General features: G+C 41.9%; 1 protein-coding gene and 1 pseudogene across 2 annotated transcripts; one reads left to right on the forward strand and one right to left on the reverse strand.

Annotated features, from left to right (window-relative positions):
* Window positions 1-14,575: 14,575 nt before the first annotated feature.
* PCOLCE2 (procollagen C-endopeptidase enhancer 2) lies at window positions 14,576-110,233 on the reverse strand. The gene is made up of 9 exons (XM_086384048.1): window positions 109,867-110,233; window positions 108,758-108,866; window positions 46,982-47,237; window positions 37,270-37,394; window positions 33,853-33,989; window positions 26,053-26,210; window positions 21,973-22,056; window positions 18,332-18,499; window positions 14,576-15,149 (listed from the first exon to the last, which is right to left on the reverse strand). Exons 1-9 carry the CDS (start codon window positions 109,947-109,949, stop codon window positions 15,019-15,021), a joined length of 1,251 nt encoding a protein of 416 aa, XP_086240174.1. The 5' UTR covers window positions 109,950-110,233; the 3' UTR covers window positions 14,576-15,018.
* Window positions 109,948-114,132, forward strand: LOC147379235 (ferritin light chain pseudogene; annotated as a pseudogene). The gene is made up of 2 exons (XR_015169499.1): window positions 109,948-110,096; window positions 113,323-114,132. The product of XR_015169499.1 is annotated as a ferritin light chain pseudogene (transcript).
* The last annotated feature ends 30,047 nt before the right edge of the window (window positions 114,133-144,179 follow it).

Here is a 144,179-nt window from a genome sequence, read left to right on the forward strand (position 1 = left end):
ATTAATCAATATATTTATCCTTCTCTTTCTCAGTAGAAAAGGCTTAGGACACTCAAACCAAGACTTGTTTTTTTAAATGTTTTCCACATGAACTTACTATTTTTGCAAATTTGTTTGCATGTATATGATGACACCACCCTTATGGCAGAAAGTGAAGAGGAACTAAAAAGCCTCTTGATGAAAGTGAAAGTGGAGAGTGAAAAAGTTGGCTTAAAGCTCAACATTCAGAAAACGAAGATCATGGCATCCGGTCCCATCACTTTATGGAAATAGATGGGGAAACAGTGGAAACAGTATCAGACTTTATTTTTCTGGGCTCCAAAATCACTACAGATGGTGACTGCAACCATGAAATTAAAAGACGCTTACTCCTTGGAAGGAAAGTTATGACCAACCTAGACAGCATATTCAAAAGCAGAGACATTACTTTGCCAACAAAGGTTTGTCTAGTCAAGGCTATGGTTTTTCCTGTGGTCATGTATGGATGTGAGAGTTGGACTGTGAAGAAGGCTGAGCGTTGAAGAATTGATGCTTTTGAACTGTGGTATTGGAAAAGACTCTTGAGAGTCCCTTGGACTGCAAGGAGATCCAACCAGTCCATTCTGAAGGAGATCAGCCCTGGGATTTCTTTGGAAGGAATGATGCTAAAGCTGAAACTCCAGTACTTTGGCCACCTCATGTGAAGAGTTGACTCATTGGAAAAGACTCTGATGCTGGGAGGGATTGGGGGCAGGAGGAGAAGGGGACGACAGAGGATGAGATGGCTGGATGGCATCACTGACTCGATGGACATGAGTCTGAGTGAACTCCAGGAGTTGGTGATGGACAGGGAGGCCTGGCGTGCTGCGATTCGTGGGGTCGCAAAGAGTCGGACACGACTGAGCGACTGATCTGATCTGATCTGAAATACATCTGTGAATATAAGCAAAAGAACTTTTTGGTTAATACTAGCTCACACTAGAGCTTTTGGATTAGCAGCTGTTTTATTATAGGACTTTTCTTTAAAGAAGATTTTGTCTTTTGTTTCTTTCACTTGATAGTCCAGAAAGTCTAATGGGAGCCTGGCTGCACTTTACTATAGGAAGGGAAAAAAAGAAGGTAAACTTTTTCCAACTAAGTTTATGACAACATTTAGGGTTTGGGAACTTTGCAGATTCTCATGTTTTTATTATAGTAATTGAATTGAATTCAAGGATGAAAGTTAGGCCAGCAGGACCCTCTGAAACATATCACAGAGTCTGGTTTTTATCATTTTGAAATGTTTTTTGTGGTGGTTTAGTATGCTCACCCCTTTGTTAGTTACATGTATTTTTGATTCCCCAAGTACAAATACCTAAAAACAAAAAACTTTATCAACTATTTTTTAAAAAGAAACAAAACTCTTAAATGATTCCTAAAAGAGAAAGTAATATGGGACCCCAGAAGTCATCTGGTCTAACTCCTTCAATCTATAACTAGGGAAGCTGAAGTTCAGTTAGAATAAATGATGTAATAAACAAGAAATTAAGGGATGGTTTTTGAACCAGAAAGAGCAGTGTCACTATTCAGCTTATTTTCTGTTTGTTTGTTTTAAATGGGCTGCATAATTTCATAGGCTAATGAGTGGGAGGATTATTTCAACTCTTCTGTGGAAGGGGTGGAGATTTCTAGAAATTGGGCCACTTTCCACTTTGGGCCTTTTTTAAGGTTGGCCTCAGAACTGTCACGGCGTTGGTTGGACCTGCAAGGCACAGCAGCTGGGAGCTGGAGTTTAGGGATTGTGCAGCAACCCCAGGGCGAGGGCTGCTGTTGACTGGGAGAGGCGGATTGAGGATGTGAGGGAGGAGACTGTGGTGGGAAATGCCTGTGGAGGAAAGCCAGGCAGCCATGGAAGCAAGGCAATACTGCTGAGTCATGCATAGAGGGTGCAGCCATCACCATAGCCTCTCTCTCCCCACATGCCAGCATCAGTAGCTGAACAAGAGACAGGCTGGCCCATCAAACGCCTGATGCACTGAACTACAGAGTAGGACCTCACCCAGGGTGCTTCTCTAAGTGACTGATGCACCAAACTACAGAGTAGGACCCCACCCAGGGTGCCCCTTTAAGTGCCTGACACGTTGATCTACAGAGTAGGACTCCAGCCAGAGGGGCCCCTCTATCTGCCAGATGCACCCAACAACAGAGAAGGACCCCAGGCAAGGGAGCCTTCTAAGTACCTGAACAGGCAGAGCTACAGAGAAAGGCTGGCCAAAGAGGGCTTCTGATCACCAGCTACAAGAGGCTCAGAAAAAGACTCTGATAGGGCCATAACTCCTGTGGAGGAGGCAATCCATGTCCCTGCACATGGCTTAAGGGTCCCCTTAAGCCAAGCAGCTGTTCCACCTTCATGCTCAACTCTCACTGGGGCAGAGCTGCCACAGACCAAAAAGTCTTACCTCTATGCATGCAGGGTTGCTTTGGTAGTGTCCGACTCTTTGTGACCCTGACTATGGCCTTCAAGGCTTCTCTGTCAGGGAGGTGGGTTCTCCAGGCAAGAATACTGGAGCATATTGGCCAATACTGGTGGTCATACCTTTCTAGAGCATATATTTCCTGCTGCCTTAGCCGCCAACTCCTCTGAGTACCTGGTGCTGCCAGAACCCCTGCAACCCAAGCAGCTGCACCACCTCCACACCTGGCCCTCACAGGGGCAAACCCAAGTCCTCCAGGGCAGCCTCAGGAGCAAACCCCAGTGGACGACTCACATGCAGAGGTAGAAATAAAACCACAGTTGAAACCCAGAGGCAGTGTGGCTGAGGAAGAAGACCAAAACCTTCCCACCAGCTGTACAAGCTGCAGATTAAATCCACATGATCAACTAGGCAGACTCTGTGTCTATGGAATATATAAAAGGTCATTGAGAGCTCCCACAAAAGAAATGCATTAGTTCTGATAGCTGTGGACATTGGAGGCAAGAACACCCAGGAGTAGGACCAGATTAGAATCTGAGCTGGCCCCACAGCAGGTCCAAAGACCAGAACAGTTTTGGAGGGCATCCTAGGGAGGTGAGGTGGACTGTGACTCACAGCGAGGGAAAGGAATCTGACGTCAGTGACTCAAGAAAAACATTTATTATTCTTATGTTTTCACTTGTTCTGTAAATTCCTTTTTTCCCCTCTCTGTTGTAGTTGTCGATTTCATTGGCACTCTGAAATCTAATTAAGCTTTTGAGCTTTTTTCCTTCTCAGTCACATTTTTTTTATTGTTGTTATAAACCTCTGCCTCTACGTTGGGCTTTTGCAGTTCTGTGGAGTTTTTTTTTTTTTTTTTCCTGTCTCTTTTTTATAATTTTAATTTTTAAAAAAGTATTATATTTTTCTACATTTATTCCTTTGTTTGCCTTTCCTACTATTCTTTCCCCCTTGCCTTTAATCTTTAATATATATAAATCTTAATCTATCTCTATTTAACTTTTCATATCTATTCTTTCTTTCCTTTCCTCTCAACAGATTTGTTAGTCTTTTGTTTCCATTGCTTTAGTCACCACTTGGCACCTAGCTTTAGTTTTGTTTTCCAGTTTGTGCTTTAGTTAGTTTTGTTCTTAACTGGTAAATATAATTTTTTATTTCCTTTGTTCACCTTTGTCAATCGACTGTACTTTATTTTTGTTGGACTGTTTTGAGTTTGCTCCTGGGTATATATGTATATGTGTATATTCCATTATTTTAATTATTATTTGCCCGATTTTGTAACTGCCATTTCTGGGGTTCATCTTTGGCTTTTCATTTTTGGATATTTGTTTTAATCTCACTTAATGCCATAACAAACCACTTGTGGAAACTTTGTTCCTGACCAGAGATCAAGCCCTGAGCCTTTGGAGTAGGAGCACTGACTCCAAGACCCTAGACTACCAGAGTACTAATCCTAGGGAGTATCAGATAGTGAGAACTCACACAAAGGAAACCACTTGAACATCAGACCTGGCATCACCCAACCAGCAGTAGCACCCTGTGCAGGATGCCTCACCTAAACAGCAAACAAAAGAAAAACACAAACCCAATCATCAGCACACAAGATTACCACCTCACCCAGCCTTGCCCTTCAGAGGAAAAGCAAACAAACAAAAATTCAGCACAAATCTCACCCTATAAGAAGCTTACACAAACCACTGGATCAACCTTAGGAGGGCAGAAACCAAAAAGAAAAAAGAATACAACACTGAAGCCTGGGAAAAGGAGACCTCAAACACAATAAGTTTAAAAAAAATAATGAAAAGGCAGAGAAATAGAACACAAACGAAGGAACAAACTAGAAACACAGAGTCCAAATAAATGAAGAGGAAATATGCAAACTATCTGAAAAAGAATTCAGAATAGTGATAGTAAACATGATCAAAAACCTTGAAAACAAATTGGAGAAAATGCAAGAATCAATTAACAAAGACCTATAAGAATTAAAGAATAAACATACGGAGACAAACAACACAATTACAGAAATTAAAAATACTCTAGAAGGAATCAATAGCAGAATATCTGAAGCAGAAGAACGAATAAGTGAGCTGGAAGATAAAAAGGTGGAAATAACTTCTGAAGAGTAGAATAAAATAAAAAAGAATGAAAGAACTGAGGATAGTCTCAGAGACCTCTGGGACAATATCAAACACACCAACATTCAAATTACAGGGGTCCCAGAAGAAGAAGAGAAAAAGAAAGGGTATGAGAGAGTTTTTGAAGAGATTATAGTTGAAAATTTCCCGAACATGGAAAAGGAAGTCAGTCAAGTCCAAGAGGCACAAAGAGTCCCATACAGGATAAACCCAAGGAGAAACATGCCAAAACACATACTAATCAAACTAACAAAGACTAAACACAAAGAAAGAATATTAAAAGCAGCAAGGGAGAAGCAACAAGTAACATACAAGGGAAACCCCATACACTTAACAGCTGATCTTTCAGCAGAAACTCTGCAGGCCAGAGGGAATGGCAGGATGGATTTAAAGTACTGAAAGAGAAAAATCTACAACCAAGATTACTGTCCCTGGCAAGAATCTCACTCAAAATTGATGGAAAAATAAAAAGCTTTTTAGACAAGCAAAAGTTAGGAGAATTCAGTAGCACTAAACCAGCTTTACAACAAATGTTAAAGGGACTTATATAGTCAAGAAATACAAGAGAAGGAAAAAGAGCTACAAAATCAACCCCAAACAATTAAGAAAATGGCAATAGGAACATATATATCAATAATTACTTTAAATGTAAATGGATTAAATGCTCCAACCAAAAGACACACACTGGCTGAATGGATAAAAAAACAAGACCTGTATATATGCTGTTTACAAAAAACCCACTTCAGACCTAAAGACACATATGACTGAAAGTGAGAGGATGGAAAAATATGTTCCATGCAAATGGGAAGCAAAAGAAAGCTGGAGTAGCAATCCTGATATCAGACAAAACAGACCTTAAAATAAAGAACATTATAAGAGATAAGGAAGGACACTACATAATAATCAAGCGATCAATCTAAGAGGAAGACATACAATTGTAAATATCTATGCATCCAACATAGCACCTCAATACATAAGACAAACACCAACAGACATAAAAGGAGAGATTGAAGTAACACAATAATAGTAGGAGACTTTAACACCCCACCCATACCAATGGACACATCATTGAAACAGAACATTAATAAGGAAACACAAATCTTAAATGATACATTAGATGAGCTGGATCTCATAGATATCTTCAGGACATTCCCAATGCAGGAAACATCTTCTCAAGCACACATGGAACATACTCCAGGATAGACCACATCTTGGGTCACAAATCAAACCTCAGTAAATTTAAGAAAATTGAAATCGTATCAAGCATCTTCTCTGACTGCAACCCAAGAGACTAGATATCAATTACAAGAAAAAAAGTGTAAGAAACACAAACACATGGAGATTAAACAACACATTTCTAAATGACCAACAGGTTACTGAAGAAATCAAAAGGGAAATCAAAAAGCTTCTAGAAACAAACGACAACAAAAACACGACAATTCAAAACCTATGGGCTGCAGCAAAAGCTGCAGTTCTAAGAGGGAAGTTTATAGCAATACAATCCTACCAAAAGAAACAAGAAAAACATTGAATAGACAACCTAACTTTACACCTAAAACAACTGGAAAAAGAAGAACAAAACCCCAAAATTAGTAGAAGGAAAGAAATCATAAAGATCTGAGAATAAAGAAATGAAAAAGAAAGAAACAACACTGAAAATCAAAAAAACTAAAAGCTGGTTCTTTGAGAAGATGAACAAAATTGACAGACTCATCAAGAAAAAAAGAAAGACGAATCAAATCAACAAAATTAGAAGTGAAAAAGGAGAGCTTACAACAGCCAATGCAGAAATACAAAGGATTATAATATTACGAACAACTCTATTGCAATGAAATGGATAACCTGGAAGAAATGGACAGATTCTTAGAAAAGTTCAATCTTCCAAGACTGAACCAGGAAGAAATAGAAATTAGGAATAGTCCAATTATAAGCACTGAAATTGAAGCTGTGATCAAGAATCTCCCAAAAATCAAAAGCCCAGGACCAGGGCTTCACAAGACAATTCTATCTGACATTTAGAGAAGAGCTAATGCCTATCGTTGTAAAACTCTTCCAAAAAATTGCAGATGAAGGGACACTTCCAAACTCATTCTATGAGGCCACCATTACCCTGATACCAAAAGCAGACAGATCAGATCAGATCAGTCGCTCAGTCGTGTCCGACTCTTTGCGACCCCATGAATCGCAGCACGCCAGGCCTCCCTGTCCATCACCAACTCCCGGAGTTCACTCAGACTCACGTCCATCGAGTCAGTGATGCCATCCAGCCGTCTCATCCTCTGTCGTCCCCTTCTCCTCCTGCCCCCAATCCTTCCCAGCATCAGGGTCTTTTCCAATGAGTCAACTCTTCGCATGAGGTGGCCAAAGTACTGGAGTTTCAGCTTTAGCATCATTCCTTCCAAAGAAATCCCAGGGCTGATCTCCTTCAGAATGGACTGGTTGGATCTCCTTGCAGTCCAAGGGACTCTCAAGAGTCTTCTCCAACACCACAGTTCAAAACCATCAATTCTTCGGCGCTCAGCCTTCTTCACAGTCCAACTCTCACATCCATACATGACCACAGGAAAAACCATAGCCTTGACTAGACGAACCTTTGTTGGCAAAGTAATGTCTCTGCTTTTCAATATGCTATCTAGGTTGGTCATAACTTTCCTTCCAAGGAGTAAGCGTCTTTTAATTTCATGGTTGCAGTCACCATCTGTAGTGATTTTGGAGCCCAGAAAAATAAAGTGTGACACTGTTTCCACTATTTCCCCATCTATTTCCCATGAAGTGATGGGACTGGATGCCATGATCTTCGTTTTCTGAATGTTGAGCTTTAAGCCAACTTTTTCACTCTCCACTTTCACTTTCATCAAGAGGCTTTTTAGTTCCTCTTCACTTTCTGCCATAAGGGTGGTGTCATCTGCATATCTGAGGTTATTGATATTTCTCCCGGCAATCTTGATTCCAGCTTGTGTTTCTTCCAGTCCAGCATTTCTCATGATGTACTCTGCATAGAAGTTAAATAAACAGGGTGACAATATACAGCCTTGACGAACTCCTTTTCCTATTTGGAACGAGTCTGTTGTTCCATGTCCAGTTCTAACTGTTGCTTCCTGAATGCACTGGTCATAGCAAACACCCTCTTCCAACAACACAAGAGAAGACTCTATACATGGACATCACCAGATGGTCAACACCAAAATCAGATTGATTATATTCTTTGCAGCCAAAGATGGAGAAGCTCTATACAGTCAGCAAAAACAAGACCAGGAGCTGACTGTGGCTCAGACCATGAACTCCTTATTGCCAAATTCAGACTTAAATTGAAGAAAGTAGGGAAAACCACTCGACCATTCAGGTATGACCTAAATCAAATCCCTTATGATTATACAGTGGAAGTGAGAAATAGATTTAAGGGCCTAGATCTGATAGATAGAGTGCCTGATGAACTATGGAATGAGGTTTGTGACATTGTACAGGAGACAGGGATCAAGACCATCCCCATGGAAAAGAAATGCATAAAAGCAAAATGGCTGTCTGAGGAGGTCTTACAAATAGCTGTGAAAAGAAGAGAAGTGAAAAGCAAAGGAGAAGAGGAAAGATATAAACATCTGAATGCAGAGTTCCAAAGAATAGCAAGAAGAGATAAGAAAGCCTTCTTCAGCGATCAATGCAAAGAAATAGAGGAAAACAACAGAATGGGAAAGACTAGGGATCTCTTCAAGAAAATCAGAGATACCAAAGTAACATTTCATGCAAAGATGGGCTCGATAAAGGACAGAAATGGTATGTACCTAACAGAAGCAGAAGATATTAAGAAGAGATGGCAAGAATACACAGAAGAACTGTACAAAAAAGATCTTCATGACCCAGATAATCACAATGGTGTGATCACTGACCTAGAGCCAGACATCCTGGAATGTGAAGTCAAGTGGGCCTTAGAAAGCATCACTACGAACAAAGCTAGTGGAGGTGATGGAATTCCAGTTGGGCTATTCCAAATCCTGAAAGATGATGCTGTGAAAGTGCTGCACTCAATATGCCAGCGAATTTGGAAAACTCAGCAGTGGCCACAGGACTGGAAAAGGTCAGTTTTCATTCCAATCCCAAAGAAAGGCAATGCCAAAGAATGCTCAAACTACCACACAATTGCACTCATCTTACACACTAGTAAAGTCATGCTCAAAATTCTCCAAGCCAGGCTTCAGCAATATGTGAACCGTGAACTTCCAGATGTTCAAGCTGGTTTTAGAAAAGGCAGAGCAACCAAAGATCAAATTGCCAACATCCGCTGGATCATGGAAAAAGCAAGACAGTTCCAGAAAAGCATCTATTTCTGCTTATTGACTATGCCAAAGCAGACAAAGACAGCACAAAAAATGAAAACTACAGGCCAGTATCACTGATGAACATAGATGCAAAAATCCTCAACATAATTTTAGCAAACAGAATTCAGCAACACATCAAAAAGCTCATACACCATGATCAAGTTGGGTTTATTCCAGAGATGCAAGGATTCTTCAATATACGCAAATCAATCAATGTGATATACCATATTAACAAATTGAAAGATAAAAACCATATGATCATCTCAGTAGATGCAGAAAAAGCCTTTGACAAAATTCAGCACCATTTATGAATAAAACTCTTCAAAAAATGAGCATAGATGGACTTACCTCAACATGGTAAAGGCCATATATGATAAGCCTACAGCAAACATTATTCTCAATGGTGAAAAACTGAAAGCATTCCCCCTAAGATCAGGAACAAGACAAGGTTGTCCACTTCCACCACTATTATTCAACATATTTCTGGAAGTCTTAGCTACAGCAATCAGTGAAGAAAAAGAAATAAAACTGCTGGAGCCCAGCTCCAGCAGCCAGGGATTCAACCTGAAGAGATGTCAGCGATGGTGTCAGCGATGAGACAGCCTCTCAGTTTTCTTTTGGACTGCCTGTTTATTTCAAGTTTAAGATTCTCTTTTATACTTTTACAAAAATATTAGGCCAGAGGTTTGACATTTTCAGTTCCCCCTCTCCCAGATTTATTATCTCCATAAATCATTGTTGCTCTTCAAACAGAGTTCCTGCTTCAGGGATTCTCTAAGAATCAGCCTTATCATCTATTATCTACCACCTCTAATGTGTCCTATAGTTAACTTGTGATTACATTGTAACTCATGCTACATTCCTCAGTTTACTACTTATCTTCCTAAATCCTGTTTACCCCTAACATCCTGAGCTCACTATCTCTTAAAAAGGCTTCTAGCTATAGTGTCTCTAAAAATTCCAAACTTCTGCAAGCTATAGTAAAATATGCTAACTTTACAACATTCCTTAAATCTTTAACTTCTAACTGTTTTAATTATTTCTAAGCCCTAAATTCAGTAAACTCCTTTGCCATAAACATTCTCCTGACGAATAGGCTTCAGATAGCAATCCCTCCCATGGCCTCAAGCTACGGCCTATGTGCTCATCCTGGAACACTCTTTTGTAAAAGTCCTTGAACGAATGTCAATGATTAACTTTATGAATTATTTTCTGAGCACAGCTGCAGAAGGCTTTGTGCCTTCTCATGCTCCTCTCAAGAACAATAAGCACCTTAATATTCCTTTTCAATCAACTCAGCCTAGGAGAGGAAAAGGCCTAACTCCTTCAACCTGGGGCCGTGCCTGCGGAATGAGGAGAGGGGGCTGGGGCCATGCCTCCATTTTGTCAGTAATGCCTAACGTGGCTCTTGACATAAAACGAATCCAAATCTGAAAAGAAGTAAAGCTCTCACTGTTTCCAGATGACACGATACTGTACTTAGAAAACCCTAAAGATACTATCAGAAAATTACTAGAGCTAATCAGTGAATTTATCAAAGTTTTAGGATACAAAATCTATACACAGAAATCACTTGCATTTCTATATACTAACAATGAAAAACCAGAAAGAGAAATTAAATAATCACTCCCATTCACCATTGCAACAAAAATAATTAAATATCTAGGAATAACCTTACCTAAGGAGACAAAAGAACTGTATACAGAAAATTATAAGACACTAATTAGACTGTGAGGAGATCCAACCAGTCCATTCTAAAGGAGATTGTCCTGGGTGTTCTTTGGAAGGAAAGTACTCCAGTACTTTAGCCACCTCATGTGAAGAGTTGACTCATTGGAAAAGACTCTGATGCTGGGAGGGATTGGGGGCAGGAGGAGAAGGGGACAACAGAGGATGAGATGGCTGGATGGCATCACTGACGCGATGGATATGAGTCTGGGTGAACTCCGGGAGTTGGTGATGGACAGGGATTGATTCCTGGCGTGCTGCAATTCATGGGGTCACAAAGAGTCAGACACGACTGAGCGACTGAACTGAACTGAATGAAAGAAATCAAAGATGACATAAACAGATAGAGAGATAGTCCATGTTCCTGAGTAGGAAGAATCAATATTGTGAAAATGACTATACTACCAAACACAATCTACAGATTCAATGTGATCCCTATCAAATTACCGATGGCATTTTTCACAGAACTAGAACAAAAAATTTCACAATTCATATGGAATTCACCGAATAGCCAAAATGGTCTTGAGAAAGAAGAATGGAGCTGGAGGAATCAACCTTCCTGACTTCAGATTATACTACAAAGATACAGTCTTCAGATTATACTACAAAGCTACAGTCATCAAGACAGCATGGTACTGGCACAAAAACAGAAATATAGACCAATGGAACAAGATAGAAAGCCCAGAAATAAACCCATGCACCTATGGATACCTTATTTTTGAAAAGGAGACAAGAATATACAATGGTGCAAAGACAGCCTCTTCAATAAATGGTGCTGGGAAAACTGGACAGCTACATGTAAAAGAATGAAATTAGAACACTTCCTAACACCACACACAGAGATAAACTCAAAATGGATTAGAGACCTAAATGTAAGACCAGAAACTATAAAACTCTTAGAGGGAAACAGGCAGAACACTCAATGACATAAATCAAAGCAAGAGCCTCTATGACCCACCTCCTAGAGTAACGGAAATAAAAACCAAAGTAAACAAGTGGGACCTGATTAAACTTAAAAGCATTTGCACAGCAAAGGAAACTATCCACAAAGTGAAAAGACAACCCTCAGAATGGGAGAAAATAATAGCAAATGAAACAATTAATTTCCAAAATATACAAGCAGCTCATACAACTCAATACCGGAAAAACAAACAACCCAATCAAAAAGTGGGAAAAAGACCTAAACAGACACTTCTCCAAAGACATACAGATGGCTAACAAACACATGAAAAGATGCTCAACATCACTCATTATTAGAGAAATGCAAATAAAAAATACAATGAAATATCACCTCACACTGGTCAGACTGGCCCTCATCAAAAAGTCTACAAACAGTAAATGCTGGAAAGGGTGTGAAGAAAAGGAAACAATTTTGTACTGTTGGTGGGAATGTAAACTGATACAGCCACTATGGAAGACAGTGCGGAGATTCCTTAAAAAATGAGGAATAAAACCCCATGTGATCCCACAATCCTACTCCTAGGCATATACCCTGAGGAAACCAAAATTGAAAGAGACACATGTATCCCATTGTTCATCGCAGCAGTATGTACAATAGCTATAACACGGAAGCAACCTAGATGTCCATCAACAGATGAGTGGATAAAGAAGTTGTGGTACATATACACAATGGAATATTACTCAGCCATATAAAGGAACACATTTTAGTCAGTTCTGATGAGGTGGGTGAACAGTGAAGTGAGTCAGAAAGAGAAAGATAAATATTGTATTCTAACACATATATTCGGAATCTAGAAGAATGGTACCGAAGAACTTATTTACAGGGCAGCAGGGGAGAAACAGACATAGAGAACAGACTTATGGACATGGGGAGAGGGGAGGAGAGGGTGAGATGTATGAACAGAGCAACACAGAAACTTACACTACCATATGTAAAATAGATAGCCAATGGGAACTTGCTGTATGACTCAGGAAACTCAAACAGGGGCTCTGTATCAAACTACAGGGGTGGAATGGGGAGGGAGGTTCAAAAGGGAGGGGATATATGTATACTTATGGCTGATTCATGTTGAGGTTTGACAGAAAACAACAAAATTCTGTAAAGCAATTATCCTTCAATAAAAAAAAAAGACAAATCATTGCCATCTATTATTAACCACAAATCCCATCAACAGTTCTAAGTCTTCTGTCAGAGATGTCAGTGGTATGAATAGTCTGGATTTCTTTTTACCTCATTGTGACTCCAACCCTCTCTCAGAAACCTATGGAGGTATTTACACTGGTTGTGAAAGAAGCTGATGGCTGCAAGCCTGCTACCTGTGGTACACCAATAGAAGTTTCTGTAAGAAATGCTAAAATCTTTAGTAATTGCTTCCAAGGTCCCACAACATGCATTCTTGAAAGGTAGTGAGCTGTCTAGAGAAGGGTGGAATCAATCAGGATTCACAGTTAAATTCTGGCTGCTCGCAGCTGCCCTGTGCCCTCTGTGGGTTGAGAGGGCTTTTCTAAAAGGTGGCACTGGCCAGGGAAGCCACCCACCAGCTCTTCTAGTTCATCCACTTCCTCAGCTGGTGAATTCCCTGGTTGTTGTCTGGTTTTTGCGTCTGACTCTGCAACCCCTTGAACTATAGCCCTCCAGGCTCTTCGGTCCGTGGAAATTCCCTGGCAAGAATACTGGAGTGGGTTGCCATTTCCTCCTCCAGCGGATCTTCCCCACCCAGGGATCGAATCTATGTCGATCCACATATCCTGTACTGGCAGGCAGATTCTTTACTGCTGAGCCACCAGGGACGCCCTGAATTCCCTGGTACTGATGGTCACCCCACTGGGAGAGTTCAGGAATGATTCCTGACCCTCAAACTAGCCCACATTCATTGCTTTCTTGTGCTCCCTTAGCTGCCCAAGCAGGATTCTTCCTTTTGAATTTCCATTTTCTGCTCTTCGAGTGTCTGGTCACGTCTAGGGCTGGGAGTTATTATTTTTACCCAAAAGAGTATTTTCCCTTACTTCTAAAACATTGCTTCAGCTATGGGGGACCTTATGACCCAAGTCTGTGTTTATCCCTGGTGTGCTTTTTACCTTCGGATAGGGACAGTTGTTCCCTCTTCTGCAGCTCCTGGCCAACAACCTCCTGAGGCTGGTTGCCTGCCACACCCCTGGCAGGTACGGCTGCGTTTTAAGTAGCTCTGCACACGATGGGAGCCCTTTTATAGTTCTTCCTCTCCTGGGTGAGTATAGATTTTTTAAAGGCAGTGGCAGAATGCATCCCAGTAGATACACCCTGACCCAGTTAACTAGGGATGAACAAAATAGGGGTGGGAGGCGCCCTTCTAATTTCTGTACTTCTAATTCAAGTCCTATAAAATGACTTGATTTAGGCTAGGGAAACAAAGACTGAACTCTGCAAGATGAGGGAGTTTTCCTCTGGGGCAGAGAAGACCTCTTCTAGTGGCATGAAGGGCACTGGGTTTGAACTTAGGACTTCTGAGCTTGATTGCCTGTTCTGTCTTTTGGGAGGTGTGTGCTCTGGACAAGTTACTAAATATACCCAAGCTTCCATTTCCATTACAAAGTGAAGGACCTGAACGAGATTCCTGAGGGACACCATTCCAAGCTCTCAATTCTCTGGTTCTGCAGAAAAGAATTATAGTCTGTTTACAAGACTGGATCCAACTGGTTCCTGTCGTCCTTGGACTGCTCTTCTGGTGGTGGTGGTTTAGTTGCTAAGTCGTGTCCGACTCTTGCGATCCCAGGGACTGTAACCTGTCAGGCTCCTCTATCCATGGGATTCTCCAGGCAAGAATACTGGAGTGGGTTACCATTCCCTTCTCCAGGGGATCTTCCTGATCCAGGAAATGAACCCGGGTCTCCTGCATTGCAGGCAGATAATTTACCAACTGAGCTATGAGGGAAGCCCCTTGATACAAGGACAATCTTACAGGTAAATACCAGGGAATATTCTTTTCATAGTGTTCCACTTTTTAATAAAAAAGTTTAATGGCAGTTATATAATCATTTAAAAATATTTATTAAGCACTGGTTTTAAAAATGCGAGAGAAGAATATAACACCTCAGAGCAAATGCTTGAAGGTAAAACAAATATCACTATAAATATTGCACGTATAAAAATCTCTTTTTTACATCTTCACACAACTCATTTCTAAAATACCCTTTTACAGAGATACATAAATAAACTGCTTCCAAACTGTCAACGCTTGATACATTTAGTCGCATCACCCCACTGAGTCTGCAGGCTTCCCATCAGATATCTGCTCCTCTTCCGTGCCGGCAAGAACTTCCATCAGCAACACCCGAGCTCTCCTACCTACATCCTGTGAAGAGTAAATCTCTCTGAATGCTCAATATTTCAGGTTATAAATTTTCTTCTTCTACAGAGAAAAAAAGATCTTTCAAAGGCAGTGACAGAATGCAGCTTAAATGGACACAGTGTTAACACTGCTTGTTCTTCAGGGCGTCCAGGAGCTTCTGATTCTTGGTCTTGAACATCATGATAAAGCTGTTGGGCATGATCTTGCCTCGGCCATCCTCACCCACTTGACCCATAATTATGTAATTTAAACCTAAAAGAGAACGTAAGATTAATTTTTTTCTCTGTGTGTGTTGGTTTGAAACAACTTAGACTATAACTTACCTCCAGGTAAATGTTTTACAAATCGTGTAATTAGATATTTGTTCTTTCTAGCATAAAACCTTGTTTAAGACTCTCATTGAAGAAAAAAATCTAACTTTGACAGAATAGAATGTTCCAGCTCTGCTTACATTAGGAAACTGGATGGAATGATTAGACCCGGTCAGGTCCAGCTCTGCATAAGGTCTAATGTATTTACTGAGCGTTCTATACAAACACTATTCCTAGGAAAAGCTCTCCTTCCTCAAGGGGCTGTCTTCAGAAGGCCCCTCCTGGTCCCACCAGGCTTCTGGATCTCCCCAGGCATTTGGCAACTATTGATCCATTGTCTTCCGTTGTTGTCTTGAACTTTTTATTAACCCCTCCAACATTTATACTATGTAAGTTTTTTGAGGGCATGGTTGGACCATATACTTCTTTACATTCTTATAGTCCCTAAAAAGATACGTACTAAAAAGTACTTCTATCTGTTGTTCTGTTTTTTTTATATATCTGTTTGTCTGACTAAGGTACGTAGGCCTAGACTGGAGCCCACACTGAGGTATGTTGGGTTCAACTCTGAAGATTTACATTGCTTCAGAAAAATGTGTTACCACCTCCTTTATTCTTCCTCTCCCCCGGGTGTCATAGGAGACATTTCCCCTGTATAAGCCTTCCTCTGTGGTCCACCACTATAATCGTAATGGTCCTGAGCCCGTGAAGGCTCGGCAGGCTGGGCGGGCAGATGCCACCGCAAGAGAGATGACAGTAAGTATGAGATCTGATGAGATGAGATCTGACAGTAAGTATCCAGACCTGGATTATTTGCTGTTCCAGACACTTCTGGAAAGAAGTGTTACCTTTTACAGAGTCTTTACTATTCCCTCTTAAGAGTCAATGGGATTATTATTTGGAATTTATGAGTTCTACATGCATAGTAAAAGTAAATGATGCTCAGTTGTGTCCGACTCTTTGCGACCCCATGGACTGTAGCCTACCAGGTTCCTCCGTCCATGGGATTTTCCAGGCAAGAGTACTGGAGTGGGTTGCCATTTCCTTCTCCAGGAGATCTTCCCAGCCCAGGGATCAAACCCAGGTCTCCCATGTTGTAGGCAGACGCTTTACCGTCTGAGCCACCGGGGAAGTCTTTACATACATATTTGTGCTCATCTCTGATTATTTCCTCAAGAAACTATGTTTTAGAGTGTAATTTCTGAGCAACAGTATGTAAGCATATGAAAGTTGTACTATGTTGCTTTTTCAACAAACCATAAGGTGGTGTTGGTCTTATTTTTCTGATGCTCACTTCCTTTTCTTAGAAGTGAGGTACAATGTTACTGTATTAATTTATAATTTATTCTTGATTATATCCCTTCTACATTTTGCTTTGAAATCACCAATTATTTTCTGTTCAGAAATCAAGTCCTTAATAATACTTAAATAATATCAACCTCTTATCCATTGTGTTTACAAAAATTACTCTACCATTTTATTTATGTTTGTTTGCATTTTAATCTCATTTATAATGTTATATGAAGCTCTGAAGATCAAATTTTTATGATAAAACTGATCAAAATTTCCCTTTCTGGCATTTTCCATTTTATTATAGAAAGATTTTCTCACAATATATATATTTTTCAAAAATAGAGTCAATGTGAAGCTGCTGGCCTCTGACTTTTCTGAACAATCTGAATTCATAGTAAAGCTTTCTTAATGTATTTGTATGTAATGTATCTGTATTTCTGTGTGTGTGGTAGAGGTTTGGCTTCTTTTGATTGTGGGAGAGGTTTGTAATAAGACTGAGAAAAGGAACAAGCTGATACCGGATGGGAAGTCATGGTTCATCACACAGTGGAGTGCAGGGCGTGACTGCCCTGACTGCCATTCCAAAGAAAGAGAGAGCTGTGTATGTGCTGTTGATGGAAAGCTGTGCATATACACATCATGTGGAGGGAAGTTTGAGCAGAATATGTGTAGAAAGATCCCATCTGTCTACATGTGTATGTACATTTTTACATGGACAGAACCTTCTGGAAGGAGCTTTTTCATTGTGCCTCTGGGGAAAGGGAAAGGGCTTCCCTTTTTATTTTAAATCCTTCTCCACTTAGTTGGCACTAGTGGTAAAGACCGCCTGCCAATGCAGGAGACATCAGAGATGTGGGTTCGACCTCTGGGTTGGGAAGACCCCCTGGAGGAGGGCATGGCAACCCACTCCAGTATTCTTGCCTGGAGAATCTCCAGGGACAGAGGAGCCTAGCGGGTAAATAGTCCATAGGGCTGCAAAGAGTCAGACACAGCTAAAGAGACTAAGCATGCACTACTTATTTAACTTTTTCAAAAACCATAGAACATACATTACTTTTATATACCTGTTTTTAAAAAATCACGTGCCTCTGGCTCTAGGGTAACTTTCCTTTTCCTAAAATTTATCTTAATAAACTCATTCTCACCCGTGAATTTAATAATCTCATATCTACAGATGAGCCCCAGATCTTTTATTCTAGCCCATAGATACCTCTCTCTTCTGAACACCAACTCTGAATTTCCTGTTCCTTAAAAAAAAAAAAAAAAATGCTTTTATTTGGCTGCACTGGGTCTTAGTTGCTGCTCAAGGGATCTTCAATCGTCACTGAGGTATGTGAACTCTTAACTACAACATGTGGGATCTAGTTCCCTGAACCAGGAATTGAACTCGGGCCCCTTGCCTTGGGAGCATAGAGTCTTAGCCTCCGGACCACCGGGGAAGTCCTTGAATTTCCTATTCCTTGATAGATATTTTCCTCCACACGTAGTAGTGGTACTTTAAGTGCGGTAACTGAAAATCTCTTTCTCCTGAACCTCTTTCTCTGTCTGTTCCCTATTGATCCAACTTCAAATGCTTCTTGAACTCACTGACCATTTCCATTATCCTGTCTTCTTCCACAAGTTACAGGAACTGAGATTGGAGCCCAATTCTGCCTGACGCCAAAGACCCTCCTTCTCCATCAGAAGTGGGCAATACATGAGCCATGACTTGACTTCTCTAGACCAGCCACGGCATGGAAAGATCCACGACTTGCTCGGAGAGGCTCTCCTTTCCCCTTCTCGGCCCTTGAGCTCCCCCGGAAGAAAGCCTGGAGTTTTCCTCCTGCTCACCTCTTCTGAGGAGTGGGCACTGCTTGCAGACCACGAGGACCTTGGCGCTCATGTTCTTGCCGGCCTGCTGAATTGCCAGATTGCCCTCTTTATAAATGTTGATGATCGAGACCGTGGCATGCAGACTCCCACCTCGAGGGATGGTGGTGATGACAGTGCCGGCCAAGACTGCAAAAGAAAACATTTTTAAAATCTAAGACAGTGAAGACCAAGGTAAGCAGAACTGAAAATAGTTGATTGATACATTCCTCTAACTTTCAGATGGGAAACATTTTAGTGTTAGAAAGAAGGGCATAATAAGAGTCATTAAATTTAATTCTGTCTATCTGTCATCAAAATACAGGTTAAAAACCAGGAGTCATGGGGCTGTAATGTTACCCTAGCTGTTAGGCATTGAAAAAAAACCAAAATAACTACCAAACTGCAGTCAGTTGCTGAGACAGAGACTTGTTCCAATGTGTTGTCCAACGTGTGGATCAATTACCAAACATGGTAATTGCACCTCTGCTTGTTAATACTCAACAGGACCGTGTATCCTTAAGGCAGTGCCATAATAAGAAGTTGCATGATGGAGGTTTGAGCCATAAAGATCTGAGTCCTTGTGTCTGTGTGGGTGAGCACTTACCTTTCTGTTATCTCCCCCTGGTTCCTCTCTTTTTATTTATTTATTTGGCTGAGCTGGGTCTTAGTTGCCACATGCAGGATCTTAGTTCCCCAACCAGGGATCGAACCCAAGCCCCCTGCATTGGGAGCTTGGAGTCTTAGCCACTGGACTTCTGGGGAAGTCCCTCTGGGTCTTTCATATTCTCTTTCTTATCCATCCTTTTTATCTCAATGAACAAGTCAAAGTATAGAACTGAGGTATAACTTTAAACATTTCCTTGGTTAGAAAAAACTCTAGCAATATTCCGTTGCTTTTCACTACGTAACTCTCTCTTCTTACCATGTAACACTCAGAGAAGAGTCTTACTTCTGAGCCACATAAAGAAAGATGCTGCTGCTGCTGCAAAGTCGCTTCAGTCGTGTCCGACTCTGTGCGACCCCAGAGGCGGCAGCCCACCAGGCTCCTCCGTCCCTGGGATTCTCCAGGCAAGAACATTGGAGTGGGTTGCCATTTCCTTCTCCAATGCATGAAAGTGAAAAGTGAAAGTGAAGTCGCTCAGTCGTGTCCAACTCTTAGCGACCCCATGGACTGCAGCCCACCAGGCTCCTCCGCCCATGAGATTTTCCAGGCAAGAGTACTGGAGTGGGGTGCCATTGCCTTGTCTGAAAGAAAGATGCAGTGTTTCACAAAGGCATGCTTCGGGCATTTTTTGAAGGGGGTGTATTCCATGTGACGCAGGACTTAGATTGAATGACTTTTTGATAATCCTGTCCTTACCCAGAAAACCAACTGCAGCCCCCAGTCATTGTGAAATCAAAACCTGCCCCTAAAGAGATTTACTTGGTGGTCCAGTGGTTAAGACTCCATGCTTCCACTGCAGGGGGCACAGGTTCGATCCCTGGTCAGGGAACTAAGGTACTGCATGCCGCATGATGTGGCCAATTAAAAACAAAAACAAAACCCTGCCCCTAAAACAGTGCTACCAATGTGGATTAGGAACCAACAGGCCTCTGGTGATAGTATTGGGTCATTTTGCCATGTAAGTCACAATGGAATACATGGAGTTTTGGACTTGATAATATTACCCTTTCAGGATAAAGTGAAAACTCACTGCTTATGTGGCGTGCAAAGCTCATCACATCAGAATTCTTATTACACCTTACTGTGATTCCCAGTGATGAGCGATTCTCTGCAAAATGTCAGTTGGTAGCTGAGTGAAATCAGATAGCTCTGAAGGGAGGGAGGGAGATTTCCTTAAGCACCTGTTACTGGATGTGGGAGCAATGACACCTGGTGCTACTGGTCTTCATTTTCATGCCGGTTATTTGCATTTTGGCATGCAAACTCCAGATAGATTTAGGGCCCTAGTTTTTTTTATTGGGGTATAGTTGCTTTGGGGGCATCCCAGGTGGCTCAGTGCTGAAGAATGTGCCTGCCAATGCAGGAGACGCAGGAAACTCAGGTTCGATTCCTGGGCCGGGAAGATCCCCTGGAGTAGGAAATGGCAACCCACTGCAGTATTCTTGTCTGGGAAATCCCATGGACAGAGGAACCTGACAGGCTCCCCTCTGTGGGCTCACGAAGAATTGGACACGACTGAGCTGCTGAGCACGCATAGTTACTTTATAATGGGGTACAACAAACTGAATCAGCTATGTGCTTGTGTGTGTGTGTGTGTGTGTACGCTCAATCATGTCTGACTCTTTGAGACTCCATGGACTGTAGCCCACTAGGCTCCTCTGTTCATGGAATGTTCCAGGCATGAATACTAGAGTGGGTTGCCATTTCCTCCTTCAGGGCATCTTACCCACTCAGGGATTTGAACCCACTGGCAGGCAAATTCGTTACCAAATGCGCCACCTGCTGCTGCTGCTAAGTCGCTTCAGTCGTGTCCGACTCTGTGCGACCCCATAGACGGTAGCTCACCAGGTTCCCCCGTCCCTGGGATTCTCCAGGCAAGAACACTGGAGTGGGTTGCCATTTCCTTCTCCAATGCATGAAAGTGAAAAGTGAAAGTGAAGTCGCTCAGTCATGTCTGACTCTTAGCGACCCCATGGACTGCAGCCTACCAGGCTCCTCCATCCATGGGATTTTCCAGGCAAGAGTACTGGAGTGGGGTGCCATTGCCTTCTCCGAATGCGCCACCTGGGAAGCCCCAAATTAGCTATATGTGTATACATATACACATATATGTATTCCCTCCCTCTAGAGGGCCCTAGATTCTTTACTGTCCTCACATCTTTACTACAATATGGTCAATCTGGGCTGCAGTTATCACTTGAAGGCATAAGAAAAAGCAAGCAAAGCTTCTTCTGGGAGGCCCTGTGTTGGGTAAACTATTTAGGCCGTAGCAACTTTCTTTTCCTGATAAGACTTTTCTTCCATATTCCTTTCAAACATAACCAACATAATTCAACTTGGGATCGTTTGCTCTTAAGCAGTTTTCACAGAATGTGCAAGATTTTTTTAATTGGAAAAAAAACTCTTTAGGAATTTTGATTCATTAGGTAATATCTCCCTGATATCTTCCAGTTTATAACAGTTTCCAAATGGATTTCAGATTTCCGAGTTTTAATTTCATCCTCTGGAGGGACACAGCAGAGGAAATACTTGAATTTCTTCTGAGAGAGGCCAGCTTGGATATGTTTCTGATTTATTTAAGTTGAATTACAGATGTGTGAAAAAATACTCAGAACATGAAAACGATGTGAGAAAAAAAAGGATGCAGGGTTTTTTTCCTGGGGTGGGGGAAACACTGGGCTAGCCAGAATAAACAGAACAGCAGAGTCATGTACCAGAAGTCAAATGATTAAGTTTTAAGTTTGTGTGAAAAACGTATTTTCTGCACACATTTTTCTCAGTTGTGAACTCTAACACTTCAAATGGTGCAACACACCTTAGTGTGGAGGAAAATATTTTCCTGGGTAGATGCAGAGTGTAACTGACCCACTACCATCCCATTCATGGCAGTTCCTTTGAGGTTAAGCATGCAGTTTCGGGTTTCTGATTAAAAAGGAAAGACGGTTTTCTTTCTTACCGAAGTTGCTCGAGCAATAATTGCTCTCCAGAGTCCCCGACCGTCTACACTTCTGCTGACACAGGGCCACGGTGGGCTTTAAACCTTCATTCCAAGAAGAAATACATGAGATTCAGGAAAATGAATGCATATATAATTGGTGTTTAGATCTGAATCAGTCCATTTAAAATTCTCATTTATTTCTCTGAGCCACCAATCTGTCACTGCAATGAAATAATTAAAGAACCTGCAAAGGATATTCCTCATGTTACCAACTTCTACTCTTAATTTCCTCAGGGTAACTCAATGCCCTCTGCTGAGCTTTAAACCTGAGATCAAAGATAACCCAAATTTAGCCCCATTCTCTTCTTCCTTTATATATAACTAATGCTGTAACCAAAAATAGATACAGTCTCATGTGCCCTGCTTACCAAAAACCCAGAATAACAAATAAGAACACAGGAAATATAGGTTAACTCTTCACTTCACCAAAGGAATCTTATGGGGTTCCCCTGAGAGTGGAGGGAGTTTTCTTGATGCATTTGAAATACACAATTACCCAAATGTTAGCATTACAGGTTTTGGGGAACAATGCTCATGTGATGAAGTGTGCTATTTTGAGCCTGTCATTGCCTGTAAGGATCTTAAGAACTGAGAAGTAGACAAATTTAAAGTACAGCTAAATAGACAAACACAGTAGTTCTCAATGGGGGTGATTTCTCCCACTAGGTGACATTTGGTAAACTCTGGAAATATTTTTGGCAGTCACGACTAGAGGATGATACCAGCGTCTAGTAGGTAGATAACCAGCGATGCTGCTCAACATTTCACAGTGAACAGGACAGCCCCCCAAAGCAAAGAATTATCTAGCCAAAAATGTAAATGGTGCCAAGGTTGGAAAGCTGTGATATGATGATAATATTTAATCCTTATGAAATGAAATGAAAATATTGAATCCTCATTTTCATCATTAAAAATGTTTCCAAAACATTTGGTAATGATTCCCTTACATGTGGCAACGTGTTAGGAAGAACTAAACAGAACAACTGTCATAGAGCTGTACTTACCGGGTAAGAATTTGCCCTTCTAATATGTTCTGCTAACCCTTCTGTGAATTTAATCTTAATTTGTATCCCTACTTATCTCCAAAAGGATCTAAAGTGGATTACAATATTAAAATATACACAGTTTAATGTTAAAATATACATAATAACATATATAAATATATATATAGTAGAGAAAGAGCTCAGAAAGCATTTAGAGGGAATATTGCTCTAAAAGTTGGGGACCTAAATTTATCTAATTCACTGAGTCCAAAGCTAAGTGCCTTAGAGGTTCTCCTTGTCTGATGAAAGAGCATCTTCTTACGTGGACCACTTGAACCCAGCTCCTTCTCGGCCTCAGGACATTAGTCTGGAGGTTGGGTGGGTGGCCCACCCTGACATTCTTCATCTTCCTGTCTGCTCTCTGCTGCCCTGCACACCCAAGTGTGGCACGGGGTTTTCAGCTTTCCTCTTCATGTGCTCCCTCAAGCATCTTGGTGGGTCCTCCCTCCTTGGGGACGATCGCTCTCTGGCTGTAGCCTCAACCCCGGCCCCCCATCTCAGATGTTCCCTCTGGTCCATCTTCACCCCTCAGTCCCAGGCTCACGTGTCCTTCTGCTGAAGTCTCATCACTAATCTCTCATCCTTCATCCAACAGAACCTCCTCTCCTTTAGGCTTATTTATTCACTCTCCTACTCTCATGACTACTTATTCTTTCTTTCTTTAGAGGTTCAATACACTGGCCCCGCTCCTATTTCCCATTCCATCACCCTGGCCCATCTTAATTCCTTAGCTTTTCCACATAGTTTTCATGGTCCATTAGTTCAGTTACTTTCTTAACAATACTTACACACCTGTTCCTGCTCTGCCCTCTAGCAGTCCGGTAGGAGACTCTTTTCTCTTTCTGTGTCTGCTCACAGACAGCTGAGAACACAAACAGACCCTCATCCAAGTGACAAACTGCCCCACAACCCCCAGGGCTCCCACCTCTCTTCTTGTTCTCAGCAGGTGACCTTGCCTATTTTCTGGTGAGAACAAAGATCACAGAACAAAATGTCCTCCACCAGACCTCCGAGCTGTCTCCATCTGTACCCTGACTTCCTTCCTCTCCTAAGAGAGGAGGCTGCCTACCTCTGGCCTAAGGTCTATCCTTCTGCATGGCCTCTGGAGGCCAGACCCTGCCATCTTTGTGAAAATTTCCTCCTCACTTATTCCTTTGCTCCGCCCTTCTGTTTTCCCTCTTTGCAAGCTACTTCCCCCTAGCTTTACCATGTTCAAACACTCAGGCTCTCTACCTCCCTTCCTCAGGGCCAAACCCTCAGACTGAGTTGCTGGACTTGGTGTTCGTTTCCTTGCCATGCTCCACACGCCCCCTCGCCCTTGTTCAGCATCTACCTGCACCACTCGGCTCACACAACCCCTGCCAGGGTGTCCGGCAGCCTCCACATCACGAAATCAGATGGTACCATTCTATTCCTGCTCTTGTTTAAAGTCTCATCAACATCTGAGTGAGGTGAATTCTCAACATTAAGTGAGAATCTAATCCTGAACTTTGCTTAAATCCACCAACAGCTTCCTCCACACTTAGGATAAAATCCCAAATACTTAGAGCATAAGGAGCAAGGTGGTAGAGCCTAAAGATGAAGCTAGAAGGGGAGGCCCCAGGGACAAAGTGTGAAGGAGATTGGCCCCTGCGCTGTCCTCTGGTCTGGCTGCTGGCCACAGGAGGCTTTTTAAATTTAATGAAGTTAAAAATTCAGATCTTTAGTTGCACTAATCACATTTCAATCATCTAAAAGTGGCCACCGTATTGGAAGGCATAGGCGTAGACAGCAAATCTAAGTGGGGGAGAGACACAGTCTGTGCTGTTGGGGGTGGGGGGAAGGGGCAGGGCATGCATGGGGAGTTAAGATAGAGGAAGTCAAGGGAACCCTAGGAGTGTGGCTACAGATGTTGTGGCCCAGGCTTGAGAAAATAGGTGGAGAAGCAGAAATGAGACAGAATATAGTGTGATAGAAATGAGTTAAATCTGATATATTTTTCAATGTCTAGCAGTTGCAAACCTGTAGGAGATAATTAAAAAGTCATGTTTGCAACTTCAGAGAAAGTTTAGGACTGGATATAAAAGCTGGAGAACCACATGGGTGTAGACAGATGATTCTCTGGGAAGAATAAGGACACCAAGGTCCACTGAGAGAACTGGAGAAATATTGCTGCGATGTGCAGCAGTACACTTCCGGGCCACAAGGTGGCACACTTGCGGAGTGCTCAGAAAAATCAGCCCTTCTGGAAGTGTCTGTACTCAGGACAGCCCTCTCTGCGAACTCGCAGAAAATGGTGGGCAATAAAGCTGGGCTTATTTCAGCCCATTTCACGTCTTAACCTTAGATTCCCCCTTCCACTTTTTTCTCCTCCCTTTTAGATTTTGAGATCTGAGGGCTGAAATCCTGGTGGGCTCTGCTGACAGGGTGTAGAGACAAGAAACAGGAACGCTCTGTTGCCCTTGCATTTCTTAGGTCATACCCAAACCAGAGGTCCCCAACTGGTGTCTACAATACATACAATGTTTTTGTTTGATTTACTTCAGTTTAAAAAAATAATATATTTTGTATGGCACATTTTGGATCATACCCCTCCCCACAACAAAGTCCAAATACTTGCAGAAATGAAAACAGACAGGAATCAGGGCCCTGAAATTTTAACCCAAAATACTACAGTTCTATGTAATAAAAAGGAAAACATGATTTTATAAATGCCAAGAAAGAAAAATTAGGCTTGTTATGGTCTCTAGCTATAATAGGGTTCCTAGTATTTTTAAGTGACCATAATTTTCCTGGATAACATTTTAAAATTATTAGCTTATAAGCATTCTTATATCTTATACTTTTCTTTCATTTATGGAATCATATTATTCTCTTATGTAAGTATTTGTCTTATTTAACTTATTTTAGTTTCAAGTATTTTCCTCTTAATCAGTTTCCCCCCTCCCCCCCACCCCCACTTCAGAAGAATTGTTCTTATACTCAAGTCTGAGTAGAAATTTCAAAGCAGACTTACTTGTTGTAGACACTGGAAAGGTGGTGGTAACAGGCAGTGCAGTGGTTGTCGGCAATTTTTTGGGCCTGAATTTGTAGTGACCGATAAATCCATCTGCAGTTAAACTTAAATCTGATAAAAACTGAATGAGAAGTTCGTTTCTCTCAGATACAATTGGCCTAAAAGGGAAAAAAAAAGTTTTAAAAATGCATATATATAGATTTAAAAGTGTAGAACTAACTTTCCTTTAATTTCCAACAATAGATTACTCTCTGTTTAAACTGAAAAGTTAAAAGACTTAAAAAGATGACATTCTTAACCTGCTCAATATTCACGCAAATAGCTAACATTTACTGAGCGTTTGCTCAGTTAGGCACTGAGCTTTTTGCAAACTGTTGAATTGTGCTTTCACAACAACCATGTTATTATCCCCTTTTTATGGAACAGGTGACTGAAGATCAGCGAGTTAAAGTGATTTGCCCAAGGCCCTCCGCTTGTGTGTAGGAGAGTCAGGATTTGAACCCAGGACCAGGTGCCACTGGGGACAGTGTAAGTACTGAAGCTGCAGCTGGTGCTTCATAAGCGCTTTAGGGTCTGGTCTGACTCAGCAACTGCACAGCATCTTTGAACTAAGACTCAGTTCCGGCTGGCCTGGGGAGCTAGGGGTTGCTGGCCATGGGGAATCAGATGGAGAAACCTGGTGAACAAATTTCCACACCCTGTGAAGACACAACGAAAGGGATCGTCTTAGCGGGCTGGTCACCTAGGGATAAGAAAGCCACTCAGAATTTAATGGGACTTTCATTTCATTGTTAATAAGAGTTCTCACGCGTGCCTGAAATGGAAACCTTTCTGTTTATAATCTGGGTAGCAAAATGCTCTTAAGGAGAAAGAGAAAGTGATTACTTTGTTTTGGTGGTCATGAACAACCTCATTAAGAATCTAATTTTAAAGCAATCTTAGGGGCGTGCTGGTTAGTTGGGACTAAAGATTTAGTAGCGCTAATTACTGAGGCTCAGAAGCTCTCTCACTTAAATCTTAGGGGATAACTATATTATAAAAGATGGTAGTTTCATCTAATCTTTTGCTATTGTTATTTAAACAATGGTTTAAAAATGCTGTTTGGCTAATTCCATTTTAAAACTATTTAATTCAGAAGTGGAAAAAATTAGTTATTTAACCAAATTAATTGGTGGTTTGTCTAAACTCCTTTTTTGAGGCATCTTCTCAGCCGAATCACTTCTTAGGCATCTTGGACAATAAATACATGAGGCAACTCTTGTTTTCCCTCACCTATCAGCTACTTTGAGTTGGAAGCGTGGAGGGGAAGGTAGATCTGGCCTTGACCACCAGGGAGAACAGTGCAGGGTCTTCTCTGTCCTGAAGGTTATTGCCTTCCGAGCCAAGACATGAACCAAACCTAAGAACGAGCTCTGTGACTTCCCTTTTGCCTTCCAGTCACAAAAATGGGACCAAGGTCATCTAAATAAAGATTCTGAGCATCAAGCCACAAACGTGAATATTTAATCCTGCTTCTGAAAATATTCCATGAAATAAACACAGCGTGCATGAAATACAGTTTTCAACTACAATTACAAATAAGACATGTTAACCTTGTTTAGATGATAAAATTACAAAAAGCACTTCTTGTAAGCAGCAAAGAAAACCTGACGATCCAACCAAGCCAGCCTTAGGGGCACGATGTTATAATTATAGTGATCATTCACTGCCTCTTGTATGAACTAATCTTGGAAGCACTATACTGGAAGCTAAATTTTCTCAAGGAAGAGTATTTTTGTCACAAAGACATATTTCAGCTATGCTGCCACTGAGCTTTAGTATGAATGTGACAGAACCGCAGTGCCATAAATGTACTGAAGGCCAAGTGTTGCATTTGCAAATTAATGTTACAAATCACTCGAAAGGCAAGGGGACATCTCATGTGTGCCCACTCCTCACTAGCAAATCCCAGGACTGGATGAAGGATGCTCACTGCTGTCTTACAGAATTGGCTATGAGAACGGTCTGCAGCCAACCAACCACCATATTTCTTGACCCACCTCCTCCTCATCTTCACCATCCTTCACCTCCTTGTCTTTACCTGGACCACTGCCACAGCCTCCTCCCTGCTCTTGTCTAGGAGGGGTTCTAGGGGCACCGGTCCTGTCATTTCCCCCACCTGCATGGGGAGGGCCCCCATGTCTGCACGATGTGGAGTCCACTCCACTCTCAGCCTCCTCTGTCTCTCTCTCCCACTCAAGGCGTAGGCTCTAGAACAGCATCCATCTCCTCTGTGTATCTTTACAATCAAACTCTGCTTGGAACGAATCCTCTGTTCTGTATCTCACTTCCACTCTCTGTCAAGACTCAGCTTCAAGAAGCATAATCTCCCCCAATTTCCCCACCACTTGTCCCTACTGGACCAAAGGACTCCTTGTCAGAAATCCACCCAGACTTTTTGTTGCCAATTTACCTGTCTGCCTTGTTTCCGCCCCTCCTGCTACTCACTTCTGTATTTTTTATTAATCTTGGAGTTCCAGGTCCCTAACATCGTGCCCACCACATGGCTGGGGTATATATAGTAAATGTTTCTGAACTGAATCCAATGGTACTGATACTGTGCTGAATCAGGCACAGGGATGCTGGTGATGTCCTGCCAGTCACAACACTCCTCCTCCTAGTCACACATCTAACAGGGGAAAAGTTCCCCAACAGGTTTTCTCACTTTCTGTACTGCTCCACCCCAGAAGTACTCTAACTGTGGGGAGATATTCCTGTGGTCCAAGCTCTTCCAGGCAAACTTCTCAGGAAGCCAGGGATGCTCAACAGCGCCACCATCGCCCCCACCCACCCTCGTGGAGGCAACCGCTACCCTGAGTTTGTGCTCCTTTCCCTTCCTTTATCTACTACAGATTTACTTATATAAGCTATGGTTTGTCCAGTAGTTATGTATGGATGTGAGAACTGGACCATAAAGAAGGCTGAGTGCCAAAGAATTGATACTTTTGAACTGCAATGTTAGAGAAGACTCTTGAGAGTCCCTTGGACAGCAAGGAGATCAAACTAGTCAATCCTAAAGGAAATCAACCCTGAATATTCATTGGAAGGACTGATGCTGAAGCTCCAATACTTTGGCCCCGTGATGTGAAGAGCTGACTTGTCAGAAGAGACTCTGATGCTGGAAAAGACTGAGGGCAGGAGGAGAAGGGGTGACAGAGGATGAGATGGTTGGATGGTATCACTGACTCAATGGACATGAGTTTGAGTAAGCTCTGGGAGTTGATGATGGACGGAGAGGCCTGGCGTGCTGCAGTCCATGGGGTTGCAAAGAGTCGGACACGACTGAGTGACTGAACAACAATGGTCTGTATCATGAATCCATATAACCTATAGGTTTGTATGCTCTTAAACTTCATATAAATGAAAGCGTATAGTGTGTCTTTTTCGTTTTTTTTTTCCTACCCTCAACATTACAACTGTGAGACTTATCCACTATGTTCATGGCTATAGAGTGTGAATTGCAACAGAATCTGACTATTCTCTTGTTGATAAACACTGGGCTGTTTACTCTCCCTCCGGAACACACAATGTTAAAGAGAACACTTTTATGTGCTGTGATGCAGGAGGACAAAAGTATCCTTAGTGGACACACCAGAAGGTTAGGGTATAGACTCTACACGAGGTTAACGGATACAAGTTCATGTTCAATTTTAGTAGATATTGCCAAACTTATTTCCAAAGTGACGGTACCAATTTACATTCTTCTCAAAGATGCATTCACTGTGCAGCTTTCTTCTGGGAATGCCTTTTCATGTCCTTTGCCCATTTTTCCTAATGAGTTGTTACCTTTTCCTTATTCACTTTTAAGAATTTCTTGATACGTTCTGGAACCTAGACCTAGGTCTTTGTCAAGTATATCAAATATTTTACAAACATCTGTTTTGGTTTTGCGCCTTCTCTTTTCTCTCCCTTTAAGGTGTGTTTTGATGAGCAGAAATTCTCATTTAAACTTCTCATTTAAGTTCCATCTGTAACCCATCTGTAATTGATTTTTGTGTGACATAGATATGAACACAATTCATTTCTCCATGGAAACAAAAATGGTCCCTGCCTCCATTCTCAACAGGGCCAACCTTTGGCCGCTGACCTGTGGGACTCTGGAATGTGCCCACTCTGCAGAGACACATGGATGTGTTTCTGGCTTCTCTGGTGTTTTCATTAGTCAGTTTTTCTATCTTTCTGTTAAAACCACACTGTCTTAATTACAACAGCTTTCTGACCTTGTTCCATCATGGTAGGTCAAATCTTCCTGCCAGTTCTTCTCCTTCAGAACTGTTCCCTGATCAGGGATCAAACTGCTATGCCGCCTGCATTGGGACTGTGGAGTCTTAACCACTAGACCACCAGCGAAGTCCTACAGTGTTCTCTATTTATCCATTAGACCAAGCGTGTTGGTTTACAACCTTCTACCTCTTCATTTCTACTTTTTTTAAGAGGCTACCTCAATTTACCATCCATAGTTACTTTGGCATATTATAAAGTTTCATAATATCTTTGCCCGATTCTCAAACAACACAGAGACCTGAGAACCTTCAACTCTGTATCCAATATCTTTGCTCAGTGTTTGTTCCTGCGTTTTAGTCTTTTATTCTGTGGTCATTACCTTTCTGCCTGATTTAAAGTCATAATGTAGTTTCTTTAGTTTGGATTTGTTGGTAGTAAACTGTCTCTTGGAGAAGGCAATGGCAACCCACTCCAGTACTCTTGCCTGGAAAATCCCATGGACAGCGGAGCCTGGTAGGCTGCAGTCCATGGGGTCGCTGAGAGTCGGACACAACTGAGCGACTTCACTTTCACTTTCAAACTGTCTCAGCTCTTATTCAACTAAAAATGTCTGTATTTAACCCACATTCACAAAAGAGAAGGTTTTCTGGGTAATTAATTCTAGAGTGACAGTTATTTTGTGTTAGCATTTTGAAGATATTTTTCTAAGATCTAACTTTCATTGTTGCTACTGAGAAGTCAGTTGTTAGGCTCTTTGTGATAATCTGTCTTTTCTTCCTGGATGTTTTTAATATCCTTCTTTGCTGTTTTGTGGTTTTACATGTAGGCATGGATCTATTAAAACATATATTGCTTAGGCTTTATTGGCTTCTCATATTTGATCATTGATATCTCTCCTCCATTTTGGAAATCGCTCAGCTAGTATTTCTTCAAACATTAAATTTCCTACATTCTGTATTTTTTCTTATGGAACCTTGATTAATGTATATTAGGTTCCTTCACTCTAGCTTCTACATATCTTAACCTCTCTTTCACATTTTCCATCTGTCTCTTTGTGCCATGTTCCAGGCAATCACTTCATACCTATTTCTCAGTACCTTAAATCCCTTCTGGAACTATGTCTATCAACTATTTAACATATGTATTAACTTTCTTGTTTAAATTATTATGTATCTCAGTTCTGGAAATTCTGTTAGACTCTTTGTTAAATCTATTGATCATTTCTAAAACTCTCTTGGTTCTTATTCACTTTCAACAGTCTGTACCTTAAAGGCTCTCAAGTAATATATTTTACATGAATTTCTTTTCACATACTTATTTTACCTTCTGTATCTCATAATTTTACTATATATAGTAATTATGTAGTTAATATTTAATTAATATATTTAATTTATATTTAATATAAACTATATTTTTACTGATTACTATAATCAGGCCTTTGTAGGTCTGATTATAGCTTGTTTCTGCTGCTGATTGTTTATGTTGGCTTTTTCTTCGTGTTTCATGATTTTTTTGATTAGTACTTGTAGTTCTTGAAACTTTATTTATAGGAATTCTTAAAGCCTAAGTTAAGATGCATTCTTTCAGCGAGGATTTGTGTTTTCCTCTGTCATACCATGTGGGCACTCACAACTTGGAAATTCTTTAAGTTTCTGACTGCATTTTTTGGGGAATAGTCAGGTAGTGTAAATTATAACCTCAAATTCACATGTGGACTGGTTTTTGGTTAAAAATTCCCATCAGAGACTATTTTTTCTTCCTTTCACCAGAAGCCAAGGCCAAAACCAGCCAATTTTCCTTATTATCTCCCTTGCGGTAGCGGGGGGAGGGAGGAAAATTAATTCAACCACATTGGTGTCACATAGCTATCTCCAAAGCCAAATTTGTGTATAGTAATTTTGAAAGTAATGGCAACCCACTCCAGTATTCTTGCCTGGAAAATCTCATGGACAGAAGAGCCTGGCGGGCGCTACAGTCCATGGGGTCACAAAGAGTCAGACGTGACTGAGCGACTGATTACATACATGTCTAAATTACTACTAACTTGTACATATTCAAATTCTTACTATTATCAAACTTAATAAATATAAATGAATCTAACCTGGAAAGTGACTTGGGACTTTCCTAGTGGCCCACTGGCCAAGACACCATGTTCCCAATGCCTGGGGGGTGGGGCGAGAGGGGGCAGGTTTGATCCATGCTCAGAGAACTAGATTCCACATGCTGCAGCTAGAAGTTGGAATGCCACAACTGACACCCGGCACAGCCAAAGAGATAAATAAAAGTAAATTTAAAAAAATAAAGAAAATGCTGTGCTTTAATTCTAATGTGCCTATGGGAAATCACAGAAATTCACTAAGATCAAGTGATGCAGATACTTTCACTAGGTTGAAGAACAGGGTAAGAAAGACCTTTTTTTTAGAAAGACTATTTAAATTAGCACAATGGTGACTTGCAGGCAAGCAGTAGTCATTTAAACTGCCACCTTTACTAGTACTGTATGCGAAGGTGTGACATGTAGTTTAGTCCTAAGTCGTGTCTGACTGTTGTGACCCCATGAACTATAGCCCACCAGGCTCCTCTGTCCATGGGATTCTCCAGATAAGAATACTGGAGTGGGTTGCTATGCCCTCCCAGGGGATCTTCCCAACCCAGGGATCAAACCCAGGTCTCCTGCATTGCAAGGGAATTTTTTACAGTCTGAGCTACCAGGGCTTACTCAAACGAGAATTTGGGCAACCATGTGAGGAAGCATAAAGCCCCCAAAGGTCCAGGACAGACCTCTGATCAGGTAAAATCATCTGCATCCAGCTAGCCTAAGCTTCCAGGTTTCGTCATCTGGATTCTCAATAAACAGCCCCCAAATTTTTCCTTAGAATTTTCCTCATTCTGCTATGACACTGGAGCTCCTCTCACAAGGCAGTGAGGTTTCCAGGTCTCTGGCTCAGCATCTGCGCCTGGGGCATCACCAACTCTGCTTCGGTGTATCTATTCAGCTGCCCAGGCCTCTCTGCTGCTGCTAAGTCGCTTCAGTTGTGTCCGACTCTGTGCGACCCCATGGACGGCAGCCCACCAGGCTCCCTACTCTCTTGTTAATGCTGCCTTGCTCTCTGGGTTGGCTATTCTTTGTTTTGTTGCTGTATGGGACTTCACTGGGAAGGAACCCAAGAATTTGTGAACAAAACAACACAACACCTTCCAGAAAATACAATATAATTGGGCAATTTTAGGGGACATCCCTGGTGGTCCAGTGGTTAAGACTCCCCCTTGCAATGCAGGGGACTTGGGTTCGATCTCTGGTCGGGAAACTAAGATCCCACAAGCCGCAGAGCAACTAACCCCACACGCCACAACTACTGAAGCACACACGCCACAACTAGAGAGTCCACGTGCACAACATAACAAAGATCCCGCGTGCTGCGACGAAGATGTGACGTAGCCGAATAAAGAAAGACATACTTAAAAAATACAGTAAAAAATAGACAATTTTATAAGGAACAAGTTCAGAGCCCCTAAAATAAAACAGGTGCTACTTACGCAGGGGGGCTGTCGCCACAATACTTTCCAATTCTTTCGGCGTCGTTGATCTCCCCACCATTAAACACAGCCACGTAATCGTACCGGCAGTAGTTATCACGCTCAACATCAAATTTCTCAAACTTTAATTCTATAAGCTTTAGTGAAAGCACAACATTAGAAGGGTCAAAGGGGTAGTGCAGAAAAACATCAAACAGAATTCTTCCTCTCCTCAGGTTTGTAAGGGTACCGTGTTTTTCCTTCCTAAAAAAAATGTATTCACCTTCTTTACATTTTTTCTTATTGTTTTCAAACTTCTTTAGTTAACAACATTGTGTTATTCTCTTGCTTTCATTTTTAATTATCTCAAAAGATCACTTTAAGCCCAGATCAACCCTAGTTAGGATCTTTTTTTAATTGTGGTAAAAGTCACATAATATAAAACATATAATTTTAATCAGGCTTCCCTGATAGCTCAGTTGGTAAAGAACCCACCTGCAATGCAGGAGACCCTGGTTTGATTCCTGGTTAGGGAAGATCTGCTGGAGAAGGGAAAGGCTACCCACTCCAGTATTCTGGCCTGGAGAATTCCATGGACTGTATAGTGGCACTTACATTCACATTCTTGTGCAACTCTCACCATCATCCATCTCCTGAATATTTCACCTTCCTGAATTGAAACTCTGTCCCCATTAAACTCCAAGTCCCCATTCTTCCTCCCCCACCGCCGGCCCCTGGCATCTACCAATGTACTTTCTGACTCTATAATTTGATTATTCTAGGTACTTCGTATAAGTGGAGTCAAACAGTATTTGTCTGCACTTACAGAATCCCACGGACAGAGGAGCCTGGCGGGCTATAGTCCATGGGGTCGCAAAGAGTCAGACACGACTCAGTGATTAACAACAACTGTATATTAGAATGCATTTTTAAGGTTATCGATTTAGGATCTTAAACATGGGAACTCTGTTCACTTACAGCTAAGAAAGTACAGAAACACTACATAATCCTAGCAATCAATATTAAGACTTAAATTGGGTTTGTATTGGAGTGGAAATTGGGGCTATATACCAACTTCATTCTTCTCTAGAGGAAAACTAGTAGAAATAAAAAGGATTACCTACAATGTCCCCTGTAGTTGGGATGTGGTGTTTGTGTACGTGTTTGGTTGTCTGAGATGGGTGGACGCAGCAGTTCTACCTTCAAGGGAAGGAGACTAATATTCCCATCACATGCAAAGAACTCAAATTCTTCAGGGCCAGAGGTTCAGGGAAGTGGGAATTGACTCTGATGTCTTCTGAAAGTATGTTTTAAGACTGTGTCTGCCAAGCACAGCGTGCTTGGTGATCTGGTTGATTTTTGAAGAGGCTGCATAGAAGCATGAATGCACAAAGTCAGTGTTAGATTTCTGAAGTTCTTTTTTTTTTTGGCACTGGTACCAACAATAGTGTCCTAAAATACTCAAATCAATAGGAAGTTTTGATTTAAAAGCAATCATTCCCCTTATAAAAGCAGATCTTTCAAGAGGCCCTCCACTGTATGAATCAAAGGAAGTCTCACTGGGTTCATAAATACCCATGGCACCCAGAGACTGGTCCCTATTCTTTCTGGGTGGGCAGGCAACCCTCCCTAATGCTTATGGAAGATAATAGGTGTTAACTCATGTTAGGACAGTCACGATGTTATTAGCTGTTAGCTAGCGAAGACTTGGACAGTAATGTTGGTGAAGTTGTAACAGCAGTGACATCACAAAGAGACATAAAAGGAAAGTTTGGCTTTGAACATGATTGCCACATATCCACATATTTATCCACTTTTCAAAAGCACCAGCAAAGGCTGAATAATAGCTTATTTATACTCAACACTGCTTTAAGTTACATTAAAATATTTCCCCTTTGGGTCCTGTAACTTTTCATTGGTCAGAAACAAAATGCATTCCAGGTTACTAAAAAATTGGCTGAACTTTTTGTACTTAGAAATTGGTTACAAATTTTGGGAGAGAAAATAAAAATAAACAGGGTAAAGTAGAAAGCTATGATTTTTTTAAAAGATATCTTTTAATAGAAGAAAATGCCCAAAGATTTACATAGAAATTACTTAAGACTTAATTTTCTCATATTATTTTTCTCATTTGGACAGTTTCCACTGATTTCAGACACTACAACTATGACTAGAGACTCAACTGGCTAAAGCCAAAAATTAAATAAGTAAAATCTAAATGTAATTTAAATAAAGAGAAAAACTTGTGGAAAAGATGGCAAATTGTAATCTGCAAGTATAATTAAATGGAAATCACTTAATCTAACATATTTACAAATGACACAAAGAGAAAAATGATCAATACAATCTCAAGAATTACATAATAGCTTAAATGTTGGATAAATTTAATTTTTAAATGTTATCTTAAACTATAAAATGTTCAATAGATTTACAGAATCCTTTATTATCAAATAAATGAGTAAATTTTTCATTTAAACATAAAACTGAGTTTTAGGATTATGATCAAAGTATGTGTGTGTGTGTGCAGTCAAATCGCTGACCTGCACGGTATATTTGCTGAATAATTTTCCACTAAGGAAATGAATATATGGCAAATAGTATTTGTGTAAACAAAAGATCAAGTTAGAAAAAAATTTTTAACAATATCGTAATATTCACCATACAGTGTTTGGATTAAAGTCTATAATGATTCCCATAACAATAATTTTTAAAAGTTATTTTCAAAATTCTATAGCAAAGAGTTGGTCTATTCTTATGCTAACTTCTATCCTGAAATTAATATCTGAAAGTGGTCCCCAGAAAGTGTAAAAATTTATATAACCACAAACTAATAAACACTGGAAAACAAGATCTCTGTTGATTGTTTTAGAGCAATGAATAGGTATTTGTGGGGAACCTGCACAAATTTTAAACAACAACCAAAAAAAAGAAAAAGAAAAAGCATCATGGAGCACAGCAGTTTTCATATCAGAGACCTTGTTCTTAGAAAAAATGATGTGATGTGCTTGCACTGGCTTTGCTGAAGTGAAGCATTCTGGCTGTTTTGGATTTGGTGATTCAGAGGGCTGTTACCAGGACATGATGCTTTGTGAGCAGATGGTAACCTGAGGTGTATGTAAACTTGGGGATTTGTTGTCCTCCTGCACTTGGTCACTGCTGCTCATAAACCCATGCTTATAACACCTTCCACAGTGTTTAAACAACCTCAGGTGGGATTTGCAGGCCGTTTGTATTTTAAACCTGTTGAAAATTATAATTCTCTAATGGGAAATTAAATCCATGACTTTGCAAGTCAGAGAGCACAAAGGCAACTTTAACCTGGGTCTCTGCATGAAGAAATCCTGTGTCCAGCAGGGCCTTCCTTGCCTGTTATCTTTAACAGTTCACACTGGGCAATTCACACATGCATACTTTCTTCATGTTTTCAGGGAACCTCACCTGATTCTTCGGGGCTACGATGTGCCACACACAAGTGACTCCTGCAGGGTAATCACGGTCTGGCCAGTTGGGGGTTTTGAAAGAGCCGGAAGGTCTTTCAAGGAGGCCTCCACAATACTGATCACCTGAAGTTATTAAAAATGAAAAAACGTCCACGTTTATGGCAATGCAACCATATGGAAATAGGAACTTTGAATATTGACAGTATAATAAAGGCAGTAGCAGATGCTCTTAGTTTTTCCCTTAAAAAATGGTTGTATAGTCTCCTTTAAACACACACACAGGCACACACACACACACATACACGCACATACGCACACACAGAATGATCTCAAGGTTACCTGACAGATCACATCAGCATAAGAGAGTGAAGGAGTGAAATGAGGGCCATAGACTCTTTTCTTTTCCCCATTTTTTGGATGAGACAAAACATCTGGGCGGGTACTCACACATTCAAACACCATGCAGGCTCAACCAATTCTATACATTTAAGAACTGAAGGCAGGGGTATTTATTAATAAGGCTAAAATTCAGGTCCATGGACAAAGTCTGACTGAGTTATTATAGACAACTCTTATTACTAGAAAGCTGTTTATAAATCTTTCACAATTTTCAAGAATAATTTTGTCAAAACAATATGTTTATAAAACTGTCAGCGATACAGAAAAGCATTAAAGGTAGGATTGATTTCTAGATTGGCCTGATGTTGGGCAAGCTCTCTCCTGGTCTGAGAAAAGTGACTGCTCCAGAAAAGTCTGCTGGATTAACAGGTACAGGTGTCGCGTGGGGTGGCTCCGCGCCTCACAGCTAACCATGCCCCCGGACTTGGGGCCCGGCACGCGCATTTCTGCTCTGAATGACTTCAGAACAGAGCCAGGAAGGCTAGCCCCCAGGAGCCTCAGGAAGGGGCTGTTGGCGGCGCCCTCACACCACACAGCACAGGCCTGCTTGGTTTGACAGGGACTGTGCTTCTTCAGCCTGCGTCCCTCGTCTGCCCTCTGTCCCCAAACCCTCGGTTCCTCCCTCGCCTGCACACTGAGATGGCCTTGTGTGGGGGGATGAGACCGTCCCCCACTCATACCTCTGTTTCTCCCACCCCAGACCCTAACCTAGAGCCCAGACTCAGCCGTGCTGAAGGTTCTCCCTTTAGGCACAAATCTCATTATTTCACTAGGAGGTTCTGGAAGTTTCACCAGAGCCAGACTCAGCAGTAGTTCTGACAGTGAGGATACTAAGGATGAAGGTTTGGTTTCACGCTTGGTTTTCAAGAGAATATTCTGCAATGCTAGCTTCCTGGCCTGTGCGAATATTAGCCTCACTTCCCTGGGACTGAACTGGGTTTCCTGGACATATCTGAGGTGCTGCTGCTGCTAAGTCGCTTTAGTCGTGTCCGACTCTGCGCGACCCCATACACGGCAGCCCACTAGGCTCCACCGTCCCTGGGATTCGAACACTGGAATGGGTTGCCATTTCCTTCTCCAATGCATGAAAGTGAAAAGTGAAAGTGAAGTTGCTCAGTCGTGTCCAACTCTTAGCAACCCCATGGACTGCAGCCTACCAGGCTCCTCCGGCCATGGGATTCTCCAGGCAAGAGTACTGGAGTGGGTTGCCAGTGCCTTCTCCGGGACACTCTAGAGGAGTCTAGAGACTCTAGAGAAGTCTCTAGACTTCTCTAGAGTCTCTCTAGACTCCTAGTAAAGCTGCTTATTCCCCGTGGGGGGTGATTGAATTTGGGTTAAGATTTCCTCAAATTCTACCACTTAAAACTAACCACAATAAGTATGTGACAAATGCATTTCAGACATCTCTATGCATATGTACTAAAGGGTTGATTGAAATAATTTTAGAAAGATATTTCAATACAAGTTTTAATTTAATTTTACTTGGATTTAACCAAGAAAGAAAAACAAACTAATTCATATACTTTAATAAAATATTTGACACAGAAGCTAATCATTCTTAAAAGGATTCTTTAAATTGAAGACAATGTATTATAAAAATAGTGGTTGGAATAATTTCTACAACTTTTTGTTTATGGAAAACTTCAAGCATATACAAAGCAAACAGACAATATAATGAATCTCTATGTATTCGTCGTTCAGTTTCAACAAGTATCATCATTCTACTATTCTTTTTTTAAATGTTTTTTTATTTTTATTTATCCTTTTTGACCATGCTGTGTGGCATGGGGACCCTTAGTTCCCCAACCAGGGATCGAACCCAGGCCCCTGCACTGGGAGTGTGGAGTGTTAACCACTGGATAACCAGGGAAATCCCATCATTCTACTATTCTATCAATATAGCTAGCCAATGCCCACCACTTGCACTATTATTATTATTACTTTATAGGTTTGAGGGAGGTAAATTCGATACTTTGAAATGCACAAATCTTAGCTGTAAAAATTTGAAAAATGGTTACACCTGTGTGAGCCACACTCCTATGATGTATGTATCCAAAATTTCTGTATCCTTCACCAGTCAATTTGCTGGATCTCCACAACACTTTTCTGAAAGATTTCACTGTAGATTAGTTTTATTCTAGAGCTTCATATAAATGGAATCATATGGTGTTCCTCTTCTGTGTTTGACTTCTCTTGCCTGGCACAATGTCTGAGATGCAGTCATGTTGCTGTGTGTATTGGTAGCTTGTTCCTTGACATTGCTAAGTAGTATTCTGGGGTGTGGAAACAACAGTTTGTTCACCCATTCTCCCGCTGATATCCATTTGGGTTGCTTCCAGTCTGGGCTACTGTGAATGAAGCTGTTATGAACATTTTTGTACAAATCTCTTGGTGGACTTGTATTTTCATTTCTCTTATGTAAATACCCAGGAATGCAATTGCTGGGCCAAGAGTAGATGTAGATGTTTAATTTCATAAGAAACTAAAATATTTCCCCAAGTGGTTTTAGTATTTTATGCCTCTCACGGGATGAGAACTTTGGCTGCATCACATCTTTGCCACCATTAAGTGCTGTCAGTTTGTTTGTTTTTAACCTAACCTGGTGGGTATGTAACAGTATCTCATTGTGTTTTTAATTTGCATTTGCCTGTTAACTAATGACACTGAACAGTTTTTCATGCACTTATGAATCATTTGTGTATCTTCTTTTGGAAAGTAAATGTTCAACTGTTTACTCATTTTTATATTTATTGGGATCTTTATCTTTTTACTGTTGAGTTATTTAAGTTCTTTATTCTGAATACACGTCTGTTATGAGGTATTTTTGCAAATATTTTTCCTATTCTTTAGGCTATCTATGTAAAATTATCTTTTTATAAGCATTAGTTTTCACTTTAATGAAATTTGCATGGTACATATTTTTCCACCCTTTTATGTTTAGCCTGTTTTGTCTTCATATTTCAAGTGCTTTCTTGTAGACAATTATGGTTGGGCTTTGCTTTTTTTTTTTTTTCTAATTTTATTTTATTTTTAAACTTTACATAATTGTATTAGTTTTGCCAAATATCAAAATGAATCCGCCACAGGTATACATGTGTTCCCCATCCTGAACCCTCCTCCCTCCTCCCTCGCCATACCATCCCTCTGGGTCGTCCCTGTGCACTAGCCCCAAGCATCCAGTATCGTGCATCGAACCTGGACTGGCAACTCGTTTCTTACATGATATTTTACATGTTTCAATGCCATTCTCCCAAATCTTCCCACCCTCTCCCTCTCCCACAGAGTCCATAAGACTGTTCTATACATCAGTGTCTCTTTTGCTGTCTCGTACACCGGGTTATTGTTACCATCTTTCTAAATTCCGTATATATGCGTTAGTATACTGTATTTATGTTTTTCCTTTTGGCTTACTTCACTCTGTATAATAGGCTCCAGTTTCATCCACCTCATTAGAACTGATTCAAATGTATTCTTTTTAATGGCTGAGTAATACTCCATTGTGTATATGTACCACTGCTTTCTTATCCATTCATCTGCTGATGGACATCTAGGTTGCTTCCATGTCCTGGCTATTATAAACAGTGCTGCGATGAACATTGGGGAACAGGTGTCTCTTTCCCTTCTGGTTTCCTCAGTGTGTATGCCCAGCAGTGGGATTGCTGGATCATAAGGCAGTTCTATTTCCAGTTTTTTAAGGAATCTCCACACTGTTCTCCATAGTGGCTGTACTAGTTTGCATTCCCACCAACAGTGTAAGAGGGTTCCCTTTTCTCCACACCCTCTCCAGCATTTATTATTTGTAGACTTTTGGATCGCAGCCATTCTGACTGGTGTGAAATGGTACCTCATAGTGGTTTTGATTTGCATTTCTCTGATAATGAGTGATGTTGAGCATCTTTTCATGTGTTTGTTAGCCATCTGTATGTCTTCTTTGGAGAAATGTCTATTTAGTTCTTTGGCCCATTTTTTGATTGGGTCGTTTATTTTTCTGGAGTTGAGCTGTAGGAGTTGCTTGTATATTTTTGAGATTAGTTGTTTGTCAGTTGCTTCATTTGCTATTATTTTCTCCCATTCTGAAGGCTGTCTTTTCACCTTACTAATAGTTTCCTTTGATGTGCAGAAGCTTTTAAGGTTAATTAGGTCCCATTTGTTTATTTTTGCTTTTATTTCCAATATTCTGGGAGGTGGGTCATAGAGGATCCTGCTGTGATGTATGTCGGAGAGTGTTTTGCCTATGTTCTCCTCTAGGAGTTTTATAGTTTCTGGTCTTATGTTTAGATCTTTAATCCATTTTGAGTTTATTTTTGTGTATGGTGTTAGAAAGTGGTCTAGTTTCATTCTTTTACAAGTGGTTGACCAGATTTCCCAGCACCACTTGTTAAAGAGATTGTCTTTAATCCATTGTATATTCTTGCCTCCTTTGTCAAAGATAAGGTGTCCATATGTGCGTGGATTTATCTCTGGGCTTTCTATTTTATTCCATTGATCAATATTTCTGTCTTTGTGCCAGTACCATACTGTCTTGATAACTGTGGCTTTGTAGTAGAGCCTGAAGTCAGGTAGGTTGATTCCTCCAGTTCCATTCTTCTTTCTCAAGATCGCTTTGGCTATTCGAGGTTTTTTGTATTTCCATACAAATTGTGAAATTATTTGTTCTAGCTCTGTGAAGAATACTGTTGGTAGCTTGATAGGGATTGCGTTGAATCTATAAATTGCTTTGGGTAGTATACTCATTTTCACTATATTGATTCTTCCAATCCATGAACATGGTATATTTCTCCATCTATTAGTGTCCTCTTTGATTTCTTTCACCAGTGTTTTATAGTTTTCTATATATAGGTCTTTAGTTTCTTTAGGTAGATATATTCCTAAGTATTTTATTCTTTCCGTTGCAATGGTGAATGGAATTGTTTCCTTAATTTCTCTTTCTGTTTTCTCATTATTAGTGTATAGGAATGCAAGGGATTTCTGTGTGTTGATTTTATATCCTGCAACTTTACTATAGTCATTGATTATTTCTAGTAATTTTCTGGTGGAATCTTTAGCGTTTTCTATGTAGAGGATCATGTCATCTGCAAATAGTGAGAGTTTTACTTCTTCTTTTCCAATTTGGATTCCTTTTATTTCTTTTTCTGCTCTGATTGCTGTGGCCAAAACTTCCAAAACTATGTTGAATAGTAATGGTGAAAGTGGGCACCCTTGTCTTGTTCCTGACTTTAGAGGAAATGCTTTCAATTTTTCACCATTGAGGATAATGTTTGCTGTGGGTTCGTCATATATAGCTTTTATTATGTTGAGGTATGTTCCTTCTATTCCTGCTTTCTGGAGAGTTTTTATCATAAATGGATGTTGAATTTTGTCAAAGGCTTTCTCTGCATCTATGAGATAATCATATGGTTTTTATTTTTCAATTTGTTAATGTGGTGTATTACATTGATTGATTTGCGGATATTGAAGAATCCTTGCATCCCTGGGATAAAGCCCACTTGGTCATGGTGTATGATCTTTTTAATGTGTTGTTGGATTCTGATTGCTAGAATTTTGTTAAGGATTTTTGCATCTATGTTCATCAGTGATATTGGCCTGTAGTTTTCTTTTTTCATGGGATCTTTGTCAGGTTTTGGTATTAGGGTGATGGTGGCCTCATAGAATGAGTTTGGAAGTTTACCTTCCTCTGCAATTTTCTGGAAGAGTTTGAGCAGGATAGGTGTTAGCTCTTCTCTAAATTTTTGGTAGAATTCAGCTGTGAAGCCGTCTGGACCGGGGCTTTTGTTTGCTGGAAGATTTTTGATTACAGTTTCAATTTCCGTGCTTGTGATGGGTCTGTTAAGATTTTCTATTTCTTCCTGGTCCAGTTTTGGAAAGTTGTACTTTTCTAAGAATTTGTCCATTTCTTCCAAGTTGTCCATTTTATTGGCATATAATTGTTGATAGTAGTCTCTTATGATCCTTTGTATTTCTGTGTTGTCTGTTGTGATCTCTCCATTTTCGTTTCTAATTTTGTTGATTTGATTTTTCTCCCTTTGTTTCTTGATGAGTCTGGCTAATGGTTTGTCAATTTTATTTATCCTTTCAAAGAACCAGCTTTTGGTTTTGTTGATTTTTGCTATGGTATCTTTTGTTTCTTTTGCATTTATTTCTGCTCTAATTTTTAAGATTTCTTTCCTTCTACTAACCCTGGGGTTCTTCATTTCTTCCTTTTCTAGTTGCTTTAGGTGTAGAGTTAGGTTATTTATTTGACTTTTTTCTTGTTTCTTGAGGGCTTTGCTTTTTAACCCATTCTAATACTGTCTTCTAATTGGAGTATTTAATCCTCTATATTTAATGTGTTTATTGATATGCTTGGATTGAGTGTGCCAACTACTATTTTGTTCTATTTGTCACACCTTTCTCTTGTTCCATCTCTTCTTCCTTTCCTGCCCTCTTTGCGGGGGTTAAATAATTCTGGTATTCATCTTTTGGCTTTTAGTTAAAATGAAAAAGGCATTTTTAATGGATTCTCTAGGGACTGCAATATGCATCTCTAACTTATCACAACCTTTTAGAGTTAACTGAATATGTCTTCATGTATGGTATATTTCCACTTGCTTCTCCATCCTTTGTTCCATTGTTGTCATATATTTTATATCATATATTATACTTGCCACAATACGCACTTAAGCTTTTTGTTTTGAACAGACAGATGGTAAAGAAATGAAGAGAAGAAAATAAAATAATACATAGTCTGCTATATTTACCAATTCCAGTGGCCTTCAATCCTGTTACCTTTCAGTTACCCTGTGGGGCCACTTCCCTTCAATTTAAGAAACTTCCTTCAGTATTTCTTGTGACATGGTTGTTTATCTGAAAATGTCTTTATTTCACTTTCATTTTTGAAGTCTGGTTATAGAATTCTGGGTTGATGCTGTTCCACTGCCTTCTGGCCTCTACTGTTTCTGATTAAAAGAAAGCCATCCTGCATACCATTGTTTTTCTAAATGTAATTTGGGTTTTATCTGGTTGACTTTAAGATTTTCTCTTTATCTTTTGATTTCTTTCATCATGACGTGGCCAGGTGTGGCTTCATTTTTTACTTATCTCATTTGGGGTTTGTTAACCTTCCTAGCTCTGTAAATTGATGTTCTTCACTAAATTTGGGTGGCTCCAAGCCATTATTTCTTGAGATACCTTTTTTCTGCACTTTTATCACTCTCTTTTTCCCCTGGGACACAAATTACACATATGTTAGACCACCTGATATTGTCTCACTAATCTCCAAGGCTGTCATTTTTTCATCTTTTTCCTACTGGTTCTTCAGATTGAATCAGTTCTAATCAAAACCACTGCATTTTTCTTCTACCATCTCCAATCTACTTGTAAGTCCCTCAGATAAATTTCAAAATTTCATAGTCTCTTATCTTTCAGCTCTAGCATTACTATTGTATTCTTTTCTGAGATTCTCAGTTTATTTTTCTTACACATATATTTTCCTTTAAATCTTTAAACATATGTATAATAGCCGCTTTAAAACGCTTGTCTGCTAATTGTAACCTCTGGGCTAGGTGCAGTTTTTTAAAAGTATTTATTTATTTATTTTTGGCTGTGCTGGGTCTTTGTTGCTGCACTGGCTTTTCTCTCGTTGTGGTGAGCGGGGGCTACTCTCTCGTCGTGGTGTGCAGCTTCTCTTTGTGGTGACTTCTCTCGTTGCTGAGCACAGGCTGTAGGGTGCATGGGCTTCAGTAGTTACGGCACGTGGGCTCAGTAATTGGAACTCCTGGGCTCTAGAGCATAGGCTCAGCAGTTGTGGTGCATGGGCTTAGTTGCTCTATAGCATGTGGGATCTCCCTGGATCAGGGATTAAATCTGTATCTCCTGCATTGGCAAGCTGATGCTTTATCACTGAGCCACCAGGGAAGCCCTGGGGGTCAATTTTTATTGACTGCTTTTTTTGTTGTATATAGACACACTTTCCTGGTTTCATCAGATGATTGGATACTGGACATTATGAATACACTATAAAGTATATACATATGTATATGTATATACATTATGTGTATGTGTATACATTATGATACACTATAAAGTCTCTAGATTCTACTGTGTTCCAATGAAAAGTGATTTTTGTTCTGGCAGGCATTCAACTTAGCTATATCCAAGCTCGATGTCTGTCACCCTGCTAATGGGCAGCAGCTGTATCTTGGATCGGTTTCTTCATATTCCAGATAATGCTTTTGTGCCAGGCCACCTGGGCTCTCCCCCATATATGTAGAGTTTAGCTGTTAGCCAAAGATTTGGGTGGATTTTATGTGTATATTTTGTGCCTCAATTCTTCAGAAGCTCCCAGCCAGGATTTCCTCCCAAGTGTTCTGGCTGCTCTGTCAGCCCCAGATTCTGTACTCTTAATATCTCAAACCAGAGAGGCTGAGCTACAGTCCAAGGCAAGAAAAGATTAGGCAGTGCCTTTAGGCAGAAGGCTGCAGATCTTGGCCATTGCAGCTGTCTTCCAAGGATGGAGGTTTCTACCCTTGGGAGATCACATGTACTGATGTGAAACTACTCCAACTTGTAGGGCGAAGCAAAAAGAAAAAGCTGTGAAACAATATGAAAGCATGACCCCACTTATATATTTTAAAAGTTTTGCAAAAGTACAAACTAGTAAGTAAGTGCACAAAGCATGTATGGGACCCACCAGCCATGCCTGGCTGTTTCTAAGAGGGGACTACCATGGGGCAAAAGTCTCTATATCTGTATGCAAGGTTTCACATTTTTTACTCCATGAATTTCTACATTTGAATTTTATAAGAATATATATGGGCTTTAAAAAAATACTGATTTTTGTATATGGTTTATCTCAGAATACATGAATATAATTCCCTGTGCCATACAGTAGGACTTGTTGTTTAACCATTCTATATATAACAGTCTGCATCTGCTAACCCCAAACTCCCAGTCCATCCCTGGCCATTGGCAAGACTGATTTTTTTGATGGTTTGGTGGGCTCAGCAGTAAAGAATCTGCCTGCAATGCCAGAGACCAGGTTCAATCCCTGGGTCGGGAAGATCCTTTGGAGAAGGGAATGGCAACCCACTCCAGTATTCTTGCATGGAGAATTCCATGGACAGAGGAGCATGGTGGGGTATAGTCCATGAGGTCGCAAAGAATCGAATATGACTGAGTGACTAACACTTTGATGATTTGGTGGTATTTATTAGCTCTCCGTTTGAGAAGAATTGCTCTTAAACTTTGGATTAAGTGCTTAGAACAGTGCCTGTCATACAGGAGGCATTCAGTAACTATGGGCCCTTATTATTGCTGTAATGTGGGAACAATACCTCTTTCATTTGGTTCCGCGGCAGAGAACATGGCCATGAAGCCATTCCCAGCTGTGTTGGCGTCGGAAATCATCTGCACCATCATCTTGTTGCTGCTGGACACAAGGGCTCCAGGCCGGAACGTGCCGCAGAAGCGCCCGATGCGCTGGCCGTTGGCATGGCCATTGTACACATCCACAAAGTCATAACGACACAGGTTGTCACTCTCCAGGTCTATGAATCGGAAATTAAGAACTACCACTTTTCCCTCTGGAACCTGCCAAGAAAACGGCCAAGGGGAAAACTGTGTCATGGAAATGGTGTCTGAAATCTTCACATCTAAGCCAATTACTGAAATGAGCAGAGAAAAGGTTAATACCCCAGATCATGCTTTTTTCCTTCAACACTGAATGAGGCCAGAAAAGGCATTCTACCATAATGCATTCCCAGTAAAAGACGAGCATTTATTATCTTTTCACAAATTCCACAATTCTCTAGGGTACATGAGCTTATTCTTAGGGAGTCTGTCTCAAAGTTGCAAACTATTGGATCAGTCTTGTTTTTGAAAATTAATTATTAACTTGTTTGGCTGCACTAGGTCTCAGTAGCAGCATGCGTTTTGGGTTGTTTTTTTTTTTTTTATTAGTTGCAGCATGCGAACTCTTAGTTGAGGCATGTGCGATCTAGTTACCTGACCAGGGATCAAACCTGGGCCCCCTGCATTGGTAACACGGAGTCTTAGCCCTAGACCATGAGGGAAGTTCCTGGATCAGTCTTATTAATTAACAAATCATAGCTTACAAAGAATACCAGGCCTGACTGGATCTTAGCACACATCTCACATCTGCACATTCTAAAGCACCATGGCACTCAGACATAGTGCTCGACAAAGATCCATTTGAAATGTCAATTCTTACAAATAACACAATAGGACAATCTCAAGATATAGAATGTTTCTATGAAATTCAAACTCAAAGGGTGATTTGGCAACTGTGTAGGTAATTTATAGATAATTCACTTTGGGTCCTCAAGAGGCCAGATCAATTATCTACACTGATTATATTGATCAATTGTTGAATCAGCTCTTCTCAAAGTCACTGAGTTTTTGTTTTCCAGGTGAAAACTATATACTAGGCAGCCTTGAAACAAAATACACTGATGAAAAAGATGCATTTTCACTTTCTCCACTTTCTCATAAGACTTTTTTCACCATAATTTCCTCCTCCCTCCTTGTTCCCTGACTAGGTAGAGAAAAATGGCTACAAAAGCATTTGGCAGGATTCTTAAAAAAGCCCCATTTATTTCACACTATTTTTTAATTTCTTCATACAAGCTGTTTAGTCATAAAGTCTTGATCAGATTTGTTTCACACTCAATAGCATAAGAATTTCATTCTGTAAAAACCTACAGATGACACAGATCAGTGATTTAAAAACAACAAAGATCCACAAGCAACACTGTTCGCTTCATCTTAATTAACCATCTCAGACTTAAGGATCAACAGACACCATCACATGTATGTGGCTTCCCCATGTTGGTAAGTGCCCCATACTGGTAAGTGACATGAAATTTTTTTTTCCTATAATAAGAAGTGTGTCAGTGCTACGTGCCTTTTTTAATCAAACACATAACACCCAACGGAGAAACTATAACCCAGTAATCACAAGAAGGGGGATATTTTAGCTTTACCATTGTTGCATTCTAATTGCTGGAGACTTATCTTAAGTATGAACATCAGAAGCTCTAAAGCCACAGTCTAAGAAGCTGACAGCAGAAAACACAATTTAATTTTTAAACATTCTCACTGAGATATTTGTTGCAGAATGTCCTTGGTTTTTTTGTTTTGTTTTGTTGCATACAATCTTTCTTTATCCCATGATGAGAAAATTATCACAATGTGGTGCCACATCTGCTACCTTGACTATAGGCAAGCTCTCCATGAATCACTGAAAAATTCCCAGTTAAGAAAAACGTTTGTAACTAAAGTAATTTGGATTGTCCTTGAGTGAATAATGACTATTTGCGTAAATGTATAAACTCTATGGAGGGCAATTCAAAGCTATGACACTCATCCACCCACAAAGTGAGTGTAGATGAAAAAGGATAGAGGTCTAAGGATGGAGTCCTGGGGCATTCCAATGTCATCGTGTCTCAAAGATGAAGCCAAACCACCAAAGGGACTGAGTCAGTAAGTAGGAGGCAACCAGAGGAAGGATGTGGTGCCCAGAAGCCAGACAAAGAGAGTGTGTCAAGCAGGAAAGACTATTGGCAGAATCAGGCGCTGCTGTTTAGTCAGTAGGATGATGACTGAGATATGACCACTGGGTTTAGCAACCAGAGGTCACTGGTGACTCTGACATGGCTGTTTTGCTGGACATTAGCGGGCTGGGGAGTGCTGATCTAAGACACCGTGGAGCACGGATGGTCTGCCCAGTGAGCGGAAGGCAGGCAGATGCAGGGAGGTTGGTACACGAGGCTGTGGTGGCATATGAAATTTTCTTCTGATTACTTTGCTTTTCTCAGTGAAATACAGAATGAGGTATAATGAGCAGCAAAATGAGCAGCAAAAGAGTGGATATGGGAGGAGCTACTGGGAGTTTGAGAACAGATGAATAGGTAACAGATTGCTGCTGAGTCGCTTCAGTCGTGTCCGACTCTGTTCGACCCCATAGATGGCAGCCCACCAGGCTCCCCCGTCCCTGGGATTCTCCAGGCAAGAACACTGGAGTGGGTTGCCATTTCCTTCTCCAATGCATGAAAGTGAAAAGTGAAAGTGAAGTCACTCAGTCGTGTCTGACTCTTAGTGACCCCATGGACAGCAGCCTACCAGGCTCCTCCATCCATGGGATTTTCCAGGCAAGAGTACTGGAGTGGGGTGCCGTTGCCTTCTCCAGTGTAATAGATTAGGGAAGTGTAACAGGGCTGCCATGAGTGCTGAGGTCCACTGGAAGTAAATGAATTAAAAGTGAGTCCTCCCTACCATATGATCCAGCAGTTCCACTCCTGGGTACATATTTGAGAAAAACAAAAACAGTAATTCAAAGACACCTGGGCCCCAGTGTTCATAACAGCATTATTTACAAAAGTCAAGATATTCAAGCAGCCTACGTGTTTATCAATAATGAAGGGATAAAGATGTGGTACATATATACAATGAAATATTAGTCAGTCATAAAAGAATGCAGTTTTGCCATTTGCAACATGGATGGACTTGGACTCTGGGATTCCCTGGTGGCTCAGACGGTAAACTCCTGCAATGCAGGAGACCTGGGTTCAATCCCATGTGTTGGGAAGATCCCCTGGAGGAGGGCATGGCAACCCACTCCACTATTCCTACCTGGAGAATCCCCATGGACAGAGGCCTCGCAGGCTACAGTCCATGGGGTCACAAAGAGTCAGACACGACTAAGTGACTAAGCACAGCACAGGATGGACTTGGAGAGTATTAGGCTAAGTGAAATAATTTAGACAGAGAAAGACAAATACTGTATGGTATCACTTAAGAGTGGAATCTATAAAGTACAACAAACTAGTGAATGTAAAAAAAGAAGCAGGTTAACAGAGAACAAATCAGTGGGGAGAGGGCAGGGAGCAAAGGGAGCAGAGTAGGAGGTAAAAACTATTATGTACAAAATCAACAAGACCTGGTTTCGATCCTTGGGTTGGGAAGATCCCCTGGAGGAGGGAAAGGCTACCCACTCCAGTATTCTGGCCTGGAGAATTCCATGAACTTCATAGTCCATGGGGTCGCAAAGAGTCAGACACGACTAAGTGACTTTCACTTTCACAAAATAAACAAGCTACAAGGATATAGGGTACAACACAGGGAATATAGCCAATAATTTATAATGTTAATAACTATAAATGGAATGTAGCCTTTAAAAGTTGTGAATCACTATGTTGTATTCCTATAACTTACATAATCATGTACATAAACTATGTCTCATTTAAAAGGAAAAAAGTGAGTCCTCTGCATGGTTGTATTCTCTTTCTCCCCAGCCATGTTCAGCTCCCTAGGTGGAGGTCCAGAGTAGGCAGAGTTGAATTTAAGCAGTGTTGTGGGAGGAGTTTGGGGAGGTGGAGGGATATTTGCCAAGTTAGGACGATGAAGGGAGAGGGGACATAGGCAGGGGAATGACCACAATGGTGGACTATGGAATCCATGCTGGGTTATAAGGACAGAAGTCAGGACTCAGTGGGGTGAGGACAGTTGTTGTTGTTCAGTGGCTCAGTCGTGTCAAACTCTTTGCGACCCCATGGACTGCAGCACACCAGGCTTCACCATCTCCCAGAGCTTGCTCAGACTCATATCCATGGAGTCAGTGATGCCATCCAACCATCTCATCCTCTGTCGTCCCCTTCTTCTCCTGCCTTCAATCTTTCCCAGCATCAGGGTCTTTCTAATGAGTCAGCTCTTTGCATCAGTTGGCCAAAGTATTGGCACTTCAGCCTCAGCATCAGTCCTTCCAATGCATATTCAGGACTGATTTCCTTTCGGACTGACTGGTTTGATTACCTTGCTGTTCAAGGGACTCTCAAGAGTCTTCTCCAACACCACAGTTCAAAAGCATCAATTCTTTGGTGCTCAGCCTTCTTTATGGTCCAACTCTCACATCCATACATGACTACTAGGAAAACCATAGCTTTGACTAGACAGATCTTTGTTGCCAAAGTAATGTCTCTGCTTTTTAATATGCTTTCTAAGTCAGTCACACCTTTTCTTCCTAGGAGCAAGTGTCTTTTAATATTATAGCTGCAGTCACCATCTGCAGTAATTTTGGAGCCCAAGAAAATAAAGTCTGTAGATTGTGGTGGAGGCAAGGATAATGACAATGAATGTGGATGACTAAGAAGCAATGGAGAAGAGAAGATAAAAGACCCAAAGGGATCATCCACACAGATGTTGAAATGGCTGTGAATAATGACAAGATTAGTCCTGAAAACAGTGACCATAAGCCAGGGCCCAAAGTTTATAAGAAATGTGGAAGGCTGTCGTGAAGTCTTCCGATGACTGCAACATGGAAGGACACGGGACATGATGGTCTTGTTTCACTGGTAATTTCTCAGTTCTCTGTCACTGAGAAAATAGTGTGACTGCAATCAGGCTGTTGAAATGGAACCCAAGCTTTGGAAATCCATTCCCTATGGGTAAATCATTTATTTTCCAACGTTCTTTACTTGGTCTGGATGCAATGAAAAGTTGAAGCTTCTCTGAGAATGAGACACAAATATGTTGGTAATAGAAAATGGGTTACAGCGTGTAACTCTGAACACAAAATCCAACAACCCTAACAAAAATTCTTTGGAGGGAAGATTTCAGGGGAGATCAGTATTCACTGTGGGTCTCCTGGAACTAGATAAATGCCATCTCACACTGAAGGCCAAGAGAAATTCTGTTGCAAGTGAGATGCACGTCGTAGTGAACCCTTCACTATAGCACAACACTGTTCATCTTTATATGAGGAACCAAGACTGATGTTTTATTGACTATGCCAAAGCCTTTGACTGTGTGGATCACAATAAACTGTGAAAAATTCTGAAAGAGATGGGCATACCAGACCACTTGACCTGCCTCTTGAGAACTCTGTATGCAGGTCAGGAAGCAACAGTTAGAACAGGACATGGAACAACAGACTGGTTCCAAATAGGAAAAAGAGTACATCAAGGCTGTATATTGTCACCCTGCTTATTTAACTTAAATGCAGAGTACATCATGAGAAATGCTGGACTGGAAGAAGCACAGGCTGGAATCAAGATTGCCGGGAGAAATATCAATAACCTCAGATATGCAGATGACACCACCCTTATGGCAGAATGTGAAGAACTAAAAAGCCTCTTGATGAAAGTGAAAGAGGAGAGTGAAAAAGTTGGCTTAAAGCTCAACATTCAGAAAATGAAGATCATGGCATCCAGTCCCATCACTTCATCCCAAATAGATGGGGAAACAGTGTCAGACTTTATTTTTCTGGGTTCCAAAATCACTGCAGATGGTGACTGCAGCCATGAAATTAAAAGACGCTTACTCCTTGGAAGGAAAGTTATGACCAACCTAGATAGCATATTCAAAAGCAGAGACATTACTTTGCCAACAAAGGTCCATCTAGTTAAGGTTATGGTTTTTCCAGTGGTCATGTATGGATGTGAGAGTTGGACTATAAAGAAAGCTGAGCGCCAAAGAATTGATGCTTTTGAACTGTGGTGTTGGAGAAGACTCTTGAGAGTCCCTTGGACTGCAAGGAGATCCAATCAGTCCATCCTAAAGGATATCAGTCCTGGGTGTTCATTGGAAGGACTGATGTTGAAGCTGAAACGCCAATACTTTGGCAACCTGATGCAAAGAGCTGACTCATCTGAAAAGACCCTGATGCTGGAAAGATTGAGGGTGGGAGGAGAAGGGGACGACAGAGGATGCGATGGTTGGATGGCATCACCGACTCGATGGACATGGGTTTGGGTGGACTCCGGGAGTTGGTGATGGACAGGGAGGCCTGGCGTGCTGCGGTTCATGGGGTCGCAAATAGTCAGACACGACTGAGCGCCTGGACTGAACTGAACTGAACTGAAGATTGGTGCCCTGTGATGTGAACTCTGCTAAGAGTTCCTGGATTATCATTCTAAAGGATTTTGGAAAGCATCTTCTCTGAAGATGACCTTCCACTTCAAGAATATATAGTCTGTACCCTTGGTTATTCTTTATTAGGAGTATAAAAAAATATTTAAAGATACATAAAGTAATATACACTTGGATACCCACAAGCCAGAATTGATTATTGTTAACATTCTTTAAAGTCTCCTTCAATAAAGTAAATAAATAATTTCAGATAAAATAGCTTTCTTTGTCCTCATGTACAGCCTCATTCCCCTGCCTTTCTCAGAAGCAAACATTCACAAATTTAGTGAGTTTCCTTCTGTGCTATTCAAAAAGCTAAATTAATATACCTGTATATGTATCCATGCAAAATCCATAATTGTGTTTTTATGTATGTTTTAAAAATGAATGAAAGTGGGATAATGCTGTACATATCACTTTCCAACATGGGCATCCTTGAATTTTCTCAAGGGTGAGGAAGAAGAGAAGTGGGAGAAATTAAAACAACAGGGATTTGGTAAGCTATTTATTCTACCTAGAGCACTTTTCCACTTCTGCCCTTCTCTTACTCAGGCTCAGGGTCTCATTTTCAAGGTCACCTCTTCCTGGAGGTGCATCCAGACCCCTCCCACGTCCTCCTCTCAAGATGGGCTCTGCCCAGTTAACAGCCTGGCCCTCGGGTCTCCAAGCCCTAGAAGGCTCAACCCACTTACTTGGCCCCTGTCTGTTTTCCCTGAAAGATGGAGTTCTAGAAGGTAAGGATCCTCATGCCTTGTTCACTGTCCCATTCCCAGCTTCTGGACAACCCATGGCCGCAAGCAGAGTTGTATCATAAAGATATACTAAATGAATGAATCCATCAAGAGCTAAATGGAGATTAGGTTCTTTACACAAATCCTGGACAAGGTACCTCCTGGGTGGCTCTGCCTCTTTGAGTTTTAACATCTCATACCCTATCCAGCAGCAAAACTCTAGAAGGCCTCTTTCTTTTCTAGGTCATTCTTTAAAAAAAAAAAAGAAGACATATCCTTGGGGAAACTTTATCTTTCAAATCTCCTGTGAATGCTAACACAATGCAGAAACTCAATTAAGACACTTTCTTGGGGTAACATATTAGACAAGGCCACTGATTTGTGAGATCAAATTGACCAGGGGATAAACTATCTGCCTGTAGAAAAATAAATCTGTATTCGTGTTTTTCCCTATCAGCAGCTGAATTCTTCGTCGGCCAAAGCCCGGCGCTGCAACAATGACCTCAGCTCACCCCGCAGTTCCTGGGATGTCCTCACGGTCACAGGCAAGAGTGCCAAGTCGCCCAATGCCAATGCCAGGGCTGCTGCCAGAAAAGGAACTGGGAATTGCATTCTAGGCTGGTTGTTTGCATTTTCAGGAAACTGTAAGCAAATGCAAATAGAAGTCAGCTTCTTTTGTCTGGAGTGTAGACTTCCACAGAAATGGGAACGCTCCTTTGTATCTACAGCTTTTCTCTCCCCAAAACACCATTTACTAATTTAAGCAAAAAAAATCTGTTTCTAAAGCCTGATTTTTAAAAAAGCCCTTGTTTTTCATTCCTTTTTATGACTAATACCATGCTTCCCAGGTGGCTCAGTGGTAAAGAATCTGCCTGCTGATGCAGGAGCTGCAGGAGACATGGGTTTGATCCCTGGGTCAGGAACATCCCCTGGCAACCCACTCCAGTATGGGAATTCCAAGGACAGAGGAGCCTGGTGGCTAACAGTCCACAGGGTGAAAAAAGAGTCAGACAAGACTGAGCATGCATGCACATCAGATCAGATCAGTCGCTCAGTCGTGTCCGACTCTTTGCGACCCCATGAATCGCAGCACGCCAGGCCTCTGTGTCCATCACCAACTCCCGGAGTTCACTCAGACTCACATCCATCGAGTCAGTGATGCCATCCAGCCATCTCATCCTCTGTCGTCCCCTTCTCCTCCTGCCCCCAATCCCTCCCAGCATCAGAGTCTTTTCCAATGAGTCAACTCGTCACATGAGGTGGCCAAAGGACTGGAGTTTCAGCTTTAGCATCATTCCTTCCAAAGAAATCCCAGGGCTGATCTCCTTCAGAATGGACTGGTTGGATCTCCTTGCGGTCCAAGGGACTCTCAAGAGTCTTCTCCAACACCACAGTTCAAAAGCATCAATTCTTCGGCACTCAGCTTTCTTCACAGTCCAACTCTCACATCCATACATGACCACAGGAAAAACCATAGTCTTGACTAGACGAACCTTTGTTGGCAAAGGAATGTCTCTGCTTTTGAATATGCTATCTAGGTTCGTCATAACTTTCCTTCCAAGGAGTAAGCATCTTTTAATTTCATGGCTGCAGTCACCATCTACAGTGATTTTGGAGCCCAAAAAATAAAGTCTGACACTGTTTCCACTGTTTCTCCATCTATTTGCCAGGAAGTGATGGGATCGGATGCCATGATCTTCGTTTTCTGAATGTTGAGCTTTAAGCCAACTTTTTCACTGTCCACTTTCACTTTTATCAAGAGGCTTTTTAGTTCCTTTTCACTTCCTGCCATAAGGGTGGTGTCATCTGCATATCTGAGGTTATTGATATTTCTCCCGGCAATCTTGATTCCAGTTTGTGTTTCTTCCAGTCCAGCGTTTCTCATGATGTACGCTGCATATAAGTTAAATAAGCAGGGTGACAATATACAGCCTTGACGAACTCCTTTTCCTATTTGGAACCAGTCTGTTGTTCCATGTCCAGTTCTAACTGTTGCTTCCTGACCTGCATACAAATTTCTCAAGAGGCAGATCAGGTGGTCTGGTATTCCCATCTCTTTCAGAATTTTCCACAGTTTATTGTGATCCACACAAAGGCTTTGGCATAGTCAATAAAGCAGAAATAGATGTTTTTCTGGAACTCTCTTGCTTTTTCCATGATCCATTATGTACTATACATCTTTATCCATTCATCTGTCAATGGACATTAGGTTGCCTCCCTGTCCAAGCTCCTGGAGCAGTAACTGGCAACCTACTCCAATGTTCTTGCCTGGAGAATCCCATAGACAGAGGAGTCTGGAGGGCCAGAGTCCATGGGGTCGCAAAGAGTTGGACATGACTGAGTGACTAGCACACACACGTCCTGGCTCTATGTCCTGGCAGGCTGTACTCCATGGGCTTGCAGAGTCAGATACAACTTAAAAACTGAATGAACGGAACGAATTGTGAGAACACTGGGGTACACGTATCTTTTTGAATTATGGTTTGCATAGGTTGCTTAGCTCGGTGCTCTGTGATGACCTAGAAGGGTGGGATGGTGGGGTGGGAAGGAGGCTGAAGTGGGAAGGGATATATGTATACATATAGCTGATTCACTTCGTTGTACAGCAGAAACTAACAAAACATTGTAAAGCAATTATACTCTAATTTAAAAAAAAAAAAAAAAAAAGCCCTTGTTTTAATCTAGATTCTCCTGTTCCACAAACAGACCTTGGGGAAAGTGTGTTCTAAAATACTGACCACATTTTATTTATGGAAAGTTCAAGAGGCATAGCAGCTCTGTTGTCAACTCATTTATATCCCCAAATGTAATCCAGGGCAACGTACATACAAATTATGTACAAATATTTGGCGATGCCTCAAGAGGGGGATAAATCCAAAGCCTCAAGATCTTATTCATGTATATTCTGTGTCTATGTAAATACTCTTTTGAAACATTGAACTGTATAAGCATTTGGAAACCAGAACACACATTTTGATTCATGGAAATAACGTGATGTTTAGAAAAGAAATTTTTTTGGCTGGGGATTAAAAAAAAACAACTCTATTTACCTGTATGTTGAAAAGGAGGGTGGAAATCCCCATCTACCTCAAGCCCAGGCCATGAGAACCAGTCAAAATGGAGACACTCCTCTTCTGAAAACTGTCCAAAAGCTTTCCCATCAAGGTAGGAATAGAATCCTCACTGGACCTACAGTCACACACCTGGGTAGTGTGTATTCAGTTCAGTTCAGTTCAGTCGCTCAGTCGTGTCCGACTCTTTGCCACCCCATGAATTACAGCACGCCAGGCTCCCATGCAGTCCATGGGGTCGCTGAGGGTTGGACACGACTGAGTGACTTTACTTTCACTTTTCACTTTCATGCATTGGAGAAGGAAATGGCAACCCACTCCAGTGTTCTTGCCTGGAGAATCCCAGGGACGGGGGAGCCTGGTGGGCTGCCGTCTATGGGGTCGCACAGAGTTGGACATGACTGAAGTGAGTTAGCAGCAGCAGCAGGCCTCCCTGTCCATCACCAACTCCTGGAGTTCACTCAGACTCACATCCATCGAGTCAGTGATGCCATCCAGCCATCTCATCCTCTGTCGTCCCCTTCTCCTCCTGCCCCCAATCCCTCCCAGCATCAGAGTCTTTTCCAATGAGTCAACTCTTCTCATGAGGTGGCCAAAGTACTAGAGTTTCAGCTTTAGCATCATTCCTTCCAAAGAAATCCCAGGGCTGATCACCTTTAGAATGGACTGCTTGGATCTCCTTGCAGTCCAAGGGACTCTCAAGAGTCTTCTCCAACACCACAGTTCAAAAGCATCAATTCTTCGGCACTCAGCTTTCTTCACAGTCCAACTCTCACATCCATACATGACTACTGGAAAAACCATAGCCTTGACTAGATGGACCTTTGTCGGCAAAGTAATGTCTCTGCTTTTGAATATGCCATCTAGGTTGGTCATAACTTTCCTTCCAAGGAGTAAGTGTCTTTAAATTTCATGGCTGCAATCACCATCTGCAGTGATTTTGGAGCCCAAAAAAATAAAGTCTGACACTGTTTCCACTGTTTCCCCATCTATGTCCTATGAAGTGATGGGACCGGATGCCATGATCTTTGTTTTCTGAATGTTGAGCTTTAAGCCAACTTTTTCACTGTCCTCTTTCACTTTCATCAAGAGGGTTTTTAGTTCCTCTTCACTTTCTGCCATAAGGGTGGTGTCATCTGCGTATCTGAGGTTATTGATATTTCTCACGGCAATCTTGATATCTCCTTGTGCTTCTTCCAGCCCAGCGTTTCTCCTGATGTACTCTGCATATAAGTTAAATAAGCAGGGTGACAATATACAGCCTTGACGTACTCCTTTTCCTATTTGGAACCAGTCTGTTGTTCCATGTCCAGTTCTTCCTGACCTGCATATGGGTTTCTCAAGAGGCAGGTCAGGTGCTCTGGGATTCCCATCCCTTTCAGAATTTTCCACAGTTTATTGTGATCCACACAGTCAAAGGCTTTGGCATAGTCAATAAAGCAGAAATAGATGTTTTTCTGGAACTCTCTTGCTTTTTTGATGATCCAGTGGATGTCGGCAGTTTGATTTCTGATTCCTCTGCCTTTTCTAAATCCAGCTTGAACATCTGGAAGTTCACGGTTCACGTATTGCTGAAGCCTAGCTTGGAGAATTTTAAGCATTACTTTACTAGCGTGTGAGATGAGTGCAATTGTGCGGTAGTTTGAGCATTCTTTGGCATTGCCTTTCTTTGGGATTGGAATGAAAACTGACCTTTTCCAGTCCTGTGGCCACTGCTGAGTTTTCCACATTTGCTGCCATATTGAGTGCAGCACTTTCGCAGCATCATCTTTCAGGATTTGAAATAGCTCAACTGGAATTCCATCACCTCCACTAGCTTTGTTCGTAGTGATGCTTTCTAAGGCCCACTCTACTTCACATTCCAGGATGTCTGGCTCTAGGTGAGTGATCACACCATCGTGATTATCTGGGTCATGAAGATCTTTTTTGTACAGTTCTTCTGTGTATTCTTGTCACCTCTTCTTAATATCTTCTGCTTCTGTTAGGTCCATACCATTTCTGTCCTTTATAGAGCCCATCTTTGCATGAAATATACCCTTGGTATCTCTAATTTTCTTGAAGAGATCTCTAGTCTTTCCCATTCTGTTGTTTCCTTCTATTTCTTTGCCTTGATCGCTGAGGAAGGCTTTCTTATCTCTTCTTGCTATTCTTTGGAACTCTATATTCAGATGCTTATATCTTTCCTTTTCTCCTTTGCTTTTCACTTCTCTTCTTTTCACAGCTATTTGTAAGCACTTTACTCATATTATTCCATTTAATAACAGCAACCCTATGAAGGTGATGTTAGCCCAGTTTTACAGTGTACAGGTAAGGAAACTGAGGCAAAGAGAGGGAAAGGCCTCATATAATACCCCTGACTATCTCTCTGGCCTCATCTTTCTCTATCATGCAATAATCTGGCTGTTCAAGTAACCCTCCAGGCTTATTCTCCACCTCAGGGCCTTTGCACAGTCAGGCCTCTCTGCTCAGCACACTCTCCTCCCTGATATTCACACATCTGCCGCTACCTACCTCATCATTTAACACTCAGCTCAAGTGTCATCTTTCCAGAGGGCCCTCTCCTGAGTCTTTCAGTTGCTTTAGATCATGTCATCTACATAACCATATTATTTCTTCATAGATTTTCATCTGTCTCTCCACCAGAATGTACAATCATGAGACCACAGCTTGTCCACAGCTAGTCTAATACCTGGCTATTACATGAGTTCAAAAAGTAACTATTGAATAAATGACTGAGATCCTTATAATCTTTTTTTAAAAGAAATTTTTTTTTATTTATTTTGCTGTGCTGGGTCATAGTTGGCACATGCGGGATCTAGTTCCCTGACCAGGGATCAAAGCCAGGCCCCCTGCATCCGAAGCATGGAGTCTTAGTCACAGGACTACCAGGGAAGTCCCCAAACACTCATAATCTTAATTTTTTAAAAACAGAGCAGACCACAAAGCCTATAAGTAGCACATTAAGTTTATGTAACAATGTACTTTAACTAATGGGCTCCCTTGGTGCCTCAGTGGTAAAGAATCCTACCAACACAGGAGACATGAGTTCAATCCATGGGTCAGGAAGATGCCCTGGAAGAGGAAATGGCAACTCACTGCAGTCTTCTTGCCTGGGAAATCCCATGGACAGAGGAGTCTGGCGGGCTATAGTCCACAGGGTGGCACAGAGTCGGACACAACTTGGTGACTAAAAATCAACAACAAACGGGTTCAAGGCAAGCGGTAGCGGCACGCTTCTGAAAAGGAAGAAACTGCTCGGAGTGGTTGTGATGACTTAGAGGCACCCAGCAAGTCAGCAGCAGAGGCCAGGTCTCCTGACTCCTTCCCGACTATGTTTCCCGTGGCCTAATACAGGCAGGGGCTGAGGAGGTGCTTATGATCTCAAGTCCTTTCCCCAGCCCCACAGGAAGCTGACATGTCCCAGCCTGCACTGCAGTTAGGTAAGGCCAGATGCCGGGGTCCTGACCAATGGGACGTAGTGAGGGAAGTCAGGTACCCACGTCGAGGCCTAGCCATAAATGTCTCTGCCCAATCCTTTCAGAGTTCTCTTTTGGCTCTAAGGAGGGAACTCAACGGAGGAAACAGGAAGGTTCTAGGAGAAGGCAGAGTCACACAGGAGTTAATGCTCAAAAGAGCTGTCCAGGACAGTCATCCAACAGCACTGGACGGTGTCATAAGCAAGAAATCACCATCTGTTCAGACTCACAGACATGGAGTGCTTCACACACCGTGCTGGTGGTAAAGAATCCACCTGCCAATGCAGGAGATGTAAAAGATGCAGGTTCGATCTCTGGGTCAGGAAAATCCCCTGGAGGAGGAAATGGCAACCCACTCCAGTATTCTTGCCTGGAAGTTCCATGGACAGAGGGGCCTGGCGCCCTACAGTCCATACGGTCGCAGAGTCGGACATGACTGAAGCGACTTAGCATGCACACACAGACACAGAGGAGGCTGCCAGGGGGAGGGAAGGATTGGGAGTTAGGGGCTAGCAGATGCAAACTCTTCCAAATAGAATGGATAAATAACATGGTCCTACTGTATAGCATACCTGTTATTGACCTGGGGCCAAACTATGGTGGAGGAAATGAAGATAATGGTGACCTCCCTCAAAAGATCCCATGCATGCACTGCTACACTCAGTGCCCCCAACCCTGCAGCAAAGTGAAAGTGAAGTCACTCAGTCATGTCCAACTCTTTGCGACCCCGTGGACTGTAGCCCACCAGACTCCTCCGTCCATGGGATTCTCCAGGCAAAAGTACTGCAAGAGTACTGGAGTGGGTTGCCATTTCCTTCTCCAGGGGATCTTCCCGACCCAGGGATCAAACCCAGGTCTCCCAATTGCAGGCAGATGCTTTCAGCTCTGAGCCACCAGGGAAGCAACCCTGCAGCAGGCCACCACCAACCCACGCCAACCCACGCCTCCGCTGGAAACTCTTGGAGACTCACAGGCAAGTCTGGGTCAGCCTCTTGTGTGGGAACACAGATCCACCCATCAACAGAAAACTGGATTAAATATTTACTGAGCATGGCCCTGCCCATCAGAACAAGACCCAGTTTCCCCCTCAGTCAGTCTCTCCCATCAGGAAGCTTCCATACACCTCTTAGCCTTCTCCAGCAGAGGGCAGACAGACTGAAAAACACAATCACAGAAAACTAACCAATCTAATCACATGGGCCACAGCCTTGTCTAACTCAATGAAACTATGAGTCATGCCATATAGGGCCACCCAAGATGGATGGGTCATGGTGGAGAGTTTTGACAAAATGTGGTCCACTGGAGAAGGGAATGACAAATCACTTCAGTATTCTTGCCTCGAGAACCCCATGAACAGTATGAAAAGGCAAAAAGATAGGCCACTGAAAGATAACTCCCTGGGTTGGTAAGTGCCCAATATGCTAATTGAGATCAGTGGAGAACCAACTCCAGAAAGAAAGAAGAGATGGAGCCAAAGCAAAAACAACACCCAGTTGTGGATGTGACTGGTGATGGAAGCAAGGTCTGATGCTGTAAAGAGCAATATTGCATGGGAACCTGGAATGTTAGGCCCATGAATCAAGGCAAATTGGAAGTGGTCAAACAGGAAATGGCAAGAGTGAACGTCAATGGTTTAGGAATCAGCGAACTAAAATGGACTGGAATGGGTGAATTTAACTCAGATGACCATTATATCTACTACGGTGGGCAAGAATCCCTTAGAAGAAATGGAGTAGCCATCATAGTGAACAAAAGAGTCTGACTGAAATCCAGTACTTGGATGCAATCTCAAAAATGTGGAATGATCTCTGTTCATCTCCAAGGCAAACCATTCAATATCATGGTAATCCAAGTCTATGCCCCAACCAGCAATGCTGAAGAAGCTGAAGTTGAACGGTTCTATGAAGACCTACAAGACCTTCTAGAACTAATACCCAAAAAAGATGTCCTTTTCATTATAGGGGACTGGAATGCAAAAGTAGGAAGTCAAGAAACTCCTGGAGTAACAGGCAAATTTGGCCTTGGAGTACAGAATGAAGCAGGGCAAAGGCTAATAGAGTTCTGCTGAGAGAACACACTGGTCGTAGCAAACACCCTCTTCCAACAACACAAGAGAAGGCTTTACACATGGACATCACCAGATGGTCAACAATGAAATCAGATTGATTATATTCTTTGCAGCCAAAGATGGAGAAGTTCTATACAGTCAGCAAAAACAAGACCAGGAGCTGACTGTGGCTCAGATCATGAGCTCCTTATTGCCAAATTCAGGCTTAAATTGAAGAAAGTAGGGAAAACCACTAGACCATTCAGGTATGGCCTAAATCAAATCCCTTATGATTATACAGTGGAAGTGAGAAATAGATTTAAGGGCCTAGATCTGATAGATAGAGTGCCTGATGAACTATGGACAGAGGTTCGTGACACTGTACAGGAGACAGGGATCAAGACCATAGCTAAGAAAAAGAAATGCAAAAAAGCAAAATGGCTGAGGCCTTACAAATAGCTGTGAAAAGAAGAAAAGCGAAAAGCAAAGGAGGAAAGGAAAGATATACCCATTTGAATGCAGAGTTCCAAAGAATAGCAAAGAGAGATATGCAAGCCTTCCTCAGTGATCAGTGCAAACAAATAAAGGAAAACAATAGAATGGGAAAGACTAGAGATCTCTTCAAGAAAATTAGAGATACCAAGGGAACATTTCATGCAAAGATGGGCTCAATAAAGGACAGAAATGGTATGGACCTAACAGAAGCAGAAGATATTAAGAGATGGCAAGAATACACAGAAGAACTGTACAAAAAAGATCTTCACAACCCAGATAATCACGATGGTGTGATCACTCACCTAGAGCCAGACATCCTGGAATGTGAAGTCAAGTGGGCCTTAGAAAGCATCACTACAAACAAAGCTAATGGAGGTGATGGAATTCCAGTTGAGCTATTTCAAATCCTGAAAGATGATGCTGCGAAAGTGCTGCACTCAATATGGCAGCAAATGTGGAAAACTCAGCAGTGGCCACAGGACTGGAAAAGGTCAGTTTTCATTCCAATCCCAAAGAAAGGCAATGCCAAAGAATGCTCAAACTACCGCACAATTGCACTCATCTCACACGCTAGTAAAGTAATGCTTAAAATTCTCCAAGCCAGGCTTCAGCAATACGTGAACCGTGAACTTCCAGATATTCAAGCTGGATTTAGAAAAGGCAGAGGAACCAGAAATCAAACTGCCAACATCCACTGGATCATGGAAAAAGCAAGAGAGTTCCAGAAAAACATCTATTTCTGCTTTATTGACTATGCCAAAGCCTTTGACGGTGTGGATCACAATAAACTGTGGGAAATTCTGAAAGGGATGGGAATCCCAGACCACCTGATCTGCCTCTTGAGAAACCTGTATGCAGGTCAGGAAGCAACAGTTAGAACTGGATATGGAACAACAGACTGGTTCCAAATAGGAAAAGGAGTATGTCAAGGCTATATATTGTCACCCTGCTTATTTAACTTCTATGCAGAGTACATCATGAGAAATGCTGGGCTGGAAGAAGCACAAGCTGGGATCAAGATTGCCAGGAGAAATATCAATTACCTCAGATATGCCGATGACACCACCCTTATGGCAGAAAGTGAAGAACTAAAGAGCCTCTTGATGAAAGTGAAAGAGGAGAGTGAAAAAGTTGGCTTAAAGCTCAACATTCAGAAAACTAAGATCATGGCATCCGGTCCCATCACTTCATGGCAAATAGACGGGGAAACAGTGGAAACAGTGGCTGACTTTATTTTTGGGGGCTCCAAAATCACTGCAGATGGTGACTGCAGCCATGAAATTAAAAGACACTTACTCCTTGGAAGGAAAGTTATGACCAACCTAGATAGCATATTCAAAAGCAGAGACATTACTTTTGCCAACAAAGGTCCGTCTAGTCAAGGCTATGGTTTTTCCAGTGGTCATGTATGGATGTGAGAGTTGGACTATAGAGAAAGCTGAATGCTGAAGAATTGATGGTTTTGAACTGTGGTGTTGGAGAAGACTCTTGAGAGTCCCTTGGACTGCAAGGAGATCCAACCAGTCCATCCTTAAGGAGATTAGTCCTTAAGGATTAGGGTTCATTGGAAGGATTGATGTTGAAGCTGAAACTCCAATACTTTGGCCACCTGAAGTGAAGATCTGACTCATTAGAAAGACCCTGATGCTGGGAGGAATTGAAGGTGGGAGAAGAAGGGAACAACAGAGGATGAGATGGTTGAATGGAATCACTGACTCAATGGACATGAGTTTGGGTAAAATCGGGCAGTTGGTGATGGACAGGGAGGCCTTGCGTGCTGCAGTCCATGGGGTCACAAAGAGTAGGACACGACTGAGCAACTGAACTGAACTGTATAGCACAGGGAACTATATTCAATATCCTGTAATTAAACCATAATGGAAAAGAATATGAAAGAGAATGTATATATATGGATAACTGAATCATTTTGCTGTACAGCAGAAATGAACACAACATTGTAAATCAACTATACCTGAATAAAATAATTTTTTAAAAAAGAAATTTCCATTTGTTGTACTAGGCCACCAAGATTTGGGGGACTTGGGGGTACAGCTTTGCACTTTGGGTTAATTATCCTGACATGAGTCAGTTGTCCTAACCAAGCAGCTCGGTGACAGGCAACTGGAGAGATGCCTTTGTTGTTTTTTGGTGCCTGTTAAGTTCTATACAAATCAACATTATAACATGGCCACCGAAAAAATGGGCGCCGTCTCAGGCTGTGTGAATGGTGAGAGAGGTGACAGACAATTTGGAGCAATCAGGAAAGTGAGTGAACTCAGTAGGCGTCACTGAGGTATGTGTTGTAAATTCAATGGCTCCTGCAAAATCTAACTGGCACCACCATTGTGACCCCACGATGCCTTTATCTGTGGCGGGGTAGTGAAGGTGAGAAGAGGGTCAGCAGCCAGTGGGGCTGCTCCAGGTGGGAAAAGAAATGGATCTTATGACTGAAGACTTGGCTTATCTGCAAGGGAAAATTCTGGTGGGAAAAACTTGAAGAAGCAATAAGGCAGAACCCAGAGCAACAGGATCTGAGGAAATTCCAGCCAGGATGGGGAGACAGGCAACTGGGCAATGAGCTGGCTTTAGGTTTTGCTTGGGATAGAAGAAAAAGTTAGGTTTAAATGTAGAGTATTCCTTTTTTAAAAAATTCTGAATGAAGTTATTTTATTTTTTATTGAATTATAATTGATTTACAAAGTTGTGTTAGTTTCTGGTATACAGCAATGTGATCCAGTTATATATATATATATAAAATATAACTATATATAAATATATATATAAATGAAACAATTATATATGTGTGTGTGTGTGTGTGTGTGTATCTGGGAGGTGGTGATGGACAGGGAAGCCTGGCATGCTGCAGTCTATGGGGTCACAAAGAATCGGACATGACTGAGCAACTGAACTGAACTGAACTGGTATATATATATGTGTGTATGTGTGCACGTGTGTGTGTGTGTGTGTTAGTCGTTCAGTCGTGTCTGACTCTTTACAACCCTACAGACTGTAGCTCATCAGGCTCCTCTGTCCATGGAATTCTCCAGGCAAGAATCCTAGAGTGTTTTGCCATTCCCTTCTCCAGGGAGACATATATATACATGTCCTCTTTCAGATTCTTTTCCATTATAGGTTATTACAAAATAAGGACTATAGTTCTCTGTGCTATACAGTAGGTTCTTATTGTTTACTCTCTATATAGTAGAGTGTATATGTTAATCCCAAATTGCTATATTCCTCTCCCCCTTCCCCTTTGATAGCAAAGAATTTGTTTTCTATGTCTGTGGATCTATTTCTGTTTTGCATGTAAGTTCATTTGTATCTTTTTTTTTTTAAGATTTCACATTTTGTCTGATTTACTTCACTTAGTGTGATAATCTGAAGATCTATTCATGTTGCTGCGAACGGCACTGTTTCATCACTTTTTAATGTCTGAGTAGTATCCAATCCAGTATTCTTGCCTGGAAAATCCCATGGACGGAGGAGCCTGGTAGGCTACAGTCCATGGGGTTGCAAAGAGTGAGACACGACTGAGCGACTTCACTTTCACTAGCATCTCACTATATATCTACCACACCTCCTTTATCGATTCATCTGTCGATGGACATTGAGGTTGCTTCCATACCTTGGTGATTGTAAATAATGCTGCAATGAACACTGGGGTGCATGTATCATTTCGAATTGCAGTTTCTCTGAATATATACCCAGGAATGGGATTGAAGGATCATATGGTAGCTCTATTCTTAGTTTTTTAAGGAAACTGCTCACATCTTTTCACACTGGGGCCTCTTCTGCTTCTCCTGTGGCTCATAACATCACTAGTACCGTACTGTGGATGTAAGTGATGACAAATCTGAGCAAGTTAGGCAATTCATCATCACCTTTCTTGAGAACTGGAAATTCACTACTTAATTTTTCACTAAACACAAGCTGCCTTTTTGGCCATTTGTTCCTGAAAGGATTTACTGCAAAATAAAAAAAGCATTATCCAACAATAAAATAAAAAATCACTACCAAACAATAAAATAAAGATTTATACAGCAAAGAGCTGTAGATTTATACCAAGCAATAAATAACAAAACCATTCTAGCAAGAGCACTCAGACTATTTTAAACAGAACAGCTCAGCCTCTGTTTGCCAGCGTACGTTTCATGGACAATGAACCTATACTTCCCATGTTGTCCAAGGGACCAGCCCACTGGCAGCCTGGCGGCCTCATGTGTCACTGGTGCCACGTGGCTGCGGGGAGCAGAAGCATAAAATGCTCATCCTTCCACCACCCAAGACTGAACACAGTGGCTGAAGCCCAAGCTATCTCATGTGATCACTGTGTGTCCTGAATACTGCCCTTGAGAGGTCTTAGCTGTGTTGGGAAAAAAGAGACAAGTTCTCACTATTTGTCTTTGTCATCTAACCACATGTTTAAGAGAGAATTCTGCACCCTGCATATGTGAAATACGTACTTCGAGACAAGATCTCAGCAGAAGATGGAACCACCAAGGGAAGCTCTACCAAACCCATCTTGGATTACTGAAGCAACTCTTAGGAGTAATATGCCTTTTAAAACAATGAAAAATCCACAACAAATAGTGAACCACATGACACACCCTGAATGACAGGTACACATCAGAATGGTCTAGGACAAATGAGGACACCTGGCTATCCTGGCCTCAGGGCACCTGGGTCCTTCCTCTAAAGTTTGAAGCTGCCCCATTAAAAACCACAGGTTGAGAGACTTCCCTCATGATCTGGTGGCTAGGATGCTAAGATTCCACTACAGGGGCCTGGGTTCAATTCCTGGTTGGGGAACTAAGATCCTACAGGCCCAACGGCATGGCCAAAAAAATCAAAAAATTTAAATTTAAAAATTTAGAAAAAGGATTTCCCTGATGGTCCAGTGATTAAGACTCCATACTCCCACATTGCAGGGGGCACAGATTCAGCCCCTGGTTGGGGAAGTTCTACAGGCCGCCATGGTATAGCCAAATACATACATACATACATAAATAACAACCATAGGTTGACTAAATGAAGAGCTGCTGAATGGATAAAAGGGTGAAAGAATGGCTTCCTGATACTTGGAGAATGAAGTCCAAACTCCTTAGAATAATAGTGTGTGAGGCCCACCCTTCTGACATTCTACCCATCCTCGAACACACCCAGCCCCTTTCCATTTCCACCTCTATGAGATCACATGTGCATCCCCTGCCTGGAATCCTTTCTTCCTGTCTCAGACCATCCACTGCCACGCCGATCCCAAATTCTGGGCCAAGCAGCACCTTTCTAGGAACCCAAGAGTCTCCCAGTCCTCCACCAATGTCCACACTCAGGGAGACGTTATCTTCCCTCTTTCTGCTCCCGGAGCCCACTCATCTACTGTTCTCCCTGCTCTATTGGTAGATCCCTCCGCATCTACGGGGCCCACAGGGCCTGGGGTGTGTGTTCTCTGCCTCCAGAAGGACTGCGAACCTTCCATAGGCAGGACCGTTTCATTTTGATTCATCTGTGTCTGAGTCTGAACCCACAGGCAGCTGGAGGCCAGGTATCAAAAAAAGTGCAGTGAAAGTTAGTTAGGTAGGAGATAGATGGCTCCTGGGTTGGACAACTGGTGTTTGTCAAGTGGATTAAAACTGAAGCTTTGTTTTCACCCAGACACTCCAAGGACAAAGCTAGTGGCAGAAACTGAGCTCTGCAGAAGCAGAGATAAGATGACCACTCTTGGGGTCACGGAAAACTTCCCTGTCTACACACGTGCAGGAAGGTTACTTCGGGGTCAAAAGGGAGGGGGCACTACCCAGTAAGAAGTGTGGGCTTGCACCCACAGGCCTCTGCAATAATGGACTCCATCTTAGCAAAATGTTGCACATGCATGTTGGGGAGGGTCCTAGAACAGGTCAGGTGTGGAAAAAGAAACGAGACAACTGGCCAAGGTAAACAAAGACCCGGGCTTCCCTGATAGATCAGTTGGTAAAGAAAAAGCAGGAGACCTGGGTTCGATCCCTGGGTTGGGAAGAAGCCTTGGAGAAGGGAACGGCTATCCACTCCAGTATTCTGGCCTGGAGAATTCCATGGACTGAATAGTCCATGGGGTCTCACAGAGTTGAACACAACTGAGTGACTTTCACTTTCAAACAAAGACCCGGAAGAACTATGTAAGTGATTTAAATCACCCCTTTTCTGTGTTCCTCATTCAGGACACACACACCTCTCTGGGTGTGTATTTCTTCCTAGCTTCTGTCTTAAATAATAAACTGCTTCTCTGTGTGCTCTCCCATACCTTGTACTGTGTCTCCAATAATATACTTTGTACCAGTTTTTACAGTTTTTTCCTCCTTGAAACATTTCTGCTTTCAAATGGAGGACCTCTTTGCTTCTAGCCTCTAGCCCTGGGTAATCTAGTGGTTAGAACTCCTGGTTTTCATCCAGGCCACCCAGGATCAATCATGGGCAGGGAACTAAGATCTCTCTTCCAGGACAGCTCACTGCTCTCTCCAAGATCATTAGAATGGAGATGGGGAACAGTTTCCAATCATTTCATCTCAGATCTGTGAACAGTTTGGGGAATTTCTATGGTATTTGATTATTTGTTCTGCAAATCAACAAGTATTCGTTAAATACCAGCTGCTGGCACAGCATCATACATCACGCTGGAGAAAACACTCCGAGGTTCCCTGTGACCCGACAGTGCCTCCCTGGAGCAAGCTGTGCACGCTAAGTCGCTTCAGTCGTGTCAGACTTTTTGCTACCCCATGGACTATAGCCTGCCAGGCTACTCTGGCCACAGGATTTGTTACCATCTGAGCCACCAGGGAAGTTGCTTGGAGTAAGTTACGGCTTCACTAAGACATGTGAGAGGTTTTCCTTGACCTCAGGAGAAAGAAGTTGATTTGTAAGAGCACCCATCCCAAGCTGTCTGCTTTGTTATATTTTCTCAATCTGCATGGGATTCCCAGGTGGCATTAGTAGTGAAGAATCTGCCTGCCAATGCCAGAGATGCAAGAGACTTGGGCTTGATCCCTGGGTCAGGAAGATCCCCTGGAGGGGGGCATGACAACCCACTCCAGTATTCTTGCCTGGAATCCCATGGACAGAGGACTCTGGCAGGGCTACAATCACAGAGTCAGACACGACTGAAGCAACTGAGCATAAACATTTATACTGCTGCTCTGGGCCTCAGTTTCCTCATCTACAGTCCATGGGGTTGCAAAGGGTTGGTCATGCCTTAGCACACATGCACTCTCAACCTGAATATAATGGATACTCTTTACAGGGTATTCATTGCTTCTTCTTAGCTGTGTTTCAGCAGACTGCAGATAGGTCACAGAGATTAAAGCTAGCCAATTTTTTCATGCCTTCAAAATATGGAACAAGGTACTTACTTAAGTCATTTTAGGATATGTTTTCAATTCTCTAGAAGATGTCAACACAAGTTAATCCAGAATGGGATAAACATGATTGGTGGAGATTCTTGGAGAAAAAGCATTTCTACCCTAAGCCACTGTTTCATGTTTTCTGACAGCGAAGCTTAATGGTAACAGATACAAAAGCCAGGGTTGTTCTTTGCTAGTGAGGGGCCTTTCTGTCATACAGTACCCGGGGTTTTCTCCTTAAGAACATGTGGGTGTAATTTTTTTTAAAGCTTTTATAGGACAGCATTGATTTTTATGCAGTGACCTAAGGAAAAAAATCTGAAATATTTTCAAGAAAACAATCTTGTAATCTGTGATTTCATCTGAGAAATCTGTAACGGCCAAGGAATACAAAATTCCACTATTTTACTAGGAGTGAAACAGAAAGCCCTTCCCTTCTGGGATGAGAGAAGTCACAGGAAGGTAATAAACACATTTCAAGCAAAACAGATGCAATGTGAGCATCCAATGTTCTCCTCAAGGAGTAAGAAACAGGGTTCACGTGGCCACATTAGGTTGTTACAAGAAAGAACTCAAGTTGTTTTTAAACCTAATTCCTGGACTTCCCTAGTGGTCCAGTGGTTAAGAATCTACCTGCCAATTCAGGGAACACGAGTTTGATCCCTGGTCCCAGAAAATTCCATATGCTGCAGGGCGTCTAAGCCCATGAGTCACAACTACCGAGCCCAACCAAGTTCTAGAGCCCCATGCTCCACAATAAGAGAAGCCACCAGACCACAACCGGAGAGGAGCCCCTACTAGCCGTGACTAGAGAAAGCCCATGCAGCTTTCTGAAGACCCAGTGCAGCCAAAAATAAATAAAATTTTAAAATAAAAAAATAATAAACCTGATTCCTTTATCCAAAAAATTCATGCTATTTTATAATTTAAAATAGCACTACAAGACATTAATGGAAAATAACAGCCCTGACTCTTCCGATCCCTGATTTCCACTACTCAGGGACAACCAAATTAACTCTTTTGTCTGTTTTATCTGGCCTTTACCTCCTGCTTTTTAACAAAATGCTTGTGCTGCTATTTCTTGACTTATCCTTTTAAAACTTCATCTCTTTACTCACTACTTTGCCGAAAGTGTTAGTAGCTCAGTTATGTCTGACTCTGTGTGACCCCTTGGACTGTAGTCCACCAGGCTCCTCTGTGCATGGGATTCTCCAGGCCAGAATACTGGAGTCGGTTGCCATTTCCTCCTCCAGGGGATCTTCCCGACCCAGGGCATGAACCCAGGTTTCCCTCACTGCAGACAGATTCTTTACCGTCTGAGCCACCAGAGAATCCAATCATCAAAATTCTGGTTAAATCAATATTTAGAATTTTCAGTATTGTGACCACATACATATTACTCACTGCTGAACTAAGTTGTTACTGTTCTTGTATAATCTTTTGCTTTTCTTAGGTTAATAAGTTGCCTTGTTCCTTAAGTGACCTTTGTTTGCTTCGTGCCTGTCACTCAAACCCCTCACAATAATGGGCAGGCACTGGTGTCCTATGAATTCCAACAATGATTCTGGAACCTTCCACCCTCCTGTCCTCTCTCTCTTTCCAGTCTGGACTGGCAGCTGCACAGCTCCCAGGCTGGGATTTCCCTTTCTCATCAACTCAGGAAATCCCCACGGGGCTCCTATGGCTTTTTCTTCTTTACCTTATTCCGTCATTGTGCTGGAGCTCACCCTCTTATAGTTTTCTTACAAAGGGCACACAGAGATGAAAAGTTTCAGATCTTGCATTTCTAAAAACACCTTAATTCTGTGCTCACATTTGTCTGCCAGCTTGGCAGGGTATAGAATTGTAGCTTAAAATACTTCTCATCAGAATTTTAAAGGCCTTGTTCACCACTGTCTTCTAGTTTCCAGTAAGTTAATATTCCTTTCTCTTTCTACGTGATTCCCCCTCCTCCAGAAAGGATTTTCTCATCTAAGTTTAACAAAGATGTGCCTTGGTGTTTATCTTTTTCCATTCATTGTGCTGAGTATTATTTCTTTGATAGTTTCCTCCCCTTCATATTCTGTTGTTTTTTTCCTAGAACTCTTCTTGGTCATACAGGGGTTCCCTAATCTCCTTTTCTCTGCAATATCCTATCTTCTCCTTTTATTCTACTTTTTGAGTGTGTTCAGGTTTATCTTCCAGCTCCTCTATTGATTTTTTTTTCATTTCTCCAAGTTACTAATTTCCAAGAGCATTTTGCTTATCTTCTTCTTTTTTTAAGTATCCTCTTCTTATTTTACAATAATTTTTTATTTTTGATCTCTTTCTTATTTTTAATCTCTCTGAGATAACAATATTCATTTTGAAATTTTCTTCTGCCCTCTGTACTTTCTTTCTTTGGAGTTTCTGGTTTTTGTCTGTTTGGGGCTCCACTCTTTGAGGTAAGAGGTTTTCCTCAAATATCTAGGGACCTTCAGCTAGCTGTCTATTCATATTCAGAACTGGGGCCAGGCTGACAGAAAGCCCTGTGGCAGGACTGATCACTACAGTGTGACTGGGGACAGACTGACTTTTTCCTTGAGTCTCCCAAAAGTCAGTGTCTAGAGGGCCTTCCTTTGGGGCTATTCATTTTCTCTGAGATTCTTCAATGCCTTGCCCAAAGGGTAAAGACCTTGCTGCAGCTTTCATGAAAGGAGCAGAGAATAAGGGGATCAGGAGGGCCTCCCCTTTCATATGCAGACTTTAATTACCCAGTTTTCAGTGCCACACCTTGGCCTGACCCCTTCTGCTGGGCCTGCAGTTCCCAGGTCCAGAATCCCTCTGGTTCCTGAAGAAGCAGGCCTACCATGATGGAGGCAACAGGCAGGGGAGGTGCCCATGCTGCAGGGAGTGGGGAGGGAACTGAGGTGGTTAATTGCTCTTACGTGTGCATGTTAAGTCTCTTCAGTCGTGTCCAACTCTGTGCGACCCCATGGACTATAGCCCCCCAGGCCCCTCTGTCCATGGAATTCTCCAGACAAGAATACAGGAGTGGGTTGCCATGCCCTCCTCCAGGGCATCTTCCCAATCCAGGGATCAAACCTGCATCTTTAATGTCTCCTGCATTGGCAGGCGGGTTCTTTACCATTAGCGCCACCTGGGAAGCCCAATCACTCTTAAAACGCTTTCAACTATAACTCCAGTTTTTAACCTCCCCTCCTCTGCTGCCTTCCAAGAAATCTGGCACCTTCAGTTCCTTTCAGGGATTCTGTGGCACAAATCAGCTTGCTCTGCAGCGGCCCCGTCCCCTGCCCCTCTGGCAGATACACAATTTTCATTCTCTCTGCTTTGCTAATTCAGTTACCACTGATCATCTGCTTTCTTACCCTCCAAAATTTTGTCAGTATCTCTCACTTACTGTTAGTTCCATTTCAGTGCCCTTTGTCCTTGTGGGTTTAAATTTTTAAATTTCCTTACCATAATTTTTGTGGGATCTTGAGAGAAGGCAGAAATAAACATGAGCATTTAATCTACCATGCTTAACCAAAAGTCACTAAGGTGATTTTTATAAAGACTAACATTTATCTTATCCCTTTCCTTCTTTGAGTGCTTCCCTGGTGGCTCAGCTGGTATAGAATCTGCCTGCAATGCGTGAGACCTGGGTTTGATCCCTGGGTTAGGAAGATCCCCTGGAGAAGGAAAAGGCTACCTACTCCAGTATTCTTGCCTGGAGAATCCCAGGGACAGAGGAGCCTGGCGGGCTACAGTCTGTGGGGTTGAAACTGCGTGATTAACACATGCCAATATGTTTCTAATTTTTCACTACTATATGATCACAACTATATAAGTCTTCTTGTGTTTAAGGGAATATTTATGTAGGATGAATTCCTAGAAATGGCTCGGTCAAGTTAAGGAGTATGGGCATTTTAGATGATTACAAAATATACCCAAGAAAAAGCTGAACTAATGCATATTCTCATGTTTCACACCCTCAGCTACACTGATGCAATCAAGACATATCAATCTGGTAGACAAAAAAATGACATTCCACTGTTGATTTAATTTTTCAGTGGGCATCTGCAGGGGACACCTGGGTTCACTTAAGGTGGTAGAGATGAAAGGGAGAATGGCAGGGAAAAGAAACTTCTCTAAGATGACCTCGAGGCTTCAAGCCCACACCATCCACATTAGAACAGTGAGAAAGAGAGAAAGCTTTTGTTTAGTTTTAGAGGAAAGCAGGATGGACAGAGAGAGCGTGTCCTAAGTTTGCTTTTGAACACGACAAGTATCAGATATCAGACTATAATTTCAGTATCAAAAGGCAGCTGGAATGATGGTTGGAAGGAGGGGAATGATTTTAAAAGGTGTCGTTCTCTCAGGAAATAGGACATGGAAAACTTTTACAAGCGAAAACACAGTCTGAGGCCAGGGATGACTCTTACTCTAGCCACATGTCTCCCAAATGTGAAGCCACAAGGAGAGGGTAAGAGAGGAGGGTGTGTGCGGGGCTGAGAGATGCCAGAAGCCACAACCCAAAGGGCATGTCCTTGGTACAGCGGTTAGGAGCGTAAACACAGGCAGCTTCTCCATTATTTCCACTACTGTCTTCCCAAGACCAACAACCTCGCTAACTCTGCTCATAAATTCTCCTCCCCTCAGAGCCCCATTCCCCAAGGAAGCTTTTAAAAAAAATGTAAATGAAATTGCACACACAAGTGGATAAACGAACATGCTTTTTAAGAAAAACCTCAGGACTCCCAGAGGAGAGTTTAGTCAGCTGGAGAAAAGACGCTGAATCCTTTTGCTCAGATGGTGTGACATTTAAATTAAATGTTCTGTGACAACAGCACATTTAGGGAAAATCACAAAAAGAAGGCACTCGTGGATGGGAAGAAGAAAATTGGAGAGAAGCTGAGAACGAACTCAGTAGTCCAGACGGCGTGTAATTGGCACAGATGGTTCGAAAGTCACGGGAGGGCGGAGGTCGTTACGTCAAACATCGCCTGGCGTGGTGTCCTGCTCCGCCTCCACGCTGTCCCCTGTCTGTTCTTGTTTCTGCAACTGCAAACCTTGGGCTTATTCATAAAATGAAAAAAAAAAAAAATTCACCCTTTCCTCAAAGCTCTTGGCTGCCTACAGGGATGGCTGATATCAAGGCGGTGTTATCATGTGGGTTTTTAATTCAAGAAAATGATTCTTGAAACTAGAGCCCTGTAATGCCAGACAGCGGTTCTGCTTTTATTAGTCCCCACTTGGCCACAGGTGTCAAGTAGGGTTTTAGTGTTTCTTTAGTATCTCAGACCCCATTTCAATTCTGAAAATGTAAAAAAAAAAAACAAGAAACTTCACTGAGGTGTTACAAATCATACAACTGATTCCTCTTAAGGATACATGAGGTAAAACTTGCAAACCATAAAACTGATTCATCTCAATGATTTTTAGTAAATATTTAGAGTTGGGCAGTCATCATCACAATCCAATTTTTTATATGTGAATTTATTTTTACTTTAAAATTTTTTTGGCCGCACCATGCATCTTGCAGGATCTTAATTCCTAGACCAGGCACTGAACACAGGCCGTGGCAGTGAAAACACTGAATCCTAACCACCAGACACCAGGAACTCCCTCTTGATCCAATTTTCTAACATTTTCATCACTTCAAAAAGATCCCTCAAGCCCATTCAGTCATTCCTCATTCCCATGCCCAGCCTCAGACAAGCACTAAACTACTTTCTATCTCTATAAATTTGCTTTTTTGGATATTTCATATCAATGGAATTATATAACATGTGATCTTTTGCATCTGGCTTCTTTCACTTAGCATAGTGTCTTTGAAGTTCACGCATGTTGTAGCACGAACTTCATTGGCACTTCATTCCCTTTTATGGGCAAGTAATATTTCATTGTGTGACATACCATGTATTATTTATCCATTCATCAGTTGGTGGATATTTGAGATGTATTTAGTTCTTGGCTATTGTTAATAGTGCTTTCATAAACATCTTTGTGCAAAATTTATGTTGATGTGTGCACGTAAGAGTGCAATTGCTGGGTCATTTAGTAAATGTTTAACTTTAAAAGAATCTGTTTTCCAAAGTGGCTATAGTATTTTCCATTCCTACCATCTGTATACAGGAGTTACAATTTTTCTACATCCTCAACAACATTTGTTAAAATTATCTGTTTTTTGATGATAGGTATCCTAGTGGAAGTGAAGTGCTAGCTCATTGTGGTTTAGGGCTGTATTTCCCTAGTGACTAATGATGCTGAACATATCTTCATGTATTTATTGACCATTCGTATATCTTCTTTGGTGAAATGTGTATTCAAATGTTTTGCCTGTTTTTCTAAATTGTTAACCCTAAAATAGTTTCAAATTTCAAACAGAAAGCATCAAAACTTAATGTGTAATAAAGATGAGCATCTGAGTCACACTGCAAAACCTGATTTCATACATCGATTTCATGATAAGAGGAACGTGCAAGGCACCCCTAACAAGTTTGGTTGATGAAGTTACCACACAGAATTACAGTGAGTTGACAACAGTACCTTTTAAAGAATCTGTTTGTTAGGAACACTGGGATTCTCATTTTAATTTCTCAATCAGCAACAGTTTCTACAAAAGATGTTGAAAAACTGAACTGAAAATCCACACAGAAAAATAAGAATCTTGACTCCCACCTCACATCTCACAAAATTAATTTGAGATGGATCATAGACATAAACGTAAAAGCTAAATCTATAATATTTCTAAAAGAAAACATAGAAGAATATCTTTAGAACCCTGGGTAGCAAGAAAGCAACTATAAGAGTAAAAACCGATAAACTGGACTTCAAAAAATTTTAAGTTTCTGGTCGTCCAAAGAAACTCATAAAATGAGTAGATAAGCCACAGATGATAAGAAAATATTTGCAATACATGTATCTAACAAAGAACTTATATTCAGAATAAATAAGGAACTCCTACCACTTAATGATAACAGACAAATAATCCAATTAGGAAACACGGGAGCAAAACTTGAACACGTCACAAAGCCAGACCAACAGGCACATGAAAGAGCGTTCAACTTCATTAGCCATCATGGAAATGCAAACTAAAATTACAGTGAGACATTACTGTACACTCTCTAGAACAGCTAAAATTAGAAAGACTGATGAGGATATCAAATGCCAGAACATGGAACGTACAGAACTTTCTACCATTGCTTTCTACCACTGGAGTGTAAAAGGGTCACTATTTTGGAAACTGATCTGGCAGTTTCATATGAAGTTAAACATATACCGATCTCGTGACTCAGCAATTCCACCCCTAGGTAGCTATGCAAGAGAAAACATGTATATATTAAAAAACCTTACAGAAGAACATTCACAGCAGCTTTATTCATAACAGCCCAAATGTCAACAGGAGAAAGGATAAACAAATTGTGGTTCATACGATGGAATAATACTTAGCAATGAAAGGAATAAACTACTGATACAACAATATAGATAAATCCAAAAACATTATTCTGAGTAAACCCTGAAGAAGGAAAAAGAGTGCATTCCAAATTATTCCATTTTTATGAAGTTCTAGAATAGGAAAAACTAATCTATGGTGCTTTTGCCATGGAGGGATATGGAACAAATGGGGAAGAAGGGAGAGAGAAGGTTCTGCATGCTGGAAATATTTATATGGATGGAGGTGTCAGTTACACAGGTGTAATGTGTTTGTCAAATACACTAAAATGTAAACATTAAATTTGCATTTTACTCTATTTAAAGTATACCTTAAAAACCCAAACTAAAATAAGCAGAAACACGCAATGTCATGCAGGTGCTAAGAACATATACCTATCAATCTACTGAGTTTAGAACAGTGCCTGCCAGTTATTAAAAGCTCAATAAATACTGGGTAAAATTATAAGTATTATCTATTATAACCTAGCCACTAGTTAAGGCCACCCACAACATTGTGCAAACTTAAAACCCACTATTTAGGAAGTTTGAAATTGATATGAACCTGTATAACAAATTGCTATAAAGTTTAGTCACATTTCCTTGCCCTGTGATCTAGACTAAAAACTCACTTCTTACTGTATGCCACATCCAATTTATCCTGTTTTGTTAATGAAACCCAGTCTCCTTAAAACTGACTTACCCAGCTAAGTTTATGATTAACCAATCCAAAACTTTACTGAGCTTTCTTATCCCCTCCCTTCCCCTCAGGATTGAGGAGTATCAAAGGGAAGTGGGGAGTGAACCTGAGCAGGACCCTTCAGAGCCTTCTGAGGCACAAAAGCCCCTCCATGTCTCCTATTTCTTGTTTGTAGAGAAAGGCTTTAGTCTCCTGGGCCTTCCCTCAGTTCCAGAGAACAGATTCAAGAAGCTATACTAATTAGAGATGTAGTAGAATTCAGAAATAAAGGAAAAGCAGTTAAGCAAGAAAAGTAATGATAGCCTAAACAACAGTTCAGTGAAAAAACAAGGGTCTTAGTTCCTCCTCAAAGGATATATTTAACTATCTGATGCCATGAAGTGATGGGACCAGATCCCATGATCTTTGTTTTCTGAATGTTGAGTTTTAACTCAGCTTTTTCACTCTCTTCTTTCACCTTCATCGAGAAGCTCTTTAGTTCCTCTTCGCTTTCTGCCATAAGAGTGGGGTCATCTGCATATCTGAGGTTCTTGATATTTCTCCTGGCAATCTCGATTCCAGCTTGAGCTTCATCTAGCCTGGCATTTTGCATGATATACTCTGCATATAAAGTAAATAAGCAGGGTGACAATATATAGCTTTGAAGTACTCCTTTCCCAACTTGGAACCAGTCCGTTGTTCCACTGTTCCATGTCCAGTTCTAAATGTTGCTTCTTGACCTGCATACAGATTTCTCAGGAGGCAGGTAATGTGGTCTGGTATCCCCATCTCTTGAAGAATTTTCCAGTTTGTTGTGATCCACACAAAGGCTTTAGGGTAGTCAACGAAGCCAGAGTAGATGCTTTTTTGGAATTCTCTTGCTTTTCCTATGATCCAGTGGATGCTGGCAGTTTGATCTCTGGTTCCTCTGCCTTTTCAAAATCCAGCTTGTACATCAGGAAGTTCTTGTTCATGTACTGCTGAAAGCCTAGCTTGAAGGATTTTGAGCATTACCTTGCTATCATGTGAAATGAAATGAACATTCTTTGGCATTACCTTTCTTTGGGATTAGAATGAAAACCAACCTTTTCCAATCCTGTGGCCACTGCTGAGTTTTCCAGATATGCTGGCATATTGAGTGCAGCACTTTAACAGCATCATCTTTTAGGATTTGAAATAGTTCAGCTGGAATTCCATCACTTCCACTAGCTTTGTTTGTAGTAATGCTTCCTAAGGCCCACTTGACTCCACACTCCAGGATGTCTGGCTCTAGGTGAGTGATCACACCATTGTTGTTATCTGGATCCATAGTTCTGTGTATTCTTGACACCTCTTCTAAATCTCTTTTGCTTCTGTTATGTCCTTGCAGTTTCTGTGCTTCATTGTGCCCATTTTTGCATGAAATGTTCCCTAATGTATCTCTAATTTTCTTGAAGAGATTGCTGGTCTTGCTTGGTGCCCTGCAAATAAACACTGTACTCAGTGTCAGTAGATTGCCTATGTTCCATGGGTGGACAAAAGGATCCAAGTTCAGTTCCGTAGCAGTTGGGTATAGCAGAAATTAACATAACACTGTAAATCAAAAGAGCATCATCTTAAATAGTGTTTCTCAAATTTTTGACTTCCAAGGACCATTTTACGGATACTGAGAATATATAGTTTGTCAACTTTGGGTCTGTTTTGAAAAAGTCTAAAATTAAACTCATTTACATCTTATAATTAATAGTATTTTCACATAAACAAGAGGGGTGACTACAAACTGTGCCAATGATAAAAACAAGGTTCTACTGTATAGCACAGAGAACTATATCTAGTGTCCTATAATTAAGCCATAATGGAAAAGAATGTAAAAAATAATGTGTATATCAGTTCAGTTCAGTCGCTCAGTCATGTCCGATTCTTTGCGACCCCATGAATCACAGCACACCAGGCCTCCCTGTCCATCACCAACTCCCGGAGTTCACTCACGTCCATTGAGTCAGTGATGCCATCCAGCCATCTCATCCTCTGTCGTCCCCTTCTCCTCCTGCCCCCAATCCCTCCCAGCAGCAGAGTCTTTTCCAATGAGTCAACTCTTCACATGAGGTGGCCAAAGTACTGGAGTTTCAGCTTTAGCATCATTCCTTCCAAAGAAATCCCAGGGCTGATCTCCTTCAGAATGGACTGGTTGGATCTCCTTGCAGTCCAAGGGACTCTCAAGAGTCTTCTCCAACACCACAGTTCAAAACCATCAATTCTTTGGACACAGCTTTCTTCACAGTCCAACTCTCACATCCATACATGACCACTGGGAAAACCATAGCCTTGATTGATGGGCCTTTGTTGGCAAAGTAATGTTTCTGCTTTTCAATATGCTATCTAGGTTGGTCATAACTTTTCTTCCAAGAGTAAGCGTCTTTTAATATCATGGCTGCAGTCACCATCTGCAGTGATTTTGGAGCCCAAAAAATAAAGTCTGACACGGTTTCCACTGTTTCCCCATCTATTTCCCATGAAGTGATGGGACCAGATGCCATTATCTTCATCTTCTGAATGTTGAGCTTTAAGCCAACTTTTTCACTCTCCTCCTTCACTTTCATCAAGAGGCTTTTTAGTTCCTCTTCACTTTCTGCCGTAAGGGTGGTGTCATCTGCATATCTGAGGTTATTGATATTTTTCCTGGCAATCCTGATTCCAGTTTGTGCTTCTTCCAGCCCAGTGTTTCTCATGATATACTCTGCATAGAAGTTAAATAAACAGGGTGACAAGGAGTACAGCCTTGACGTACTCCTTTTCCTATTTGGAACCAGTCTGTTGTTCCATGTCCAGTTCTAACTGTTGCTTCCTGATCTGCATACAGGTTTCTCAAGAGGCAGGTCAGGTGGTCTGGTATTCCCATCTCTTTCAGAATTTTCCACAGTTTATTGTGATCCACACAGTCAAAGGCTTTGGCATAGTCAATAAAGCAGAAATAGATGTGTTTCTGGAACTCTTTGGCTTTTTCCATGATCCAGCGGATGTTGGCAATTTGATCTCTGATTCCTCTGCCTTTTCTAAAACCAGCTTGAACATCTGGAAGTTCACGGTTCACGTATTGCTGAAGCCTGGCTTGGAGAATTTTAAGCATTACTTTACTAGCATGTGAGATGAGTGCAATTGTGCAGTAGTTTGAGCATTCTTTGGCATTGCCTTTCTTTGGGATTGGAATGAAAACTGACCTTTTCCTGTCCTGTGGCCACTGCTGAGTTTTCCAAATTTGCTGGCATATTGAGTGCAACACTTTCATAGCATCCTCTTTCAGGATTTGAAATAGCTCAACAGGAATTCTATCACCTGCACTAGCTTTGTTCGTAGTGATGCTTTCTAAGGCCCACTTGACTTCACATTCCAGGATGTCTGGCTCTAGGTGAGTGATCACACCATCGTGATTATCTGGGTCATGAAGATCTTTTTTGTACAGTTCTTCTGTGTATTCTTGCCATCTCTTCTTAATATCTTCTGCTTCTGTTAGGTCCATACCATTTCTGTCCTTTATTGAGCCCATCTTTGCATGAAATGTTCCCTTGCTGCTAAGTCCCTTCAGTCGTGTCCGACTCTGTGCGACCCCCTAGACGGCAGCCCACCAGGCTCCTCTGTCCCTGGGATTCTCCAGGCAAGAACACTGGAGTGGGTTGCCATTTCCTTCTCCAATGCATGAAACTGAATTTTCTTGAAGAGATCTCTAGTTTTTCCCATTCTGTTGTCTTCCTCTATTTCTTTGCTTTGATCGCTGAGGAAGGCTTTCTTATCTCTTCTTGCTGTTCTTTGGAACTCTGCTTTCAGATGCTTATATCTTTCCTTTTCTCCTTTGCTTTTTGCTTCTCTTCTTTTCACAGCTATTTGTAAGGCCTCCTCACACAGTCATTTTGCTTTTTTGCATTTCTTTTCCATGGGGATGGTCTTGATTCATGTCTCCTGTACAATGTCACGAACCTCCGTCCATATTTCATCAGGCACTCTATCTATCAGATCTAGGCCCTTAAATCTATTTCTCACTTCCACTGTATAATCATAAGGATTTGATTTCGGTCATACCTGAATGGTCTAGTGGTTTTCCCTACTTTCTTCAATTTCAGTCTGAATTTGGCAATAAGGAGCTCATGATCTGAGCCACAGTCAGCTCTTGGTCTTGTTTTTGTTGACTGTATAGAGCTTCTCCATCTTTGGCTGCAAAGAATATAATCAATCTGATTTCAGTGTTGACCATCTGGTGATGTCCATGTGTAGAGTGTTCTCTTGTGTTGTTGGAAGAGGGTGTTTGCTATGACCAGTGAATTTTCTTGGCAAAACTCTATTAGTCTTTGCCCTGCTTCATTCGGTATTCCAAGGCCAAATTTGCCTGTTACTCCAGGTGTTTCTTGACTTCCTACTTTTGCATTCCAGTCCCCTATAATGAAAAGGACATCTTTTTTGGGTGTTAGTTCTAAAAGGTTTTGTAGGTCTTCATAGAACCAGTCAACTTCAGCTTTTTCAGCATTACTGGTTGGGGCATAGACTTGGATTACTGTGATATTGAATGGTTTGCCTTGGAAATGAACAGAGATCATTCTGTCATTTTTGAGATTGCATCCAAGTACTGCTTTTGTTGACCATGATGGCTACTCCATTTCTTCTACGGGATTCCTGCCCACAGTAGTAGATATAATGGTCATCTGAGTTAAATTCACCCATTCCAGTCCATTTTAGTTCGCTGATTCCTAGAATGTCGACATTCACTCTTGCCATCTCCTGTTTGACCACTTCCAATTTGCCTTGATTCATGGACCTGACATTCCAGGTTCCTATGCAATATTGCTCTTTACAGCATCAGACCTTGCTTCTATCACCAGTCACATCCACAACTGGGTATTGTTTTTGCTTTGGCTCCATCCCTTCATTCTTTCTGGAGTTATTTCTCCACTGATCTCCAGTAGCATATTGGGCACCTACTGACCTGGGGTGTTCCTCTTTCAGTATCCTATCATTTTGCCTTTTCATACTGTTCATGGAGTTCTCAAGGCAAGAATACTGAAGTGGTTTGCCATTCCCTTCTCCAGTGGACCACATTCTGTTTCTCTCTCTCTCTCTATATATATATATATATGTATATATATGTTACTCACTTTGTTGTATAGCAAAAATTAACACAACATTGTAAATCAATTACACTTTCACAAAAAAAAGTGTACCAATACATTTTGTAATAGTCCCAGAGGCAGTCAGTTTTGTTTTTTATTCTTGTCTCTAAAACTTAGAAAATAGTAAGAATCATAGGATGTCAATAAAGGCAGCGAGTGTTTCCTGGCTCTGTTGGAAAGTTCTGGTGAGTCAAATCAAATCAGGATCCAGAATAACAGAGTGAGTTCTCATTATAAATGACAGCATTCTGTAAAATGTCAGATTGATGGGTTTATCACACTCAAGGCCTAGAAAGCTGACTGTTTCAATTTGGGCAGGAACAATGAATGGGTTCCTGATTCTGTCTATGATAACATTTAGCTCTAGAAAGTGTGTTCTGCTGAAGCATTTGGGTGTGGTTAGAAAACATATCTATTATTAAGTTATTGATTTATTTCTCTGAAAAGTGAAGAAAAACATCCAGTGTTGGGAATATGCCAAATTCTCAGTAACTAAACCGTATGTACCCCAATTCAATCTCAAAAGGTTCTAATTCCTAATTTTTAATGTAAAATATTGACATTATGGATCTGAATAATAGGTTTACTCTAGGCAAGAAATAAGATTTATTGCTGTCATACATCAGAGCAAGTCATTTGAAGTAAAAGAAATGTCTTTATCAACATTATCAGTGAAGCAAAGCTATTTTTTTTTAACTCTATATGCCACTTCATTTCAAAAACTTGCATGAGAACATTTATCTTCAGCTGCCAGACACCTAAGCATATCCTTTACTGCAGCTAGTCCCTTGAACTGCAAATTTTAAAGATGGGGGCTCGCTGATGTCATGTGATCATTTTTGTATTTTCCTTATTTTCCTAAAGCACTGATTCAGTAGGAAGCCAACTGTTAACTGCCACCTGTTCTCTTTCCGAGTTAAGCAGTATTTGGGAGGACATTTTGATGTGGGGTCTGATGTACACTCCAGCTTACACTCTGGATGTTGAAACACCACCCCTGATCACCCCAGCAAATCTGCTCCATCTCACCTTCCCTGCCACACTTTGTCTCATCCTTCCTGGTATGCTCAGAACTTTTAAACCATCCTTGGCTCCTCCCTATCTCTTCCACCCCACATTCTGTCCATCAACAATTCTTATTGGCTCTACTTTAAAGTATATCCAGAAACGAACCAGCTCTCACCTAAGCCTCTGTGGCTCCCACGCCGGTCCAAGCATCATTACTTCTTGCCTAAATTACAGAAAGAGCCTCTTAACCAACCTCCCCTCTTCCATCCCTGCCACACCCCCATGCTCTGCTCTGAACACAGCATCCAGGGATCTATTACAAACACCCATCATGTTGTGCCACTGCTCGCCCAGAGCTCGGCACTGGCTCTGGATGGTTAGTTTCAGCTTGGCTGGCCTGTAGCACCCAGTGATTCAATCTCACACAATTAGATTCTAACTGAATCTAATTAGTTGGATTCAATTAATCTAGGTGTTGCTGTGAAGGTACTTCACAGATGTGTTCACATCTACAATCACCTTGTTTTTTTTTTTAATTAATCTATTTATTTATCTGCTTGTGTTGGGTCTTAGTTGTGGCATGCTGGATCTTTCCATGCAGCTAATAGATTCTCTAGTTGTGGCGCTCAGGTTCCGTAGTGGTGGCATGAGGGCTGAGTTGCCCTGCAGCATGTGAGATCTTTATTCTCGGTCCAGGAATTGAACCTGAGTCCCCTGCAAGGTGGATTCTTTACCACTGAAGTTCCTACAATCACCTCACTTAAAATAAATATTATCTTGATAATGTGGACAGGCCTCATCCAATCAGCTGAAGAGCCTTAAGAGCAAAACTGAGGTTTTCCTGAGGAAGAGAGAACTCTGCTTCAGGACGGCAACATCTTCGACCCCGAATGACAAGTGCTAGCCTGCTGACCTGCATTACAAATTTCAGATTGGCCAGCCTCCACAATCGCGTAAGTTGATTCCTTGAAACAAATCTCTTTACATATGTACTTCTGTGGCGCAGCGGTTAAGAGTTCAATGCAGGAGACACAAGACTCGGGTTTGATCTCTGGATGGGGAAGATCCCCTGAAGGAGGAAATGGCAACCCACTTAAGGATTCTTGCCTGGAAAATTCCATGGACAGGGAGCCTGGAGGGCTACAGTCCATAACATTGCAGAGTTGGACATGACAGAGCGACTGAGCACACACACGCATGTGTCGGTATATGTGTGTATGTATACGTGTGTATATATTTATATGTACACATGTATATATGAGGGGCTTCCCCTGGTAGCTCAGCTGGTAAAGAATCCACCTGCAATGCAGGAGATCCCAGTTCGATTCCTGAGTTGGGAAGGTCCCCTGGAGAAGGGATAGGCTACCCACTCCAGTATTCTTGGGCTTCCCTGGTGGCTCAGATGATAAAAAATCCGCCTGCAATATGGGAGACCTGAGTTTGATCCCTAGATTGGGAAGATTTCCCGGAAAAGGGCATGGCACCTGACTCCAGTATTCTTGCCTGGAGCCTGTGGTCCATGGGGTTGCATGGACGACTGAGCTACCAAGCACAGCACAGCACGCATATACATGATGTATATATGTATGCGTGTGTGCTAAGTCACTTCAGTCATGTCCAACTCTTTGCGACGCTATGGACTGTAGCCCACCAGGCTCCTCTGTCCATGGGATTTTCCTGGCAAGAATACTGGAGGGGGTTAGCATTTCCTTCTCCAGAGGATCTTTCCAATCCAAGGATAGCACCCTCATCTCCTGTGTTTCCTGCACTGCAGATTCCTTACCCACTGAGCCAACTGGGAAGCCCGTATATACATATACATGTTGCATATTTATATGCACAGATGCATATGTTTGTATGTGTGTATATGTTTATCTAGTTCCTACTGGTCCTGTTTCTCTGGAGACCGCTGACACAAGTTCCCCATGTCCAATGCCTTCCATTGGCCCCTCTGGGTCCATTCTCTTCCCACCTCCACCCTACTCCCCTTCCTGGATGGTTGATCTGGATCCGTATATCAACCATTGTGTTCAGGGTGCTGGAGCCAAGGGAAGCCCCAACAGGAAACTGAAACTAGGAAGAGTGAGATCGGGATGTTAACTTCCCTGGTTCTTTCTGAGGTCATCATGGGTTGACTCCTGTGTTCTAGTAATGTCTCCCTCCTCCAGGCTTCCCTTACCTTTTTAAACATCTTCTTTGTAAACAACACTCACCCCCCATCATCATCATCTTTTGAATGAGCTGTTTTCTATGGAGACTCTGATTGATAAGACTACCTTGCTTACACTGGTCTCCAGGCTTTATGTGATCTCCTGGTGGCTCAGATGGTAAAGAATCCACCTGCATTGTGGGAGACCTGGGTTAGGAAGATCCCCTGGAGAAGGGAGGGGCTATCCACGCCAGTATTCTTGCCTGGAGAATTCCATGGACAGAGGAGCCTGGCAGGCTACAGTCCATGGGATCACAAAGAGTCTGGGCGATTTTCACACTTTCACTTCCCTGTCTGACCAACTTTCACACTTTCACTGAGCAATTTTCACACTTTCACTTCCCTGTCTGACCTCAGCATCTGCTCCCCTTCCCTTGGGTCATACCACAGGCCTCTTCGCTGCTCCCAGCACATGCCAGGCATGAAAAGCTCCTCAAGGGCAAGAAGCCCTGTCTGCCAGGTTCTTTGATGTATCCCTGGTGCCCAAACAGTGCCTGGAACACAGTTGTTGTTTAGTCGCTCAGTTGTGTATGACTCTGCAACCCCAAGGACTGTTAAGATGTTGTGACTGGATGTTATAAACACTCATTCACCAAACAATTCTACAAATGTTACAATGATACTATAATCTAACCCATTTCATTCAGCTCTATATCACTCACATTTTCGTAAGACTGGCTGGCTTGAAAAATCAATAACATTTTTCCCAAAGTGAACTAGCTAGTAGAATACACTCAATTTATATTAGCTGTTCATCGATTTCTCTGTTTTACTATTTACAGATTCCAATCCCAAATGGTTGTCTATGTAAAGCTGCAGCTTTGAAAGTCAACACGAATAGTGCAGCACTGTACTGTCGCCTATACAAAATGAATACGTACACGAGTACACGAATACTAACACTGTGCAGTGGAACAGAAGGCAGAGAAGAGCTTCACTCCATGATGCATCTAAGACTGTTCACCCATACTGGCAAGGAGAGTACACATTCAGAAATCAACAATCAATCCACAGGCTGTGTTGTTCGCTCATGTCACTGATACGCAAACTGACTGGCGGTCACCCAGTACAACCATACAGTGACTTATAATGCACGAACCCCAGGGGAAGTGCGGACAGCACACACGTGTAACACAACTAGACACAAGGGAGGACGGAGGAAGGGGACATTTCTTTCAGCAGCAGCATTCTGCAGATTATGAACATCTTCAGATTGTCTCCTTCCCCAGAGAGCTCTGGCAACAAATAGATACTCTTCTGCAGGGATCTGTAGCTTCTGTGCTGTTCTGCCTAAAATCAGGTTTGGTCATTGAATCTGTTCACTCATTCATTCACTCATTTATACATTCATTCTTTCACTCAGCTACTACTGCATGTGTCAAGCACTATGTTAACTACTAGGAGAACAGAAAACTAAAACAAGGATCTCATCCTCAAGAGCTTTGCAGTTTAGTACAGAAGACAGATTAGTAACCAGATGATCAGTGATCAGTGCTGTAATACAGATATTCCCCGGATGCTATGGGGTCACAGAGGAAGTAGATTCCAGTCTTCACTGCGGGATAGAGAGACAGCTAGAAATGTTAACTGCAAATTCCTTTCTGACTTAATAATTCTATGATTCATTTCTCTAATAAGAAATACAGTTTCATTATTTTCAGATATATAAATAGTTAAGATTTGTCTCTATAAATTGTCTCTACACCACTGTAATCCCTAAATACAATGATGCAAGTAATGAAATAATATATGTATTGCTAAGATTTATATGGATAAATATATATAAGATTTATGGAGAATAATAAAGCAAGTTCATTAAAAGCTGTAACTCACCATTATATAAAAACAAGTATATTAGATAACTCTTAGGCTAGCTGCCTGGCTTCTGATAAACCTTTTGCTCCAAAAAATTTTTTTCAGCTACCAAAGATCCGTCTAGTCAAGGCTATGGTTTTTCCAGTGGTCATGTATGGATGTGAGAGTTGGACTGTGAAGAAAGCTGAGTGCCGAAGAATTGATGCTTTTGAACTGTGGTGTTGGAGAAGACTCTTGAGAGTCCCTTGGACTTCGAGGAGATCCAACCGGTCCATTCTGAAGGAGATCAGCCCTGGGATTTCTTTGGAAGGAATGATGCTAAAGCTGAAAGTCCAGTACTTTGGCCACCTCATGCAAAGAGCTGACTCATTGGAAAAGACTCTGCTGCTGGGAGGGATTGGGGGCAGGAGGAGAAGGGGACGACAGAGGATGAGATGGCTGGATGGCATCACTGACTCGATGGACGTGAGTCTGGGTGAACTCTGGGGATTGGTGATGGACAGGGAGGCCTGGCGTGCTGCGATTCATGGGGTCGCAAAGAGTCAGACACGACTGAGCGACTGCACTGAACTGAACTGAACATATATGCATCCCCCAAACAATACATGCTTAGCTGTAATCCCTAAAAACAATGGTGCAGGTTCATATTAACTTGATAACTGTACCAGAATCCCTCCTAAAATCTCAGTTGGCTTGGGGTATCCCAAAGGGATATCTACACAGGCCCACAAAGCAGTCTGGCTCCCTAGTGATAGTATTCACAGGTCTTTCTTCTCTTACTGCTGGAAAGTAAGTTGCGTGTGTGCGTGCTCAGTCACCAAGTGTGTCCGACTCTGCAATCCCATGAACTGTAGCCCGCCAGGCTCCTCTGTCTGCGGGATTTTCCAGGCAAGAATACTGAAGTGGGTTTCTATTTCTTCCTCCAGGAAAACAAATTGATGGCTCCTGAAAAAGCCAAGAATTACCACATGATCCAGCAATTCCACTCCAAAGGGTATGCCCAAAGGGATTAAAAGCAGGGACTCAAACAGGCACTTGTACATCCATCTTTGTTGCAGCATTATTCAAAATTGCCAAAAGGTGGAAATAATCCAAGTGTTCCTTCACAGACAAATGGATAAACAGAATGTTCCTGGTAACTGATGTGCCATCCAAGTCCCCTGAACAGGTCGATAAAGGGGAAGCCTCTATCTATTTCAAGGGTGCTATCTCCTGATGCTCCTAAGATTCTGCAGTACCCACCCCCACAAAGGTTGCAGAAACTTGTGAGCTGGGATGATGAGAACACCTACCTCCCATTCTGCATCCCACTGTGTCACCTGGAACCCAAGGCAACACTACTCACAAAAACTGACCCTTAAGCTCCACCCTCCCTACATTCTAAAGCAGCTTTCTAAAGTAAACACCAAACAACTTAAACATAAATAGACAAAAAAGTAAACCAAATCCACTACTCTCTCCACAGGAGCTAACCTTAATTCGTGAGTAAGGCCTTTGCACTCATAATCATCTGGAAGATATTTTGTATTCACAAAGGCAAGAAACCTCAGAAGTTGCTGAATGCCATGTACCAAGTCATATGCATTCAGAGCAGTGATGACCTCATCATTTCTTCAGGGAACATCAGTGGGGAAATGCTTTGCATCATTCAGGTTTCAGTTCAAATGTCACATCATCAGCATCAATCTCTATTATATCATCTTCTTTTACTGTCTTCATGGTACCCATTCCCATCCTACAATCAGTGATCTATTTTATTGTCTCTCTTTCCCCCCAGAAAGTAAACACCCTCAATGCAAGAACGTTCAGTACTGTATCTTCAGAATATAAAACAAGACTTGACACGTACTGAGCATTCAGTAAATATTTCCTGACTGAAAAATATCTTTGTTTTAGTATTTACCACATGCTAACAGTATTTTAGTATTTACCACTGTTCTTAACACTGTACATGCAATAGCTAACTTAATGTTCAAAGTGATCCTATGAGGTAGGGAGTATTAGTAGCCATATAGACATTGGCTCTATGTCATAGCCATATAGTAGCCATTTATAGACAAGGAAACTGGGGCATGGGGAAACTAACAAATTCCAAACTCAACCTCATACAGCTAGTAAGTTACAACCCCAAAATTTGATGACTTGAAACAACAATGTACTCGTTTCTTTTAATAATACATTTATTATTATTTTATAGTAGGTCCTTGTTGGTTATCTATTTTAAATATAGCAGTGTTATTATCATTTAGTTGCTAAGTCGTGTCTGACTTTTTGCAACCACATGGACTGTAGCCCTCCAGGCTCCTCTGTCCATAGGATTTCCCAGGCAAGAATACTGGAGTGGGTGGCCATTTCCTCCTCCAGAAGTTATTTTAAATCCAGGGATCAAACCTGCATCTCCTGCACTGGCAGGTGGGTTCTTTCATGTACTCTCATTTCTTATGGTTTTGTGAATTCACTGGTCTCAGCTGGGTGGTTCTTGCTTGAATTATCTCATGCAATTACTATCAGTTCTCCATTAGGGCTTAAGTCATCTGAAGGCTTAACTGGGCTGATCCTCCAAGATGGCTTTTCCACTCACACGTCTGACACCCTAGCTCAGAATACTGGAACAGCTGGGGGTTATCTGAGCATGTTTCTCTCTCTCTCCATGAAGCTTCGCTACAGAGCTAGCTTGGGCTTCCTCACAGCATGGTTGTCCTTACATGGCAGCTAGCTTTCCCCAGAGTTCATGTTTTAAGAGACTAAGACAAAAGCTTTAAGATTCTTATGCCCTAACTCCAGAAGTCATGTCGTGTCACTTTTGCCTCATCCTATTTTTTCATCAGGTCAGTCAAGATTCAACATTTGGAGAGGCTAGGAAAAGGCGTGAATACCAGAAGGTGAGGTTATTTAAAGGTCATCATTGGAGATTCACCACCACAACTGTAGAGCTGGTGTTTGAACCCAGGCAGTCTGGCTCCAGAAACTATACTCATGGAAGTGTCTCTATTAGGAATAATGAATAAATTCATTACTTACTTTGTAATAATGGGGACTATTCTGATGGTTTGAGGCTCCAAAAGTGAATTAAAATCTCCATCTCTAAAGACAGAAAATTATTTCTAATTTTTAGCTGGCAATTACTTCTCTGCCTCTAATATCTTAGTTTTAAAAGTTAAAGGGCATTTTCATATGGAAGACGGTATGGAGATTCCTTTAAAAACAAGGAATAAAACCACCATATGACCCAGAAATCCCACTCCCAGGCATGTACCCTGAGGAAACCAAAATTGAAAAAGACACATGTACCCCAATGTTCACTGCAGCTCTATTTACAATAGCTAGAACATGGAAGCAACCTAATGTCCATTGACAGATGGATAAAGAAGTTTTGGTACACACAACCAATGGAATATTACTCAGCCATAAAAGGGATACACTTGAGTCAGTTCTAATGAGGTGGAAGACCTTAGAGCCTACTATATAGAGTGAAGTAAGTCAGAAAGAGAAAGATAAATATCATACACTAACGCAAATATATGGAATCTAGAAAGATGGTACTGATGAATTCATTTGCAGGGCAGCAATGGAGAAACAGACATAGAAAACAGACTTATGGACATTGGGGAGAGGGGTGGAGACAGTGAGATGTACGGAAAGAGTGACACGGAAACCTACATTACCATATATAAAATAGATAGCCAATGGGAATTTGCTCTATGGCTCAGGAAACTCAAACAGCGGCTCTGTATCAACCTAGAGGGGTGGGATGGGGAGGGAGATGGGAGGAAGGTTCAAGAGGGAGGGGATATATGTATATCTATGGAGGATTCGCGCTGAGGTTTGACAGAAAACAACAAAATTCTATAAAGCAATTATCCTTCAATTAAAAAATAAATTAATTAAAAAAAAAAAGTTAAAGGGCATTCTCAGGTAGTGTGGGATGGGGGTGGTTGGTTGAGGGCCCACGGCTTGAGGAGAACCAGGGAAGGTTTGGAAGTGCTTCTGTTGACAAAGTCTTATGAAAGACCATATTTTAAGTGAAGAAAGGACATAGTAAGTAGGAATGGATATTTCCAGTGTGAGCTAGCCATGCCCCAAAGGGATTACCATCCAGTTTGAAATGCATTGGCTTGCAGACAAATTCTACACAAACACCACACTTTTATGCCTTATTACAACCCTGGAAGAGAGGTTGAAAAAAAACACATTTATTGAGTACTTTCTTGCATCAAGCGCTGTGCCAAGGGCCTTTCATCTACTACCTCCTTCAATCCTCACACTACCCTTATGAGGCAGGTCTGGCCATGATAACCAACTTTGGAAAGTTCTGGAAACTGCATCACATTCCTAGCAAATGGCTGAACGATATTTCAGCATGACTTGCCAATGCCCTTTCTTCTAGTTACTGGATAATGCCATACTCACAAAGTTCCACCGTGAACCCGGGCACAACGTGCTACCATGATTCATTTCCCGGACATCTCCCAGACTCCTGACTCTTCCTTATTATTCCAAGCTCTGTTCTGGGACATGGTTTTCCAATCATTACAGTCTCTGTGCCCAACCCAGCACCTGATCTCTGGTAGGTACTTTAAATTGTTATGAAGTATGATTTATTCACAGAAGATCAGTCATAGCCCAGGCTTTTAGGAAGTCTAGGTCAGACCTCCATCAGACCCCCACTGAGACAGGCTGAGACTTCAGACTTTTTGCTGCAGTGCCTGTACCTGGAAAAACATCTCCTCCATCAACAAAATACAAAGAAATTTTAAGGGACTAAAAATAACCATGCACACATGCAGTTGAGCCGTGCACATGTGCAGCTGGGGCAGATTCTGGACAACAAGATACAAAGAGACCAAATACCCAACTGCCACTTCTGAAGAGCCAGGAGCAAAAACCGGGTACTGTGAATGATCCCTGCACTCAACACCACCTCAGAGGTGGGCCAACCACTTCAGCCACGCCTCTGACCCAACCCCAAGACACACCCCTACCCTCACCCCATATGAGGAACCAGCTCACCCCTCTTCAGGGAATGAGCAAGGGAGCCTGTTACTTGTTTCCACTCCCCTCTGCTGCTGCAGGGGCCCCAGTGAAGCCTTGCCTGAATTTCTTGTCTGGCTTCTTATCAGTCTCCATTGATTAAGAAGGGCCAAGAACCCTTGTCAGTAACAATATCAACTCCTTTCTGGGAGCAGTAAACAGCAATCCAATCTCCATTGGCTTCCCTGTGCTTCTTCTCAGCCTGGTCCACGGAACAGCCTGTCTGTGACTAAAAGGTCTCCCCCTCCCTCCACACTTTGGCAAACACTATTTTATTATGTGTCATGCTCAGCAGTGTGTTGGAGAGGTGGTAAAAGAGAGGTGACACTTAGGGGCAGGACGTGTCCTGCTTTAACTGTGACTCCCCACATTTCTATGGGTGTTCCATTTATTTTCAGATATTTATCCTGGTTTTCCCACAGAAGGCAATGGCACCCCACTCCAGTACTCTTGCCTGGAAAATCCCATGGACAGAAGAGCCTGGAAGGCTGCAGTCCATGAGGTCACTACGAGTTGGACACGACTGAACGACTTCACTTTCACTTTTCACTTTCATGCTTTGGAGAAGGAAATGGCAACCCATTCCAGTGTTCTTGCCTGGAGAATCCCAGGGACGGGGGAGCCTGGTGGGCTGCCGTCTCTGCAGTCACACAGAGTCGGACACAACTGAAGCGACTTAGCAGCAGCAGCAGCATACTGGTTTTGCAGAGACCTGCCACATTAACTTTTATGATCTAAGAAATAATGTAACTGAAGAAAACCCTTCTATTCTCCCAAGTTCCTAGAGTAAGAAATTCAAGAGTACCCCCAAAGTGCCATTGCCACTGTTGATAAAGTTGCTAAATTATAAGGGGTGGGTGTGTAAGTTCAAGGGCTTCCCTGGTGGCTCAGTCAGTAAAGAATCTGCCTGCAATGCAGGAGATTCAAGTTCCATCCCTGGGTTGGGAAGATCCCTTGGAGGAGGACATGGCAACCCACTCCAGGAGAAATACCACTCCATGGCAACCCATTCCAACAGCAAGGAATCCACAAAATTCTTGGAACAATTCAAATTTGCCTATAATTCCATATCATAAATTGAACTCTGAGAAAGGGAACTCTGGGAAAGTAACTCCACCAGTCTTTTTAATAATAAAATATTTAAAATCACTTCTGGGTGTTTTACCTCTTGCTTTATTAGACAGCTTTTTAATAGAGAGTTTTAGATTGCAATATTTGTGCTCTTTTATAGCAATATTTCAGAAAAATGACTTTTTGTCATTAATATATTATTAAAAAGAATCTTTTTTAGAAAAAATACCCAAAGAGGAGTTCATTTTCATGGTCTCTCATTTCCTTCTCTATTCATTAAGCCCTTTCTAAGGCATCTGCTTTCACCGAGCACTAAAAATACAGGCAGTACAAATAAGCACATTAATAAAACATCATGTTGTCAATCAACAAAAACATATTTGATTTCCATGTGAGACAGCAAAGAAAAACAAAACAAAAACAAGCAACAGAAGCTCTTAAAAGCAAACAGCAAAATAAACGCATTCAGAAAAATTGGACTGAGGCCCCAGTGGGAAAACGTCATCTACTTGGCTTATTTATTTAGGATCTATATTCCTCCCTCCTTCTCACAAGGATGGAAAACGTTTTAATTCTTCCAGTGTTTTATCAACTGAAACCTCACTGGGACAATTTAAGGGTCATAAGGGGGATTCCCCAATGGCTCAGTGGGTAAAGAATTCGTCTGCAATGCAGGAGATGCAGGTTCAATCCCTGGGTTGGGAAGATCCCCTGGAGAAGGCCATGGCAACCCACTCCAGTATTCTTCCCCGGGAAAGCTTATGGACAGAGGAGCCTGGCAGGTTACAGTCTAAGACACGACTGAGTCAGACACGACTGAGCAACTGAGCGCACACACACACACACACACACAAGGATTGTAAGAATCACAAAGTTTCTGAATGACACTCTCCTAATTAAAAAGCAAACAACAAGCAGCTATGGCGCTCTTGTTCATACAATCAAGTTTGGGTATGAGACATTTCTGTTAACTGTACTCATCTTTACTAAGGAATTAGATATAAATAATATTAAGTCAAGCACTAGGTTAAATTACTACTCAGGCAGCTGAAATAATGAAGCTTAGTCCAACCAATGTATATGTACATTAAGACAAACCCCACAGTTAAGACTGGAATTTAAATCTCTATTTAACTCTAAATCCTACATGTAGTTTAAAGCCAGGAAATATTTGTTGAAGGCCAAAATTCCATTCCCCTATCTGTCCTGCTGTGGTTATGCCAGGCGAATAATAATTACAGTAATTTTAGAACTCCTTGCTATAGCCTTCGGTATAATTAAGGGACTTAAATGTTGAGTTCCTGTCTAAATTCCCTATTTGTTTTCTCAAATTATATACCTAGTGCTAATCTTAATAAATAATCACTATATGTATCAATTTCCATGAAATTCCATGTCCCACCCCTGCTTTATTTTCATGAAGCCATATGAAGGTTATGGGGATGATGTACATCCCAATCAAAATTTCAGTCTATCATTTCTTTAAACTAAATGTGAATGCCATTTAAATTTAATCAGGCTTTTGGAGGATGTATTCCGTATGATGACTTTAACACACATTAGTAACAAAATCCCCCCATGGTACGGGAATGCCTATACATCATTGTTTGTTAGGCATACTTAGAAATATCAAGGCATGTGTTGTGAAATAGCCCTGTGCTGTCAAACAAAGGGCATATAACAATTTCTCAAGTCTCAGAGCAGCATAGAGATAAAATGAGTCATGGCATCTTTTACTCTTTGCATGAGGTAAGAACTATTTTCATTTAAATCATCTAAAACCTTCAATAATTTTTAAAATCACATTATCAATACTTAAAACTATACTTACAGTGAGCAGCATAATTATTTACACAACAGAATTGCTATTGATTTTCTATTTTAAGGTGTTTATTTTTTAAAAATTTTATCTATTTATTTTTGGCTGCACTGGGTCTTTGTTGCTGCATGCAGGCTTTCTCTAGCTGCAGCAAGCAGGGGCTACTCATTGTGGTGACTCCTCTTGTTGTGAAGCACCGGTTCTAGGGCTCATGGGCTTCAGTCGTTGCAGTTCACAGACTCTAGGGCTCGGGCTCAGCTGTTGTGGTGCATGGACTTAGTTGCCCCGCAGCACGTGGGATCTTCCCGGATCAAGGACTGAACTGGTGTCCCCTGCATTGGCAAGTGGACCAGTGCAGCATCAGGGAAGTCCTTGATTTTCCTATCTAACTACTCCCTGTTGTTGTTTAGTTGCTAAGTCATGTTTGACTCTTTGGCAATTCCATGGACTGCAGCCCACCAGGCTCCTCTGTCCATGGGATCTCCCAGGCAAGAATAATGGAGTGGGTTGCCATTTCCTTCTCCAGATCTTCCCAACCCAGGGATCAAACCCAGGTCTCCTGCATTGGCAGGTGGATTCTTTATCACTGAGCCACCAGGGGACCCTAACTACTCCCTACCAAATTATAAACTCCTTAAGGGTAGAAACTGGGTCTTCCCTTTTTACTCCCAGGACCCCACCCAGTGCTCAGTACATAGTAGATGCTCAACAAGCACTGAATGAATGTTTGTTTATTTGTTATAGAAGGGCATAAGAGTCCATTTGTATCGCCAAGTTAGAAATGTGCTAGTCTTTTCATGCCATTTTCAGGGATATTTGTAAAGATACAAATGCTTTAGACCTCAGTTTCACCATTTGTGAAATGGACATAATAACATGTATCCATTGACATCACGGAATAGGATGCAGATGAAATAACTACGTTATTATTTTAGATCTGTGACCTACATAATAACTAGTATATTTAATTGCTGTTGAACAGAAAAAAAGGTAGTTATCAAAGTGACAGTACGTATATTACTTGGGGAACCTGAAGATCTACATATGACGATGCCTTTTTTCTTCTGTATGAATTAGCTAAACAAGGAAAATTTTGCCACATACTTTCAGCTTAAATGGGACTGACTCTATTCATTGCTGTAATTCTCCCATTTCTGGCATAGGTCTGTGACTTTCTGATCAGCCCACATTACTTACTTCAGAGTTAAAGGAACCTCCAGTACCAAATTTTAAACTGCTCAAATGTTAGCTGGTTTTTTTCCCAAGCCAGATTTCTGCCAAAAATAATAACTGAAACCTTCAATAATCTGCTCTCTAATTTCAGTGCCTTTAAAAAAAATTGGAAATGAAGATATATAAATCATAAATAAATGCTTTGCAATTTCAATGATGATTTATAACAATAGGACCACATACATGAATTATCACATTTTTAAAAACTGTTTTGTTAATGATGCCCACTTTTAAATGTAAGGACAAAATAATTTTCACTGACATCTGCATACCAACTGCTATTTATTTAGATAATAACAGCAATTCAGATGGAATACCTAGTTTTAACGTCAGGAACCAATTTAAAATAAAGATTTCTACATACCTAGTAGAGGAGAGTTCCCAGAAGGTTCTAGGCTTCAAGTTTCCTCTAATTTGCATAGCAGCTATAAACAAAGGTTCAGCTGGTTCCACTTAGCTGGCCCTGCCACATGCCGCCCAAGTCAGACTCTGAATAGAATTGCTTTTGCAAGGTGTTATTTTGCTACCTATGTATGGTCTTCTTATTTTAAAAAATTGTTTCAAATCATCACTATGAATTTCTAGTTCTACTGTGAGACTGAATAATGAACAAGTTATGGATGAGACCGTCAAGGTTTAGAAGCATTGGTGATGTGCCAAGTTAGCAACGAATTTATCAGGAAACCATTAATAGAATGGTGATCTTTGTGCCTCTGGAATCAAGAAGTCAAGGTGCCTGTTGGGCTTTACCTCCCTTCCCACTCAGAGCCTGGGAAACACGTCATCCCAAGCTGCCCAGCCCGCCGTGCTCACATCTCCCACGTATTCATCTGTGTGTCTCCAGCACCTAGAACCATGCCTAGGGGGCTCTTCGTAAACGTGCCTTGTCAATGTAGCAGTAAGCCGTATCCCACTGGTTGTGCTCTTGTTGACAATGGTCCACTCTGCCTGACTTTCGGGCGGTGGCGGGGGATCTCCAGCAGGACTGTCTCCAGCACAGTCCTGGCCCTCTGGGCATATGTGCCCAGCACAAGGACCACTGTAATAGAGAGGTCCAGGTGGTGATATGTCAATAAGTGGAGCTTCACTTCATGTTGCCAGGTTTGATACAGGTGCAGTTACTATTAACAGTTCTTATCCTTCAATCACTTTGGATGACTTTTGCCTCAACCCAGTCATGTCCTTCCAAGCCTGTTTAGAAGACCAGCCACCATTTTCTAAAAATTAGACATCCTTCAGCTGTCAAATCATACTTAACTCCTGACCACCCCTATGTATGCAGGCTTAGTATTTTATGCAGACACTCCTTAGGTCACAGTATTGAGCATCAACTCATAAAGGAAACTAAGAAACCTTTAACCCCATCACTGATAACAAAATATTTTAAAATTTCTTAATCCTCAAATTCTCTGATTTGATCTCTTTTTTAGAACACACTCAGGAAAATTGATTTGAACATTTTTTAGAACACAGTCAGCAAAATTAATTAGTAAAACCTAATACCAACTGATCTCATACGCTAGTAAAGTGATGCTTAAAATTCTCCAAGCTAGGCTTCAGCAATACATGAACCGTGAACTTCCAGATGTTCAAGCTGGTTTTAGAAAAGGCAGAGGCACCAAATTGCCAACATCCGCTGGATCATGGAAAAAGCAAGAGAGTTCCAGAAAAACACCTATTTCTGCTTTATTGACTATGCCAAAGCCTTTGATTGTGTGGATCACAATAAACTGTGGAAAATTCTGAAAGGGATGGGAATCCCAGAGCACCTGACCTGCCTCTTGAGAAACCTGTATGCAGGTCAGGAAGCAACAGTTAGAACTGGACATGGAACAACAGACTGTTCCAAATAGGAAAAGGAGTATGTCAAGGCTGTATATTGTCACCCTGCTTATTTAACTTATACACAGAGTACATCATGAGAAATGCTGGGCTGGATGAAGCACAAGCTGGAATCAAGGTTGCCGGGAAAAATATCAATAACCTCAGATATGCAGATGACACCACCCTTAAGGCAGAAAGTAAAGAGCCTCTTGGTGAAAGTGAAAGAGGAGAGTGAAAAAGTTGGCTTAAAGCTCAACATTCAGAATACGAAGATCATGGCATCTGGTCCCATCACTTCATGGCAAATAGATGCAGAAACAGTGGAAACAGTGTCAGACTTTATTTTTCTGGGCTCCAAAATCACTGCAGATGGTGACTATAGCCATGAAATCAAAAGACGCTTACTCCTTGGAAGGAAAGTTACGACAAACCTAGACAGCATATTCAAAAGCAGAGACATTACTTTGTCAACAAAGTTCCGTCTAGTCAAGGCTATGGTTTTTCCAGTGGTCATGTATGGATGTGAGAGTTGGACTGTGAAGAAAGCTGAACGCTGAAGAATTGATGCTTTAGAACTGTGGTGTTGGAGAAGACTCTTGAGAGTCCCTTGGACTGCAAGGAGATCCAACCAGTCCACCCTAAAGGAGATCAATCCTGAGGGTTCATTGGAAGGACTGATGTTGAAGCTGAATCTCCAATCCTTTGGCCACCTGATGCGAAGAGCTGACTCATTTGAAAAGACCCTGATGCTGGGAAAGATTGAGGGCAGGGGGAGAAGGGGATGACAGAGAATAAGATGGTTGGATAGCATCACTGACTCAATGGACATGGGTTTGGGTGGACTCCGGGAGTTGGTGATGGACAAGGAAGCCTGGCGTGCTGCGGTTCATGGAGTCACAAAGAGTCAGACATGACTGAGCGACTGAACTGAACTGAATACTAACCTCACTGCATACGACAGGCTCTAGGTTTATCTGCACCACTACGACTGACTCAATTTCTTTCCTTTTTAAGGCTGAGTAATATTCCAGTGTGTGTGTGTGTGTGTGTGTGTGTGTGTGTGTGTGTGTGTGTATATATAAATATACACGCTACATCTTCTTTATCCATTCATCAATGGACATCTAGGTTGCTTCCATGTCCTGGATATTGTAAATAGTGCTGCAGTGAACATTAGAGCACATGTGTCTTTTTGAGTTATGAGGGTCATACTGCATATACATGAAATCTAGAAAAACAGTACGGATGAACCTGTCTGCAGGGCAGGAATGCAGACGCACACTTAAATAATGGACATGTGGACACAGCAAGGGAGGGAGACGGTGGGAAAAACTGAGAGTAGCACTGACATGTATACACTACCACGCGTAACACAGGTATCTAGCAGGAAGCTTCTGTGCAGAGCAGGGAGCATAGCTCGGTGCTCTGTGATGACCTAGAAGGGTGGGAAGTCGGTGCAGGGGGGTTGGAAGGGAGGTCTAAGAGGGTGGGGATATAGCTAATTCACTTGCTATACAGCAGAAACGAACACAATGCTGTAAAGGAACTACATTCCAATTAAAAAAAACACAACCAAACCTTGAACATTATCTACAACAGCACCGTCCAAAAGAACTTCTTGTGATGATGGACATATTCATATTAAATACTGTCTAATACGGTGACTGCCATCTACATGTGGTCACTGAGCATTTGAAATGTGACTGAGGAACTGGATTTTTTAAAAGCTTTTTTTGGCCATGCTGGGTCTTAGTTGTGGCATGCAGGATCTTTTGTTGTGGCATCTGGGACCTAGTTCCCTGACCAGGTATCGAACCTGGATCCCCTGCACTGGGAGTGCAGAGTCTTAGCCACTGGACCACCAGAGAAGTTCCAAAGAACTGGATTTAAAATGTGCAACTTAAATTTAATTAAGTTTAAATTTAAATAGCCAATGTTGATTGTGCATTTAGACAGTGCAGCTGTCCACAGAATAGCAATGAATTCTTTTAAGTACTATAATTCAAGGACAAATCTAAATTTCCACTCTGCAAATTGAACTTCCATATCAGAAAGTCCAATACAAATGGCTAGAAAGTTTGCTTGTGACCACTAACTAGCCTTCACCTTTCTCAAAGTATACAGACATTAACATCAGACTTTCCCCAATCCCCCACTGATAAGACACAGTTTGATGACAAGGATTTGATGGTGAAAACCACCTTACTGGGACACATCTCCAGTCTAGAAGAATGGACTGGGAGGCAGATGAGGGTGAGAGGTGGGATATTTCTAGCTATGGGAACTTGAGTTTGAGGGCTACTCTAGACTATTCCATCTTGAGGGGTCTCTATGATATTGAATCACTAGTGGGAACTCCTCAGTTTACTGACTGCAGGAGCTGGAAGGTAGACTGGATCCACTGGCTTTCAGAAAGCTTTTAATAGACTGCCTTGTTTGAGGCTATACCAGAACACAGCCCTGTCTGGAGCAGGTGACGAGGAAGGGTCCAGAGAGAGCCTGGAGGATTAGGCCTCTTGGCTGGTACCACTCCACCCTTACTGCATTCAGAACCTCTAAGACAACTGCTTTAGGCAGAAGGCTCCATATTTCTTCATCTCCTTCGTAACTACCCTTGTCCATTCTACCCCCTTCTCTCTCCTGGAGACCACAGAGCTTCCTAATTGGTCTCCTGGCTTCTCCTCTTAGCTCCCTACAACTCATCTTCCACACAGCAGCCAGAATCATCTTTTCAAATCAAATCATCTCTGAACTTCCCTGACCGTCCAGGGGTTAATTAAGATTTTGCCTTCCAATTCAGGTGTGCGAGTTCAATTCCTGGTTAGGGAGCTGAGATCCCACATGCCTGAAGGATAAAAGACCAAAACATAAAACAGAAATGATATTATAACCAATTCAATAAAGACTTTAAAAATGGTCCACATCAAAGAAAAAAAATGTTAAAAAAAAAAAAATCAGATCATCTCACTCCTCTGCAAGGTTCTCCGGTAGCTTCCTACTCAAAAAATTCAACCTTTTCACCATGGCCTGCAAGGCCCTGCTCACCTTTTTGACTTCTTCTCTAGTTACCCCTTTGCTCATTCTGTTCCCAGCCACACTGATCTCCTGGCTGTTCTTCAGACAAGTCAAGCTTCTTTGAATCTCAGGGCCTTTGTACCGATGCTTGCTGGTCCCTCTGCCTAAAATGCTCTTCCCCAGACCTCCACATGGCTGGCTCCTTATCACTCAGGCCTCAGTTCAAATGTCACCTCCTCAGAGTGGCCTTTCCTGATCACCTCATTCATTGCTGCTGCTATTCACCACTAAATTATGTCTGTTTAGTTGTTTCACAAATTTCCTGAGGAATATTAACATATTATAAAACTCACCCATTTTAAGTGCACTTTTAGTAAAAACAAGTTGTACAGCCACCACCATAGGTCAATTTTAGACCATTTCCACGTTCTTGAGATCCCTCATGACTATTAACTGTTAATCCCCATACCTACCTGTCCCCTGCCACAGGCAAGCACTAATCGATAATACTCTGTCTCTACGGACTTGCCTTTTCTGAATATTTCATGTAAATGAATTATACAATTATTATCTAATACTCCACTGCTCTGTTTTAATTATTATTATTTTCTTTTGACCGTGCCATGCAGCTTGCAGAATCTTACTTCCCTGACCAGGGACCAAACCTGCATCCTCGGCAATGGAAGTACAGCATCCTAACCACTGAGCCACGAGGAAATTCCCTTATTTTATTTTGAAAGTATTTTTTATCTTGGTAAAATATACGTAACATAACATGTACCCGCTTCCGCCATTATTGTAAGTGTATAGGTCAGTAGCATTAAGCGCACTCACACTGTGGTGCGCCCATCACCAACATGCAACTCCAGAACCTTCTCAGCCCTCCCAACTGAACCTCTATATCCATTAAATACTAACTCCTTTCCGCTACTCCCCCGCCTGAGAAGACTACCATTCTACTTCCTTTCTCTGATTCTGACTACTCTTGGTGCCCCATGTTAAAAGAATCATACAATATTTGTCCTTTTGTGACTGGCTTATTTCACTTAGCATAATGTCTTCAAGGTTTATCCATGTTGTAGCATGTGTCAGAATTTCTTTAATAGTTAAAGCTGAATAATATTCCTCTGTATACCGCATTTTGTTTGTCCATTCATCTGTAGATAGATACCTGGGTTGCTTCCACCTTTTGGCTCTTGTGAATAACGTGGCCAAGAACATGGACATATAAATATCTGTTCAAATCCAGCTTTCACTTCTTTTCGGTATACACCCTGATGTGGAATCTCTGGGTAATATGATAATTCTATGCTTAATTTCTTGAGAAAGTGTCCCATTGTTTTCCACAGCAGCTGCATAATTTTACATTCCTACCAGCAATGCACAAGGGTTCCAATGTCTCCACTTCTTTGCCAACACTTATTATTTTCTATTTTTTATAGTAGTCATCCTAATGGGTGTGAAGTAGTAGCCACTTTATTTTTATAATTCATTCATCATTACTTATTTACTTAAATATTTTCTTATTTACTTGTTTGTTTAAACATTAATTCCCTCATCTCTCCAAACTAGGATGCTAGCTGCATGAGGGCAAGGAGCTTGTTCACCATAACTCCAGTGGTATCCAAGACCCAACATACATTTGTTGAATGAATAACAGACCTTAGGGCCACAAGCTTCTACAAACTGTAGCCCAACCACAGTTCTCTTTCTATTATCAACCCAGGGACACACAGAAGCTGCTAAGTCGTTTCATTCGTGTCCGACTCTGTGTGACCCCATAGACAGCAGCCCACCAGACTCCCCCATCCCTGGGATTCTCCAGGCAAGAACACTGGAGTGAGTTACCATTTCCTTCTCCAATGCATGAAAGTGAAAAGTAAAAGTGAAGTCGCTCAGTCATGTCCAACTCTTAGCGACCCCATGGACTGCAGCCTACCAGGTTCCTCCCTCCATGGGATTTTCCAGGCAAGAGTACTGGAGTGGGGTGCCATCGCCTTCTCCCACACAGAAGCTAGGGAGTTTCTTTTAGCTACTCTGACACACCAGAGGACCATTAGAAAGAACTGTAAAGATTTTTACCAATGATGCAGTTCTTTTCCTTGTGAAATATGAAGAAAAGAAGATACCGTCAAACTATAACCTTGAGAGCATCCACGGCCTTTGTGAACATTCTGCTGAGGGTACAATTATAACCAGGAGAATGTGCTGGGCTCCTCTGGAAGCTCTTGGTCCTATTCACATGCAAACATACAAGTGGCAGCTGCTTGAAATAGAATCAACCAGCTAAGAGTGAAAACTATAAAGCTTTTCACTAGAAAAACAAATTGTGCCGTCCTTTCTTGTACATTACCTATGCTTTCTAAAAATATATTTTTTTTCTAAAAAGGCTGGCATTTGTTACTCAACTTTGGAACATTAGTTCGGGCAGCCTAGGCAAACCACAAATAAATATGTCACAGAGACTGCCTGTCGTCTGCTTGTTTTCCCTTCTTTCCACAGGTGATAGAAGATGTTTATTCAAAAGAAGACTTCTGGATTTTAGCGGAGCACACAGATTCCTGACAAGAAGCCTTCACTTCAGGGCTTCCTTGCAGCTAGTAAGGGCCATGTAATTAGTAACTGGCAAATGTGATGTGAACAGCAAAGTGCATGTAATTCTGCGCAATGTCCTTAAAGGGAGCATCTGTGCCCTTCTTCTCTTCCTTTTTGCTGGCTAGACCATGCACCTACCTGATGGCTGGAACTTGAGCACACATCTGAATGGATACTGAGTTACTAATGATTTGAAGCAGCCACACCAATTCTGGATTGTCTACCTCCAGATCCCTTCACATAAGAGAGAACCAAGTTTCTGGTTTTGTTGTTGCTCTAGTTGCTAAGTTGTGTCCGACTCTTTGCCACCCCATGAACTGTAGCACGCCAGGCTCCTCTGTCCACGGGATTTCCCAGACAAGAATACTGGTGTGGGTTGCCATTCCCTTCTCCAGGGGATCTTCCCAAACAAAGGATCGAACCTGCATCTCCTGCATTGACAGGCAGATTCTTTACCACTGAGCCACCAGGGAAACCCAAGCTTCTGGTTGAGCTACTGTTACTTTGGATCCCTTTAACTGGGAGCTGACCTAGTTCTAACTCACATAGAATCTCCCCAAAAAGATTATAGGAGAACCGAAGTACAAAAATTTCCTAAAAGTACATGACAACATTGATTGTTCCATCAAAGATGAGCTGCTTTAAGCTGATGCCAAGCCCAGCTAAGCCAATATACTAAGTGGGTGGCAGTGATCTGCCATGTTGCCTGTGGGTCAGAAGGAAAGATGAGTCAATACCAGCAGCAAAGGGTAACAGTGTTGGCTAATATTTAGTGAGCACTTATTATATCCCAGGCACTCAGCCCAAGAGCTTTATATGTACCATCTCATGTTGTCTTTACAACAATCCTGAGGTTTAAAGAAGATAAATCCATCACACAGCTTATGAGTGAAGAAATGTGAGCCCACCTACCTCACCTTTGCATTGTATCCATATGCAGCATCCATTAATACTTCCCTCCCGCATACATAAGAATGGGGTAGTCAGGGCTCTCGAGAGCACTCCAGTTTGTCAAGGAGAACTTTCACTGGACACCCTCCTCTGTCCCATCAACACTAACAATGCCCCTAACACCCAAAACACTGGGCTAACCTTGGAGTCTACTTGTCAGGCACAAGATGCCTCTCAGTCCCTAATTTCCTTGGATCATTTTTAACTCGTAGCCATTTACTTACAACTGAAACACAACTATAACGTGAAAAGCAAGTTACATGTTTGTTTCAGAGCCTTATTTCACATTTATGCTAATATCAATATTTCGAGGGGATTCCCTGGTGGCTCAGCAGTAAAGAATCTACCTGCAATGCAAGAGACCCGAGCTTCATCACTCGGTCAGGAAGACCCCTGGAGGAGGGCATGGCAATCGACTCCAGTATTCTTGCTGGAGAATCCCCATGGACAGAGGAGCCTGGCAGGGCTACAATTGAGTCGGACACAACTGAAGCAACTGAGCATGAACATTTATACCGCTGCTGTGGGCCTCAGTTTCCTCATCTATAATATGGGAATAATTGTACTTTCTCACAGTGATTTCAAAGATTCGGTAAAATTATGCCTGTTAACTTCTGGCACACAGTAAGTGCTCAACAAGAGGTATCTACTTAAAAAAATCATAATTCATGGCTGACATTGAATGAAGCTTTCAGTGAACTAATGTGTTCAGTTATTAAACAACTTCCCTAAAATGAAAAAATACAGAACATAACAGTCACTACTGTGCTGACTGGAAAAATGACAGTCTAGTTGACTAAATCCAGACTTTTTTTTTTTTTTTCAGACTTATTTTTTTTAAGCTGCTGCTGCTAAGTTGCTTCAGTCGTGTCTGACTCTGTGCAACCCCATAGACGGCAGCCCACCAGGCTCCCCCGTCCCTGGGATTCTCCAGGCAAGAACACTGGAATGGGTTGCCATTTCCTTCTCCAATGCATGAAAGTGAAAAGTGAAAGTGAAGTCGCTCAGTCGTGTCCGACTCTTAGCAACCCCATGGACTGCAGCCTACCAGGCTCCTCCGCCCATGGGATTTTCTAGGCAAGAGTCCTGGAGCGCGGTGCCATCGCCTTCTCTTTTTTAAGCTAGCTGTCTCTAAATCTGACTTCTTATCTTGACTTAACGTAATCTATGCTATTACTAACCAGCCTGTTAGTTCTGTTAGTTTTTGTTTGATATTTAGGCATTTCCCCCCCGAAAGTGAAAGTAAAAGTTGCTCAGTCCTGTCTGACTTTTTTCGACCCCATGAACTACGGAATTATTCATGCCAGAATACTGGAGTGGGTAGCCGTTCCCTTCTCCAGGGAATCTTCCCAACCCCGGGATCGAACCCTGGCTTCCCACATTGCAGGCAGATTCTTCACCAGCTGAGCTACAAGGGAAGCCCTTTTCCCCACTAAGTTATTATTATTCTCTATTTTTAGATTGCCTTTAATGGTGGTTTTTCAAAAATATCCATTCCCCCCAAATGCAGTTGTGAGAACAATCATTTAATTGTTTTAGTATTTACTTATTTGTCTATGCCAGGTCTCAGCTGCAGCATGCAGGATCTTGCGTTGTGGGATCCTTTTCAGCTGCAGCACGCTAACTTTTAGTTGCAGCATGTGGAACTTCCCCCACCAGGGCTCAAACCCTTGCCCTCTGCATTGGAAGCTCAGAGTCTTAGCCACTAGACCACCAGGGAAGTCCCTTTAGGGTGGTTTTAAGTCAGAGACATTAATAGGATTTTTTTTTTTTTCTTTTTCTTTTGTCTAACCGCCCTCCAATGGATATAAAGTAGTCAGAGGTGAGTACTACCTTTGATTTTCTATCCACCACTGGGAGACATTTATGAAAGGCACAAGCAATAAATAGCTCCTAAAAGTCTTTACAAGGGGCCTTTGCTTGAAAATAGCCTTCATTCAGAATCCATGAAATTCAGCTGAGTCCAACTGGGTTTTCAGAAAACACATCTGCTTTAAGAATTTATCCCTCCAAGCATTATCTCGAGCCCTTTCTAATTGTTAACGCAGGACACCATCAGTTCTATTAAAAATCTCCCAAATAGTTGAGGCAAAGCCAACATTTTACTATTTCAGACATTTACCCCCAACCCAAATTCTGTCACCAGAGGAGAAAAGCAGCAGGTCTTCCAGTTTTCAGTATTCATTTTTGGAGAATAATCTTTTAAAAACTGCTTACTGTGATTTTCCAGGTACATTTGCTATTGGGAGGGTACACTCCAGGAAAACCTTCGCTGCCAATAAATCCAGACTCTCCGGTAAGAATGCCGCCACATGTGAAAACAGGTCTGGGAAAATAAGAGAGGAAAAGAAATCTGAAACAGAGCCTAACAATTCACTGTCAATTTCAGAAAGATGTAGTTTATTAATAGGGATAAAATGAATACTGACTATTAAGTGCCTGCATCATATAGGGAATTTGAAATACTTATTAGCTCTTAGAATATTTAAATTATAGCCTAATAAAACATTCAGTCCAGCTACAATGATCTCCACCATAGTAACACTATAATAACAAGATCAATCTACCGATCTATCCATCCATCCATCCACCATCCATATGCAATCAAGTCCGTATCAAGTGATAAGACATCACTGGAAAATGGTAAATAGAAAATGTAACTAGGGGGAGTGAGAGAGAAAAGGTGAGAGCTAGGCTCTGTGAAGTGCATGGTTTTAAAGATAGACAAGTAATTAGTTAATGTGGGAAAGTTTTAATTTCCTAGATGAAGAGAGATGCCTAATTCTCCGTTTTGGAAAATAGTTGGCCATTGGCAGAGCCTCCCACTGAAAAGGGATATTGATGGTGATGGAGGTGGAAAAGGAGATGTCAAAGTTGGCCATAGGACGAGTCCCCAGCCCAGGTCCTGGAGCTATCCGGCAGCTCAGAGGTTGGTGAAGAGTTAACTTTCCGAGAGCTGCTCCCAGGCGCCGGGCAACTCGGGCTTTTCCGTAGGCTTAAGCCTCTGGGCAAAGCGTCTCCAGGGAAGAAAACAGAAGTAAACCAAAGTTCACATATTTGGGCCCCAGTGCTTCTTTGCACCCGCATAAAGCTGCGGGCAGAGGAGACCCAGCAGGTTAAGCCCCTACCACGTGGTGGCTGGCCAGCTGCAGGGCCGTCCAGCGGGCGAAACTGGGGGCGCAGGAGGGAGCCCCGACGACGGGCGCCGTCCCGTGTCCCGGTGGCGCGTGGGTCCCCCGGCGCCCCAAAGCGAACTGGGTAAAGTAAAGCAGCGGGCGAGGGGCTAGGAGGAAGGAGGGGAGGGGTGCGGTTGGGGGTCGCGTTACCTCTCGGAGAGCTGCGGACGCGAGTGCTGGGCGGCGGCGACCAGCAGCAGGCAGAGCGGGGCCCAGGCGCCCGCGCCCCTCATGGCTGGTGAAGACGCTCGGGGCTCGCCCCACCCCGGCGCGCACACCGGAGCACCGCGCGCTCCGCACCCGCCCGGGCTCCCGCCCCGGCGCGCCCCGCACCCCGGCTTCTCCCGCTCGCTCGCACGCGCCGCCGCGGGGCAGCCCAGGTAGCTGGGTGTGCGCGGCAGGCGGGGCCGGGGCGCTTTTCTAGAGGCGATTACGGTGCAGTCTGCTTCGCCGCTGGATGTCCCCTGAGGAGTTGCTCTGGCAGCCACAGGCCACTGCTGAATATCCCGTTTGTTCTCCAGCGGCGAGAGGGGGCGGCTCCCAGGCCGGAGCCTCCTCCTCTCTTGGGGCGGGCGGGCGGCTCCTCGCTGGCACCCCGAGACCCGCAGTCCTGGTCACATCCCGCCGGCAGGGGCGGTGAGGAGAAGGATGAAAGAGAACCCCCTGCCAAGTGGTACCCAAATGGGACTCGGTGCCTTGATCTACAGATGATAGGGGGTGGTGTGACCTTGGTTTGCTTTAGGGGGTGTTTTTCTCTAGTTGCTTTTAAATAAAAAGTATTGACGCTTGCTGGTTGCTGGAAAACGTAGGGTTCCTCCTTCAAACACCCAGCTCCAAGGATAGAAAGGGGAAAATAAAAGAGGGATTCTATCATATTTTAACTCCTACCCTAGTTCTCTTACTTTAAGCAAACACGGACCTACACACACACACACCCGTCTATACATACACACGTACAGTGTCAGTAGATTCTTTTATGTATTTACTGGTGTGTGAGAATAGGGACATAGTTTCTATTTGGGAGGGGGATTAGGAGTTAGAAACGAGTTTTCAGCCATGCGATTTGTGACTGAATTATCATTATTGTGCCAAATATAAGACAAAATCCGGATCATCAGTTCTCACTATCCCCTGTTATGTTTTGAAAATAGTATTTCTTTGCTAGCATCTCTCTCTTTTTAAAAAGATATTTTCCAACAATGTCTTTTTCTGTAGTATTAATTACTTTTTACAGAGAATTTGTTTTTCTAAGAACAATTGCAGTCTTATGGAGTCAAGACTAATTTTAAATATTTATTTGGCTAAGTGTTTCTCAATAACCATAGAGTAGTAAAAGAAAAACAAGAACAGAATGGATTCACTGAGGTTTTTCAATGACCAGGTCCCCACAAAAGGGATATAGCTGAATTTACATGCCTCCTTTTAGATGTTCCTCCTACATTATTTTCACCATTCTAAGCAGAATAATAATAATAAGCATTAAGATAGTACTTACCAAGACTTCATTTCTAATAATGAACCTACAGTGTTAAGAACCTATAGTATTAAGAACATAAATACTCCTGGCAAGGAAATAAACAAAAGTTGGCTACATAGAATAATCTTATTTTTAGAAAAGTGGATTCCAGGAGTCAATAGTAGGAACCAGAATTTCCCTGTGGGGTTTAGATTTTCTTACTATTTTTGAAAAAGTGAAGGAAAAATACACCAAGAACTACAACTTTTAAAAAATTTTCTAAAGGCACCACACCCTGTGAGACATTAAAAAAAGAAAAAAAGGATTACAGAATTTGGCAAACAACATTACATCCTGAAACCTACACCCTCAACCCAATAAAATTGTTTTAAAACAGCAAATAGGAAAATAAATGATTGTTTATTTTGCACATGTTTCAAGAGTATGCTGTCCAATAGCATATGTGTTTTAGATGATATTTTATTGAAAAGTCAGAGTTTTAAATTATAGAGTGAAAATATTACTCAACTCACTTTCTGGTAATGATTTGAAGTGATCATAGCCAGAAAATACTTCATTCTTAGGACTAAGCTAAGTTTTCAAAATTTTAAATTAAAAAACAAAGTATTAAACATGACTAAGTGGATAGATAACAACATAAGTACGCAACAACTCTTTTCTTAATTTATGTGTTTATATAATGACTGTGTTTATTACTGTGTTTATATCCTCACTAAAAAAGTTAGAGTTTCAGCACTGATAGTTCTGTTACTGTTGAGATATGTAAAAAGACATGAATGTTACCATATGATTTTAGAAATTTACTAAGACCTTATTATTTGCTGTTAGAAATGAATATTTAACTTGGAACTACAATTCTGACCAAAATTATAAACCTTTAATGTCCCGAGAAGTTTAATGTGTTAAAATTGAGACAGACCCAAGTGGACTCTGAAGGTTCATGTAAGAACCTTCAGTGAGACCGATTTTTGGACTTCAGAGATGCAGTGTTGCTATGGTGGTAGGTAGCCACAGAATTCCAGGCACTAGGAAAGGGGAAAGGTGGAGGGGACCAAACCCTGTGGATGCAGAGTGGTAGGTGAGGTGATCCTTGTTGTTCAAAGTGTATATTACCCAGCCTTTGCAGTAAACCAAATTGCACAGAGACTCAAAGTCATAAGAGTATGAGGATATTCACCAGTGGACTAACCACTAACAAAATCAGACCACACTCAAATGTATTTTGCTGCATAATATCAGCACCTGTGTGTACATTTTGAAGAAAGTGGAGAAAACCACTAGACCATTCAGGTATGACCTAAATGAAATCCCTTATGACTATACAGTGGAAGTGAGAAATAGATTTAAGGGACTAAATCCGATAGACAGAGTGCCTGATGAACTATGGATGGAGGTTCGTGACATTGTACAGGAGACATGAATCAAGACCATCCCCATGGAAAAGAAATGCGAAAAAGCAAAATGGCTCTCTGAGAAGGCCTTACAAACAGCTGTGAAAAGAAGGGAAGTGAAAAGCAAAGGAGAAAAGGAAAGATATACCCATTTGAATGCAGAGTTCCAAAGAATAGCAAGGAGAGATAAGAAAGCCTTCCTCAGTGACCAGTGCAAACAAATAGAGGAAAACAATAGAATGGGAAAGACTAGAGATCTCTTCAAGAAAATTAGAGACACCAAGGGAACATTTCATGCACAGATGGGCTCAATAAAGGACAGAAATGGTATGGACCTAACAGAAGCAGAAGATATTAAGAAGAGGTGGCAAGAATACACAGAAGAACTGTACAAAAAAGATCTTCATGACCCAGATAATCACGATGGTGTGATCACTCACCTAGAGCCAGACATCCTGGAACGTGAAGTCAAGAGGGCCTTAGTAAGCATCACTACAAACAAAGCTAGTGGAGGTGATGGAATTCCAGTTGAGCTATTTCAAATCCCGAAGGATGACGCTGTGAAAGTGCTGCACTCAATATGCCAGCAAATTTGGAAAGCTCAGCAGTGGCCACAGGACTGGAAAAGATCAGTTTTCATTCCAATCCCAAAGAAAGGCAATGCCAAAGAATGCTGAAACTACCGCACAATTGCACTCATCTCACACGCTAGTGAAGTAATGCTTAAAATTCTCCAAGCCAGAAGTGCGGGGGCGGCCCCGCAGATCTGTCTCTTGCTTCAACAGTGCTTGGACGGAACAGAAGCAGGGACGCCCCTTGCTCCAGCCTCCGATCACCCTCCAACCTTTTTTCCAGTCGCAACCTCCGAGTCAGCCACCCAGCTGTCCGCGATCACCGGGACCAGCCACCATTTTTTAACTCATTATTACCGACCAGATTATTACCGAATCTGAGTTCCCAGATTCGTCAGAATTATTCTACCGAGGTGGAGGCCGCCGTCAACCGCCTGGTTAACATGCAACTGCGGGCTTCCTACGCCTACCTCTCTCTGGGCTTCTATTTCGACCGCGACGATGTGGCCCTGGAGGGTGTAGGTCACTTTTTTCGCGAATTGGCCAAGGAGAAGCGCGAGGGCGCGGAGCGTCTCTTGAAAATGCAAAAACAGCGTGGCGGCCGCGCCCTCTCCCTGGACGTGCAAAAGCCATCTCAAGATGAGTGGGGTAAAACCCAGGACGCTATGGAAGCCGCCCTTCTCGTAGAGAAGAACCTGAATCAAGCCCTGTTGGATCTGCATGGCCTGGCTTCTGCCCGCGGAGACCCCCACATCTGTGACTTCCTGGAGAACCACTTCCTAGATGAGGAAGTGAAACTCATCAAGAAGATGGGTGACCACCTGACCAACCTCCTCAGGCTGGCTGGTCTCCAGGCTGGGTTGGGCGACTATCTCTTCGAAAGGCTCATCCTCAAGCACGACTAGGAGCTTCTGGAGACCAGTGGCCATTGAAGAACCCACCTAACATCAGAGCTGCCTGAAGCCCCTCTCTGCAGCCACTAGGCAGCTTTTTAACACCCTGGAGCCCTCCCTCAAGCCTTGGACCAAAAGGAAACAATAAAGCTTTTAGCAGCATTAAAAAAAAATTTTTTTTTCCAAGCCAGGCTTCAGCAATACGTGAACCGTGAACTTTCAGATGTTCAAGCTGGCTTTAGGAAAGGCAGAGGAACCAGAGATCAAATGGCCAGCATCCTCTGGATCATCGAAAAAGCGAGAGTTCCAGAAACACATCTATTTCTGCTTTATTGACTATGCCAAAGCCTTTGACTGTGTGGATCACAATAAACTGTGGAAAATTCTGAAAGAGATGGGAATCCCAGACCACCTGACCTGCCTCTTGAGAAATTTGTATGCAGGTCAGGAAGCAACAGTTAGAACTTGACATGGAACAACAGCCTGGTTCCAAATTGGGAAAGGAGTATGTCAAGGCTGTATATTATCACCCTACTTATTTAACTTATATGCAGAGTACATCATGAGAAACACTGGGCTGGATGAAGCACAAGCTGGAATCAAGATTGCCAGGAAAAAGATCAATAACTGCAGATATGAAGATGACACCACCCTTATGGCAGAAAGTGAAGAAGAACTAAAGAGCCTCTTGATGAAAGTGAAAGAGGAGAGTGAAAAATTTGGCTTAAAGCTCAACATTCAGAAAACAAAGATCATGGCATCCAGTCCCATCACTTCGTGGCAAATAGATGGGGAAACAGTGGAAACAGTGCCAGACTTAATTTTTCTGAGCTCCAAAATCACTGCAGATGGTGACTGCAGCCATGAAATTAAAAGACGCTTACTCCTTGGAAGGAAAGTTATGACCAACCTAGATTGCATATTAAAAAGCAGAGACATTACTTTGCCAATGAAGGTCGGCCTAGTCGAGGCTATGGTTTTCCCAGTGGTCATGTATGGATGTGAGAGTTGGACTATAGAGAAAGCTGAGCGCCAAAGAATTGATGCTTTTGAACTGTGGTGTTGGAAAAGACTCTTGAGAGTCCCTTGAACTGCAAGGAGATCCAACCAGTCCATCCTAAAGGAGATCAGTCCTGAGGGTTCATTGGAAGGACTGATGTTGAAGCTGAAACGCCAGTGCTTTGGCCACCTGATGCGAAGAGCTGACTCATTTGAAAAGACCCTGATGCTGGGAAAGATTGAGGGCAGGAGAAGAAGGGGACGACAGAGGATGAAATGGTTGGATGGCATCACCGACTTGATGGACATGGGTTTGGGTGGACTCCAGGAGTTGGTGATGGACAGGGAAGCCTGACGTGCTGCAGTTCACGGGGTCGCAAAGAGTCAGACATGACTGAGCAACTGAACTAAACTGTCTGTACTCAGTCGCTCAGTTGTGTCCGACCCTTTGTGACCCCATGGACTGTAGCCTTCCAGGCCCCTCTGTCCATGGCATTTTCCAGGCAAGAATACTGGAGCAGATTGCCATTTCCTACTCCAGGGGATCGTCCAGAACCAGGGATCAAACACACTTCTCCTGTGTCTCCTGCATAACAGGTGGATTCTTTACCATTGAGCCACCTGGGAAACTCCCTAGCTAGGCCCAATATGTCAACATCTTTGTTAGTTAGTACCTGGTCAGTTCATCAACCTTGCAAATATCTGAAAATGCAACATAAATACATTGCACATTTAATTCATGGTGCAGTACTGATCTTGTAAAAGGTCCAGAATCTCACAAGATGGAAACAAGTGATGTTGAAAGAAGTGGAGGGATGATGGACTTTTTTGACAAATGAAAACCTAGAACAATCACTCCAGTGAACAACTGAAGGAAAAAAGCTAAAAGTCTCTGACCAAAAAAAAAAATTTTTTTAATGCCAAAAATATTAGAGATGCCTGTGTGAACAATTAAAACTCCCTAAGCTATTTTTTTTCTAAAGTAATCTACTTTATGATTTTGTGAAAGTCAAAGGTGGAGGGAAGAACGTTTGTATCTTGCTCAAATGCATTTTCATAGGGAAAATTATTCTGAAAAATCCACATTTGATTCAGTATTTTGAGAATTGGCACATAGCTGCAAATATAGATGAAATTTTGTTAAATACAAAATTTAATTTAAAATTTTTTAGTTTTGTTTTTGAAGGTAAAATTCTAAACAGTTTTTCAATATCTGCTGTGAAAATTTGGAACTTGTTTTCAGTACATTTTAAGTGGCCTTTTAATCTCAGCTATGATCATCTCTAATTACCCTGAAAGGCACCTGAACCACAATGAGGGCTCTGCATCAGATTGAAGAGGAGAGGCCGAGAGAGGACATAATAGGAAGCTGGGTTCTATCCTTACATCCCTCCCATTTGTTCTCTTAGGGGCATGAGCCATATCTGGAACTCAGGTGTGCTCTGTGCTTCCTTGAACTCGACACTGCTCCAACTGCAGCACACGAGTCTCAAGATTTATAAGTGCTCCAAATATATAAAGGAAATGAAAAGTATATGGAAAGCAATGTGTAGAATTTTTTTTTTATGCAGCCCAAGTTAGTGACAATACAATGTTCAGGATGTTTGTTTCCGTAACGTGTGTCATTCTTCAAAACTATCACACTGGAATCTCCCTGTGTTCTTTTATCTAGGAAAATATAATAGTGTAGAGTTATGATATTAACACTTAAGTGATGAAATGCCTTTCCTGAATTCAGTTTTCTAGGTACTATCAACATTTAGGAACACTCTGTCATCTTTGAATTCTTGTGCATAGATACTCTGTTCTTGTCACCAAGGATTTTGGAAATTAAAACTTCAAATTTTTTTTTTTTTTTGATGACTAGTAGCCAAACTATTCCTCCTAAGAACAGAACATTGGAAGGGAATTGTACTCGTTAGTCTTCTTATCTTCAAACAACTGAGTTTATTCTGGCTGGCTCAAGCAGTATAAGGAATGTATTTTAAAAGAGAAGGTAGTTTATATTACCATTAAGAGAACTGGGGAAACTTATTTCAAGGCTATTTCCCCCAGAATAATAGACAAAACCTTGCTTCAGAAATGGCCCCATGAGAAATCTGTTGACATTGCTGCCACCAAGGCTAAGCACTAAATGCAAGTACTTCAACTTGTTGCCACTGCCACCTCTGTGAGCATAGCTCATGAATTTCTGCCCATGAAATTCAGTCTCCAACACTCCTACCTCAAAGGCCAGACAGCTCTGCTGCCACCTACAGAAGGAAAGCTCATCACAGACCCTCTTTGCTTGGATCTCTTGAATGAGTCTCCTGCAAGTGCATATGGTAATGTTCATGTCACGTGCCTGCATCTCAGCTGCAAGAAAAGCTAGGAGCTCAGCTCTTTGTGGGTGATAAGAATTGCATGTTGTATAAATTTCTCTCAATATTAAAAAGCAACTCAAAAAATAATGGCAGGCACAAATATGATTAATGTCCAAGACAGGGGAATATACGAAGTTCCATTAACCTATCTCTATGACTGAGTGACTGAACTGAACTGAACTGAGTGAGGAAATCTGATGTGAAGAACAGATTCATTGGAAAAGATCCTGATGCTGGGAAAGATTGAAGGTGGGAGGAGGAGACAACAGAGGATGAAATGGTTGAATGGCATCACCGACTCAATGCACAGGAGTTTGATCAAGCTCTGGGAGTTGGTGATGGACAGGGAAGCCTGGCATGCTACAGTCCGTGGGGTCGCAAAGAGTCAGACATGACTGAGCAACTGAACTGATTCAGGAAATCGGCTCCCAGGTGGTCTTTATGTAAACAGGTCCTGAAGAAACCTAATGTGTGTTGAATGAAACCAACTCCACTCATCTGCCCGTATTGGACAAAGAGGTCAGCAACATTTCCCTGGTTTGGAATGAAACTTTGTCCAATGGAAGCACTCCATGATAAATCATCACCATCAACATCATCACCATAATCATCATCACCATCTCTAACTTTTACTGAGCACTAATATTATGGCCTTCCCTTGTGGCTCAGCTGGTAAAGAATCCGCCTGCAATGCGGGAGACCTGGGTTTGATCCCTGGGTTGGGAAGATCCCCTGGAGAAGGGAAAGGCTATCCACTCCAGTATTCTGGCCTGGAGAATTCCATGGACTGTATAGTCCATGACTATACATGACTGGACTGAGCGAATTTCACTTTCACTTTCAATATTATACACCAGAAACTGTGATATAAATGCTTTGTAACAATATTTTGTTTAATTATCTCAAAAACCCTATATAGTAAAAATGATTATCACTATTTTTACAGGTGAAGATTCTGAGATGTATAGAGGTTAACCAATAAACCAAAACCTGCCATATGTAAAAGAAATGCTAGAATTGGAACTCACATTGACTAGAAAGTCCAGGCTCTTGATCAACATTGTGCATCAATTCAACAGAGCCTTGCAGGGGATTCTAAGTTCAGTGTACATGGAGATGGTGCCTGGAGTTGATGGATATATGCTGTGTATATGCACCCAGGAACACTGACTTCATTTTCGGTATTTCTCCAGCCTCTGCCTCACCTGCCGGCCTTGGGGCGTGTGACCAAGGACTGTCCAATCAGAGAGCTCTCCCAGGACTCTTCTGTTGTTGTTTAGTGCTAAGTTGCCTCAGACTATTTGCAACCCCACAGACTGTAGCCCGCCAGGCTCCCCTGTCCACAGGATTGTCCAAGAATACTGGAGTGGGATGCCACTTCCTTCTCCAAGGGATCTTCCCAACATAGGGATCGAACCTGCATCTCTTCTACTGGAGGTATTGGCGAAAAGGTTCTTCTACCCTCTGGAAGCAGCATGTAAGCAGATGTTATAGGAAAGAGGAGTGAGCCTGAGGTAAATGCTTCAGAGAAACAACTTATTCAATTTCCACATGAAGATGAACCTCCAAGAATTTGGAAAAGATTCTGTTGGGAACCCAAGATTCTACCACAGAATAAGGAGACTTGGTCATGAGAAAAGATACAAGTACCAGTGTTAGTCAAAAAACTAACTTGATCCTAAAAAGTCCTCAGTGAGTGGAACATTAATGATACTGAGGGTCATGAAGTATAGAGTATAATTATCAACATGACCAAATCAAACCAAAACACCTCCGAATGATTTTATTATGTTGACTTTTGGGGATAAACATTTGCCTAAAAGAATGATTATTATTAACTGTAGGTAAGAGATTTCTTTTTATTTGTTAGATATACATCCCATAATTAAGTAAAAAAAGTCATTTGGATGCTTTTTGTAGCTAACTCATCCAGCTATCTCACCAGGACTCAACTTTACTCATAATCATGAGTCATGCCAAGATGGCAGCTGTCTTCAAGAAGGCAGTGCAGTGGAGTCACTTGGGGGAAAGTGATGGGACCCCAGAGATTAGAGGAATGCCACCGTGATTGCCCATTAACAAGGAACCAGGAGACTGGAATAAGAAATACCAGAGTACCACAGAGTATTAGCTCAGATCCCTTTGCCCTAGACCACCCTGAGGTCCTATGCCCTCCTCACTGATTCTCAAAGCTCAAGAGTTTGGTGTCAGACCCAACCCTAAGGAGCGAAAACTGAAACCCTCTCTTAAGCTATGTGGGTGTTCATCTTCGGTCACCATGTCTTCGTCTTTTTATTTTTTAAGTCAAAATTTCCCTCAATAAAAAGGAAATACATGCTTATGATATAAAATCTGGAACACATTTAAAAAGAGAAAGAAGAAAATCACCATTAACTTTGCCTCCCGAAGATGACACTGGTGTCCATTTTGTTCCCCGTCCTTTCTGATGTGCCTCTTCTACTATAAAATTGTATCTAGGGATTTGAAGAGTTTGTTTTCAATCCAAGTCCTTCTTTGATTTTGGGAAAGTTACTAATAGAGAAAATCAATGATAATTTTATAGTGTCAACATTACTGCAATGACAGGCTGAACATGACTTCCTAAGAGGAATGGTGGTTTATCTTTTTCTATTTTAACTCCATTCACAAGTCACTTCCTGCTTACTCATCGCTCTTCTAAACTGCTATTTGGAGAAACCAATTCTAATCACAGGCAGAACTAGCAAATCTACATCCACTTAATTGTCTTTTATTTGTCCCTCAAGGAAAAGATTCACATTCATTGCTTGTTAAACATCTGGAATAAAAAAAATTGTGTTTGCAATCTGAACCTTGTTTGTTATGAGTTGCAAGATTGTTTAGGGGTTATTGCTTTTGAAAAAGTGAGGTAACTAGCTAAAAGCCATTATACAAATAAATATTATATGTAAACAAAGACTGCAGAACTATGAGACTGAATCATTAAGACATTCTTTAGAGTGCTGTGAATTACGCAGTTTGTTTTCTTTTAAGCATTTCTGTAGAGATATTGCAATTTGAGAATGAATAAAAATTAAACAAAATTAAATTTAAGAATTTCTCTAAAAACTTTATATATAAAGAATTTATTAATATAAAATTATGTGTAAAGAATTTATATGCAGTATAGTACCTGAATATGTTTATATATAAATATATATAAATTATGGCTATGAACACAGTTCTAAATCCATGCTATTAATAAAACTAGCTTCAAGTATGTGTCCCAAGGCCTTTGACTTCAGAGTTCTAAAGACATTTTATAGTCTTATAAATGCTTTTGAAATAATCCCAACGAAAACTTCATTTTTCCTAAGAAAAGAGTTGAACTCTGAATACGTATTTTTTTCCACTAAGATAATTGCGAAAGAAGATATATGTAAGAAAATATCACTTTGCATAAATTTAAATGAAGCCCGAAGGTTTGCACATCAACATATATTTATTGTGGATATTAAGTGGTTATTCATTTTAAAAATTTGCATGAGACTTGTTTGATGGAATTTAATAGGATTACAGCTCTTGACAGAGTCCAGAGCCTCTTCTCAGGGACACTGCAATTGCAACATCCTAACTGAGGGATGTTTGCCAGACGCTAATGACAGGAGTACCCTGGCTCTCTGTATAGAACTAATTGCACAAATGAGAAGTTGTACCAACAGAAGTGCTGTGTCTGTGCCTGGAGCTGGCATTGTCTGTTTTCTCAATTGGTAATGTTTCCATTGGCAGTGTGGAGAGATTTTTTTTGTTTGTTTCATTTTCCTTTGAACTTTGTGCTTTATTTTTGGTAAATATTGAGAATTCTGAACAAAGTAATATATGAACATATATGTATAATATACCCAGCATTTTCTGTACATGTACTGTTTATGCATATGTAGATAAGGATGCAGCTTTGAATGTGTGTATGCATCGTCCCTAGACAGTGCTGAGAATGCAATAACAAATTTTTTACTCTTTGAAGTGCCCTTTTCTAAATGCCAAACTGACCAGCCTCTTCTAACTACATGTTTTTCCTTATAATGCTACAGTTCTGATTCAATGGACATGAATTTGAGCAAACTCTGGGAGATGATGAAGGACAGGGAAGTCTGGCGTGCATGGAATTGCACAGAGTCAAACAAGACTTGAGGACTGACCAATAGCAACACAACAACAAAGCTTAATTTGATTTTTTAATCTCAGCTAATCCAAAATCTTCCTTTCCTCCCTCCCTCTCTTCCTTTCATAAATTTTTGAGAGTCTACTTTATGTCAATTGCTGCACTAAGTCCTGGATATACAGTGTTGAATAGAGCAGACCCAGCTTGTATTCTCACCATTGAGAACGCCCTTCAAGATTATTTCTCCTTGGTAATTCAAGGGAACTCATCTCTCATTTTGTGTGGTGTTGGTTTGGTCCTCTGGGAGGCAGACACTAGTACAGACTTAGGTGTCCAAGAAATGCCTGTGGGAGATAAAGGCAAGAGGAGGCACGAGTAGATGGGGAGCCTCAGACTGCAATGCAGACTGGCACCTGTGAAAGGAGTTAGAGAAAGAAGTGGGGTTGGGTTGGAAGAACTTTGGGTAACAGTGCAGTCCTGAGCAAAAGCCGGGCCACATCATCAAGAAGCTCCCTCAGGGAGCCTGTTAGAGGAGACCTGGGTTGGGCCTGACTGTAGTATTTCTGCCATTGACTGGGAATAGCCTGGTGGCCTTGGCATGCATCTTAGTAGATTCCTAAAGTATGGCAGCTGGAGGCTACCAGCTAATGACAGTTCTTAACCCAGGTTCTCTCCTGAGGGACAACTGTATGGTATACTCCATGGCTGCCATGTAGATAGATTTTAGGGTTTTATCCACAGATTGTACAATATCTGCATGCTCAGTTGTGTCCAACTCTTTGCGACTCCGTGGACTGTAGCTTTTCAGGCTCTTCTGTCCATGGAATTTTCCAGGCAAGAATAATGGGGTGGGTTGCCATTTCCTTCTCCAGGGGATCTCCCTGACCCAGGGATCAAAACCGAGTCACCTGTGTCTTCTGTGTTGGCAGGCAGATTCTTTACCATGGTGCCATCTGGGAGATGATCTTCAGAGGCAACTTTATTTTCAAGTTTTTGGAAGGCATAGGAGGACAGTGAGAGTGGAAGAAACATTTCACTTCTGCCCCCAGGTAAAGACTGCTGTATCAAGAATTTAACTGTCTGGCAACAAGGGAAACAAGCAAGCACAGGGAGCTATATTCACTATCCTGTGATTAAACCCATAATGGAAAAGGGTATGAAAAAGATTATGTATCTGTATATATGTATAACTGAGTCACTTTGCTGTTTAGCAGAGATTAACACAATATTGTAAATCAACTATATTCAATAAATTTATTAAAAAGAATAAATAATATGAATAAAAATGTATACTATGAATTCACGGTGATGGTACAAATTTTGAAAGGTGAAATTTAACAAAAATAATTTTGTGTGAAAAAAAATTAATTTTGTAACACCTAAACAAGTGCATTACTGTGTCCTTCTTTTTAGGAGAGAGGTCTAGCGCCCTCCATGGTCCAACTCCACTGAAAGTGTAAATAGGACTGTTTGTAATGATGCATTTCTTTGGATGTCTAAGGCTCCAAATCCTTTTTTTCACTCTTGCACAATAGACACTTATCAGCAGTAAGGTATAAAATTAGACACACAGCAGGCATCCTATATTGCCTGTCTCTTCTAGACTGCTTGTGCTACCTACAAATCTAGGACGTCCAGCCCTGCAGTTCTAGGACATCTTGGATTGCCTTTCCTCTTCTCTTAAACAAAATTAAGCCAAAACCACACCATCCCATGCCACCACCACCACCAAAAGACTTGTAGTTGAGGAAAAGATAGACCAAGTTAAAAAATGGATTAAAAAATGAAAACTACAAAACCATGTGATTATCTCCAGAATAGTTGTACCCTAATGCATTTCCATTGGACCCTCCTCCAGCTTGCCCTCCCATCAGGTAGCTCTAGTGGGTCTGAAAACATAGGCAGCCCAAAGGATTTTAACCGATAGTATAGCAAGCCAACAACTCTCCATCTCCAAAATGATTATCACCAAGAAAAAATTGAATACCAGCAGTCAACTGAATTCTTCAGGGCAAAAACAAATAACTGAATACTAAGTGTCCAGATGGGTAGTATTTCAGATGAAGACATGGTGGTTGGACTCTTTTTTTTTTTTTTAATCTCTGCTAAAAGCACTAAAGAAACAGAAGAAACTTGCTTCTTGGTTTCCAAAAAGGGAAACGTGAGAACATTAGACACAATGAGAAGGAAATTAGGAGATTCTCACTGTGCTACTCCTCAACATTTTTGTGGTTGGATCTACACTTATCCAAAAAACTAGCTCCCTACATTAATTTTAAAGCATAACTATGATGTCTTTAATGTTCTGAGAAACAGTAAATTAAAACATACTTTAGCTGAGTATCCAAATGTGTGCTATTCAATGACAGCCACCAGTCACATGTGACTATTTAAATTTAAATTAAACTTATATCAATTAAAATAAAATTTAAAAATTCAGTTCCACAGTTGTACACTTCACATTTTGAGTATCCAGGAGCCACAGCTATGGGGCAGCACTGATTTAGATGACTGGTTAGATTTTAAATAAATTGGCCTGGTCTACAAGATAGTCAAACAGCTTCTCACTTGCAAGTGTTTAAATAAACAGTGCGTTTGCCTTTAGCAAATGTTTATAACTTATCTCTCTCACTGTGAGAACTCCCCTCCTTGCTGACCTTCCACTCTCTTCTTTCTTGCCCTTCCTTTCATTGATTCTTTTCTTGTATGGTGTGAAGACAAGTTGCTCCCAAACATTCTCAGCAGGTTTTGCCTGCCTCTCCCATCCCTGGTGTTTAAAGCCCAGGGGAAAAGATAGACTTTAAATCAGTTAGAATTTCAAGAAAACTAACTGGAGATTCGTACCCTTCCTCTTGAAAATGAGCTTTAGCAACAGGTTAAATTCAAATTGTTAGAATTAAACAAAATTATTAGCTTAATTCTATATATTATTTAGCCAAGTACAGATTTAAAAGAACTTACAATTATATAAAAATGAAAAATATATTTGAAAGCTAGGACAGACAGCTTTAATAATCTTTTCAGAGGAGTCTTTAGAAAAATCAATGGCCTCTCTGAAATTCTAAAAAGTTTTACAATATGTGAAACTTACAGTGTTTCAAAGAAATCAGAAATATTTTTATATTTACTTTGGTCAAATGTCACATATATAGTTAGGGACTATAATTAGGTCTGTTGTTTAAATCATTAATAAAATCTTTCCCATCAAATCAGACACTAGTTTTGAATTTAATTGCACAGCACATGTGAATCCTCTAGTGCTAGAGCTAGATGTTACAAAAGCAAAACTTTCTCGATTTTTCTAGAGCTGAAATCATGCCATCTCTCAAGCCCAGGTGGCACTAGTGGGAAAGAACCTGCCTGCCAGATTCCTCCTGCCTGCAGGAGCCTTAGGAGACTTGGATTTGATCCCTGGGTTGGGAAGATTCCCTGGAGAAGGGCAGGGCAACCCACTCCAGTATTCTAGCCTGGAGAATCCCATGGACAGAGGAGCCTGGCGGGCTGCAATTCATGGGGTCTCAAAGTGTGTTAAGTGAAGTGACTTAACACACACAAAGCCCTAGAAGGCAGAAAGCCTCATCCTACTTCTTGAGTCTAAACCCAAATCACTGCCAGTTTCTTCTCAGTTTATTTTGGGTAGTTACTCAGTGGTCATCATTTCCCTTCTCTTCCTCTTCTTCAAGGAGTGACCTCATTAATTCACTCATCTAATATTTACTGAGCTACCACTATTCAGCAGGAACCAGGCACTGGGGATATGATGGCAAATAAGACAAAGTCATAGGACTTCCCGGGTAGTTCAGTGCTTAAGAATCTGCCTTCCAATAATAGGGACATGGGTTGGATACCTGGTTGGGAAACTAAGATCCCATCTGCCCAGGGGCAACCAAGCCCTCACGTCATAAGAACTGAGCTCCGTGCGTGCACCACAACTAGAGAGAAGCCATGTGTGCACAATAATTAAAAAATAAAGACAAAGTCCTTCCCCTCAGAGAGCATGTGTTCCAGTCGGGAAGGAGGACAATAAGAAAGCAAACAAATAAATACATGAAAAATATTGACACTAGTAAAAGCTCTAGAGAAAATTAAAACAGGATGTTGTGGTAGAAAGCCCTGGGTGAACAGGGAATCCTCACTGTGATAATATTTAAGCCAAGACCTGAATAATAAGAAAGAACCAGGCTTGAGAAAGAGAAAAGAGCATTTGGATGAAGGAAACAGGAGACACCAGCTCAAAGGTGAGAAAGAGCTTGGCTTCTAGTCTCTGAAGACTTCCATGAGCTCCAGCAGCAGCAAAGGGGATAGTGTATCTCCTCCCTAACCCTGAGCAATGCATCTGGCTACCTCAGTAAGGGAGGGACTTGGGCAACCAGCAAATCTTAGGAAAAAGCAGCTTTCATATTATCTTAGACTTTTACCACACAAAAGTAAGCATTCTTTAATCAACTTGTGCACTTCTCCCCTTTCATTTTCTATTCCTTGTGTAACTTTTTTTTTTTTTTTTTTTACTTTTAGTAGAAAATAGCCCAACTGGTGAAGAATCTGCCTGTGATGCAGGAGACCTGGGTTCAGTCCCTGGGTTGGGAAGATCCGCTGGAGGAGGGCATGACAACCAACTCCAGTATTCTTGCCTAGAGAATCCCCATGGACAGAGGAGCCAGGCAGGCTGCAGTCCATGGGGTCGCAAAAAGTTGGACATGACTGAGCGACAAAGAATAGCACAGAACAGAAACAATATTAAGAAAGCATGGAGTTTGGTATAACATAATTTTTGAAGCAAGAGCCAAGATGATGCTTTTTCTTTCACAGGCGCATCATCTTTCTTGCAGGACCACACCAGGCAGTTGTCACTCTTGCCTCAGTTGGGCACCAAAACGAGAAATACATATGGTGAAGTTCTTGGGGAACTTCTTTATGCCAATGTGATTTTTCAAAACATATATCATAATTAACGGGCTTCCCAGGTGGCTCTACTATTCTTTCCCAGTAGTAAAGAATCTGCCTGTCAAGCAGGAGACATAAATGGCTACTCACTCCAGTATTCTTGCCTGGAGAATACCATGGACAGAGGAGTCTGGCAGGCTACAGTTCATGAGGTTGCAAAGAGTCAGACATGAGTGAGCACACACACACACACACACACACACCTTAATTAATATACATCTAATATTCTCTCTAAAGTCTTTAAATTATTATTTATTTCTTGAGACTATGTCATCTGTCCACCTATTTGTATGTCCATACATCCATCCACCTGTTGGGCAGATTTCATCAAATATACAAGGGTCAGGTCCTTCTTGATCCAGTCCTGCTTAAACCCTTTCCTCTCTCCCCTCCCTTGGAATCCCTTTGGCCCTTTTTCCATGCTGTGCAGCTTAGCACTTTATGATGTATTGAATGCATTATCCATTCTGACCACTGCAATGGTGGCAAGAATTAGGGTAGATATTATTTCCATCTCGCTAATGAGGAAACCAAAGCCTGGAGTATTGACATCTATGAGTGCTCTATTCTCTATTAAATATCCATCTGTCTTTCTTTTTTTAAATTATCTTTTATTGAAGTATAGTTGATATACAGTCCTAGTTTTAGATGTATAACATAGTAATTCAATATTTCTATAGATTATATTCCATTCAAAGAAATACTAAATCACTATGTTGTGTATCAGACACTAGCATAGTGTTGTATGTCAATTATACTTCAGAAACATTTAAAAAAGAGATAACGTTTGTGGTTACCAGAAGTGGAAGGCAGCATAGGGAAAAGAATTGGATGAAGGCTGTGAAAAGGTACAAACTTCTAGTTATAAGATAAGTGAGAACCAAAGATGCCATGTACAACATGTTAAATATATTAACACTGCTGCATGTTATGTGTGAACATTTTGGAGAGAATGGGTACTGAAAGTTCTCATCACAAGAAAAAAAGTTTTGTATTTCTTTACTTCTGTACTGTGAAATGGAATATTTCCTGCCATCTCAATAAATAAGGATGTCCCAAGCATCCGTGAATCCAGCCCTCCAGATATGAATTTCTGAGCCCAGGAAGAGCAATGCCTGCTATCTGACAGCAGTCGAGCTTCCACCACAAGCTGCCACCACTCCCTATGGTGAGCAAGGAACTAAGAATATGAGTAATCAAACCGCAGGCTGCTGGCCCCAGATGGCTGAGATACACGTGAAAGGAATGATTTCAGTAAGTCTAGACTCTTGCCTCTTCCCATACATACAAAAGCACTAAATTTCTTAAACTGAGATATCTGGTTTTCCTTAATTAACAAGAATCTTTCAGTGTTCAAACTACCTGCCCCTTGCTGCAAACTTCTGTCTAAACTGACTCCTCCTCCTGCCTCCTTGGAGTAGCTCTCTCAGGGTCACTTGAGATGCTGTCTCCCAGGCTGAAGTCCTAAAAATTCCCCAAAAATAAAACGAGACTTTGAACTCCTAGGTTGTGACTACATTTTAAAGTTCACAATACCTACAGGAGGTGGTAACTGGACTTGTGATAATCACTTCATGGTGTATGTGGGTCAAATCATCATGCACCACAGCTTAAGCTTATACAGTACTACTAATCTTATGTAGATTATGTCTCAAAAAAACTGGAAGGAAAAAAAGCAATGGAGTAAATCTCTATGTACTGGTAAGAAACAGAGGATCAAGTTTTATATGCTTAAAAAGTAAATTGTTAAACATTGTTATAATAGGATCCCATTTGTGAAATAATATAGATGTCTCTGTGTGTATGTACATGTACATATTTGTATACACACATACATGTTTATATTTATCCATATGTATTTGTATATGCATGAAAAATCTGGAAAGTAGGCAACTGCAAGAGGGACTTCTATGTTTACCTTACATTCTTCTGAATATATGAATTATTTACGATAAGAATATGGCAATTTTATAATTTAAGTTTTCTTTTACAATTAAAATAAATACTTTGTACTAGGTGAAAAAAAGTTATTACAAAATAATGTCTACAATTCTCTGTCCTGTAAATATGTCCGTGTTACTTTGCCTGTGCTGTGCTCAGTCATGTCCGACTCTTTGAGACCCTATGGACTGTAGCCCACCAGGCTCCTCTGTCCGTGGGATTCTCCAGGCAACAATACTAGAGTGGGTTGCTATAGCCTGCTCCAGGAGATCTTCCCTAGCCAGTGACTGAACCCATGTCTCCTGTGTTGTAGGCATGTTCTTTACTGCTGAGCCACTGGGGAAGCCCATTGCTTTGCCTGTTTTCCTAAAGAGTTAAACATGTACTTTTGACCCAGAAATCCCATTCTTACATCTTTTCTCAAGAGAAATAAAAATATATGTCTACAAAAAGACTTATACATGAATATTTATTGTCATTTTATTCATACTAGCTCAAAGGTAAAATAGCCCAGGTGTTTAACAACAGGAACGTAGATAAACAAATTGCAGTACGTGTATACAATGGAAAACTACTCAGTCACAAAAAAGGAAGAACCTTTTTTTAATGCCTACCAGAACATGGATGAATCTCAAAAACATTATGCTGAGCAAAAGAGGCCAGCCTAAAAGAGTACATAATACGATTCCATTTATATGACATTTTCAATCAGGAAAACTAATCTGGAGCAGCAAAAAGCATATCAGTGGTTTTCTGGGGCCAGAAATAGGGGTGGGTAGTGGATGAGTATAGATAACAAAGAGTGCAAGAGGACTTTTGGGGGAGGTAGAAATGTTCTATAGCTCAATTGTGGTGGTGGTTCCATGGGTATATGCTTTTGTCACAACCCACTGAATTGTACACTTAAAATAGGTAGATGTTGTATGAAATTTATATATCAATAAAAACAATTAAAAAATATATATATATCTACCTATAAAATGTATATATATATGTGTGTGTGTTCTTAAATCAGAGAAGGCAATGGCACCCCACTCCAGGACTCTTGCCTGGAAAATCCCATGGATGGAGGAGTCTGGTGGGCTGCAGTCCATGGGGCGGCTAAGAGTCGGATACGACTGAGTGACTTCACTTTCACTTTTCACTTTCATGCATTGGAGAAGGAAATGGCAACCCACTCCAGTGTTCTTGCCTGGAGAATCCCAGGGACGGGGGAGCCTGGTGGGCTGCCGTCTATGGGGTTGCACAGAGTCGGACACGACTGAAGTGACTTAGCAGTAGCAGTTCTTAAATTCCCTTTCCTCTGTATAAGAAGGTTTATGAAGATGTAGGGAACTATATGTAAGCCAAAGTTCCAGACAAAGAAGACACTGTAACCAAGAATGAGCATGTTTCTCAGCTTTGAGGATAACATGCAATGAGCAGGTAGAAATAGATTCCAAAATATAGGAGTGAGGCCACTGCACACACTGGAAATTCAGTTCCTGGGAGGGTAGGCTTCTAGCTGCTCTTCCTAAGCAGTGGCTCATAGATTCCAATAGAGCATAATACAAAGTAAAAAACTGAGGTGGTAATACCTGTGGCCTGGCCTCATTAGGTCCCTGGGGAGGAGGGTGGTAGCGGGGGCAGAGGCAGCGCTGACTCCCCTGAGACCCAGGGGCCTCTCTGGGACTGCAGCTGCTTGCTGGCTCCCCCTAGAGGTGGGGACTCTCCAGTGGGAATGAAGAGAAAGCCTTTCCCACAGTGTGGGCTCAAGAGAAGACAAGGCTCACAAGAGAGTTGACCAGAAATCGGTCCTCTTGGAGACTCTGACTTGGAGCTGCTCACCTGGGACTCTGTGGTGGTGAGTTGCTTGGTTCCAGGTTTCTGGTCTGAATGATACCAGGCAGCGGAGATTGGCAGGGCTAGAGCTGAAATGGACGCTTGTGGCCAACTCCCCATTCTTGTGCTCTTAGTGCCTGTATTGTCCTTCCCCACTTTTAGTCCAAGTTGTCCTGGCGAGGAGGCTCCACCCTGGCTCTCTGGGGGAGAACAGTGACTCAGGCAGCAGTAAATCAGAGCTTCCTACTCCCCTGGCCACAGCGAGGAGTTCAGGGATGGGCATCTGACTGCTCCCTCCCCAGAGCCCATGGGTTGCCACGAAACATTTTTGGAGAATGAGACATTTCTGTGAAGAGTGGGATGTGGAGTCATTTTTGCTCTGAGGCTAAGATCTGAGGGGATGTTGGGTCAGATCTGCTGCCACCATCTTGATACTACCGGAGCTATCTCAAAGGAAATCGGATGAGAGATAGAGAGCAGGTCCTAAAGACAGTGCTTGGACCCAGAATCCCAGCATGATTGATGAGTCCATCCTGGGACTCTGTTTTCTCACTCAGTTCCCTAGTCAATTCCCTTCTTTAAACCCACCGGTGTCAGGTTTTCTGTCTCATGCAACTGAAATGGAAAATTCCTGTTGCTTCCACTGCATGGAGTTACCCCACCCCACCCCACCTCCATCAACTGGCAAATATGTCCTTCTCTTTCAAGATTCACTTTATGCACCAATCACCTCTAAGTCTTTTCTGGCTCTCTGGCCCAAGGTGGAACTTCCTTCATTTCCCTCCACTGTACTCCGCACACATTTGTATCAAAACACCTAAATTGCTTTAGAACCCTTATTCTTATCATTGGTGGCTCTCTCTCTATTAAGTTGTAAAGTTCCTGAGGACAGGAGCTGTCTATGCGTTGGTTTTGTATCCTCAGAGTCTAGTCCAGTGTCTGACACATAGTAGGTATATGACTAGCATTGGTTACATGAATCAGTGAATGGGGCAAGAGTCTGTATCCAAGTTTTCCTATACGTGATATTCACATCCTAGCAGCTGGACAGAGTGACATCATGGAGAATTTTGGGTTAACAGTGGAAAGAACCAATCGTTCATCAGTCAGTCAGTCAGTCAGTCTATCCAAATCTACTTAGGCATCACTCACAGCTGGAACTCCTAGGCTGAGGAGTGACTCATGCTTGGAAATAGGAAACCCAGGGCTGTTTAAAAGCCCCCTAATGCCCAAAACTGATTTTTGTGGCAACCTTTCCCCAACTCTGCTGTCTCTCAGAAGATCTGGGCGAGCAGCTCTGGAGAGCCAAGGGCAGAAAACCTGAGGGATGAGGTTGAAAGTCATGGAATAGTTTCTCAGTATTTGCTAAATTCTTATTGATCAACTGAGTTTGTTTCCTCCAGGTACTTTTTTTGTCTCCATTAATATGAGAAGCCCACTTAGGGTTATAAATATGACCAAAGGCAAAATAAAATGACATTAGTGGATATAAACAGAAAATGTTTGCAGTATTAGATGCTTTCTCAAAAGTATCCTTACCACAGTACTATCAGTAAGTAGGTCTGATCACCTGTCATGTTGTGAACTGATCTTGTTGACTTTTTCTATCTCCCAAATGAGAAGGTCACCAACCCTAAGTTCCATCATCTATTAATATTAACTAGAAAACCTTGGGCAAGTCATTCAGCATATCAAGGGTATAGCTTTATCACCTCCTCAGTGGGACAATAAAATCCTCATCCTTACTTATTAATACATCTCATAGTTGAAATGAGGATTAAATGAAAGGAGAGATGGAAAGTGAAGTGAGCTTGCACGCCTTTTAAGTTCTGTATCCTTTAGTGCACTTGTTACAGACTGCATCTGTCTTTATTTTCTTGGTTGCAAGTGACAGAAAAACAACCCAATCAGCCTTAACTGAAAACAAGATGTTTTGGCCCTTGTAACTGAAAAATCCCGAGACAGATCTGGGATCCCAGACACTCTCTCTCATCTCTGGTTATCTTCAGTGTTGGTTCAATTTCCGAATATTATGTGGTTAGAAGATGCTTCCAGGAGCAGCAGACCTCATTCAAGTATGTTGGGAAAGAGTAATTATTCCCTAAGACTCCCAGTAAAAACTTCATTGAGCTTTATGACTGGATCATGTGCCCATCTGCAAACCAATCAGTGTGACCAAAAGAAATGTCATATATTTTTTTCTGATTATCAAGGCTGAGACACATGTCCATATGTTGAGCCAAGGGTACAATCAACCCCATATTCATTCTATGAACTGAGAGAAGAAGAGTTGGTGATTCCCCAACTCTTTCAAGGGAAATTTCAAGGGAAATTATACTGTGGTTAGTAGTAGGGAGAATAGAAGCTACATGACGAAACAAATGTCAATTACCTATAAATAACTCTTAAGACCTCAGGACACACAAGAGTGGTGATATTGGCTGGAGGCAGATAGGAGAGACAAAGAGGGTCACAAGAGCATACAAACTAGAATTTCTCTGGGTTTATCCCTCCCTGCTATGTGGGAACTTCAGAACCTCAGCTTCCTCCAAATTATCTGGGGAGTCCCTGGAGACTTTAGCAAGAGTCCCGTGTACATGTGCGGAACAATTCTTCTGGGTATCGCTCAGGACCTGTAACCTCTTCCCCCTTTGCGGTGGCTTCCTGTGGTGTTTCCATGGCTGCTAAAGCCAAGGTACCCAAAGCACAGTGCTGCCTCTGCATGTCCAGGGCCTTCAGAGACAGCGGAGGCGGTGCACATGTTGCTGAAAGGCCCAAACCCTTTAAAACACGGCGTCTCCTCTCTTCTCCAACAAGGACTCCGTGTGAAGACAATACCCTCCGCTCTCATTTCTGCCATTCAGGCCCTCTTACCTGACAGACAGGGCTCAGGTGTGCCCAAGCCAACAAGGAAGCCAGAAGAAGGGGTTGGGGCACAGCTGTTTGTGGTTACAAAGCCAAGGAAATGAATCCATAGAGTCCAGGGAAATTCCTGGATGCAGTGCCTGGTTCAAGTCCCAGTTCAAAGCCCAAGTCCAGGGGAGGGGAACTGATAGTTGAGAAGCACCAAAGGGGAAAAATGAACTTGAGCTTGAGTTGATTGCCCGGTGAGTGTCCTCTCTCTCAGAGCTGCTGGCTGGGCCAGGCTGTGCTTAGTTGGCCACAGAGATTAGTCAAACCACCATGTGTGTTAATATTTAGTCTTTCCTGCAGTCCTCTGCCTCTCTGAGTCCCTGCAGGCTGCGCTGGCCATTGGCCGACAAGGTAAACTACAGAGAACCACGTCTCTACTGCAGGAGTTGCTCACTGTTGCTCTTGGATCAGTGCCAGAGTTCCAACTCTTTATCCCTTGGGGGATGATCCATTCTTCATGCAAATTCTTGCCTGGGAAGGATGGCAGGGGTGGAGCTGACTGCCCTGCTGGTTTTCCAGGCAGTGCTCAAATACTGTAGAGTGGACATTGCACATCATAAAAACAACATTTAATACAAATTGAGAGCTTGCTGTGTACTGGGCTGATCTAAGGGTTTTACATATGCTGTCTTATTCACTCTTTTTAAAAATAATCTTATTTATTAATTTATTATTTTTGGCTGTGCTGGATCTTGGTAGCTGCGTGGGCTTTTCTTCGGTTGCAGGGAGTGGAGGCTACTCTTTGTTGTGGTGTGAGGGCTTGTCATTGCTGTGGCTTCTCTTGCTGCGGAGCATGGGCCCTAGGGCAGGCAGGTTTCAGGAGCCATGGCTCCTGGGCTCTAGAGCACTGGCTCAATAGTTGTGGCACAAAGGCTTAGTTGCTCTGTGGCTTGTGGGACCCTCCCGGACCCGGAATCGAACCTATGTCTCCTGCATTGGCAGGTGAATTCCTTACCACTGAGCTACTAGGGAAGCAACTCATTCCTTCTTAACAGCAACCTTCTGTGTCAGGAACTATTATTATCCAGTTTATAGATGAGGTCACTGAAGCAAAGAAAAGTTTAGTAAATGTAACTGTACTTTGAGGCTGAATATTTGTCCATCTCAATCACTGTTGTGTTTCATGTGCTCCATATAATGCCTGACATAGAGGAGTTATCTGAGAAATACTTTTAAAATTGATGGATGTACAGGATATGCTGTAGTAGGCTTTTTTGACCTCTCAATTAGGACCAAGGCAATCATTGCCCCAACTGCTGGGGTGTCAGCATGCTGGGGTGTCAGATGCTAAGGTCTCCTGATTGGCATATGTCTAGGAATTTCCCACAGGACAAGATTTACAACCATTCCCCCAGAATGGCATCCAGTGGTAAGTCTATTTGGGAGTTAAAAAGACCAGTCCCAGTTTGGGAATAGTCTAAGGGGCCATCCCAGTTCCCACTGAGGCTGGAGTCAGCTAGGCAGGCCTCTGTTGCATCTGCAGTGCAGTTCAGTCCCTCCTCTGCCCAGTCTTGCTTTCCTCACTTCGTTATAGGTGTCACTGCTGACTAAACACCTTGGTGAGCCACCTACTTGCAAGTCTCCATCTCAGAGTCTGTCTCTAGGCAGTTCGACCCAAGGCAGATAGAACATACTACTCACTCAGCCTTGTGGCTCTGACCTCAACAATCCTCTCTAGAGCTTGACTCTTTTTCTAGAACTGTTTGAGGTGACATGACTATGGGCCATTGCTGCAAAAACCTTTGCCTTCTTCACTGAAACCTCCAAAATTCAGGAAGATGCCACCCCTCATCACAGCTGCTCTTTCTAAACTGGACCCTTTGTCCAGCCCTCATGGCCAGAGATGGCTCTCTCATTCCAGTGCTCCAGGTCATAGTGATGGCTTAAGATACAAAGAAGAAGGCTTCTTCCCTTCAAGATTCTCTCAGGAGCTCCACCCCAGCTTCACAGTCCTGCCTATGAACCCTCCATGCTGATGACCCTCTTGGATCAGACCATCTCCCAAGGCTTCAGTGACCAGCACCACTGTTTCCCAGTGAACCAAGGGCGATGAGTTCAGACTCCTCCTTCCTAGTGAATTCCTGCCAAGTGAATTCCTTCTTGCTCTTACTTCCCATCTGCCTATTGTCAGGGTCACGTTATACACTTCTGAACCACAAAATGGGTCCACTTCTTCCCCACAGGTCCTCTGTAAGTTTGCCTGACTCTCCATTCCCCTTGCCTCTCCCCAGGATCTGCCAAGCTCTGAGAATACTGAATATATTGGAACTGGGAGGAAGGGTAGAGGTGGGAGGGATGTCTGCTTACTGAGACATTGTCTGGACAATGTCTCATTATATATGGCAGAGGAGTTATGGAGTCAGATAAACCCAGCTTCTTTACATACACACCTGTAAAATGGGGACACTGCCCTAAGTTGTTAATATAACTGAATAAAGTAAGGCATGTGAAGCATTTGGCATTGTGCATGGCATGGAGTAAGTGTTCCATAGATGATGTTTGTGCCAGTTACTTGGTTTTTGTCTCTCTGCTCCACTTTGTGGGAAGGTAGTTGCTGCCCACAGTTGCTACAGGTATGATTTCTTAGTGTCCTCTTTTTACCTTTTTGGTCTCCTAGTTAATAACATCATACCTAGTAAACAAAAGTGAAAGTAAAGTCGCTCAGTTATATCCGACTCTGCGACCCCATGGACTGTAGCCTACTAGGCTTCTCTATCCATGGGATTTTCCAGGCAAGAGTACTGGAGTGGGTCGCCATTTCCTTCTCCAGGGGATCTTCCCAACCCAGGGATCAAACCTGGGTCTCCAGCATTGTAGACAGACGCTTCACTGCCTGAGCCACCAGCTTTTGTTTGTTTGTTTGCTACGGCCTTGCCACGTGGCATGTGGGATCTTAGTTCCCAGACCAGGGATTGATCCCACAGCTTCTACACTGGAAGTGTGGAACCTTAATCACTGAGCCGGCAAGGAAGTCCTTAAGTGTTTTTTTTTCATATTAAATTCTCACTTCTTAGATGACTGGTATGGTTTCTTGTCTCTTGACTGGGCCCTGATGGATATCACCGTTTTCCATTTTGTGAATGAGAAAACAGGAATTCAAGTTGATTAAAGAATTTCCAAAGGTCACAGAGGGACCTTGTGGCCACAGAGGTTGAGATGGTTGAATGGCATCACCGACTCAATGGACATGAGTTCAAGCAAATCCTGGGAAGTGAAGGAAAGGGAAGCCTGTCATGCTTCAGTCCATGGGGTTGCCAAGAGCTGGACACGACTGAATGACTGAACAACAACAAGGTCACAGAGTGGTTCTCTGGGATTTGAATTCTGTTCTACCTGATGCCAGGACTGCATTGGCATATCCTACATTATACAATACAGCTGAGATAAGCCACATTGCACCCGCTCGAGGTCACCCTCAGGTTTTCATCCCTGCCTTGGCTGCAGCCAGTTGCTTGATGGGATGGACTCTTCCCACTACCCCAGGGGAGCTGAGGATAAAGCCCAGCTGCTGCAGGGCTAACAATGGGACACTGTGTGCTCCCAAACACTAGATTCCTCTCCACAATTCTCTATTTAAAATTATTTTTTGACCAATTTCTAAATTTCTTATAAAGGGAAAAGGAATAAACAGTAAATCAGTTATAAAACATTTCAATACTAGTGAATCTAAAAGGGTTCACTAAGGGTTATAACATTATCTTGACCAAAAGAGATTCTGTAGCCCTGACCCAGAATTTTGGGGGGAGAAAAAAAATTCTCAAACCCAGCTATTTTAATTTCATTCTTATTTTTAAAAGTGTTTCATGAAGCACTTTTTGATGGAGGACAAGTGGTCAAAGAGAAGAAAAGGAATTAGGCCAAAAAAGAAATCTTTCCCATCAAACAAGGGTGGGCAGCTTATCTTTGAAAGATGAGGAACCAGCATTCTAATAGACTATCTGGGGAAAAAACACAATGACATTACTGGGAATCCAGCCAAAGTGGGGACTATTACTGGATGTTTCTGACTTTGTTTAGAATATTCCTGGAACTCAATATCTTTATAATGACATAGAGATAGAAGCTTTTCCTAATATGAAGAATGCCACAGTCCATTTGCAGAAATTGAGCTATGTTTTAATTTTATTATAATGAATATCTGATTAGAATGGTACTCCAAAGAAAAACAAATGAGTTGTTAAGCAATTATTGTCAAGAAATAATGAGTAATGTTATTAGATGAATGAAAAAAGACTGACCCCAACATGTCTGTGAAAACAGAAACTACAGTCCAACTCCTGGATCACTACCTAGGAATGAGGGCAGGGTTCTCATTCCAGGCAGTGATAAGTTGTTGGGCTTGATGTTCCTCTACTAGAAAAACAAAGTTAAGTAAGCAAAAAGTCATTTTTACAAGTTTAAAAAACTAAGGACATCTAATTTTGTGTCATCACGAACAAATGTTCCTTGGAAATATAATTTTTGTACAAAAAATGGTTTTCAGAATCATGCCAGGGAGCTGAACATTCAGAATTTATTAAATATTGAGTGTTGTCAGATAAAAGCCAAGAAAAGTGAATATTTCTGCTATCTAGCTACTTCCTTTCTCCCCAGTATTCCAATATCTTGCTTTCTCAATGACTGACTTCTAATTGGCTATTTCTTGGAGGTTTGTACTATTTATGCTATTTACTCATTACAGAATTTTTAAAAAGGAAAAAAATGGCAGAATCCACCAACTTTTCTACCAGTCTGAAAGGGCTTTCTAAAGCAGCATACTTTACAATTTTTCGTACAGCGGTTACTGAGGGCACTTTTAGAGTACTTCCTAAAAGTGTTTTTCTCCATTCTTCAAGTCATCAAGGACAGTGGAGAGAACACGGCAACGTCAGTGTGCCATTGTGGATAAGATCACAAGCTCCAAGGCCACGAGATTTGGATTTGGAGTTTTGATTCAGGCATTCACTAGCTATGTGACCTTTGTGTAGGTCACTTAACATCTCTGAGCCTTGATTTTCTCATTTATAAAATGGAGTGATGACAGTAACCACCTCATAGGACTGATGAGTACAATAGATGATATGCCTGGCATATCATGAATGCCCAGGGAGTTGCTATTAAACGAAAATGCAGGGACCAAGGACAGGATCTGAATGACGGTTATCTCTTACCAGGGTATCAACTGTGTATGATGAACACTTGCATGAAGTTCATTGAAGCTTTTACTCATCCATATTTGTTGAACTCCTACTATATAAAAAGAGCTTACAAAGCTAAGTAAGTAACAACCCATGCCTTCTAGAAATTTAGTCAAGTGAAGTCATGAGTTGTTGTTCAGTCACTAAGTGCTGTCTGACTCCTTGCGACCCCATGGACTGCAGCACGCCAGGCTTCCCTGTCCTTCACCATCTCCCTGAGTTTGCTCAAATTCATGTCCATTGAGTCGGTGATGCCATCCAACCATCTCATGCTCTGTCACCACCTTCTCCTGCCCTCAGTCTTTCCCAGCATCAGGGTCTCTTCCAGTGAGGCCACTCTCCACATTAGCTGACCATAGTTTTGGAGCTTCCGCTTCAGCATCAGTCCTTCCAATGAATATTCAGGGTTGATTTCCTTTAGGATTGACTAGTTTGATCTCCTTGCTGTCCTAAGGACTCTTGAGAGTCTTTCCAACACCACAAGTTGAAAGCATTGATTCTTCAGTGCTCAGCCTTCTTTATGGTCCAACTGTCACATCCATACATGACTACTGGTGCCGGGGTCCAGCCCCGGCTGATCCAGGGTATTCGAAGGAGAGACGGCATCGGCGACCTATTTATTTAAATATTCATCAAAGATATAAAGAGTAATAGAATGAGGATAGCTCAGTGAAGAAATTCAGTGGAGAAAAGTGGCTGAAATAAGGATAGCTCAGTGAGGAAATTCAGTGGAGAAAAGAGGCTGAAATAAGGATAGCTCAGTAGGAAAATTCAGTGAAGAAAAGAGGCTGAATAATTCAGCCAGAAGGTAAGAGAAAGAACGACATGGGGAGACCAAGTTTTGGTGAACAAGGCCTGCACTTTATTTTCCAAAGTAGTTTTTATACCTTAAGTTGTGCATAGAGGATAATGGGGGAAGGGGTGGAGTCATGCAAGGACAGCAGTTCCTGGTCCTAATCGAAGCCAGGCTTTCAAACTTATCATATGCAAAAGTTCAGGTGAATTACATCATCTTCTGGCCAGGAGGCCTGTTAACATTTTAAGAAACTTATCTTTCTCTATAGGTGATTATTCCAAAGTCAGGCACCAGCCTCCAAAACAGCACTGGACAAAGCTGCATTCCTACAGGGCAAAGGTGAGGTGGCTCAATCAAGAAAAGACTTAACTCAAGGGTCCAAGGTTACAAACATTGAGGCTACTACTTACATTTCTATACACCCATTATATCAATCAATACACTGCCAAGGACACAGTAGGTAAGGAGTATGGAGACTTAGCAGCAAACATTGGCCCAATAAGTGAAAAACCCTTCACCAATACAATTTCTAATCAAACTTTTAACTACTCAAAGGAATCTGTGTTTAGACAGTTTAGAACATCTCCTGCCTTTCACAGTTGGGAGGCTCTGAACAATCACATGTGGTCGGAAAAACCTATTCAGGCAAGCTAGAGGATTTCCAAAGGAGTTTGTAGGTTGAAACACTGTCACACCCAGGAATTATTAACTGGAGCTGTAAGCTAACTCTTTTTTCAGAGAGAGGTAGTGGGGGACAGCCCCCCGTAAAGTCAGAGGTGTAGGTGAAAGCACAAAGCAGAAAGTAGGCAGACTCTGGTTTTGGGGGTAGATGCTCGAGAATTTCCAGGGGGACTCCTGAGGCTCGATCCGGCCTTTGCGTATGCCGAGCCTCCTTCCTCATGACCTTTGTCATGGGTGGAGCTCCTCACTCTGGCTCCCGGCAGTGATAGAATTCCAGTTGAGCTATTCCAGATCCTGAAAGATGATGCTGTGGAAAGTGCTGCACTCAATATGCAATATGCCGGCTCCCGGCATACTGGAAAAACCATAGCTTTGATTACATGAACCTCTGTTGGCAAAGTGTTGTCTCTGCTTTTTAATACACCATCTAGGTTTGTCATAGCTTTTCTCCCAAGGAGCAAGCATCTTTTAATTTCATGGTGTGGTCACCATCTGCAATGATTTTGGAACATCCCAAATTAAAATCTATCATTGTTTCCACTTTTCCCCTGTCTATTTGCCATGAAGTGATGGAACCAGATGCCATGATGTTAGTTGGAACCAGATGCCATGATGTTAGTTTTTTGAATGTTGAGTTTTATGCCTGTTTTTTCACTCTCCCCTTTCACCCTCATCGAGAGGCTCTTTAGTCCCTCTTCACTTTCTGCCATTAGAGTGGTAACACCTGCATATCTGAGGTTATTGATTTTTCTCACAGCGCTCTTGATTTCAGCTTGAGCTTCATCCAGCTCAGCATTTCACATGATGTACCCTGTATATAAGTTAAAAAAGCAGAGTGACAATATACAGCCTTGACTTACGCCTTTCCCAATTTTGAACCAGTCCTTTGTTCCATGTCCAATTCTGTTGCTTCTTGACCAGCATACAGGTTTCTCAGGAGGCAGGTAAGGTGGTCTGGTATTTCCATCTCTTTAAGAATTTTCCACAGCTTGTTGTGATCCACACAGTCAAAGGCTTTAGCATAGTCAGTGAAGCAGAAGGAGATGAGGCATGCTGGAAATATCCAAATAACTTAGGGACAGAAGAAAGAAGAGCCCACTGTGTGGGTCAAGCAGTGAGCTCTGGAGAGTCTCAGGGTGGAGCATTTCGGGGTTCCCAAAAGCAGGTGGGTTGGATTGGACCAGGGGAGGTGACAGTAACATTTCAAGGGAGGAAATAATATAGAGCAAAAGAAAGAGGTGGTGACCTGGGCAGTTTATTCGGGGAACTCACCTGTTTGGCTGTAGCACTGGGTGATGGTGAAAGAATAGTAGAAAGTTGGAGCCAACCTTTGAACAGAGTTTTGTGTGTTTATCTGGATGGTTGGTTTTGGTTTTAAATAGGTGATAATATGTAGCCACTGGTAGAACTCAAACATGCTCAAATATCTTTTACCTTCTTTTTCTCCTTTAGCTGGGCCCTATCACTTTCTTCTCTCTTTCACTCATAGTTCTTGAAAGTCTTGCCTAAATGCCTCAAAAACCAGAAGCTTCTGAACCTTTGCAGCCTGACTTCTGTTTATCATTCTGCTTTGAGTGGCCTTATCGAGCATCTCCTTACATTCCTTTTTTAAAATATAAATTTATTTATTTTAATTGGAGGCTAATTACTTTTACAATATAGTAGTGTTTTTGCCATACGTTGACATGGATCTGCCACGGGTGTACATGTGTTCCTCATCCTGAACCCCCCTCCCACCTCCCCGCCCCCCATCCCATACCTCTGGGTCATCCCAGTGTTTATTGAATTGTAGTTGATTTACAGTGTTGCATTAATTTCTGTTATAAAGCAAAGTGATTCAGTTATATCTGTGTGTGTGTGTGTTCTTACTCATACACACACTTTGCAGCCAACTCTTTGTGACCCTATGGCCCATTGGTCTCCTTTGTCCATGGGATTCTCCAGGAAAGAATACTGGAGTGGGTTTCCATGCCCTCCTCCAGGGGATCTTCCTGACCCAGGGATTGAACCAGTGTCTCATGTCTCCTGCATTGGCAGGTGGGTTCTTTACCACTAGCGCCACCATATATAATGTTCTTTTTCATATTCTTTTCCATTATCACAAGATGCTGAACATAGTTCCCTGTGTTACCATAACATTTCTATTTATTTTTATTTTTGGCTGCACTGGGTCTTCGTTGCTTTTTGAGTCGGCTTCCTCTAGTTGCAGTGAGTGGGGGAGGTGCTCTTTGTTGCAGCGCTTCAGCTTCTCATTGTGGTGGCTTCTTTTGTTGTGGAGCCAGGCTCTAGGGCACCCGGACTTCAGTAGTTGCAGCGCTGGGGCTCTGTAGCTGGGGCTCACAGGGTTTAGGGTATAGGTTCAGGTTCAATAGTTGTGGCACACAGTCTTAGTTGCTCCGCATGTGGAACCTCCCCATAGCAGGGATCAAACCCATGTCCCCTGCATTGGCAGGTGGATTCTTATCCACTGCACCACTAGGGAAGTCCTAGTAACATTCTGGATGCCCTTTGTGGTCCCTATCGGGTTGACACACTGGCCCTTCCTCCTGCTCTGTCTTTGCTCAGCCTCCATAACACAGCTCCTCCCTGATTTTCATCCAGCATCTTGAGCTGCCCTTTCTCAGCTCCTTAGCAAGCTCATCTCCCTCTGCCCATCCTGAATTATCAGGACACCCTGGGGATCTGATCACATGTCTCTTTCCTTCTTCTCCACATCTCTTCCTGAATGATCTCACTCTCCTCTTCAGTTCCACACCCCTCACCACTTCCATGCTGAGCATGATACCCAGATCCCCATCTTTGTCCAGTGCTCTTTCCTGTGCTTCTGAACTGCACTTCCACGTACCATACCAACAACTCTACTTGGAGTTTCTTTGGGTGCCTTAAGCCCAGTGTGTCCATTAAACTCCATTAATATAGAGACTGCTACCGTATCCTGCAGTCTCTATATTAATGAATGCTGCCACAACCCACGCATTGCCTAAGCCAGAAATCCAGTGTCATCTGAGCCTCTTTCTTCTCCTTTACATCCCATTTCCAGCCACCAAGGCTTATTGCTTCTCTCTGAGCCTGTTCCTTGAACCCATCTACTTCCGTTCATCCACACTGCCATTCTCTTATATTCTCTGCTAGTTCTAAATGGTCTTCCTTTTCCCTCCATCCATTCTCCATGTTGCAATCAGATTGAGTGTTTGTTTGTTTGAGATGCAAATACCGTCCCCTTATTTAATCACTCAATGGTATCCATTGCTCTTAGGGATATGTTGTAGACTCATCACAGCTTACAGGCCATATAGTAGGATCTGCAGATATGACCCTGAAATGGCAAGTGGGCTTTACTCTAAGAGTGCTTATGGTTCTCATTACCTTTAGGATGCAGGCCAAATGCAGAAAATCCACCAGATCTTTGATTCCCTGGCTCCCATCTGCCTCTCTGGCTCATCCCTGGACTCATACACACACTGTCCTCCAGTCATCTTGAACCTCTTCCAGGTCCTGGACTGTGCCATAGTCTCCTCTGCACCTAGCTGTGCATCTGCTGCTTGCTCTGAGTGGAGCATTTGTCTTCCCTTCTGCACCTGGCACATCCTGCCTACTTTTAAAATGATTTTCCTTGGTCTCTTCCTCCAGGGAGGCTTCTGAGACTTTGAAGTCTAGGTTAGTGGCCCCTACTCAGTGGAGAAGGAAATGGCAACCCACTCCAGTACCCTTGCCTGGAAAATCTCACAGAGGAGCCTGGTGGGCTGCAGTCCATGGGGTCAGAAAGAGTCTGGCATGACTGAGCGACTAACACACACTTACTCAGTGCTCCAATTTTTGTTTTGTCATTTTTGCTTGCTATAGTGTTTATGTTTCGGTATTGTGATTCTCAACTCACTTGCCAGATTCTTCATTTGGACTACAAGCATGGTGTGGAAAGGACCAGGTTTATCTTACTCATTGCCATATTCTCAGCACCATTCACCAGTGTGAGGCACATAGTAGGCATGTTAGGTGAATGAATGTATGAATTCAACACAAGTTATTACTATAATAAGAAGAAATTAGAAACAGCAGCTATTGGGAGGTGATAGGATGAATTGGGAGATTGAGATTGACATATATATGCTATTGATACTATGTATAAAAGAGATAACTAATAAGAACCTACTGTATATCTCAGGGAACTCTACACAATGTTCTGTGGTGACCTAAATGAGAAGGAAATCCAAAAAAGAGGGGATATATGTATACGTATAGTGGATTCACTTTGCTGTACAGAAACTGACACAACATTGTAAAGCAATTTACTCCAATAAAAATTAATTAAAAAAAAGAAAAAAAAAGGAAGCAATTTGAAACAGCTATATAAGACATGCAATTTTCTATGTAAAAT

Source organism: Bos grunniens, chromosome 1 (assembly GCF_055505025.1).
Source record: "Bos grunniens cultivar Pamir isolate PY7600 chromosome 1, Bosgru_T2T1.0, whole genome shotgun sequence".
Classification (NCBI taxonomy): Eukaryota; Metazoa; Chordata; class Mammalia; order Artiodactyla; family Bovidae; genus Bos; species Bos grunniens.

What these genes read in the sequence shown, in the direction of transcription:
- PCOLCE2 (XM_086384048.1), bottom strand. Translation starts at nt 109,949, where the DNA reads ATGAGGGGCGCGGGCGCCTGGGCCCCGCTCTGCCTGCTGCTGGTCGCC. An exon ending in CGTCCGCAGCTCTCCGAGAG is followed by an intron (nt 108,867 to 109,866) that starts GTAACGCGACCC and finishes TTATTTTCCCAG; the next exon opens with ACCTGTTTTCACATGTGGCG. An exon ending in TTATTGCTCGAGCAACTTCG is followed by an intron (nt 18,500 to 21,972) that starts GTAAGAAAGAAA and finishes TTTCTTTTGCAG; the next exon opens with TCTTGGCCGGCACTGTCATC.